Source organism: Colossoma macropomum, unplaced genomic scaffold, assembly GCF_904425465.1.
Source record: "Colossoma macropomum unplaced genomic scaffold, Colossoma_macropomum, whole genome shotgun sequence".
Classification (NCBI taxonomy): Eukaryota; Metazoa; Chordata; class Actinopteri; order Characiformes; family Serrasalmidae; genus Colossoma; species Colossoma macropomum.
In genome coordinates, this window is record NW_023494807.1 from 22,070,498 (window position 1) to 22,178,866 (window position 108,369).

The following is a 108,369-nucleotide window of genomic DNA, read 5'->3' on the forward strand; positions in this document are numbered from 1 at the left end:
TCAGATTAACCAAGACACTGATCACTTTCTGCACAGGTCAGCAAAGGGAGCTGGTCCAAAACATACAGAAACGATATTTTATGTCTTTTGTGAAACGACTTAAAGCTGCCATTTGAACAATAGTTAGAAAATGACCGTTAGTTTGTGTTTAGTTTTGCACTGAAATGATGTCACTGGCACATTTTAAATATACTGATTGGGTCACTCCCAGGTTATGACAGTGTCTAACTGTTTAAATCAAGGATTGCAGAGGGAAGTGACCTAAAGGCCTCTGTGAGTCTAAGAGATGATATTTCTGTACTAGTGAAGATCAAAAAGTTACCAAAGTATTTCTGGAGCTATTCCACCAAACTGCCATTCAAAGATTAGACCTGCACTCTTCCTCCATATTTTATATTATTCTTTGTGCTTAGTGCTACATGTAAGCTAACACTGATGTGCAGTGAACTAACATCATAAGACTGACAACAAAAAAACAGCAAGCTTTATCAAATGTGGGAGTGAAGCTGCTGTAGTCTAAAGTTTGAGGAGCCGGTGTTGTTTTAGAGATGAAGTACAATATTAGTTTCATGTGACATCATTTCAGCATACATGAGTGTTAGCTTGTAGCATAAATGTAGCAATATTCATATTTCAGTTACTTAACATGCTCTCAGTTCAGAGGATCAAATGACATTTGAAGGAAAAATGTATGTAGGACAAAAATATCAGCTATGGACCATTTTTGTTAACCACAGGGTGCAATTTTTGAAAACAGTACGCTTCCCCCTCCACTCCCACCACATTCTGACCTCTGATATAGAGTTTCTTATATGATGATGGCTTTCAGAGGTGTTTGTGGTTCGTTATGCGACCTAAATGGGTGTCAAGAGAATGAGTTTCCATACAACACCCCAACCAGCACACCCAGACTACACCACCCCAATTTACTGGGTATTGGGCCCCACACTTTAATACTCAAATAAATGAGATAAAAAGGGCTGTTCCATAACTTATAGTGACAAAGAGGTTAAAAAAAGAAGAGATGTCCACAATATTCTCAATATAACAACTAAGAGCAACAAGAGTGTGAAACAGGAGTTGCATGAACACTCGCCATAGTTAACACAGTGTAGTTCTTAAAAACAGTGCTCACAAGGATACAAAATCAATACACCATCAATACACGTTCCTCCAGCAGCGACAGCAGTTCACACCAAACAGTTCAAGCTCCCCTTTGTCTGCCCAAAAGTGGAAGTGAGGTAAATACCAACACACTTTTCTCGTCCCTACCGGGCATACCACACTAATTGCACGCTAAACTAAAGCTACAGGGAGTTGATAGATAGAGATGAGAACTGATCAGTCACTCTTCATACAAAGAAAGATGCATAACTAATAACGGGAAGAAAAAAACTGTAAAACATGACAAAACGAGAAAGAAAATGTCACACAATTGTCACATCTCTTAAGAAAATAAAGAATTAATACAAACAAGTCACGAATAGGTTTTCTGTAACTGGCCATTGCACAACTGACTGCTGCTACACTATAGTACAATATAAAAATCTATAATGGATCATTTACAAACACACAAAAAAGCTCCTCCACTGTACAAGCTACACAATACTTGAGCAAATGTCCAAACTTAGAGTTGACGTCAAATAAGGAAGTAAATTGAGCTGAAGTCCGCACTGAGTCGTGCCTTTATATGTTCACAGATTTGACGTGATGGCGGTGAGCACTTCAGTGAACATTACAGAATGTAGGCCAGAAATTCATGACACTATAGTCCACAAGACTGGAGTCCAGAAATTTGGACTGGTCATTTGTCTTTAAACTGCTCCAGAATTATTAGCGCCTTTATAAAGTTTAGTGAAAAAGACTCTGAAAAAAATATCTGTTGTTTTCAGCTTCATTTTACAGCAATAACAAGAGGAATGTAACTAATCAAAATACAGGGAAAAAAAGCATAACCATATTTCAAACACCAAAGTAGTCTCAGAGAGTCATAGTACCAAGAAAAAGGAAAAAACAGGAAGAGCACTGTAGTCAAGCTGCTTCACTCAGTGGCAGGAAGAGTGTTTGTCCGTGGTGCCTCTTATATATCTCATGCACTTTCACCCACTCTTGAGTTCTTTAATTCTCGTTGTGTTCCTCTCTGTATCTCAGATAGTATAAGTGCTGCATCATTCATGCACAGTGAATGTTATTCACCTTTTTACTACTTCAAATATGTTTCTATACTGACATCAACAGTACGATCTGTTCTTTTTTATGATGGTCACCATCATTTTTCAGCACCACAGTATATTTGGAAAGTAGTTCAAAGAAAAACCCCACGACCAGATAAAATTCATCCTCACTGAATATTTGTTGGGAAAACCGCATGCATTTTTTCTGGTTGCCATAGCAACCCTGCATGCTTAAAATCCCTACGTTCAAAACGATTTCAGTATAGCACAGGGTCATAGCCACTTGTAGGCCTGAGTAGGCCTGGGCCCACCCCGACTGATCACAAGCCTACCCAATCAAATTGTGGAAAATATTTCTTAGACTGCATTTTTAAAGATAATAAAATCTGATTTGTTTTTTGTGAGCGTTCTTACTGTATTATCGCCAATCAAAATGATTGCGCTCTCTGCCAAGCTCCAATTTATTTTCCTCAGCGTTTCAATCAGTGCTTAGCAACTGTTGCTATCCACCTTGTATCAAGCCTTCAGTACGTTATCAGCATCCATCATGTCCATAACTAGCGTTAGGACACAGAGGTCCTCTGCAGTTTCTGAAGTGTTCTTTTGAGATTCATTTGTGGAAACAGCGAAAAAACTACACAACGGCTATGATCTGACCATAGACTGGACTGCCCATTATATTTACCTCTATACACGACATTATGCGAACATTATCCAGAGTAACTTTGACTTCCTGAGATGGTCAGGTATGAAGCATACATACTGTAGGTTAACATGCAAGATAGACCTAAGATATAAATGTGAGTGTATGAGAATGATTACCAGATTATTCCTGTAAAATGCAAACCCTAGAATATGTTTTTTTACTTGGGTCACTCATAAATCTGCTAGCTTAATCAGCAAGCTTTAGGCTAGTTTGAGTAGCTGCTCAGTTTAGGCTGACGTGACGAGCTCCTTAGCTGGCTATATTAGTGATCGTGTGAGAATTGAATGGTAGTTAAACGTTTTTGTAGTGTGTAACCGACACATAATGTGGTACAACAAGCATAAGAAAATTCACTGTTGAATATGACCTTGGTGGAAGAGTATCATGTAATGTTACTCAGAAACAAATAGGCTGTATTATGTTTTGTTAATTGTATGAATATTCTATATTTCTGTTTGCTGGAGTTTGGTATAGAGACTTTTATAACATATTTTTATACATAATCTTTTTCATTAATTAGTGAGGACCAATAAGCAAGAGAGAAAAAGAGACAAGCAGAGAGACAGAGAGAGGTAAATGAAATAAAAACAACTGTATACTATCTAAAATAGTAGGTTTCAACAGGCATTTTCAGCTGTATTTTCAGAAAACATTTTTCATGCTTGCTGTGGCAATTTGCTTAGTGTACTATGAAGTTCAGGTGTTCAAGTTTGCTGTGTTGTTTTTTTCTTGTCTTTGTTGATCTGAACTGGCAGATTTTATCATATTAATTATGTTGTCTTCCCTGGGCAACACTTGTGCCTGTAGTGAGTGCGTGCTTTACACTGAAAGATGCTGTTGATTAGTGAAGGGCAGTGTGAGTTGGGCTTATGATTGTATGATTCCAGCAGTCTGGTTGATGTGAATTGACACAGTCCTGCTGTTCTTCGACAGGACAGAAGTGTTAGAAAATTTAATTTAAAGATGACTTATCTACTGCCAGCAATAGGCTATAGCCTGATTTTATGATGTTGCATGCTTGGAAATTGTAACTGGTCAACCCACTTTTTCACAGGCCTACCCAAAAATGTATTTCACTGCTATAGCAGCTGTTTTCAGACTGTTCTATGCAGTTTTACCACCAAGGCAAAGACTAGAGGTGTGTTGCCCCCCTTCTTTAGTTTTGGGGGAATGAACAACCTAATGCCTCCCATGTAGTTGGCACACAGTTGGAGCACATGAGACGCAGGCTGCCACTCATCTGCGATAAAATGCGCAGTTACAGTGACATAAGATTCTGTGGCAGTGGATGCCCACGCAGCATATGTTACAGCTATCCTACCCGTTTTCTTTAGTGATTCTATAACTTCGGTTTTGGTCTCATTGTAGAGAGTGGGGGGGTCGCTGTGTCAGTAAAATGAAAAGTAAAATAAAAGTGGGCAACATAGTGCAAAAGCCCTGATTCTCAATGACTGAGTACGGAGGCACATCCTTGGCAATAAAAGTTGCGATTGAGTTTGTAACTTAATTCGCTTCCAATCTGGGTGGAAGCATTGACATTGCTTGCTTGATGGTCCTCTGGTTGGCAGCAAGTACAACCGGATGGAAAACAGGTGGAAACATTTAATATGGTTTCTCATGTTTGTCGTTTCCAAAATATTTTAGTTTAGTGTGATACAACTTGCATGTATGGCTCTTGTCCAGGTCCCTTTTTAATCTTCAATTCCTTAGAAGCCAAAGTGATTCCATACTCTAGCTCAGGGGTTGGGAACTAACGGCTCTTTTAATGCCCTGGTGCAGCTCCACAGTAGAATTAGAATGTTTAGGTAAAAATAAAATAATCCTCCTTTGCAGTAAAATAGAGCTCTGCTGATCGTTCTAACACAGTTTTAATAATAAATGGTCTTAAACACTGCTAATTCAACTCCCTATAACCCTGAAGGTTGGCATGCAAACTGCAGGTCACATAGCAATGCACAGTCTCGCCTAGCTAGTAGCTAATGAAAAGGCAAAGAGAAAGATTTAAGATGAACATTTGGAGACAAATGGACTTATTTTGCGTTTATAAGCACTGGAGTTGGTTTCCTGATACGTTAAATCTGCAACCAAAGACTGTCAAACACTAAGAAGTTGCAAAGATGAAGTCAGCTTTTCTTTCGAATTTCCCCGTTCCACCTTAAATGGTGCCGCATTTACATTCCGGCACCTCAGGCAGAATTTAAGGTGGAACGGGAAAATTTGAATAAGAAGCTGGCTGTAAACAGTCGAACGTTGAGAGACATTTTACAAGAAACTATTCAACTTCTGAGGAAACGTTTCCCGCCGGAAATGGGAGAAAAGTGGCTATAGCTAAAGCTTAAAGCAGAGCAAAGTAAGTCTGCATTTTTGTTTATATTTTTAGGCTATACTAGGACATTAGCACATACTGAGACATATTGGACATAAAATGTTGTGGATCCCAAGGTAGTTTGATTTTTTCAAAATGGCTCTTCTTAACATTTGGGTTGTCGACCCCTGACCTAACCTAGCTTTTAATGCAGAGGGTGTCGGTCGGATTTCTCGCTCATCCAGTTTTGTTTTTGTTATGTGCCACCACAGACTGTCCAGGCACTGCACTTTCATACTTCCAAGTTCCGCCTTTTGCGTTCCGTCAACATTACGTTATAAATTAAAATTTAGAAAATCGATTTTTGACATTTTTGAATCGATTCAGAATCGTCCACGTCCACATCGCGATGCATCTAAGAATCGATTTTCCCCCACCCCTACCCAAAGCTGCTGTATGATAAGCTTTGCTCAGGTGGAGAAAGATAACAGGTAGCCCAAAGGGTCATTTTGAGGAGCTAAGACTCAATAAATGTTCCTCAGGGTTGGTACCACATAGATGACAGGCCTGTGTTTATAGCCCTAGGACTCAGTTTCACAATTCCCACTGAGGCCAAGGGTTGATTCCAGAGAACTCATCTTGTGCCGACTACAGCTCCAGATCCGGCATCATGAGCCCATTGCAGGTCCATTAGCGCAGCTCAAAGCCTGCAAAGGCTTCATCTGGTGTACACACACACTAGTTTTAGAAGCTATTCTCTACAGAGAACCTCAAGTCATAATAATGCAGGCTGTGGTCAGTGACATGACACTGTAGAGTGTATGTCACACAGCAAGGGCTGCAGGTCATGCCAAAAGGCTGGATTTGCCACTCGAAGGTTTTTGGAGGCTTTTTTACATTCTGGTCCCACCACAGGAAAATTAGCAGCAGACGATCATCAGGGAGGAGGCGGACCTGACGAAAAATCCCTTTGATGTCTCCACTAACTGCTACAGGATGTTCACAAAATCTCACCAAGACTTCCAGCAAAGAAGCACCAAGGGTGGGACCAGGTAGAAGGTACTGGTTCAGAGTCTGCCTATGGAACTGGTGAGAGCAGTTGAGAGATGTACCACTCTTCTTTAGAACAGGTGTTATCAAATGAAGCTGGTCAGAGCCTATAAGAGGTGATGGCTTGGTTTGTCTTACAGTAGGTACAGGAACACCATGGAGGTGTTTGAACTTCCTTTGAAGGCGGTCAATAGGGTAAGTATGCAGAGATATGCTGAGCTGGCCAACTGTAAAGACTCCATTGATCTTACAGCAAGCCTGAGGGTTGGCAGCAGGGGAAACACTGAAGGACACAGTGTGTCCGTGGAGTACCTGGATCTCTACGCAAGGGAAAGATCTTCAGGAGTGCCAAGAGACTTAGCTGCTGCTGGTAACAACATAGTCCTCTCTGACCCATTGTCGAGGATTGCAAAGGTGTCTAGGGTCTGCTCCCCATAATGTATGACCACGGGGACAACCTTTAACATGACCTGCTTTCCATCTCCAGGTCGGTCAAGGTAGAAGGAGTCAGAAGTCAGATGTCTTTATAGCCATCCTCTGGTCTAGTATTTATCTCATGGAGAGCTAGAGGGTGTTTTCCCTGACAGAGGCTGCAAGGTTTCTTCAATGTGCACTGAGCTGATCTATGTGTATTTGGTGACGCCACTGCACTGACTGAGATAATGTTCCTCTCACAGTAGGCACAGTAGGCTTCACTCTTGGCTTTCTTTGTGTGGATGGGAGGCAGTCTTCAAAGTCTCTCCATGCAAGACTGTCACTATTTGTTTCCCAGGACAACCCTTGTTCCCTACTGCTTCTCCCAGTGGCTTGACTATCAAACCCTTGACACCATGACACATAGCAAAGCCATTCTGACAAATTATATAGAGCATCGGCCCACTGTTCTGCACGGATCTTAGTCAACATTCAAGCTACATGTGAGCCACAGTACAGCTCAACTTCCCCTTCAGAACCCACGGTCTGCAACAGGCTCATTAATGATTGTGTATGGAAAGAGAACCTCTGGAATGCCCCAGTATCTCCTCACTTGACTTCCGGGTCTTGTAGGACACTTGTTATCTTTTTTAGGGCAAGCTGATGGGGCTGACCAAATGTTTCGTGGAGGGCCACCATGGTGTCAGTATAAGGGCTCAGTAAGTTTAAGTAGGCATTGGCTGCAAGCTCAGCTTCATCCAGCTTTAGATGGTCCACAAGTATTTTGTACTTGAAGAGTTTTGCAGCATTAAAAGGGAGCAGGTTCTCTGAAGCTATGCAGAGTCTCACAAACTCACTAGGCTCTGAGTGAATGAGTTTGGGAATTATGGGTGTGGGGCCTCTATACACTTGTTCGTATACAGGAGGCTGCATAGAGTGGTTAGCCAGGTGCCGCCCTGGTGGCTGCCGAGGAAGAGTAGGCTTGTAAGGGGACTGAGTGCTCAACCATAGGCATAGGCTGAATGGTGTGAGGGTGATGGAGAGGGTCTTGCCTCAGGCAAAGCAAGGCTTTTTTACTAGGAGCAGGAGCTGGGAACTGAGGATACCATTGTATCAGCGGTGGGGGCAGTCAGGGCAGCTGTACAGAGTCGTTAGGGGCATAATAGTGTTAGGTATGGTTTAACTCTTGACTTTCAAGCTTAAGGTTGTGCATGCCTCTATGCAGGTCATCATTTGGTTCAGGCCATGGAGGAGGATCAGGCCAGTCCTCCTCCTCCCCTTCCTTTGGCTTTACTTTAACAGTATAACTTGTCAGAGCTGCAGCACTAGCTTGTGCCTGCTCTCAGTGAGTGAGCTATCTCAATTAGCTCTAATCTCACTCTGTGCCTCATTAAGTTCCTTTATACCTAACTAAAGGGCCCGTTGTGTTCAGAGCAGCCTAGCATTCTCCTCTTGAATAGCTCTGATTTCCTCATGGAAATGAGAATCCAAGTACAGGCTTTGCTGATATGAAGGTGTGTGATCAGGTGAGGCTTCACTATCCAAATCTCTGGGTGCAACCTGGGGCTATCTGAGGAATCTCATGGTGAGCAGCATTCACATGGAAGCTACCAGAGTGTGGGGTGCCTGAGAGGGATTAATCTGGACTGGATGGGCAAAAAAAATAAAAAAATAAAAATTTTGGAATTTCTATCCTTTCTTATCCCTGACAGGCATTTCATTTTGGGAAGGAAGGTAGAATATAAGCATAGCAAATGTCACTGGTGTTACGGATCAGCTACAGCAACCAGAAAAAAACACCATAGCAAAGTCAAAAATCCAGCAGCAAATGGAGTTATTCAAAGTGTATTCCAGTCAACAAACGAGTTTTTTAATTTACTAACAAAGCACTTACGAACTAGCAGGTAAATCAACAGATAAAGTAGGTAATGTGATCATTTTACACTGCTGTTGTTTCATAAAATTATGAGCAGACCACATACCAGGGAAATAGGGAAAGTGTTCATCAATTCAAATGACAATGTCATCAGTGAAAATAAAATTACATTTAAAGCACTGCAAAAACACCAAATTCAGTTAGGTAAAGTGGTATTTTGGGTTGCCATAGAAGACCAACTACAGTTGACCAGCTACAGTCGAACAGGCAGCACAATGTTTGCAAGTTTGAAACAAAGTGTAAAAATGAAGCAGTACTTTGAAAATAATCTCTACATTTAATAAATCTTATCAATTTGTAATATTCATGAATTCTGTTATTGTTGTAGAAGAATTTAGCAATTTAGTGCTGTTATTATTATTATTGCTTGAACCTCAGACAAGAAGTTAGTGTAACCCGGATTAATGTAAAATCTACAGACCAAGGCAAGAGAGACAAAAAATGCTTCAATCAAAAGGGAATTTATTGGCTAAATATACAACTACATTCAAATTACTTTCAATGATAAACAAAAGAAGAAAACAATTTTAAATAAAAAGACACAAACAGCTCAAGTAACATGACTCACAGCTAAAATAGTATGCAACGGTGTAGTTTAGAGCCCCTTCTGGGAAGGCAGCTTGAAAATTAGGTGTAAAAGAGCCTCTAGAGAATTAACCTAAGTATGGGCATGTATAGGTATATGCGAAGATGTATCTATAAAGGGTTTTCTTATTAAATAAGTTGGCGTCAGAACCTTGACTGCATAAATGAAAGGTAGCCAGCCTCATGTTGGAGTTGAGGGAACTGATTTCAAGCCCTCCAGGAGGGGTCGTCTTGGGACCGGCTGGATCGATGATGAAACTCACATGTTGGGTCTTGCTTTGCTGGTGATGGTGGCTCTGTCATAGTAGCAGTAGGGACAAACGTGGCCTTGGTCAGCGACTAGGCAGTGGCATCTCGAGGCTGCTCGAGTATGGAGCTTGGAGCTTGAGCAGTCTTTTGATGGTCATTCTGCTGGCAGATTGAGGCGTGGCTTTGGGTGAGGTCACGAGGTCTTTGTGATGACTAAGCTGCCTTGATGGCTTGATGTTGCTAACCTAACTAACTGCCTCTCTTTGGCTGAGATGAAACTTGAAGAACTCCCTCACTTGTCCAGGTAAGAGACCTTTTCCTCCTAAGCCTTCTAATGTTCTCTGTTCTATATTTTCTATATTACTGAAAAATGCCTTGCCCTCCCCTGTGGAGGTTTAACCAGAGTGCTGATAGGTTTTTCTCACCTTTTCTCATGGTTAATTAGCTATTAGCTATTGTTTCCATCTCTGATTGGTGATGCATAATCAATGAGCGTGAATCATATCCTCCTTCGTTTTAGTTGGATCTTAAAAAGAAAAAATACATTAAAATGGTTTAGGTTATTAAATAAAAATGGTTTAGGTTATTCCTTTATGTTTCATAATAGATTGTTCTAACCCATGTTACCTGAAAAGCAACTCATGTTAAAAGACACAAGCAATATTGCACGTAATCTCTGGGTGTTGCTGTTTACAAATACATTTGAACAGGGTTGTTATAAAAGAAATAAACCAAGCAATGAAAAGAAAAGGAAGGAAAAGAAAAACACCTTCAGAATACATAGTTATCAGTGTTAAGTGACTACATCGGTAAATTATCAAAGTGAAACATTACGTACTCCTAGCATCTAATAGGAAAAACAGATACATATTTTATTTAATTGACTACACAACATACAAGTAGTATTGCTTACAGATTCTATAAATGTTCATTATCATTGCATACAATGTAAACAGGTTTTCTTTCTTTTATAAGCAAATAACTTTACTGCGGTGTGGCATGTCTCATTCTCACCACTTGGTGGTGCTGTGGCTCCATATCTAAATTATCAATAAGATCTAAAAATGGCAAACTCTGTTATAAATTCTCATAACAACTTCGTTTTTGGTGTCTCCAGTCTTCTTGAAACAAACCACAAATACACACTTTAGAAATTTGGTTTTCTGTTGCTTAGAGAGTTTTTGGTGTAGTCATTCTGTGGTCTCCAGCAAGAGGTTTTTATTGTCCCATTGTGTAACCCTAGGGGCAAAAGGTTGATAACCACCCACTGTCAGGGCCTGGTACCAGGACGGATGTTCCTTAGAGCTATAAAAGTTTTGGGGTTTTGGGGCGTTCTTGTCAACAAGAGGGACTTTGGCTCAAAACGGTGTTCACTACATTGTCTATATAAAAACTATAAATGGCTTTTAAATTGTAGTTACAGAGACTTTTTTGTGATATTACATTTCCTGCTGTCTACACTGTTATTACTATTTATTTAATTTATTAATAAACATGATGTGACCTTGGTTGCTTTCAGAATAAAAGAAAATGGTCACATCTGTTGCTTCATGTGTGGAGAGTAATGAGGCTGGATGTAAGTGCAAACAAACTTCAATAAACAAAAACAAACTAGAGCACACACTGAGAATAATACCAAACGAAACAAACAACTGGGCTCTTAACCAAGAAATCCATAAAGCAAACCAAACACAGGGCAGACACGTAACCACTACATGTAACAATCCAGACTAGACAACCAAGGACTGAAACAAAGGGTTTGATATAGCTACAAACAATAGGGAACACCTGAGAGAGGGAAGAGACAGGAACTTCAAACAGTCCTACCAGGAAAGGCGGGGCAAAGCGTGGAGCAAAGGAGGCCACGGGCAGGTCAGGAAATGTGGAGACCATGGGCAGAGATTTCAGGCAAGTAGTCAAGGAGACTCGGAGGCTCGCTGGTCAGGGAACCCAGAGGCCAGCTGGTCAGGGACCTCAAACTGGGCACTGACATCCTCAGGTGCAGGCTGGGCCTCATCAACATCCCGAGATATAGGCTGGGCTGCACCGACTTCTCAGGTCAGGGGTGTCAGTGGTGTCAAACTCAGTTGCTGGCAGCCCACAGCTACACTAAAATTAATTTTACTGCCTCTGTGACCCTCAACAAAAATATTACATTTCTCTGTAATACTAATCCAGGTGGATCCAGTCCCAATTTCTACAGTCTATAAGTGCTTGTGTGTCAGCATCAGTATCAGCACATATAAACATGGAAAATAAGGGATATCTCCATCGGCCCACAACTCAGAACAATCTATTTCAAGACATCCCTAAAGTTAAATGAGGTAAAGTGATCAATTCTGCAGTGCTGTGTCCCAAGCTGGAGCCGAGTTTAAGTTCGGTCTGTGTAGTTGACCTCTTTAAAAAAAAAAAAAAGTACTCTGTTTACTGCTAAATATGTTAGTACTGCGCATAACCTTCAGAATTTGGGACAGTATGTGAAATGCAATAAAAACAGAAAGCAGTGAGTAGTAAATTCTGTTGGACCTGTATTAAATTAAAAGCAGTACAAAAACACAATATTTGATGTTTTACATTGTTCACTTCATTGTTTTTTGTGTATCTATATAATCTTTCCAAATATGATGCCTGAGACATAATCCAAAAATCTGGAACAGGAGCATGTTTCACTGTGTTACATACTGTGTTTCTAGATTTCTCATTTTAGCATTTGACATATATATATATTTTATGTTTTACTACGTTTTCTTCTCTTCTTCTCTCTAAAAAGACATTCAATATTTATCAGTGAAGCTAACTAGCCACTGTAAATTAACGTTAGCTAACTTAGCTAGCTGGCTTTCATACACGTGAACTGCTTTCATGTCTAGTTTATGGACAAAACATTAACATTTCTGGGAAACTGTAGCAAATGACACAGACTAAGCTTAACAGTTAACACTGCTGTAAAGGTTACAGGTAAAGAATCCAAAAAGAGCTAAACTTATTCTAGCTTGTTTGCTAACTTAACAGCTGATTTATTATTCTATAAAGCTGATGGTCTATTTCTATTCTGGAGCCACATGTTAATACACTGTACACATTAATTATACTGTGATAACAATAGTAGCAGTTTAGTTTAGTGCAGTTTTCCCCCTTCTGGTGGACTTATTTGGTAATGCAAGTAAGTTTTCTTGTTGACATCATGAGTAGTAGCCTATTGATGATACAGAGGGACATGGTTGTATCTGTCGATTAATCCTGTTCCATCTAACATCTGTTTGAGCCTTTTTGAAGCATCGTCGGTATGTAGATCGCTTCTGACATTATCATGCTGTATGTATGGCCATCATGTTAATTAATCTCTGTCTGATGCTGATGTCAGCAGTATGCTAATAGAGAAATAAGAAATGCTATTGAAATACAGATACCAGTCATTTGTGATTGAAGTACCCTCTATCTGTATCACATTGTTTGTTTTGCTGTTTTGTTTCAGTTTTACCTTTTCTCAACTTGCTGCATTAAACAAGTAAACAGTACTTCCTCGGTGTGGTGAATGGGAAATGAGTTAACTGTGTCAAATTATTCACGTGTATAAGGAGGACAGAACATGTACTGTAAATAATGAATAAAGTAATGAATAATAAGAGTATTTTTTCCATGGAGTAATAAAGAAAGTAATGCTATTTCAGTTTGAGAGATGTGGTGAGTGATCTGTAATAGATGAACTATCCAAACACTGCTCGCCATTCACTGGAGAGGTAATGAAGATAAATTCTGTAGACGAGCTGTTACAGTAAAGAGGCTGAGAATCAAAATGTACATGAGTAACCTGTAACATTTTAACAGTAAACATAGAGCAACAACAGAATTCTTCTCTTTGACTGAACTGAGCTAGACAGTCAGTTCACAATCAGTCCAGCAGGAGGCCGAGCACACTGACAGTGACCACTTAAAATGTTAACAAGCTTGTTTCTTTACAGTCGTTTTATTTACAGAATTACTGGCACCCTGATAAAAACGAGCAAAACATATGTAAGAGAGAGAAAGAGAGAGACAGAAAGAGAGACAGAGACATTTTTCTGAATGATAAATGTGTCACAATTATTGGCATTATTGGCCTCAAAATTCTCAATTTTATTAAAATCATTAACATCATTTCTGTTCTAATTTAGTTTAACACAAATATACCGTAAAATATTGACAATAACAAAATCTTTATTTTAGAGAACTTTTCATACTGGTGGCACCTCAACATGATTAACAGACAAATGATAAAGCTTAAAAGTAGTAGAACAAAATATGAGCATTCAGACAGTCTAATAAAAGGTGGAATAGAAATCCACAGTTTAGAAGCAGATCAATCTATCTATCTATCTATCTATCTATCTATCTATCTATCTATCTATCTATCTATCTACATTCTAAATGTTTACATTTGATGTTTGGTTTAATGTTGCACTCTGCATTATTCCACAGTCAATAACATCAAAAGACAATGGGGAAAACATAGAAAAGAAAAAAAAAAGAAAAAACAGGAACTGCACTGCAGGCAAGCTGCTTCACTCAGAGGCAGGAAGAGTATTTGTTTTTGGAGTCTCTTACAGAAACAGGCACTTTTACTCACTCATGAGTTCTTTAATTCTCTTTGTGTTACTCCTCTGTATCTCAGGTAAGATCAGCTGTATTATTCATGTACTGTTTATTTATTCTTCACACTTTCACTGCTTTAATACACTTTTGTTAACCTTGTATTACATGACGTTGCTTCGGTGTAATGAACCTGTTTTCTACATTTTGCAGTGACATGATGCATATTAAAGTACAAATGGTATAAAATGTTAATAATACAAGGAATTTTGAAAAAATCAATAAATAGCTGCTATTTGATAAAATCATCTCCTGGTGGCCACTTTTAATCCTCTTTCTGATGTGGTGCAGTTTGAGGAAGCCACGATTCTGCACCAGACAATTTAATTCAGGCAGATACTTTTAAAAAAAAAATCATTCAAGCAAACTATGATTCTCATCTGTTGGAGTTCATTATTTGAAAATTTGGTAACATATCACTTTTTTTGGTACATTGAATGGCCTGTTATAAGTGTGTTGCCTAGAAGAACAGATAAAGACAAAGTTCCTATGCATGTTTTGTACAATTACACTTTTCCACCAGAGAGGTCACCAAATCCTTTTTATATGTATTAATGTAATAGTATATGTCTTTGGGTTCTTGAAAAGCACTTATTATTATTATTATTATTATTATTATTATTATTATTATTATGAAATACAAGCAGCCAGAAGCCTATTCCAGAAAATCTCATCATGTATGCAATGGAAAAACATAAGACAAGCACAACCCTATCAGCCCATTTCAGTGTGCAGTGTGGCTACTCCCATCTGTAGTTGTATCACATAATAATCATTTCTCCTTCCTCCTTTCTTTCCTCTGAAGTAGTTCTAGGGTAATGCTGAATTAATTGGCTTCTGTTCTGCAGATTCTGAGAGCCTGAAGACGCTGAAGAATTTAGCTGTAAAACGTGGAGGATCTCTCAGTATTCCATGTTTTTATGATGAGAAATACAAATCAAACCATAAATACTGGTGTAAGGGGTATTACTGGCCCTCCTGTAAAATAGTAGCCTCTACAAACACAAGTGGAAGAACATCAGTCACTGATCATCCAACTCATAATATGTTTATTGTGGAACTGAACAGCCTCCAAGACTCTGACTCTGGATATTATTGGTGTGCTGTGGAAATTGGTGGGAGCCCTGATGACGGTAATTATTTGTACCTGATGGAGAGTGCAGGTAAGGAATCTCTCTGTGTGAAGTAGAACATGTTCGCTAACTTAAACCTTGTAAGCTGTCACTTATGATGTAGGAACATGCTTACACCACTCATTCTCTGCCTCTTTATTCAGATCCTGCTGTGTCAGTGATAAACAGCAGAGTGAGTGGTCAGGAAGGGGGCAGTGTCCAGTGTCCAGTGTCTCTACAGTGCTAAATATAAGAATAAACAGAAGAAGTGGTGCAGATTTAAAGACTGGAGCTGCTACAAAATGGGAAGGACTGACACATCCCAAAATTCAGCAGTGTTGGTCAGTGATGATGGAAATGGAACTGTCAGTGTGGAGATGAGTGGTCTGCAGAAGAGTGATGCTGGCTGGTACTGGTTCAGTGCAGGAGATGTGGGGGTTACTGTTCACCTCACTGTCACTTCAAGTAAGATCACATGTATCAGAAATTCTGTTCATACCTGCAGACCATCAAGCTGTAATGTTGTCACTCACACCAAATTGTTTCTTCTTCTCTTATGTTACCAACAGCAGTGACTACAACTTTAAACAGTCAGGAAACCCAAGAAAGTGTAAACACTCCATGTACGGTCACTCTCGTGCCTCTCGTTGGTGCTCGGGGCTCAGGCGCTGTCCTCATACCACTTATCAACTTAGGTTAAACATATAGGGGCAACATTTAATCTTACATCCCAATTCACTGACAGACATTTAATTTTTCAGAGAGATGTAGACGTGAGAGCAGAAATGGTGGATAAATATGTTTAATTTTTGAGTATTTTTTTGTTTTTGTTATCATACAATTTTTTGTATTTATATGAATTAGCAAGTGTAGTAATTCAAAATGTATTCCAGTCAACTTTGATTAGTTTCTGTAATTTTCTAACAAAGTGCTTATAAACCGAAATGAAAATCAACAGATAAATTGGTAATGTGATCATTTTACACTACTGACATCTCATAAAATTAATAGACCACATAGTGAAATGGGGAAAGTGTTCATTAATTCAAATGATAGTGTTCTTAGTGAAAATAAAAATTTAATTGAAATCACAAAATTCACTCAGCTAAAACTCGCACTGTGCTGGTATTTTGTCTGGCCATAGAAGACTGGCTACAGTCGACCATCTACACTTGAACAGGCAGCACAAAGTTTAAAAGGTTGAAACAAAGTGTAAAAACAAAACACTATTGTTTAAACAATCTCTCTATGTTATATAATATATCTAGTAAGTAAGTAAAGTTTATTTATATAGCGCTTTTTACAACAGGTGTTGCTCATTTCCTTGTAAAGCAGCTTTACAAGGAAATGAGCATTACAAAAGAAATCCAGGTCCAAGCCCCCATGAGCAAGCCAGTGGCCACAGTGGCAAGGAAAAACTCCCTAAGAGAAACAGGAAGAAACCTTGAGAGGAACCAAGACTCAGAAGGGGAACCCATCCTCCTCTGGTCGACACCGGATAGTAAACATTGTTAGTATAAAGTATTAAAGTACAAAAACAGGGAAGACAGGTGGAGCAAATGACTAATTTGATTAGTTTAGTTCATGCAGCAGCAGCATCAGTGGCGTCAGGTTGTGAGGGTGAGGTTTGCACGGCGTTGTACAGCATGAAGCTCAATGGTGGTAAGCCGGTCCAGAGGGCTGGCAAGCAGTGGCACCCGATCAAGGCAGAAGAGGCAGCAGCATCAGACGCACAGGATGGGCAGCTTGTTCAACTCGGCGAAGAAAAGAAAGGAAAACACACAGAGAGGAAAACACATAGAGAGTCAGTTCTATAATGGGTGACTGATCACAAATTACAGTGTTAGCTGAGCAGCAGAGACTCTGGCAGCTATAGAACTGACAGGGAAACCTAATTACCAAAGGCTTGACTATACAAGTAAGTTTTTAGCTTAGACTTAAACACTGAGGCTGTGTCTGAGTCCCGAACATTAACAGGAAGACTATTCCAAAGCCGGGGGGCTTTGTATGAGAAAGCGTTCCCCCCTGACGTAACTTTATTAATTCTAGGTACTAATAGTAAGCCAGCACCTTGTGATCTCAGTAGGCGGGATGGTTCATAGTGAGAGAGAAGTTCACTCAGGTATTATTCATGAATAATCTTACTGTTCTTGTCAAAATTTTCAAATGCTTTTTAATTCATAGCTGTCAGTGTCAACTTACAGAGCTCTTTTTGTGATTTACATTTTCCACTGTCTGCAATCAAAGTATCAAACTTTTTTTGGCAGCCATTTTAAATTTAGAAAGTAGTCCATCTGGGTTGAATTCAATTCGACAGCTGAATGGAAATCTGGCTATTGTGACTACAGACAGACATGTAAGTGTTATAACTTGTTTCAGTGTCTCAGGTTTTACTTTTTCACATTTGGATGATGCTGATTAGAGCTTTACAAGAGCAGTTTGGAATTCAGGTAGCAGCCAGTTTATATATTGTTTAAATATACAACCCCATTTCCATAAAAAGTTGGGATGCTGTGCAGAATGTAAATAAAAATAGAATGCAATGATATGCAAATCATGTAAACCATATTTTTAAATACTACAAAAACAACATTGCAAACATGGAAACATTGTTGCAAATGTTAAAACATTGTTGAAATATTGTTTTTGAAAAAATATTTGCCCATTTTGAATTTGATGCCCACAACACCTTCCAAAAAAATTGGAATGGGGGCATGTTTACCACTGTGTTTCATCACCTCTTCTTTTAACAACACTCTAAGTGTTTGGGAGCTGAGGAGACCGACTGCTTTCTGAGTTCTTTGCTATTTTATGTTAAGAAACGTTATTTTTGAATTGTTGCACTGTTTGCCTGTACAGTCTTTCACAGAGTGGTGAACCCCTCCTCATCTTAACTTTTGAAAGACTCAGCCTCTTTGAAATGCTTTTTTATACTCGATAATGCCGGTTAAACACCAGGTGTTTTTTTTTTCTTTTTTTTATCACTACACAACGTTACCAGCCTTTTGTTGCACCTATCTAACTTTTTGGAAAGTGTTGTTGGCATCAAATTTTGCACAGCATCCCAACTTATTTGCAAATGGGGTATATATATATATATATATATATATATATATATATATATATATATATATATATATATATTTATGTGTGTGTATATATATATGTGTGTGTGTATGTGTGTGTTTGTGTGTATTATTATTATTATTAGTATTATTATTATTGTTGTTGTTGTTGTTATTAAATATGATATGACTATGCAGCAAGTTTTGGGAGTATTTTCCTAGACATATATATGATGAGATTACTGAAACGAACATCCTTAGAGTAAAAAATCAAGTAACTCTAGACAAAGAGATTGTTCAGTTACATTCTAACTGTGTTAAAACTGTAAATTATCCTTCTAAGTTTTAATTTCTTATCTCTTCTCACTACGGAGGAGATTACATGTTCTGGCACTGTGAAACCCAAGTGAGTAAAAACCATAGTAAAAGCACTGAGGAGAATGAAAGAGGTCAGTATTGGTCAGTACTTATGGTGCATGGGATCTGAGAATACTTCATCAAAAAAGAATTTTGCATATTCAAGTGATCATTTAGATCAATATAAGGCAGGAAAATATGAATTGTGTTCTGCAATAAGGAAAGCGAAGATGTGCTATGCAAAGCGGTTGGAGGAGAAGGTGAAAATTAATGAGCTAGATCAGTTGGAAAAGTCTGAGGCTGATGACCAATTATAAAGCACTGTCTCTGCCTGTACCAGACAATGATGTGGACTTAACAAACAAATTAAATCTGTTATATGCACGATTTGAAAAGAATCCATCTTTGATTATGCCTTGCTCTTTATTATTTTTTGAGACATTTATAATTTACTGACAATTATGTACGTGTTCTTTTCATAGATTTCAGCTCAGCTTTTAAGATGGTGAATATCAAAAAGTTAATGGATTTAAACATAAACCCAGCTTTATGCAATTGGTTTCTGTCCTTTTTAAGTGGAAGGAAACAGTCTGTTAAAATCAATAACTTAACATCAGTGTTTGTCACTCAGTACAGGCGTGCCTCAGGGATGTGTACTGTGTACTACACTAATGATCTGGTATCTCACAGTGAATCTGTTAAAATTGTGAAATACGCAGATGATGCCACCATAACAGATCTTATTACAGACATATATAGATCAGTAACATGGTGTACTAACAATGACCTCCAGTTTAATACATCAAAAACAGTGGAGATCATTGTGGATCATAGGAAGACACAGAATGTAAAAACCCAGTGAAAATCCAATCTCGTCCAGTTTACCGTATTTTTCAAACTCTTCCCTCTGGGAGATGCTATAGATCCATAAAAACCAAGACATCCCGCTTTAAGAACAGCTTTTTTCCCCACTGCTGTAAGGTTACTAAACTCCTGAGTAGTGTAAATATAGTCTGGCTGTAAGATTTCTAGCATTTGTAAGAATGCACACGTGAAATTACTGTTAAATCTTGTATACTGTGTATTGTATTGTATATTGTTTACTGTACATGTATTATATTGTATATTTATGTGTGTTGTGCTACAACAGAGTTGAATTACATCTTGTTGCACCGGATACAATTACCACCGACATGTCCTGTGGCAATAAAACAAAAAAGTTAAGTCATGCATTTGGACGTCTTTGTCAGCTTGTAGAGCCGCACAATTGCCACATCAGTACTAAGCAGACTTTTTTTGTGCTGTTAAAAATGTAATAAATCAGTATTAAACTAACCTTTATCACAGTTTACAACATTATCACAATATTATATTAAGAAAAAAAGGCTACGAGCTCCCGTGTGGCGCAACCGTCTAACGTTGGCCTTATCAACAGGAGATCGCGAGTTCGATCCCTGGTGATGCTACAGCCATCCGTAGCCGGGAGTCCAAGAGAACACAGGCGTCTGTTATCTGACGTCACAGATCTGTCGGTTGGCGCTTTCCTCCAAGTGCGTTCAGCTGTCCAATGACGTTGCGTGAGCGGCAGTTCGAAAAGAAGCGGTGACTGGCTTCACGGGTCTCAGAGGAACCCTGTGTTGGCGTTGATGGTGTGATTGGGGGAGTCCTAACTAGCGGGTGGAATTGGCGACGGCTAAATTGGGGAAATAACTGGGTTAAAAAAAAGAAAAAAAATGCTACAACAATACAAGGTGAGGTACAACATATCATGAGAAAAATAAATTCTTCAAAAGTGATTTAATTCATTTGGAACCAAACCCTTCATTTATTGCTATCTGACAGGCCCTGCTTATTCTCTGCATGTAGGCTGAATGTTATAATCATTTACATACATTATGATAGAAATATTAAAGTGTCACTGATATATTAACTATTTGTAAGGGATCAGCCTGTGTCACCGCTGCCCACCAGCAGAGAGCATGCTCCTTTTTTGGCTTTTCCCACCATTTTCTCACTCCAGGTCTTAGGAGTGTAACTCCTCTTGTCGTCTGAGCCCCACCGTGATACAGTGATAACACATTATAGAATCTGTTATCATCACCACAAGATATAAACTGATAGTCTGATACCTCAGTTTTTGAGCTTATATAGGTTGTGATTTATTGCTGCTTTGTTTTGTGTTTCAGAGAGTCAGAGCAGTTCTGTCTCACATACAACTGAATGATTCCACAAACACTGAGATCCTGGAGGTGTTGAGATTTTAAGAAGCTATTCTGCAGCTTTTGTATCTGAGCTTTTGTTGTGGGCAGAGCAACAGGTCCATCAGCAATGTCAGTTTAGAATGTATTTCTTCTTCTTCTTGCATAATGAGCTCCTGTTTTGACAGCTGTTTTTAATTTTATTGGTCTCTCTGAACAAACTCCAACCCTGACTACACACTAAAAACTCAGCCAACAGAGTCTCACACAAACCCAACAATCAGTTCACGTCACTCCCGTCCTCTACCAACTGCACCACCTCTCATCCAAAATTCAGTATATAAACCCAATTCCAGAACAAGTTGGGACAGTGTGTACAACGGCAATATAAACAGAAAGCAGTGATTAATAAATTCTGTTGAACTGTATTAAATTACAAACAGTACAAAAACATAGTATCTGATGTTTTACATTGTGAACTTCATTGTTTTTGTGTATATATATTTTTTCCCCAATATGAAATTAGAACAGGAGCGTGTTTGTCACTGTGTTACATCTTTCCAGTGACCTACTGCTTTTTAAGTGACATGAAACTAAATGCAAAACTATGATCCTCACATTTATTCATAATTCTTTTTGGAAAACTGTAAAGTTCATTCAGACTCTGTTTATATAAAAGCAGACATACTCTCTTCAAAAATGTTCTTGAAATTTTGTATTTAAAATGGAAGTGATTTACTAATGTGAAGCTATAATAGCTTAGATTAGTGTAAGTTTCAGGAGACCCATTTCTCAAGTGTACATTCTCACAGTTTTGTGTATAAACCTCACACACATTTTTATGCACAGAACGTGATGTAGCTATTTTCGTGTGTGTGTGTGTGTGTGCGCGCGCGCGTGTGTGTGTGTGTTTAAATGTGTAAAACTTAGATGTAGAACTACTGCTGATCATGTGTATATAGAAACCCCTAGAGGTAGAAAAGATATGATGCACAAACTCTCATTAATTATCAGCTATTTCAGTATAAGTGACAGAAGGATTGGTTTCAGTTGGTTTCAGTTGTTTTAACTTTTAATCCACATTGAGACATTATACATCATTTTAATTCACATCTGCAGTTCAATGTAAACAAGAAAAATATTATACACATAGAAATAAATGTGGAATTTTATTAAATGTAAAAAAAAAACTACTGTTCTTTCCTTGTAGACATTATAAACTAGAATTAAAAATCTGCAAACTGAAGTGAAACTGTAATTATTTAATGTTTATATTTAATTTTTACATGTAAAATAAGTTGTATTTTTATCAATAAAAACACTTTTTCACATGCAACACTTCTGCTTTTTAAATGCTCCATAGGCTACTGAGGAAGTTGCTAATCATATATATACTCCAAACTTGTAATGTCACAACAAATATCTCAACACTTATGACAGCAAATATTCCACTGACCTCAGATGTAGTAAATGAGCCAAGACATGACTGGTGCCCAAATTCTGCTTCTTTACTTTAGCACTGGATCTACAAGGCTAACATTGCTAACAAACACTAGAAATCAATGGTCAATTTTTATAAATGAGTGTCAATCTTGAGTGTTTGACCTGAAGATGATGTTTAAAAATGTAAACAGAATCACTAATGTAGTGTGTGGTGTGCATGAATGCAAAGAGGAGTCAGATTTTGTAGGGTATTCAGAATTCAGCACAACACCTGTAAAGTGGACGCCTACAGCATTCAGCTACACAAGGAGGTTTTTGCATTTCTGTAATTCGCAGTAAGTCATTCTGTGTCCTAAACCACATCAACAAGTCCTCACAACTTTAATGAAGACCTAGATGTGGTTTGAAGTGGGTGGAGAGACATTTTAGGCATGTGGATTTATGAAAAGATTTGTGTGACTATTGACTTTTTGTGTTTGTTAGCAGTAATAAGCCTGTTTGCTAGTTTCTTTTTAAATTTTTACACATTTTCACTCTTAAGCTCTTTGCCTTCATTTTTTCTTATGAAACTATATTCTATCGCTTTTATTCATGTAAAGCATATTGAATTGCCTTTGTGTATGAAATGTGTTTATATAAATAAATTTGTCTATGTCACCCAAATAGATTTTGGAACATCAAACATAGCTTGACCAATCGGCAACATTTGGGGTACAACTGATTTTTCATTCATTTGAATAACAGTCGATTATGGGCCGTCACAGCAGATGTATTTTGACCTTCACTCTGAGACTCTCTCACCTCTTACTTCAAAACTACAGAGCTGTAGATCACCTCATCATCTCCGACTGACTGGGAGAGCTGGAAAATAGGACAGGTTTAGAAATATTGGAGCATCTAAACACATAATATATTGCTATCTTTATATTTTTTCTCAAACACTTCAACCAGCTAATGTCCACTCAACTCGAACTATCAAGTGATCAAAACTGTGATCTGTTACTGATGATAATGGGTGTATTTAACACTTAGTTTTCTTTTTTGGTAGTTGTGGTTACACTGCTGTAGATCACATCATTTTCATGATCCGATGTAGATAAAGGCTGTGGACATAATTCACTCTAGTTTAGGAAGAAAGAATTTTTTGGGTAGATCAGTAAAAAGTGTGTGGGCCAACATGGTAGATATAATTTCCAAACACACTGTAACATCAGGCTATAGCCTACGGCTGACAGCAGTGCAGTCATCACCCTACCAATGCTTTCACCCTATGGTGATATGAAACAATAGCATACACATCAACTGTATACACATCAACTAGAATGTCTGATTCACATAAACACAGCCAACACTGCAACACCTTTTCTATAAGGCATGCATCCACTCACCACAGAGACTATTTTTACCCAATGAAGACAACTGGGGTACATTTGACAGATGAGATGTACAAAGAAGAGGAACAACACCTAAACCTACTCAACCTATGCTAATTACTGCCATAACAGGCAGGAAAATGTTGATGGACCATTTATGTCATACCTTTGATGACAAAGCCCATTGTAGCTTTTGTGATAATAAAAAAAATTGAAAATGGGCAGAAAAAAAATCCAATTTCATAAATATCCTTTCAGCATTTGATTGGGTAGCCAATGTAGGCCTACCCGTGTCTACAGCCCTGATATACAGTTGTGTGTAAAAAAAATATATATATAGTCTTACCTTTTTATTTTTATGAATCACAGTGCTGTGTATCACTGAGCTTTCAGTCATAGGTGTCTGTTTTACACAAACAAATGTTGTTTTACACAAAGTCAAAATTAGATGACCAAAAAGGATCCATAAAAGTATTATATTCATTTTCTACACACAAATGAGCTTTCAACACTCTTATGAAGTCTGAAGAAAGAGAGGCACAACACTAACTACTGCACCGTGGCTTTAACCACCAAAAGCAAATATGCACCATAACCACAATACTGACTGTGTCAACTGAAGTGTTATTGACCCTCCCTCTGGTCTCTGTTTGATTTCCATCTGTTAGAGTGAGAGAGAGTGAATTAGATTATCGTACACACTAGTCATTATTGATGAATTAGTTATCTACTTATGTAATAACACAACATTCATAGTACACAAGATAGCGTAACATGGACATTTGGTAATAGTCATTAACCCCATCCTTTCTAATAGCAACATTTTAAAAGCATGCCAAAAATGTCCTGTAAGAAAATGGTAGATAGTGAAAACTTACTGCACTTTTTTCTCAGCATGCAGGTTATAATGATGGTCAGAAACAGCAGCAGCCCCAGGCCTACAGCCAGTAGAACCCAGATAAGCACGGTACTTCCATTGCTGCAATGAATAATATCTTTCACTGATAACCTTACATTAAACCTAACATTTTTAAAATACACATGCTGCCAAATAAGTTTTTTGTATCTAAAGTATAGAATGAATAAAAGTTTGGTTCATCAACATTTGACTTGTGTAAATTACTTGTGTTGCTTTCTCTCACTTAAATCACTTAAATCTTTCTCATAAGTTGTTACTGCAGAAGAGGCAGCTGATCTGCAGAAAGCAAAAGAAAAATAACATGCTGTATTGAAGTGTGAAAAACCACGCCACCATAAAAAAATCGAGCATCACACATAAGGGCCAGTGTCTATGCTACCTGCACGCTCTAGCACTGTTTATAACACATCACATATTGCAGAGGACTATATGAAGCAATAGCACAATCCAGTTAGAGCTAAAATAAAAAACAATCTCCAACATAACCTCACACGTGCCTGCTTCTGCTCAACATCGCAATGCACTGCTTCTCTTTTTTTTGAGTTTCATTTTATGAATGCTTCTTAAAGCTCTAGTGACGGGCATAGTGTTTTGTTTTTATTTATGTCCGTAATTTTGAAATGTATATGGTTAGATGTTATGTTAATCCAATAGCTTTACCTTAATGCAGGCTTTGATACTACGCAAAAGTTTTACACTGAGGTCTCGTGATGCGCGCATGTTTTTTTTGTGTGTTTTTCCCTTAAGAAAACGAGGGAGCCGCACGGTTTTCTGACCACGTCGCTGTGCCGTGGACTGAATTTAGATTTGGGAACACGTGGAACTAAGATGCACGTTTGTTAAGCTGTATTTTTTCTTTTGCAACTGAAATAGAGTAATAAAGTCAAGGACTGTACCGAGGATCCGTGTGGTTCGGGTGGATAGGCTACCAGTATGGAACACGCGTCAGTTGCACAGCTCAGCCTTTACTTTCGATTTGAAACCCTACTACACTACTAATACCCTTAATTTCAGAAGAAATGTTGGATGATTAGGTGTCTACAAACTTTTGGACATAGTGTAAGTTAGGATTGCTTACATTTAATGTACTCACTAAACTAAAGAGAGACACATCCTGGTTCATGTATTTTGACTTATCGTTCAGTAATAAACGTTTTCATTGATATCTGAAATATACAATCAATAAAGGTTCGGTTCATCTGCTTTTCACTTACTTATCTTGGTTCTTCTCACTGTTGTTTGTGTCATGTCCCTTCTCAAAAGCTGTTACTGCAGGAGGGTCAGATCTTCTACTGCAAAAAGCAAAGAGCAAGTGTGTGAAAAAGAGGTGTGAAAGTACAGCTATTTTTAAAGTCTAACACCACTTCCAGGACTGCACCACTTAAATGTGTTGCAGAATGGAAACACATGGTAAACTATGTCCAAAAGTGTCAGACAGCCGTTCAGCTACTTTAAAGTTGAACCATTTAAGTTAAACTGCACACATGTAGCTTGTATATTCTCTTTAGACAAGCACTGTTAATATAATGGATGCTCTGGGGAAGACGATCTTAAGGTCATCATGCCCAATGCCAGAGGTCAACTAGTGGGCAATAATCCCCCCAGCAGTGGTTCTGTGGAGCAGTGGAACTGTGTTCTCTGGAGTGAGAAAGTTCCATCCAACACCTTTGGGATAACAAAGTGAGTGTTTTTGTGATCCTGGACTAATCATCTAACATCAGTACCTGACCTCACTAATGCTCTTGTAATTGAATGCAATCAAATCCTCATAAGAATGGTCAAACATCTGGTGTCTAGAACTCCCAGAAGAGTAGAGGCTGTTATTGCAGCAAAGGGGTACAAACTCCCTATTAACACCCACTAACACTACTGCAGGGCCGTGTTCATAAGGCTACATGACAATTACATAATGCTTTCATTACATAAACATTTATAAAAGCTTATTCCAAAAAAACAGTAGCTGTCACAAAGACAACTTCAATGTCAAGTTGATGCAACACCTGAAGTGACAAGTGTTTTGATGATTGATGACAATAAGTGTTGTCATAACACTTTCTGGGGTTAAAAAAAACAGTACATTATGACAGCTGACTTTTTAGTGGCTTTTTAATTTGTCTCCTGTTTCTAGTAGAGTGCATTTCACAGGCAGTTCTTGAAGTACCATACTGGACATTTTAAACCTGATAAAATGACCCGAAACCATCACACATCAAGGTAGTTTTTCAATGAGAACTGGATATTGAGTATGGGAAAGCAGTTCCTTTATAGCACCACCTCCAAGAGAGAAAAGAGTTTGAGAGCAGTACCAAAGTAGTACCAAAGAAATGAATCATCTGCTGTCTTGCTGTTTCGTTTCACACATACTCTCACTGAACTTTTTGGGAAACATACCTAAAATAATTATTCAGACCAAATTATTCAATTAATTCAATATGTAACTGCAATGATTTTGGTTGAAACTGATTGACAGACCACTTTCTTGACTAATAGTAAAATAATTTGACATGGGTATTTAATGTCTTGTATTTATAGTGAAGACAGTATAGCTGTGGTTCCCCTGGTCCTGAAGAACAACTTTCCTGCAGAGTTTAATTCCAACCTAACATGCTGCCCCTTCCCTTACATAACACTAATGCACCTGATCCAGCCAAACAGGAACGTCTGAAGAAGTTAATTAGCTGGAGCAGCTGTGGCTGATGGTGGTTGGAACTAGACACTGCAGGAATGTAGCTCTCTCCAGGATCTGAGGATCAAAGGATCTGGGGATCTGATCAGGATCAAAATGGCGATCATGTATATGTAATTTTGATGATTGTAAAATAGTCATAAATGAAAAAATTGAAAAAATTAATTTTCTTTGGGGAATACTGTGCAAGGCACTGCGTGTACATGTCTACCATGAACGGATTAAAGTAAATGGATTCAAATAAATTATTAAAATCCATTTTCAGCAAAAACTATCACAAAACTATCATAAAACAATGTGTAGGCAGTGTAGGCAGCATATCTAACCTTTTCATGTAAAAACTTTCTGTGAGGGAGCTTTAAGGTCATTAAACTCTTCAGACATTGGGTTCTTTTCACCTTGACTGTAAACAATTCTGACTCAGCAAGTTTTTCTAGAACATAGCATTTTACATCAAAACACTCTGAATGACTTTACATGTCAACAATTTAATTTAATTAAACCAGTTCCATTTTAAATATTTGCAACTGGCCTCACTTGTCAAGTTATGTAATATAATTACCATCATGTCTTTAACATGCCAAAAAATACACTGAGATACAAACTCAGCTGTCATGTTGTTCTATTATTTCAACCCAGAAGGTTTTATGACATCTAAATGTCAGCAAAAACCTATCTTTTGCCATAGGTGTTATGGCAGATTAAAAGGGAAGTTGACAATAGCAGCCTTTATGACAACTGCTTCTTATTGGCATAAGTCTTTATAAATGTTTGTGTAGGTTTAAGTCAGTTGTCATGAAAGGCTAATGCAGGTTCTCATGTAGCCTTATGAACAGTAAAGTGTTACCTAATAAACTTGATTCCAGAAGAAACGCTGGATGAGTTAACATTGCTACATTTGCCGTACATTTTACAGAGCCACGTTTAGAGGAATGGCGGTGAGTTTAAATAGTTGAAACACAGGAGCTGCAGATATTACAGGGTTTAGGCTTTCTCTTTAAAACAGATCAACACTGCCGACATTTAAACCACTGTTTTACCTTCTAGAAATTATTGTTTTACAGGGTGACTAAAATCAATAAAAGTTCAGCTCATCTGAATTTCACATACTTATCTTGCATCTTCCCACTCTTGCTTGTGCCATGTTCATTCTCAGAAGCTGTTACTGCAGGAGGGTTAGTTGTTCTTCAAAAAGCAAAGAGCAAAAACAGGCTATATTGAGGTGTGAAAGTACAGCAGTTTTTGAACGCTTACACAAAGTAGAATGTCAATACTTACAGCTCTGCTGTTGTTGTCTCTTTATTTCTGCTCACAGGTGTAGAACCTAGAAGTGCAAAATAAACATTCATCAGAGGTGGCAGAAATACACAAGTTCCTTACTTAGGCAGAAGTAGTAGTAATTTAGCAAAAAAAGTAGAAGTATGACTTAGATTTTTTACTCAAGTAGAAGTATATAAGTATATGCTCCTAAACATACTTAAAGTATAAAAAGTACAAGTATTTGTTTTTTTTAAATGATTGCTAATCATTCAATTTTTTAAAAAGGATACATTGTTGTTGAGTGTACGTAATGGTCATAATGATTTATAATAGAACTACAAGCATCACCCACAAAAATCCAGAATTTGAGATGGACATTGTTGGAATCTCAACAAAGAAAAACTGTTGATTTTTACTTTAGCAGTCAATACTGAACACCAGATCACACTGTAGGTGTATTCACATTTATAATTTTTCATTTTTTTTTTTAATATATTTGTACGTGTTTCCTGTCACACAGGTAGGGGAATGAAATAAGTTCACATAAGCACTATATGATGAGTTAAGAGGACCTATGATAGGAAGTATTTGTTTGATGGTGAGAAACAGTGAATATGTGAGAATAATAGTATAATTTTGTGACATCCAAATACTGTGAAATGGCGAACGCTCGTTGGCTGGTTGTTCTTTCACCAAGTATTAAAACGTTTCAGCTTATAATAGTTTATAGTGGTTCCGTTTGCATGTGGAGAGAGTAAGTGGATAAACTGGTCATGCTTAAGGGACTGTAAAGTTCATTTCGCTAATGCTAAAAGGATTAAGAGCTATAATCTCTAAAAACTCTTACCTACCAATCCTTATATTGCTAAATTTCTTTCGGGATCAATAAAGTATCTAGCTATCTAGCTGTATAATAAAACAAGCTGGAGTCCAGTTAGCTTTAACCTCCGCTAGCTTTAGCCTGTTAGCTCGTATGGAAAAACTATAGCCTCCTCTGGCTTTAACCTCCGCTAGCTTGGCCTATTTGCCCTTGTAAACAAGCTGTAGCTCCGCTAGCTCTAATCTCCGCTAGCTTTAGCCAGTTGGCTGTTATAAATAAGCCACAGCGTCCACTAGCTTTAGTCCCCGCTAGCTTTAGCCTGTTGGCTCTTACAAATAAGCTATAGCATCCGCTAGCTTTAGCCTGTTGGCTCCTGTAGATAAGCTTTAACCTCCGCTAGCTTTAGCCTGTTAGCTCGTATGGAAAAACTATAGCCTCCTCTGGCTTTAACCTCCGCTAGCTTGGCCTATTTGCCCTTGTAAACAAGCTGTAGCTCCGCTAGCTCTAATCTCCGCTAGCTTTAGCCAGTTGGCTGTTATAAATAAGCCACAGCGTCCACTAGCTTTAGTCCCCGCTAGCTTTAGCCTGTTGGCTCTTACAAATAAGCTATAGCATCCGCTAGCTTTAGCCTGTTGGCTCCTGTAGATAAGCTTTGAGCCTCCGCTAGCAGTTAGCCATTTGGCCCTGTTCGGTAGGCCTAGCTAAGTCACTGTTAGCATTTACTGACTTACTTGCAGCTGTAAACTAGCTTGCACTGGCAGTTTGCCTTCATGGATGTAATGCTTACCGGGTTATTGGAAAAGAAGCAATTTTAGGAATTTTTATGTTGTTTACTTTTGGTTTTACATTTGTTTGAGTTCAGTATTTTGGTAAAGTCCAATGAATGTAGTGCAGTCACAGCAGAAAATAGCTAGCTAATGCAATGGGAATAGTATTGTGAGCAGAATGCTGAACAGAGCTTAAGGAAGGAGCTGAGAGTATTTATGTGAAGTATTGAGAAAGCTTTAAGTCCATTTGATGTGTCAGTGCATTTGTATATTATAGTAATCGCTAATGTGGTAAGAGTTTACATGTGTATGTATGTATAGATATATATCTGTATAGATATGCTGATTATAATGATGTCATGTATTTGTGACTATTTACATGTATATTAGACATGTCTAACTGCACTTCTATGTGAAGAACTAGAATGAGCTTCTATTGAGTATTCATACATGAATTTGTCTCTGTATATTTTTAAATGAAGAGCTAAGCTGTGAAACTGCACGAAGGACAAATGAAAAACCAAAGCCTTAGTTAAAGATTGTATTCAATAAAAAGAAAAAATATATATATACACAACTGGGAGCTTGAACACAAAGCCACTGTTTCACCATCTCCTTCTTTATATATCGTGGCACACAGGAACATGACTGTTCCGCCTCACACACCCTGGGGCGTGTAACAATCAGATAATTCCACAGTGGGATTTGTTTTCAGACCAGTTACATGATGCAGACCAGCCCACCCCAAACTACGCACACACATACACACACACACACACACACACACACACACACAAAACAAAACACGCTAATGTCCTGCAATGTCATAAGGCTATAGGCTGTCAGCGGTGCAGTCATCACTCTACATATTCCAGCACTTCCACACTGATACAAAACAAGAGCAACCAATCAGAAAGCTGGATTCACACAAACACAACCAACACTACAGTACCTTCAGTATAAAGCATGCTCAATACAGACACAACTTCTGTCCAGAGAAGACGACAAGTTAACCCCTTAAAATCCCAGTTAAATCAAACAGCTGATGTATGGAGACAGGGAAATACAACACAGCAAGCTTAAACACCTAAACCTAATCATAGTAGATAAAAGCATATGAAAAGGATATGAAACGTTTTTTGGTCTATTTATGGTCGATGCACTGAAGTAATGTTAGATGTTTGCTTTGGCATTTTCACAAAGCGCATACCACTTTATGTAGTAAAACAGCACTAAGTACCAAATTCACAAAAAAAAAACAAAACACCACAACTACGTTTTTTTAACATTTGTTTTCAGCTTTAGATGGGAGAAAAAACAATTAATCTCAACTGGAGCTTAAAGAGAAAGATTGAAGCAAATATATTAAACTTAGTAGAGCTGCCTGTTGTGTCAGCCGGCAGCAGATTGGATAATATTGAGGCCAGATTCACAGTTGCACTAATCTCTCGAGGCTGAAGTCAGCTTATTCAAATTTCTGTTTCACCTTAAAAAATTCTGCTGTTGCACACTATCGTTCGTCCAGGCGTCTGAACGTAACTGCTACATCATTTAAGGTGGAACAGGAACTGAAGCTATCAGCTTCATCTTAGCTCTATCTTCTGTACAAGTCTCAGTAACAATCAGCAAACCGAGGTTGTATCACTTGAGGTTGGTGTCACCGCTAAATTAGGTTTAACCGCTAAATCACTACAGATATACACTTGAATATAATATAGTTTGAGCATCCTTGTGCTTATTTGCGTGAGTTTTCTTTTGTTTCTTCCTTTACTCCTCTTCCCTACATGCTCACTGCTGCACCTGTAAGTGTGAAAGTAGTCAACCACAGGTTTACTCCGCTCCCCCTGTCACTACCCAATTTGAACCAGAAACCCGATTCAGACTACGGAAACTCTAGAGGGCGCTACCGAGCGAGTCCAAAATGAATGGGTTAATATGGAGCCTATAAGTAAAATCAGTTTGTAACTGCTTAAACTTTTTTTAATATAAAGGAATACATCCATTACCTGAGCACAGAACAGCATAACACATTTTAACACTGCAGTTATTTTTTTGAGTTGTCTTGAGTTATATAAGTGTATAACGGTGCCTCATGTATGTTCATGATGACAGTGAGCACGAACAGCCAATGAGCAGCCCCACTCATCAACCAATCAGCACTCAGTAGCGGTAATGCTAGCTTTCTGCTGGCTAAAACCCATTTGCTGCAGAAAAAAGGAAACATACAGGTTTTCTTTGCTATTTTTCAGTGAAATATATCCTTCTACTTTCTAAAATTAAGGAAACGTTCTGGGCAAGTGATTTAGAAACAATTTTTTAACTTTTCATTTTTAGCCGTTTAGCCGTATTCACCCCTATTCATTGAGGAATCGCTCATGGGCGCCCTCTGGCATTTTGTAGTCCTGTTTCTGATATAACAGGGAAAATAAGAAAAGGCCAGGCTCCTCCCCCCGTACAATTCTGTTTTGCATGTAGGCACCATAATATAATTGCCTGCTTAAAAATGTTTTTTTTTTATTATAAACACATAAATAAATAAATTGATAAAGTAACAAGCCTGTTTTGATAATGTAGTGAGTAAAAAGTACAGATTTGTCTTTTGAAATATAGTGAGTAAATGTAAAAGGTTTTAAGTGACAGAAATACTCAAGCAAAGTACAGATAATTACTTAAGTACAGTAACGAAATAGAAGTACATCATTACTTCATTACTTGCCACCTCTGATGTTTATTCTTTCTATTTCCTAATTTGATTCATTTTAAGGCTCTGCTTGTAATCAGACCTGAAATGATTTCAATGATTTCTGTTTTTTGTTGTTGTTACTGTTGAAAATGAGATACAAATTGGTGTGATTGGAACAACATTATAGCTTGATAGTCAGCAGGTATGAACAGTATTTCTAATAAATGTGATCTTACTTGAAGGTTTTTCAGTGACAGTGAGGTGAACAGTAACCCCCACATCTCCTGCTTTGAACCAGTACCAGCCAGCATCACTCTTCTGCAGACCCCTCATCTCCACATTAATGGATCCTCTCCAATCATCATTGACCAGCACTGCTGAATTCTGAGATGTGTCAGTCCTCCCCACTTTGTAGCAGCTCCAGTCTGTAAATCTGCACCACTTCTTCCATTGCTTTTGATGTTCAGCACTGTAGAGACACTGGACACTGACACTGCCCCCTTCCTGACCACTAACTCTGCTGTTTATCACTGACACAGCAGGATCTGAATAAAGAGGCAGAGAATGAGTGGTGAAAATACATCCTCCATCATAAGTGACACGTTACAAGCTTTAAGTGACATTGAACATATTCAGCCTCACACAAAGAGACTTCTTACCTGCACTGACTGTCAGGTATAAATAATCCCTGTCATCAGGGGTCTCTGTCCCACCAATTTCCACAGCACACCAATAATATCCAGAGTCAGAGTCTTGGAGGCTCTTCAGTTCCACAGTGAACATATTCTGGGTTGGATGATCAGTGACTGATGTTCTTCCACTTGTGTCTGTATAGGCTACTATTTCACAGGAGGACCAGTACTCCCCCTTACACCAGTATTTAATGTTTGATTTGTATTTCTCATCATAAAAACATGGAATACTGAGAGATCCTCCACGTTTTACAGCTAAATTCTTCAGTGTCTTCATGCTCTCAGAATCTGCCGAAAAGAAGCCAAAATATACCACAGCCTCAGTCCTACACTCTTAAAACTATTCTGCAAGGGTCCATTAGTATAAGCAATGATTATACACTTACTTTCCACTTTATTAGGCACCCTTATCTTGTATCTACATTCGTTGTCCATTTTATCAAAACTAAATAAACAAACTTATTAGGAAGGCTGGCTCTGTTGTAGGAGTCAAGCTGGACTCTTTGGAGGTTGTGGCAGAACAAAGCACACTCAAAAAGCTATTAGCCATCTTAGATAACACCTCACATCCCCTGCATGCTACACTGGATAGACAGAGAAGCACATTCAGTGGCCGACTGTTACAGCTGCGCTGTGTTAAAGAGCACGTAAGATCTTTTTTACCCACTGCTATAAGGCTCTACAAAGAGTCTGCTGACTGCAGAGACAGTACTAATCTCTCCGCTTACCATATAGGTCCACTTTGTAGTTCAACAATAAGACACTGTAGTCCATCTGTTTCTCTCAAAAATGTGTTAGCTCCCCTTTACCCTTTACTTCAATAGTCAGAACCCACACAGTGCAGGTATTATTTGGGTGGTGGATCATTCTTAACATTGACGCTGACACAGTAGTGGTGTGTGTGTGTGTGTGTGTGTGTGTGTGTGTGCTGCAGTTGATTACACCCTGCAGCAAGGCTATGTCAGTGTCACTGCTGGGCTGAGAATAGTCCACCAACAAAAATATCCAGTCAACAGCGTCCTGTGACGAAGGACTAGACGATGACCAACACAAACTGTGCAGCAACAGATGAGCTATCGTCTCTGACTTTACATCTACAAGGTGGACCAACAATGTAGGAGTGTCTAACAGAGTGGACAGTAATGAACACAGTCCAGCAGCACTGCTTTGTCTGATCCAGTCATACCAGCACAACACACACTAACACTCCACCAACACATCAGTGTCATTGCAGTGCTGAGAATGATCCACGACCCAAATAGTACCTGCTCTGAGGTGGTCAGGACCTGACCATTAATGAACAGGGTAAAACAAACAAACTATACAGAGAAATACATGGATTCCAATTTGTCTCAAAAATGCTGTGGACCTGATAACATTGGACCCCTTTTGTACATACAGAACCATTACAACTTGATTTAACATTTGGATAAATGTGTCTGTGCCACTTGGTAAACAATCACATCCACAATGTTATGATGATCAGTTATTAAAATGTTTTAAAAATGATTCTACAGAAATATTTCTATTGCTATAAATTACAGGGCTTTTTGATACTACATTGAGCCCTTCTTGCTAAGGGTGAACCCAGAAACAACTTCACAACTATCAGTGTCTGTAAAATGTTCACTGCTAAGTAAAGACACTTCTTGTGAAACACATTAAGTTAGATATAAAACATTAAAAAGAAGAACACATCAAAGATGTCAGTGTCCACCTGCACCCTGACATGGATGAGTTAAAGCATTTAAAGCAGTGAAAGTGTAAAGAACACAAATTCAGCGCAAAGGAATGATGCAGCATTGATCTTACCTGAGATACAGAGGAGTAACACAAATAGAACTAAAGAACTCATGAGTGAATGAAAGTGCATGTTTCTTTAAGAGGCTCTAGTGACAAATACTCTTCCTGCCTCTGAGTGAAGCACCTCCACTTCAGTGCTTTTCCTGTCCCCCCACCCCCTCTTTGCTAGTACTCATTCTATCTAATGCATAGGGGAAAAACATCAGTAAAGTGCAGAACTCAAAGATTTTCCAGTGACCTTTAGAGCATCATGCTTAATTAATTAACTAATTAATGAGTTACAAAATTTTATTTTGCCTCCTTCGATATTAATAACCAGTCATTTACAGAAGTCTTAGGTAAGTATGTGTGAACTAATTAGCTCTAAGGCTGGCTTTACACAGTGAAACTTCCATGCAACTACTTGCTTGAAACCCATGTGAAACTAAATTGCACTTCAGTTGCATAATATAAGTGTCTTGGAATTCACTTGAAACTCAGTCGCAACAGTTGCAGGTGTCTCAACTCCATCAAACAAGTTTAACAGTCATTCAGAATGCTGATGACGTGATAATTACAACCCCACTTCCAAAAAAGTTGGGGCGCTGTGTAAAATGTAAATCAGAACAAAATGCAATGATGTGCAAATAATTTAAACCCTATATTTAATTGAAAATAGTACAAAGACAACATATCAAATGTTGAAACTGAGAAATTGTTTTTTTCTTTTAATTTGCCCATTTTGAATTTGATGCCAACAACACGTTCCAAAAAAGTTGGGATGGGGCAACAAAAGGCTGGTAAAGTTGCGTAATAATAATAAAAAAAAAACACCTGGTAGTTAATTGGCAACAGGTCAGTAATATGATTGGGTATACAAAGAGCATCTCAGAGAGGCTGAGTCTTTCAGAAGTGAAGATGAGGAGGGGTTCACCACTCTGTGAAAGACTGTGCAAGCAAATAGTGCAACAATTCAAGAATAACATTTCTCAACATAAAACAGCAAAGAACTTTTGCTTTTCATCATCTACGGTACATAATAACATTAAAAGTTTCAGAGAATCTGGAGAAATCTCTGTATGCAAGGGACAAGGCCAAAAACCAGTATTTGCTGGCCATGATCTTTGGGCCCTCGTATGGCACCGCACTAAAAAACAGACATGATTCTGTAGAGGAAATCACTGAATGGGTTTAGAAACACTTCTGAAAACCACTGTCTGTGAACACAGTTCATTGCTGCATCCACAAATGCAAGTTAAAACTCTAAAAACGCAAAGAAGAAACCATACATAAACAGGACCCAGAAATTCTGCCATCTTCTCTGGACCCAAACTCATTTAAAATGGACTGAAGTGGAAAAGTGTCCTGTGGTCCAACAAATCATGGACACTGTGTCCTCTGGGGTAAACACCACTCAGCTTGTTATCAGTGCACAGTTCAAAAGCCAGTATTCATGATGGTATAGGGGTGCATTAGTGCGCATGGCATGGGTGACATGCACATCTGTGAAGGCACTATTAATGCTGAACAATATATACATGCTTTGGCAACATATGCTGCCGTAAAGACAGCGTCTTTTTCAGGGAAGGCCTTGTTTATTTCAGCAAAACAATATAAAATCACATTCTGCATGTATCACATGCTAAACTGACCTGCCTGCAGTCCAGACCTGTCACCCACTAAAAACATTTGGTGCATTATGAAATGAAAAATACGACAAAGGAGACCCTGAACTGTTGAGCAGCTGAAATCCTACATCAACAAGAATGGTCAAACATTTTACTTTCAAAACTGCAGCAGTTGGTCTCCTCAATTCCCAAACGCGTGGTAAACATGCCCCTGTCTCAACTTTTTTGGAAGGTGTTGTTGGCATCAAATTCAAAATGAACAAATATTTAAAAAATAAAAACAATAAAATTTCTCATTTTCCACATTTGACATATTGTCTTTGTAGTATTTTCCTTTAAAAATACGGTTTATTGATGATCTTTGTTGTTAGATGATTTATTTTCTCCTCTCTTGATGTCCTTTATTTCTACAAATAGCTCAAATTTGGTTGGCATTCAAATGAGCGATATACAAAGGCTATAAAATGCTTGACATATGTAAATAACAACCTTGCTGATGACTTTATTCAAGAAGAATTCTACAGTGTACCCCAAAAAGTGTGTTTTGCTAATTTGGCTAAATAATGGAGTAACTGAATGTGTTCCATGCAACTTTTGTTGCTTCTGAATTGCTTTATGTAACTGTCAAGTTGCATGAGAATTATGTTGCATGCAACTCAACAGGCAACTACTAGCATGAAAGTTTCATTGTATAATGCCACCATAAGACTTATTACCTCTGCTAGATGTAAAGGATGCAAACATCTAGCATGATACAAAATACATGTAACTAAGCTAAGAAAAGCGATAAAAAACTAAAAATGTTTTGAAAATCATGGCCATTATTAAACACATACTAGATAAACATTTCATGCTACATACTCATTTTCTGTATAGGCCTATAGCTTGAAATGTTTGCATGATCACAAATCAGAAAACTGCTGAGGGTAAACAAATGCAGCATGCTGTCTGACAAAGAATCTTTTTATTAAGCAAGTAAAGAAACTGATTTATCATTTCAGAAAAAGAACATCTCTAGAACATTGTTACAAGTGGTGAGAATTTCCAGTATAGCTTGGCTGTACCACTCCACTGTGTGTGTGAATGGTTAATGTGTGTAAGCTGCAGTCGTCACAGTGCTGCTTCACTCTTACCACACAGAAGTGTGTGTGTGAAAGAGGCCTAAGTGTCACTTCAAAGTATGTTGGTATCATTAGACTTGTTTGCGATTTGGGAGAGACAACATGGCTGTGCAGGAATGTCTGTTAGATAATTTCAGTCTTTCTGCTGTTGGAATGTTGTTCGATCACACTGAACGTTCAGATAAGAACAGAGAAGCTTTCAAGGCAGAATGATAAACAGTGTTTAGTAAACATTTAGTTCTATTTTTGAACCGTACAAAAATTCCTGCTTCGCATGTTGTTTGGTGGATGTGATGAAACCCAGTTTGAACCAAAACGAATGTCAAAAGGAAGCTTTAGACGTTTAAATAATGTGGGTGTTTCACCGGAACATTTGTTGTCATTTAACGACGTGACTTTATTCGACCAGCTTTTAAATGTCAAAATTGTGATTGTTACAGAGTAAATAACAGTGGTCCATTTCAGAGTTTCCAAACTCACGAAGAACCTCACGAAAAAGGATACTGTCTTCTATTATTAAACAAACATTATTATGTTATTTTAAATTTAAAGGTTTTCTCTAAAAATGTGTGCAAAGCCTGTCATAAACTGTCCCTCCAAACTGAGGTCTTCAGAGACTCACTCCAAACTGGCAAGATGTCTGGGACCAGAAACCTACAAATGTGATTTTTTTTTCTGTTAAAAATAAAGTAACCACTGTATTATCTTAGTTTAATGTCATTTCAATGTATTACGGTCCTTTTCTTTAAAACAATCATACAAATTCACAGGTAGTATGCTAATGTCTCAGTAGCTAGCTAGACTGCTGCACCATTTTAAGGTGGAATGAGAAAACTTGAACAAGAAGCTGGCTAATAGCTGACTTCAGCTTTGTAACACCAAAGAATTAGGGGTGTAATAATAAATAACTGTCGTATCCCCCTCTTTAAAAGCCTATGATTACCTAAATTTAGCCAAAGCCCAGCAGTGAGGTTGCTGAACTTTACCCTCCTCTGCTGTCACTGCAGACTGGCAGGGTCGCCCACAGAGCACTGCTAGTAGCCTGTTAATGAAGTAATGTTCTTTATTTGAGGGTCCCATTTCTTAGGGGAAGATTTCAATCACTGCCCCTTGTAACTCCAAGGGGCAAGGTGACACTCGAAAACAAGGGTAGGGGCAAAAATAAGAAATGGGATTGGGCCTATGAGAAGTTTAAATCCTGTTATGGGGGTTTGAGGGGTAAATGAAACTGTAGAGGGAAAAGTCAGAGAACTTGAGCTGGGAAAGCAGAAGCTGACCAGAAATATCACCTCTAAACTGTAAAGCAGCTGAACTCTAGCACAGTTTGATGATTTCTCTGCACATACACATCTAAATCTGCTCATTGAAGCTGAATTCAACTAGTTTTACTCCGTTCTAGAGAAACTTCCTGAGTGAGAATTGTTCACAGTGGTGGTGATAGGAACCAGACTTCTTAAGAGTTTAATGTCTCTAAAAGCTACACCAAATAAAATGGTGGTGAAAATGCTACCTGGTGCTTCTAATGTTTTAAAAAGGTTTTGTGATAAAATTTTGTCCTAAAACTTTTTTTTTTTTCAATAAATTTCAATTATGTTTTATTTTCAAATCTGTTTATGGTACAGACGTACATTTGGGAAACATATTTTTTGGATTTTACCGAGTAAGAAGGTAAAGCTTAACTGCTTGTTTTGGATGGTAAATACAACAGCCATATTTGTGATGTAGACATCACAACTACAGAGTTAGTAAGTTTCTCTACAGTAAACCATTTCACATCAAACAATCAACCATTTCACATCATTATGCACTGTAAAAACGTTTCTGTTTCAGATGCCAATACTGTACTGTAAATTAACAGTAGATATACTGTCAATTTAATTTACAGCTTGATACTGTATTATTACTGTATTCAATTTTACAGTAATTTACCGAAAACAGACACCAGTACAGTACTGGAAGTTTAAAGTATCTGAACTGTAACCTCTTTTATTTACTGATTATTACAGTATTATTTTATTACAGCATTTGTTTACCTACTGTAAATTTACAGTTTCTAATTTAAATTTACATTGTGCTACTGTAGTACATTATAATTACTGCATTGGCTTGCCTTTTACAGCACTTTATTGTAATTTTACATAACCTAGTAATTTTAAGAGCCTGTTACTGTATACATATTTCAAAAACTCAAACTCAAAAACTCCAACTTCACAGTTCTGCTTTATTTTATTAACATCATGTATCTACAGTGATACATATTTCAAGGCTTTGGATCTGGAATAATAATAATAATAATAATAATAATAAAAACAGCATCTGAGACAAAAAAAGAAACAACCTTTACTGAAAAAAACAAGAGCTCAACACAACAGCCCACTTACACTAACAATATGGGCAACAGCAACTGAAAATTCCCTCTTTGATTTTCATCCAGGTCTGTCCCATCCACACTGGAGCCTGAAAATAACAGACAAGAATACACAATAATAAAAAAATCTTTTCTTGAATATCAAACAGCCCAAATCGTTTCAGTACAACTACATTGCCAGCACTTCTCTTAAACCACATCCATACCTTAATTAAGGTCTATTTAGGACAAGGTATAAATCACTAACCTACAGAAGTGAATAAAAACTTGCTGTGCATTTGAAGCATTTACAAACCATCTCAGGAGGAGGAGCACTGATCTAGAACCAGTTTTAGTGACAATGAGCATAATAAACGGAAGAACATGATCCAAATTTGGTCCTCTAATTTAATGACTCTTTTGTAAAAGCAATCCTGCCAATATCACTGCGTATACTTACGTATAGTTCACAGTGAGCTATACTCTGTCCTTTATGAAGTCAAACTATTCTTCCTTATTGGTTATGCTCCTTTTTTATTTACACTTTGCTTTTCTGTGTTTACACTCCTCTTTTTGATTTATGCTCCTCTTTTATGCATTTACACTTTTTTAAATTTAGGCTCTGCATGGCTGTTTATGCTTCTCTGTTTTTGCTGTTTTTATTTAAGCTCTGCTTTTCTGTGGTTATGCTCTTCTTTTTTCTGTGGACTTCAGTTTTACTCCTTTTTGATGTGGGGGGTGGGGAAACAAGAGTGAGGTGTGCCCTGACAAGAAGTTTCACATCATTAACTGAAGCCAACTTCAAAGCCTGACAGCACAACAGAGTTGAATGCTTATAGCAACAGAATGTGTCAGTTAGTTAATTCATCTCAAATACAGTATATGGCCAAAGTTAGTGGACACCAGCTCATTCGCAGCACACAAGTTGTTCATTCCATCTCACACACAGGGTAAAATGTTTCACTCCTGTGTCCCAGCCCCCTGAATTAAAAATGGGTCAAAACTGAAGCACAAAGAAAGGAGCGCAAAACAAAAAGGAGAGTGAATTAAAAAGAGCATAAATGCAGAAATAAAAAGATGAGTGTAAAAGCACAGGGTAAATAATGGAGAGGAGTAAATACTATATGAATGTAGTGTAACTATTTAAAACGAATAAATAAGCAGCAACAGGTACCTCAGATGAAGTCCCACTCAAATTCTGTAAGCGTGGATTGATGGCCAAAGCCTTTTTTGAACTAGCTGCCCAGTTCTCTTGCTTATTACTTTGCCTCTGCCTGCCTTTGATCCTCTCTCTGGGTTGATCCTGAAGAAATTTCTGGAAAAAAAAGAAAGAAATAACATGCACTATTATGAAATAAAGATAAAAACAGAACACTTTGGAGCTTACATATAGTCACTGTCCAAAGAAAAACATGCATCTCCATTTTTTTGGATTTTTAGTTTACTGCACCATTTGAACACAGCAGCTGTCCTTCACATTCTGTGAAAATTACATGATGAATGGACCAATTAACTACTCCAAAATTGATGTTACATTCAGTATTTACATTTACAGTTAATGACAACACAGAAGTAGATAGACAAAGTTTAGACCAGATATTTGATTGTTTTCAAGGGAGCAGCGATAAACAATTCTGCGGTTGAGGACTGATTAATTACTGTTATCAGCATGACTTGAACTTTGATCCCTTGATGTTACAGAACTCACGAATGGGAAATTAATAATGCATAATTAAATTATTGACAATTAAACAAAGCATTGGTTGAACATTTAGTTGTTTGTTTCCTTTCTCATCTGAGGTTTTCTCAACACTAAAAATCAAAGGCTTAAAATTCAAAATATTCTTTCTGTCCCAATTTGTAACTGTCCAGCTCTTACATCCATAACAACAGAGAAGACCTTAGTCTGGACAAATCTGATCTTTGTTTGGTAAGACGAATTATTACATTTGAAAATCATTTCCAGTTGTTTCATCCTTGTTCTGCTGAGTGGCGATCTGTGTCATATTCCCTGATTGCAAGATTCTTAGCTGCTGATAACTGATCCCAGTAGGTAAACGTTCTGTCATCCTCTCCATCAAGAGAAACTCAGAGCCAGATTTATTCACAGCGGTAGTAACAGGAACCAGACAGCCAAAGCGTACAATCTTTCTCAAACCACCAAGGCGTATTACAAGAAATCATTCCAAAATTATTTGACTTTGTTTAAAACTTAATGATTTAATTATGCAGGAACTTTACAAAATCTATAGAATTCACATTTTTAAATGAGTTAACTTAATAAAGTTCTGCAAGTTGCTTTATGCGCAACACACACTAATACACGACCATCACGTCAGTGTCACTGCAGCACTGAGAATGACCCACCATCCAAATAATCTGTGGTGGTCCTGACCCTTGTATACAGAGCAACAGATGGACTACAGTCTGTAATTGTAGAACTACAAAGTGCTCCTGTATGGTCAGTGGAGCTGATAAAGTGGACACTGAGGGTAGAAACAAGAAGGTGGTCAAAATGTTATGGCTGATGGATGTATACAGACATACTGTTTTTTGTGTAATGTGTAATTGTAATTCAAAATTCAAATATTCTTCTTATTATTCCTTTGTCATTTTATGGTAACTTGTGTAGTATTAAAAATGACAATTGTCATTTTATTCAACAAAAAATAACCTAAAAAGTAAGCGAAAGAAAGAATTTATTGGTCACTGCATTCATTATGTGTTCCATCAAGGAAAAAGCACTGCAAAAGCATGTGCATTGATTTGTTCTGTTCTTGGGGATTATACTGTATCCAAAAGTATGTGAGTTTTGGTTTAGATGATTTAAAGATGGTGATTTTGATGTTAGTGATTGTGAACATAGACTGAATGTTATAATCAAATATATAATTAAAGTGTCACTGATTGTAGCCCTGCGATGGACTGGCGACCTGTCCAGGGTGTATCCTGCCTTCCGCCCAATGATAGCTGGGATAGGCTCCAGCACCCCACCGCGACCCAGAAGGATAAGCGGTTTAGATGATGTATGTATGTATGTATGTATGTATGTATGACTGTAGCTCGGGCTGTGCTACCCTGGGATCAAGAAGGACGCTGTAGGATGGAGAAATGTCTGCAGCAGTGCTTTCAAGCTTTATTTTCACACCCAACAAACAAAACAATGAAACCAAAATCTGGCCCCCTCTCTGTGGCTGCTAGAATTTTCAGTTCTTTTTCTTAATGTGTGAGGGTTGGGCACTGACAACAGCAGTGAGAGAGGGGTGTTGGTCGGGTGACTGCCACACTGACATATACAGAATAACTTTAACTTGGCAGACCACGTTGTTTGCCAGCTTCATCTGTTGAATTTACATCATACAACTTACTGTGGAATGTGGAACTTACCTGAGTTTACCACCAATATTTATGACTTTGTCAGCTGTTTAAATGCACCTTCCTTCTGGTAAACTTTACGAGTTTACAAGCACCGTCCCAACTCACCATTATAATTATTAGAACAGGGGTGTCAAACTCAGTTCCTGGCAGGCCACAGCTCTGAAGAGATTTGTGTTTTCCTTCTTCTAACACTCTGAATTCAACTCATGAACACCCTGCTAATTAGCTGATCAGGTGTGTTTAAGAGGGACGCACAATGATATTGGAATCATATCAGTGTTGGCAGATATTTGTTTAGTTCTTGTGGTGATAATGTGATTCTATAATGTTTAGAAAAGTCTTTTTGCTCATGAAGCGTAAACGCTTCTGTTCACTTTAACAACTCAGGAGAGAGGTTATGCACAACACTGATATGTTCAGCAGTAAACAGAGTATTTGTTTTTTAAAAAAGAGGCCAACTACACAGACAGAACTTAAAGGCAGGACACTGCAAAATTTTACCTCATTTAATATTAGAGATGCCTCTAAATAGGAATTCCGATGCTGTGCCAATGGATATATCCCATATATTCCATGTTCGTATATCTGCTGATACTGATGCCAACACACAAACACTAGACTGTAGAAATTGGGACTAGATCCACCTGGATTAGCATTACAGAGAAATGAAATATTTAAGGTCACAAAGGCAGTTAAATGAGTTTTGTCATAGTAGCCCAGTGGTGGAGGAAAGTTGGAACAGGAGCCGTTTGTCACTGTGTTACATCACCTTTCCAGTGACCTACTGCTCCTTGATTGACAAAGACAAATGGAGAACTAAAACCCTCACCTTTTTTTCCATCATTACAAAGAACATTACATTTAAAGGTTTCTTTATCTTCTCATTTCAGCATTTGGCCCATATATCTGCTATGTTTACTAAACATTTTTCTGCTTTTCAATCCTGGAGCCGCATTTCTAAGTTAATACTATACTTACACATATCATACAGTTACACTGTAAATAATGAATAAAGTAATGAACTGTAAGGTTATTTTTCCAGGTTGTAATAAGTAAAATGATCCTATTTCAGTTTGAGAGATGAGGTAAGTGATCTGTAATAGATTAACTAACCCAACACTGCTCACTATTCACTGAGGTAGTAAAGATAAATTCTGTAGACCAGCTGTTTCAGTAAAGAGGCTGAGAATCAAAATGTACATGAGTAACCTGTAACATTTTAACAGCAAACATAGAGCAACAACAGAATTCTTCTGTTTGACTGAACTGCGAAACGGAAATCATCATGACTGATGAAGTTCACAGAGAGTCCAGCAGGAGGCTGAGCACACTGATAGTGACCATTTAAAGTCAAATCAAATCAAATCACGTTTATTGTCACATCACATTTACACAAGTGGAAAGTGAGGGAAAGTCTTAGGTGTGTAGCCCCCTTATAGAATTTAAATACCAAAAAATATAAACATCTAAGAAGAAAAAGAAAAAAAAAAAATGTACGGTTGTACACATTCTGTATGTGCAGTTAGTCTGAGGTAGATAATAAATGAGATGCAGGTACTCAGGGGATAGAATATATAGATTCTATATATGATATAGAATCTTCCAGATTATACAAGATATGGATATAAGATGTACAAGATGTCGATCTATACATGTAAGTATAGATTGTTAGATTGAAGGTGCAGAGGATCAGAGTTAGTCTGATGAGATGTTGATGAGGTGTAGATTGTCCATGGAGATGATGATTCCGAGGTGCAGTGACAGGCCTATAGACCGATACACCAGCACTACTGACTGTTCAGCAGCCTGAAGGCCTGGGGGAAGAAACTGTCTCAGAATCGGCTTGTTCTGGACTTTATGCTTCTGTATCTCCTCCTGCTCGGCAGCTGTGAGAACAGACAGTGGCTTGGGTGGGTGGAGTCCTTTAGAATCCTCCTGGACTTGCTCAGGCGGCGACTGGTGTATAAATCCAAAAGGTTTGGGAGCTGGACCACGGTGATGTGCTGGGCTGTCCGTACCCCCCTCTGCAGAGCTTTCTGCTCAATGGCAGTGCAGTTTCCATACCAGGTGGTGATGGAGCCTGTTAGAACGCTCTCCACAGTACACGTGTAGAATGTCCTGAGGATGCGGGGGGTTCATGCCAAAAACAACATTGTTTCTTTACAGTGGAGGCCCAGAATTACTGGCACCCCAATAAAGATAAGATGCGATAATATGAGAGAAAGAGAGAGAGAGACAGAATGAGAGATAAACATTTCTGAATGACAAATGTGTCACAATCATTGACATCCATCAAAATTCTTATTAAATTATATTAAAATCGAGTCTACATCTATTTCTGATCTAATCTAGTTTAGCACTTACCCACAGCAAAAATGTACTGTAATTTAATATACATTTCTTTATTTTTAGAGCACTTTTCATTCCAGTCGCAGCTCATAGTGATTTACAGACGGGTGATAAAGCTTAAGAACGTATGAGGATTTTATTAAAATCATATATTATATATTCTCTGCAGGTAGACTGAATGTTATAATCATTTACTCTCATTATGATACAGAAATTAAAGCATCACTGATTATAAGGGATGGATTTTAGCTTCTGCTTTTTCGGCTTTTCCCACCATTTTCTCACTCCAAGTCTTAGGAGTGTAACTCCTCTTGCCACGTGAGTCCCCCCAGTGAGGCAATGATAACACATTTTAGAATCTGTCATCATCACCACAAGATATAAACTGACAGTCTGACACCTCAGTTTGTGAACTTATATAAGTTGTGATTTATTCCTGCTTTGTTTTGTGTTTCAGAGAGTCAGAGCAGTTCTGTCTCACACACAACTGAATGATTCCACCAATGCTGAGATCCTGGAGGTGTGGAGAATTTTAGAAGCTACTCTGCAACTTTTGTATCTGAGCTTTTGTTGTGGGCAGAGCAACAGGTCCATCAGCAATGTCAGTGTAGAATGTATTTGTAACCCAGAGAGAAAAAAAAAGAGAAAAGGAAAAATCTTTTAAATAGTTGTTTCAAAGAAGTGTTTTAATGCTTATATGTGAAAACATAGTCGTAAGAGGAAAGGTTCAGCGTTTTAAAAAGAGAGAATAAAAGGTTGAAAAGAAATGTGGTTTTTAAAGAAAAAAGAGTGTTCAAAGTTTGGTTGAGATGCAGCGAGCGAACATGTGCTCAGTTCAACCTATTATTAAGTAGGTCTGTCAATTTTCTTTTAATTTCTTCTTGATTGGATGGATTTCCATGATGAGTTTTTCATGATTGGTTCCCAAGTAAAGGGGGCAGGAGAGTATGCGCGTGCACGCGAGCTGGCGAAGGCACGGGAAAACGAGAAAAAGAGAGCTTCCGGCTCTTTTTAGAGAGCCGGTTCTTTTGGCTTGGCTCACTAAAAAGAGCCGGCTCTTTCGGCTCCCAAGTGGCTCCTCAGATTTTTTGTTGCTTAAATTAATTTATTACCAAATTATGTGTAAAATGAATTACTAATGAATTACTAACTCAACACCTAACAGAGTGCTACAAAAAATAAATTATAAAATACAAAAATCAAAGACCCATCTAAATTAGACAAAAAGGTCCAATCTCTGATTGTGTATATTATTTGTAAATTTGTACAGTGAAACAACACTGTACAACACCCCGCATTAAGTGTCGGCTTGACAACTTTTTATACTGTGTAGGAACATTCCTGCAATGTATTGTTTAGTTGATATCCTAGCTTTCGGTGTGAAAGTTAGCTAAGCTAAAGTACTTTAGGAACCGAGCTCAGAGTGCTAATTCCGCCGTACACTACCGGAGAAGGACTGTTTCGTGCCACAAGAGAGAAGTTTGAGTCAGCAGTTAGCTAAATTTTATATACATAAGGTGAAATTTGTCAGAAAAATATTTATTCGTTTATTTTGCTCCTTCTGAAGTGAAGCGACCAGTTATTGTTTTATGGCCTGCAACGGGGGTAAAAACTAAACATTTAGGGTTGATTGCCGGCACAAACTGAGTTTTTATTACCGAGATCTCATAGGTATCCCAAAAAAAGTAAGTACACACTCCCACTGCAGCTAGAGAAACTTTTGATCGGTGAGGGAGCTGTTATTTATTAAGTTTGAGACTTTTGGTCATTTTTGTACATACTTGCACTATGCACGTGCTTGGGAATATTCAACGTTCTGGCGATAAGAACCTGTGTTTCAATGCTAAGTTCATAACTGCATGTAGTCCAGCACACTGTGAACTGGAGTTCATATACTGAGATTGAAGTAATCAAAGAACTAAATATTTTGTTTTTGAAGGAAATATCAATAAATATGTGCAAGCTGGGACGTTTTAAAATGGTGTACATGTGTGAAATTCTAATTGATGCGGTAGCCTAACTGATTGTGTTAATCTGTTTAGGACACATTTGTCAGTAACACACAGAAATAAACAACAGCCACTGCATGTGGGTGTAATAGCTAAGGTAGCATTTTTACCAAGCCCAGGGCCCTGTCCCTATTACCAGTGTGTAACTTTAAATTATCACTTTAAAGGGGAAGGAGCGCTACATATTTCTTCATCTTCTTGCTTAATGAGCTCCTGTTTTAACTACTGTTTCTAATTTGTTTTGGTCTCTCTCTTAACAAACTCCAACCCAGACTATACTGTCAAAACTCAGCCAATAGAGTCTCACACAAACCCAACAATCAGTTCACGTCACTCCCATCCTCTATCAACTGCACCCATACCTCTCATCCCAAATTCAATATATAAACCCAATTCCAGAACCTGTTGGGACAGTGTGTGAAATGCCAGTAAAAACAGAAAACAGTGATTAGTAAATTCTGTTGAACTGTATTAAATTACAAACAGTACAAAAACAGAGTATCTGATGTTTTACATTGTGAACTTCGTAGTTTTTGTGTATATATAATCTTTCCAAATATGAAGTTGGAACAGGAGCAAGTTTGTCACTGTGTTACATCACCTTTCCAGTGACCTACTGCTCTTTAAGTGACATGAAGCTAAATGCAAAACTATGATCCTCACATTTATTCATAATTCTTTTTGGAAAACTGTAAACTTCATTCAAGCTCTGTTTATATAAAAGCAGACATACTCTCTTCAAAAATGTTCTTGAAGTTTTGTATTTAAAATGGAAGTGATTTACTAATGTGGAGCTATAATACATATTGTTGTAAGTTTCAGGAGACTCATTTCACAATTGTGCACACTCAAGGTTTGGACGTAAACCTAACATGCACACGTTTTTTATGCACAGAACGTGATTTACAACTCATATGCAGAACTACTGCTGATTATGCATATGCAGAAACCCCTAATGGTAGAAAAGTGAATTCACTAGTAAAACCATCATGAGATGCACAAACACTCATTCATTATCAGCTATTTCAGTATAAGTGACAGAAGGATTGTTTTAACATTTAATCCACATTTAGAAATTGCACATCATTTTGATTCACATCTGATGTTCAGTGTAAACAAGAAAAATATTATACACATAGAAATGAATGTGTAAAAATAAATAAAAGTGTAAAAAAATCCTTGTAGACATTATAATCTAGAATTAAAAATCTGCACAATAAAGTGATTGTAATTATTTAATCTTCAGATTTAATTTTTAAGGTAAAATAAAAAGCTGTATTTTAATCAATAAGAACATTTTTTAAAATGCAACACTTCAGCTTTTTAAATGCTTCATAGGCTACTGAGGATTTTAAAGGAAGTTGTTAATCTTATATACACTCCAAACATGTAATGTCACAACAAATATCTCAACAAAACACTTATGACAGCAGATGTTCTCCTGACCCCAGTTGTAGTAAATGAACCAAGACATGTTTGGTGCCCAAATTTTGCTTCTTTAGTTTAGCACTGGATCTATGAGGCTAACATTGCTAACAAACACTAGAAGTCAGTAGTCAGTTTTTATAAATGAGTGTCAATCTTGAGTTTTCGACCTGAAGATTATGTTACAAAATTTAACCAGAATCACTAATGTAGCGTCTATTGTGGTGTGCATGCAAAGAGGAGTCATCCATCCATCCATCATCTAAACCGCTTATCCTTCTGGGTCGCGGTGGGGTGCTGGAGCCTATCCCAGCTGTCATTGGGCGGAAGGCAGGATACACCCTGGACAGGTCGCCAGTCCATCGCAGGGCAGCAAAGAGGAGTCAGATTTTGTATATTATTCAGAATTCAGCACAACACCTGTAAAGTGGATGTCTATAGCATTCAGCAACACGAGGAGGTTTTTTCATTTTTGTAACTCACAGTAAGTCATTCTGTATCCTAAACCACATCGACACAACTTTAATTAAGACATAGATGCGGTTTGAAGGGTTGAGAGACATTTTGGGGATGTATTTATGGAAAATATTTGGGTGACTATTGACTTTCAGTGTTTGTTAGCAATATTAACCTTGTAGCTCCAGCACTAAACTAAAGAAGCAACATTTGAACACCAAACTTGACTTGACTGATCGACGCCACCTGAGGTGAGGTATTGATTTTTCAGCAATCCATTCCTTTAGGTTTGCAAATGTATAAGCAGTGTAGCTGAAGGAACTTCTGAAAGGCTTTTTATAGGTAGAAACAGTGTAAATCAACAGAAAGCAAAAACCTTAAGCTAAAGTCTTAGAATGAAACCATTTTCATCGTAAAAGTCTCCTAATATATAGTACAAACTCTATTGTGAGATGACTTGCATTGCAATATCTTCTTTGTAAGAGATCTGGCCAGAAACACACTCACTTACACCTGTAATCAAAACAGATAAAAGAAAAAAAAACAACAAATCAAATGTACACAATTTTCAAATGACTGAGCTTTGCTTCTTAATTTTCTCACAGGAGCCCTGAGTTAACACAAGTTACATTATGCTGCAAACAATTGGAATAAACTGCCAGAACATCTAAAATGTGACTCAAATGTAATGATTTTTAAATGCATATTAAAAATATTCCTCTTTTCATCTGCTTATGATTGAGCTCTAAATCTCTATTACTGCACTTTAGCCTTAATAAGAATTTCAAAGACATTTAAGCCGTTTCACATTATTTTTTTACAAGTTATATTCTTATTTTTATGTACTTTGTACTTACTTTTAATTCCCTGTTTGATGATTTCTAAGCTACTTTTTACTTTTATTGATTTTCACTCTTAAGAACTTAAGCACGAGTATATTGAATTGCCTTTGTGTATGAAATGTGCTTATATAAATAAACTTGTCTTGCCTTGCTCATGTCACCCAAGTAGGTTTTGGGACACCAAACACTGATTGGCCAATCAACAACATTTGGGGTATCATTGCTTTTTCAGTGAACTATTCATTTGAATAAAAGTCCATCATGGGCCATTTCACAGCTGTTGTATTTTGACCCTCACGCTGAGACTCTCTCACCTCTTACTCCGAAACCACAGAGCTGTAGATCACTGCATCATCTCCAACTGCCTGAGAGAGCTGGAAAATAGGACAGGGTTAGAAATAATGGAGGATCTCTCATTCCTACCACTCTGAGTGCTCTTTCACCAGCTAAACTAAATGCTTGATAAGGTTGAGGTCAAAGCTACATTTTTTCTCATAAACACTTACAGCTTTTAACCAGCTAATGCCCACTTAACTTACTGTGAAATGATCAATACAGTGAACTGTTACTGGTGATAATGCCTGGATTTTACACTTACAGTTTTCTTTTTGGTAGTTATGGTTACATTGCTGTAGATGACGTCATTTTCATGATCCAATGCAGATGAAGACTGTGGACATAATTTACTCATTAACTTAATCTCTTAATGATTCAGTAATCAAATACCATTTGCATGCAGCAGTGGTTAAGGCAGTGCAACACTTTTAATAAAAACCATGCTTCCACTCACCACAGACATTATTTTTTCCCAATGAAGTTGACATAAGTGGGGTATAATCTGAAAGCTGAGATGAACAAAGAAGAGCAACAACACCTAAATCTAATCATCATAGGCTAATTACTGCCATAACAGGCATGAAAATGTTTATGGACCATTTATGTCATACCTTTCATGCCAAAGCCCATTGTAGCTTTTGTGCTAAAAAATGTGGCTTTGAAAATGGGTAAAAGAAAACAAATCAAATTTCATTTCCCTAAAAAAAATGCTTTCCTTTCAGCATTTGACTGGGAGGCTTGTGATCAGTTTAGGTCTGCCCATGTCTACACCGCTGATATAGAGTTGTGTGTGAAAAATAAAGTCTTACCTTTTTCTTTTTATGAATCACAGTGCTGTATATCACTGGGCTTTCAGTCATAAGTGTCTGTTTCACACAAACAAATGTAATTTTACACAAAGTCAAAACTAGATGAGCAAAAAGGATCCATAAAAGTATTATATTCATGTTCTGCAAACAAATGAGCTTTCAAAATTACAAGAGAGGCACAGCACTAACTACTGCACCACAAGCAAAACTGCACCAGAGCCGCAATACTGACTGTATGAACTGCAGTGTTACTGACGCTCCCTGTAGTCTCTGTTTGACTTCCATCTATGACAGTGAGATATTAATGAATTAATAAATATTAATGAATTATTAATGAATTATTGTACTCATGTAGTAACACAACATTCATGATACACTAGATAGCACAACAGCAACAGTTGTTATTAGTTGTTAATACTGTCCTTTATAATAGCAAAAATTTTAAAAGCATGCGAAAAGACCTGTGAGACAGTGAATACTTACTGCACTTTTTTGTCAACATCCAGGTTATAATGGTGGCCAAAAACAGCAGCAGCCCCAGGCCTACAGCCAGTAGAACCCAGATGAGCATGGTATTTCCATTGCTGCAATGAATAATGATATTTTTCCTTGAAAACCTTACGTTTAACCTAAGACTTTTAAAGTATACATGCTGTCAAATAAGATATGTTTTAGTTTCTAATGTACACAATGAATAAAAGTTCAGTTCATCAACATTTCACATCATGTGTGAATTACTTCTATTGCTGTCTTTCACTTGAGTCACTAACATTCTCATAAATTGTTACTGCCAAAGAGGCAGCCGTTCTGCAGAAATAATAATAAAATAATAATAATAATAATGATAATATTAATAATAATAATAATAATAATAATAATAATAATAATAACAACATTCAACAGGAGCAGATGTCTCCAAACTTTGGGACATACTGTAAAGAGTATGTGTAAATTAGGATTACTTACATTTGCTGTGTTCAGCAAATGGAGACACATCCTGGTTCATGTACTCTGAATTATCTTTCAGTAATGTGCTTTTAATCTAAGTTTGTTAGAGCACACCTGGTTCCAAATAATGAATGTTTTCATTGATATTTGAAGTGTACAATCAAAAAAAGGTTTAGTTCATCTGCTTTTCACTTACTTATCTTGGTTTTTCTCACTGTTGCTTGTGTTATGTACCTTCTCAGTAACTGTTACTGCAGGAGGGGCAGATCTTCTTCTACAAAAAGCAAAGAGCAAAAACATGCAACACTGAGGTGTGAAAGTACAGTTATTTTTACAGACTAACACCACTTATAGGACTGCACCACTTAAATGTCTTGCAGAATGGAGACACATGGTGCAGTATGTCCAAAAGTGTCAGATAGCCATTCTAATTAGTGAATTCAGCTACTTTAAAGTTGAACCCATTACTGACACATCAGATGACCTTTTACTTAAGAGCCAAATAAAATGCAATACACACAACCTGTTTCAGTGTTTTGGCATTACTATTTGGACTTTGAGTTGGATTCAGAGTTTTTGAGCAGAGTTGGCTACCTTTGCTGTGCACACTAATCCAGGGTTGCTGCACAATTTTTAAAATTATAGTCAATGCTTTTTAATTCCTTTTTAAGACCTCAGCAGCATGTCACTCGCAACAAGTTGCAGAAAACAGTCTCTAGTGTGCTCACATTTTACAGGGCCATGTTTATATGAAGCATGGAGAGTTTAAAAGTGGAAACACAGGAGCTGCAGATATTACACAGTTTAAGATTACTATTTAAAACAGTTCAACACTGCAGACATTGAAGCCACTGTGTTTATCTTCTGGAAAAAACTTCTAAGTGCTGCATGTTGTGAATAATGTCTGTCTATGACAAAGGAGTCAAAAGAGCACAAAGAACAGAAAAGGATCCAAACTGAACCAAGCTTACTGTACTTTAGACATCCACTCATTTAATACCTTTTTTAACACATTTTTAGACATTTATCACCTTAAATTTTAATTAAATTTTTTTAAGAGTTTACACCCCACGCCCTGCGATGGATTGGCGGCTTGTCCAGGGTGTTTCCTGCCTTCTGTCCAATGACCACTGGTATAGGCTCCAGCACCCCCTTCGACTCAGAAGGATACACGGCTTAGAAAGTGTGTGTGTGAGTTTACATGACTTTTTAAGGATCCGCTGGAGCCCAAAAATCCAAAAGGAATTTCACGTTTTGCGTTATCATTCAGTAATGTACACTCCTGTGCCCCAAAAAATGGGCCATGCCCAAAAAATGCAATCTTTAAGCATTTAATGGTCTTAACAGCAATCGCATGGTGAGTAGCTTAGCAAGAATTAAACAAAAAGATGAAGTAACTTAGTATGGAAAAGTGTTTCCCTTTGTTTTCTTTAAATGTTGTCTACAAAAAGAAGAGTGAAAATTGTTCCACTCAGCACTGATGGTTTCTAACAGTTAAGCTAGTTTGTGTTTACTGTGAGACCAAATTTCTGGACCATGACCAGGTCAAAACCATCAGTAAAAACCATTCGTGTTTTGGGCTTGATCTATGCATGGGAGTGTATGTTGAACATGAAGAACATTCTGTAACGCTGGTTGTGCTTCGGACCCTTTCAATGAGTTGATGAATGAGTTGATTGCCAGTGCATTGAAAGAGTATTCAAAAAGAAATCAGTCAAAACTTGGTGAATGACGTGTTTTGTGAGAATGTGAGTGAATTATCTACTATTCTCATCAGTATAATGTTGATTCTGCATGTGAGACCTAAACATCAAGCTGGATCTTCTTGTTGAGCCTCTGTGTGTGACGTTAATAAATAAATTCAAAAAACACCAAATCCAACCTGACGCCTCTGACTTTTAAGTTATTATTTCAGAGTTTTACAGGGTGACTTGCAGCAGCTCATGGGCACCATATCTAAAATCAATAAAAGATCAGCTCATCTGAATTTCACATACTTATCTTGAATCTTTTCACTCTTGCTTGTGCTGTGTTCTTTCTCAGAAGCTGTTACTGCAGGAGGGTTAGTTGTTCTTCAAAAAGTAAAGAGCAAAAACAGGCTATATTTAGGTGTGAAAGCACAGCAGTTTTTGAACACTTACACAAAGTAGATCGTCACTACTTACAGCTCTGCTGTTGCCTCTGTATTTTTACTCACAGTTGTAGAACCTAGAAGGAAAAAAACAAACATTCATTCTTTCTATTTTGTGATTTGATGAATTGTAAGGCTCTGTTTGTGATCAGACCTGAAGTGGTTTCACTGATGATGATTTTCTCAGTGGCAGAAACTGTAGTCACAGCTGTTGTTGCTGTTGTTGGAGATATAAATTGGTTTGCGTGGCAAAAAATTATAGCTTGTTGTTCAGCAGGTATGAACAGAATTTCTGATACATGTGATCTTACTTGAAGGTCTTTCAGTGACAGTGAGGTGAACAGTAACCCCCACATCTCCTGCACTGAACCAGTACCAGCCAGCATCACTCTTCTGCAGACCCCTCATCTCCACACTGATGGAACCATTTCCATAGTCAATGACCAGCACTGCTGATTTCTGGGATATGGCAGTCCTCTCTACTTTGAAGCAGCTCCAGTCTGTAAATCTGCACCACTGCTTCTGTTTATTCTGATATATAACACTGTAGAGACACTGGACATTGACACTGCCCCCTTCCTGACCACTCACTCTGCTGTTTATCACTGACACATCAGGATCTGAATACGGATACAGAGAATGAGTGGTGTAAACATGTTCTTCATCATAAATGACGTCTAACGAGCTTTGAGTTACAGTGAACAGATTCAACCTCACACAGAGAGACGTCTTACCTGCACTGACTGTCAGGTACAAATAATCATTGTCATCTAAAGCGCCATCAATTTCCACAGCACACCAATAATATCCAGAGTCAGAGTCTTGGAGGCTGTTCAGTTCCACAGTAAACATATTCTGGGTTGGATGATCAGTGACTGATGTTCTTCCACTTGTGTTTGTATAGGCTACTATTGTACAGGAGGACCAGTAATACCCCTTACACCAGTATTTAAGTTTTGATTTGTACTTCTCATCATAAACACATGGAATACTGAGAGATCCTCCACGTCTTACAGCTAAATTCTTCAGTGTCTTCATGCTCTCAGAATCTGCTGGGAAGAAGCCAAATTGTACCACAGGCTCAGTCCTACACTCTTAACATAGGGTCTGCAAAGGTTCTTTAGTAAAATCAATGGCTAAACATTTACTTTCCAATTTATTAGGTCCATTTACAATATAGATGCAATGTAACAATTACAGACTGTAGTCCATCTGTTTCTCTGCATAATTTGTTAACCCCCTTTCACCCCGTTCGTCAGTACTCAAGACTCTCACAGAGCAGGTAATATTTGGGTGGTGCACCATTCTCAGCACTGCAGTGATACTGACATAGTAGTTATATGTTAGAGTGTGTGTGTGTGTGTGTGTGTGTGTGTGTGTTGCACAGAGTGGATTAGGCACAGCGCAACATGTCAGTGTCACTGCTGGGCTGAGAAGAGTCCACCAACCCAAAACATCCAACCAATAGTGTCCTTGGGTCAGAAACTGACCACTGATGAATGTCTAGAGAATGGCTTACACAAACTGTTCAGCAACAGATATGGACCAACGAGGTAGGTGTGTCTATTAGAGCGGACACAGTGTTTATAAACTCCAGCGGTACTGCTGTGTGCAGTGTCATGGCAGTGCTAAGAATGATCCACCACCCAAATAATACTTTTCTGTACAGTCAGGAATTCCTGACCGTTGTTGGAAATTGTTTTATTTTCATGTATTTTCTAGTTTTCTCTTTATTTTCCTTTGTTTTAATTGTTACTCATTGTTAAACAGTATTAATGCTGAAGGGTTTAAGAGGCCACTTCCATTTCTGTTCTCGTGGTTTGAATAATTACACCAAATGGCCTTACAACACCCCCTGAGGAGGATGTGCTGGGGCAGAATACAGTAAGATATTTACGACAGGATTCAAATGTCCCACGCTGTTCTGTATGACTCTATTAGTGGTGGGGGATCATTTGCATGGCATAAAGCTGTGTGTCTGAGCTGCTGTTCAGTTTAGTAAGACTAAGGCAGGTATACTGAGTGCTCTCTTTTTAATAAAACCATCATTATTTCTGCAAACCCCGGTCTCCTGAATCTCTTCCATGGCAAGATCAAAGATTTACAACACCGTTAGTGATAAGGATAAAGGGCAGCCAACAAATTGCGAAGAGAAATTCAGTAAAATCTGTGATTCCAAAAAGTTTCATTTCAAAATGTTGTAAATCCATTTGTTGGATGTAATGAATTTTTGAAAAGAATAAAAGTTGGCATATAATGAAAAAATGGTATTTCTCTAATAAAGGTGGCATTAATCACAATACAGCACGGATGTTTCTTTTACGTGTAAAGCCCACTCCCAACAACGTAAATCATTAAAAAAAATCTTAAAAGATTTCGATTCTGCATTTTGGAACAAAACCCCTCAATTGTAGGACTACAAAGTGCACCTATATGGTAAGTGGACCTGATAACGTTGGACAACAAGTACAGATACATACCTAATGCCAAAATGTGTCTTTGCCACTTAGTAAACAGTTGCACCCACAATGTTATGATGGTCAGTTATTAAAATGTTTTAATAATAATTCCACAGAAGTGTTCCTATTCATATAATTCATATAATTATCACATCAAAGATGTCAGTATCCACCCTGACATGGACGAGTTAAAGCATTTGAAGCAGTGAAAGTGTAAAGAACACAAATTCAGTGCAAAGGAATGATGCAGCATTGATCTTACCTGAGATACAGAGGAGTAACACAAAGAGAATTAAAGAACGCATGAGTGAGTGAAAGTCCATGTTTCTGTAAGAGGCTCCAGTGACAAACACTCTTCCTGCCTCTGAGTGAAGCAGCTCCACTTCAGTGCTCTTCCTGTTTTGTTTTTTCCTGTGCTAGTTCTCACTCTGTCTAATGTACAGAGCAAAAAACATCAGTAAAGTGCAGAGCTCAGCAAACTCAAAGATTTTCCAGTGATCTTTAGACCCTCATTTTTAATTAATTATCTAATTATTGAATTATATCATTGTGTTTTTCCTCTTTCCGTATTAATAACCAATCATTTACAGTAGTGTTAGGCAACTATGTGTGAACCAATTAGCTCTGAGGCTGGCTGTACACAGGGAAAACTTGCATGCAACTACAGTTGCTTGAAACCTACATGAAACTAAATTGTATTTTAGTTGCATAGTGTAAGTGCCTTGGAATTCACTTGAAACTCATCCTCAACAGTTGCAAGCATCTCAACTTCATTAAACAAGTTTCGTGAAACAGTCATTCAGAATGCTGATAAAGCATCACACAATTATAGTAAACAACATAATTTCAAATCATTAATTTTACTGGGTTAATGAACAAGAAACTTATACTGACGACACTTTATTGGATGATTGAAAATGAGATCCTGATCAACAGCATGAGTTGCTCAAACTTACCCTTTCTGTATCCAGCTTAACTAGCAAGCTAATAGTAACAGCTGTTTAAGCTGTTTGTGCCACTGTTTATTGATGATTTCATTGTTAGATGATTCATTTTCTTTTCACTTGATGTCCCTTATTTCTGCAGATAGCTCAAATTTGCTTGGCATCCAAATGAGCGATATATAAAGGCTATAAAATACACTGTATGTATGAATGGCCAGTGTGTGTAAGCTGCAGTCGTCACAGTGCTGCTTCACTCTTACCACACAGAAGTATGTGTGTAAAAGAAGCCTAATCATTAGACTTGTGCTGTTTGCGATTTCAGAGAGACAACATGGCTGTGCAGGAATATTGGCAAGAAATTATTTCAGCCTTTCTCTTTAGGCCTCTTAGTGTCCATTGTGTTGGTGGAATGGAATTTGACTCTGATATTTGGAATTAATATAATCAACTAAATTATTTTTCCCAATAACTCTATTATCAGATTGACCAGGACACTGATAACCCACTGCACAGGTCCGCTGAAGGATCTGCTCCAAAACATGCAGAAACTATATTTTATGGCTGTTGTGAAACGACTTAAAGCTGCCATTTGAATAACAGTTAAATAATAAGAAATGATGTCACTGGCACATTTTAAATATCTTGCTTGGCTCACTCCCAGGAAATTACAGTGTCTAACTGTTTAAATCAAGGTTTGCAGGGGGAAGTGACCTAAAGGCCTCTGTGAGTCTTCCTTCTTGTTCTGTTGGAGAAGAGATGATATTTAGTCAAGATCAAGAAGTTACTGAAATATTTCTGGAGCCATTCCACTAAACTGAGTAAGAGCAGGAATCATGGGTGTCACTCAGCAAAACACAGTGAAACCAGCTCAGGATAAATGGAAATGAAGTAGAAAACCCAACAAAACTTTTTAAACACAAAAGCTCTCATTCGTGACCATTATCAAATGAAGTACTAGTTAACAGCAAATAGATTTCCTGGTTCTTCCACCAAAGTAGTGATAGAACCCGGTAAATGTCAAAATGATTGACGAGTTATGCGAAGACGTCACATGTGAAATATGTAATGAATTTTCCCCTGTGACGTCATGGTTGAAAAATGTAAAGAATTTCTGGATGACATAAGGTGTGAAAAAAGTAAAACTTTTCCAGATGTGTGTTGGTGAAGGTGTGAGCAAGTTTCCCCCGTGAGAAGCTTTAGTAAAAAAATGTGAAAATTTAAAACATGAAAAAAGTGTCAGGTTGTTGGAACCATTGGTTAATTTGTGCAGTTAGTGTGCATGTGTGTGTGCGTGTGCGTGTGTATGGGCTCTCGACCCTGCGCTCTGCAGTCTGACTGCTGGAGAAGGGCGATTCACATGATGTAATAGGTATGTATGTAATGTGATGATATAATAGTAAGAATGTATTCCATCCGTAGGACGAACGGAATTAATCGGATTCTACCTCTCACGCTAACGATGGACCTAAGATGGTGTTTTTATGGGGGAAATGGACGCGATGACTTTGGATGGATTTTCTTTGGATGATTCAGATTTACGGGACTCAGGAAGGACCTGCCGAAATTCCTTGCTAAAGACCTTTAAGAAGATGTGATTTTTGGAGAAAATGAACCTGAGACGTTCTGTGTGGTGGACCAACGCACGCCGTCCGGTTGCTGTACAAAACTATCCCTGTAGTAGAGGGCAATAACTGTACTGAGGAGAACAAAAGGAGTTTACAACATGATTATGAGATCAAAAAAATCCAAGGATCTTTGCCGGATACATCCATTTCCATCTGAAAAATAAGGTTGAGGTCATGCAGCGGCTTCCTGTGAACACTGACGCTGAAAAAAGGGACTATTTGTGTAAGTTTAAGCAACAGGAAGGTGTGGAATTGGATATAGAAATCATTGGTTTCAACCAGGCTCATCTGAGCATTAGCAAACTTATTCTGAACGTTCTTTGGGGGAAATTTGAACAGAGAACGAATCAAACAAACACGGAATTAATAACGGAACCTTCTGACTTTTTAGAACTGTTTTTGTAATAAACGCGTTTCTTATTTTACTTTTATCAACGACGATGTCGCTCTGGTACAGTGGCAGTACAAAAGGCTGATTTGCAAAGGTTTCCAGTTTTTTGTAGCGGTGTTCACGGCGGCTTACGGACGATTAAAACTGTACGATTTGTTGGACCAATTGCAGAAGCGTGTTTTGTATTTTGATATAGACTCTGTCCAGTTGACCGCTAAACCGGGTGAATACATCCCACCCACAGGATTCTTGGTCAAACAAACTGACCGAAGGAGATTAAAATACATGAATAAAACAAAAAGAAAACAACAGCAACAAAAAACAACAACATAATGACAGACATTAGGGGAATTATCATATATTGCAAAGCTCCAGATATCTGAGGAAAGTATTTCGAATATAAGTATTAATATTTTTTTTGTAAAAATGTAATAATAAAAATAAATAATAAAAAATAATGTTTTGTACAGTTACAGCTAGCACTACTGACCAGCTAAGTCTGAAAGCTGTCCAGGGGGAAATAACTGCACCTGCTCTTTTAAGAGTTACATAAGATTAATGTTTTTTTAAGGCTCTTTCAGCAGCGCAGCACATTTAGAAAGTAGCTCAAACAAAAACCCACAACCAGGTAAAATCCATCCACACTGTGCTTAAACAGCTGTATTTTGGGGAAAACCACAAATCATTCACCCTGTGTGAGGGAGAACCCTGAGAGTGAAAAAAAGAGAGACATTTTTGAACTTCTATCCCCTAACAGGCATTTCATTTTGGGAAGGAATGCAGGATGTAGGCATAAGAGCTGGAATAAATAAATATATTTAAGTCATTAATAATTTATTTAGCTTTCATTATCAAACAGTTTTGTAATGATATTAAGTTTATTAAAAGTCATACAGTGATGGTGTCTCTCCAGCTTTCTTACTCTGCACATAGAGAATTGTCAGTTCAGGTTCAGCAGGTGGTCTGATTTCTCCAGCCTGTGCGCTGATGACCTTTACTCTAATAAACAGCACCACATTTACTTTAGTTTATCTGCCTCATTATCTGTCTCTCTGTGGCTACTAGACTTTTCTGGTCTTTTCTCAAAGGTGAGCTTTTCAACTCTTCGTTCTGCTGCTGCTACTGCTGCTCAGCCCTCTTCTCTCCATTTGTCCTTCTTTGCTCTTTTTTAAATGTTAAATGTACCCAAACCTGCACTTTAGCATGGAGACACCATATTGCAACATTTTCTGTGAAATGAACTCATGACAATAAGAGGTAATTAAGAGAGAACGCTCAACTTATGCTGGCTTGTTTGCTAACTTAACAGCTGCTTTAACTATTCTAACTAAAGCTAATGTTCAGTCCTGGAGCCACATTTCTAAGTTAATACTATACTTAAACATATCATACAGTTATAATGTAATTAATAAATAAAGTAATGAATAGTGTGATTACTTTGTCCAGGTTGTAATAAGTAAAGTAATCCTATTACAGTTTGAGAGATGTGGTGAGTGATATGTAATCGATTACTTTTCTGTTTAACTAACCCAACACTGCTCACTATTCACTGGGGAGGTAATGAAGATAAATTGTGTAGACCAGCTGTTACAGTAAAGAGGATGAGAAATCAAAGTGTACATGAGCAACATGTAACATTTTAACAGCAACAACAACAGAGTTCTTCTTTTAAGTACTGAACTGAGCTGGAAAGTCATCATGACTGATGCAGTTCACTATACGTCCAGCAGGAGGCCGAGCACACCGATAGTGACCATTTAAAGTGTGAATAAGCTTGTTTCTTTACAGTCTCCAGAATTACTGCCAACCTGATAAAGAAAGATGAGCAAAAAATCTATATGGGGGAGAGAGAGACAGAGAGAGAGAGAGAGAGAGAGAGAGAGAGAGAGACTAAATGAGAGAGTGAAAAACATTTTTCTTAATGACAAATGTGTCACAATTACTGTCATCCCTCAAAATTCTTATTAAATTTTATTCAGATTGAGTCTACATCTATTTCTGTTCTAATCTAATGTAGCATGTCACAAAAGCAAAAATATACTGTAATTTAATAATACTCTTTATTTATAGAGCACTTTTCATACCAGTGGCCACTCAAAGTGCTATCCGTTCATTCATTCATCCATCCATCCATCCATCCATCCATCCGTCCATCCGTATCTCTCCTGTTCCTATTATTAGTCCAGTGTAATGGACCTATTTTCTTCACTTTGCGATGAATAATGCATTTTTAATGAAAATAACAGGTTAATAATGGAGGGAGGAATTTGAGTAAATCGCTAAAAAGCTTGTATTTGATCAAATCATTTCCTGGTGGGCATTTTAAACCTCTTTCTGGTGTGGTGCAGTTTGAGGATACCATGATTCTGTACCAGACAATTTAATTCAGGAAGTAATTTTTAAAAATCATTTTTCATTCACGCAAACTATGATTCTCAGCTGTTGGAGAACATTTAGTATCATATCATTTGTAATGTTATAAGAAATTGCCTGTTATAAATGTGTTGCCTAGAAGAACAGATAAAGCCAATAGCAAGTAACACTTCTGTACCTTCTTAAGACACTGCAGTTATGATATATTCTTCATCTAGAGAAATTTTGTGTTAAAAAATCTTACTGTTTATTGATTTAGTGATTCAATGATTTTCTTACTGATTTAGAATTTAAAGCTACACTGTGTAAGAATTTAAATTTGAGAGAAGTAGCATTACTGAGTAAAGAGATAAAAACATGCTAATACTGATAAAGATATGATGACAATAGTAGATCATTCACTCACATCGTTGGAAGACACGTTTTGTTCTCTTTGAATAGTTTTCACTCATGACACATACTCATCAGATTCATCTGAAAGCACAACCAAAATTACAGAATGTTCTTATGCATGTTGTGTACAATCACACATTTCCACCAGAAAGACGGACCTAGATAGTGCAGTTATTTATTTATTTATTTATTTTTCTATGTATTGATGTAATTGTAAGCATCTTTTTATTTATTATTATTATTGTTATCATTATGCAACAAAAGCAGCTGGAAGCTCATTCCTGTCATTTTTGTCATGCATGCAATGGAAATACTTAAGAAGCAACAAGCACAACTCTATCAGCCCATTTCAGTGTGCAGTGTGGCGACTCCCATCTGTAGTTGTATCACATAATAATCTTTTCTCCTTCCTACTTTCTTTCCTCTGAAGTAGTTCTAGAGTAATGCTCAATTATTTGGCTTCTTTTCTGCAGATTCTGAGAGTCTGAAGACACTGAAGAATTTAGCTGTAAGACATGGAGGATCTCTCAGTATTCCATGCTTTTATGATCATAAATACAAATCGAACCTTAAATACTGGTGTAAGGGGTATTACTGGTCCTCCTGCAACATAGTAGCCTTTACAAACACAAGTGGAGGAACATCAGTCACTGATCATCCAACCCAGAATATGTTTACTGTGGAACTGAACAGCCTCCACGACTCTGATTCTGGATATTATTGGTGTGCTGTGGAAATTGATGGCAGCCCTGGTGACAAGGATTATTTGTACCTGGAGGTCAGTGCAGGTAAGGAGTTTCTCTGTGTGAAGCTCAACATGTTCACTATAACTTGAAGCTTGTAAGACGTCAACTTTGATAGAGTTTACACCACTCATTCTCTGCCTCTTTATTCAGATCCTGCTGTGTCTGTGATAAACAGCAGATTGAGTGGTCAGGAAGGGGGCAGTTTCAGTGTCCAGTGTCTCTACAGTGCTGAATATAAGAATAAACAGAGGAAGTGGTGCAGATTTACAGACTGGAGGTGTTTCCTAGGGGGGAGGACTGATACATCCAATAATTCAGCAGTGCTGGTCAGTGACTATGGAAAAGGATCCGTCAGGGTGGAGATAAGGGGTCTGCAGAAGAGTGATGCTGGCTGGTACTGGTTCAGTGCAGGAGATGTGGAGGTTACTGTTCACCTCACTGTCACTGAAAGACCTTCAAGTAAGATCACATGTATCAGAAATACTGTTCATACCTGCTGATCATCAAGCTGCAATGTTGTTCCACTCACACCAACTTATTTGTTATCTTCTTATATTAGCAACAGCTGTGACTACAACTTTAAGCAGTCAGGAAACTCAGAAAAGTGTGACCACTCCTGGTATGGTCACTCTCTCTTGTTGCACGAGGCTCGAGCGCTGTCCTCATGACGCCTATAAGAGCAGTTTGGAATATTTTCTCCTTCTCTCTCTCTCTCTCTCTCTCTCTCTCTCTATATATATATATATATATATATATATATATATATATTCACACCGATCAGGCATAACATTATGACCACCTCCTTGTTTCTACGCTCATTATCCATTTTATCAGCTCCACTTACTGTATAGGTGCACTTTGTAGTTCAACAGTTAAAGACTATAGTTCATCTGTTTCTCTGCATACTTTGTTAGCTCCCTTTTACCTTGTTCTTTAGTGGTCAGGACCCCATGAACCCTCACAGAGCAGGTACTATTTGTGTGGTGGATCGGTGTATGTATGTAAACACATATATATATATATATATATATATAATATAGTGTGTGTGTGTGTGTGTGTGTGTGTGTGTGTGTTGTGCCACTAACATTTGTTTCTTATTTCATATGTTAGCAACAGCTGTGACTGCAGCTTCTGGCAGAGGGAAAAGCAGCATCAGTGAGGACTCTTCAGGTACGATCACTAGCCCTGCTCTTTAATCAACAAATCAAGGAACAAAAAGAAATTCAGATTATTCTTGGAGGTTTCTTGCCAGCTGTGTGTGTGTGTGTGTGTGTGTGTGTGTGTGTGTGTGTGTGTGTTTTCTGTGATTTGGAATTGTAAAGCATATTTGAATTTGAGACAGACATGAAATTATTATTATTATTATTATTATTGTTAAACATAGTGTGACTGATAGCTTTCAAAATATAAAAATAATAAAGAACAAAAAGAAAATGGCAACATCTGTTGCTTTAATGAAGTTGAGGAAAATAGTAATAAAAACACTCAGCTTTTACAGTTATAGCTGGTATCTGTGCTGAAATATAAATCAGCATGTATTTGGGATATTCTGTTCTTTAAAATGTTGTAGAGATTGTTCAGTAACATTCGGACTGTGTTAAAGCTGTAAATTATATTTTACTACATGTTCTGACACTGAGAAACTCAAGTGAGTAAAAAAACAATATTTAAAATATTGAAGAGAACGAAACAGATCAGTATTGCTCAGTACTTATGGTGCATATTTTGCATATAAATTGCCACATCAGTACTAAGCAGACTAGTGCTGTTAAAATATATATTACAATATTTACCAAACTTTTATCAAAGATTATAAAGTTATCACATAATTGTCGTTAGAAAAAATGCTACCACATCATAAAAGTTGAGGTGCAACATAACATAACAAAAATAGAAATTCTTAAAAGTGGTCTATGATGCGTTTCCAACAAAACCTTTCATTTATTGCTAACTGTTGCTGACAGGCCCTGTTTATCATTTACATGCATCACAATACAGTAATTAAAGTGTCACTGATTGTTTTGTAAGAGATCAGCTTATGTCGCCACCACCTGCCAGCAGAGAACACGTCATTTTAACTTCTGCTTTTTCGGCTTTTCCCACCATTTTCTCACTCCAAGTCTTAGGAGTGCAACTCCTCTTGCTGTCTGAGCCCCCTGGTGATGCAGTGATAACACATTATAGAATCTGTCATCATCACCACAAGATATAAACTGACAGTCTGACACCTCAGTTTGTGAACTTATACAGGTTGTGATTTATTCCTGCTTTGTTTTGTGTTTCAGAGAGTCAGTGCAGTTCTGTCTCACACACAACTGAATGATTCCACAAATGCTGAGATCCTGGAGGTGTTGAGATTTTAAGAAGCTACAACACTCTGCAACTTTTGTATCTGAGCTTTTGTTGTGGGCAGCAGAGCAACAGGTCCATCAGTAATGTCAGTTTAGAATGTATTTCTTCGTCTTCTTGCTTCATGAGCTCCTGTTTTAACTACTGTTTCAGCTTTTATTGGTTTCTCTGAACAAACTCCAACCCTGACTACACACTCAAAACTCAGCCTATAGAGTCTCACACAAACCCAACAATCAGTTCACGTCACTACTATCCTCTATCAACAGCACCGGTACCTCTCATCCCAAATTCAATATATAAACTCAATTACAGAACAAGTTGGGACAGTGTGTGAAATGCCAGTAAAAACAGAAAACAGTGATTAGTAAATTCTGTTGGACTGTATTAAATTGAAAACAGTACAAAAACAGAGTATCTGATGTTTTTGTTTGTTATGTCCTCACATTTGTTCTAAATTCTTGTTTAAAAACTGAAGATGTCATTCAAATTGTATTTATATAAAAGCAGACATAATTTCTTCAGAAACATTTCTGAAATGTTGTATGTACAATGGAAGATTTACTAATATGGAGCTATAATAAAGATTGTTGTAAGTCTCCGGGGACTCATTTCTCAATTGTGCACACTCACAGTTTTGTACATAAACCTCACATACACACTTTTTGCATAGAACGTGATGTAGCTTTTTTCTTGTGTGTGAAAATGTGTGTGTGTGTGTGTGTGTGTGTGTGTGTGTGTGTGTGTGTGTTTAGATATTTGAAATTTAGATGTTTGAAACTTTTAAGGTGTTTTAACTTTTAATCCACATTTAGAAATTTCACATCATTTTAATTCACATCTGATATTCAGTGTAAACAAGAAAAATGTTATAAACAGAAAAAAAATATTAAATGTAAACAAAAAAAATAATTCCTTGTAGACATTATAATCTAGAATAAAAAGTTGTATTTTTATCAATAAGAACAATTGTTATATGTAACACTTCAGCTTTTTAAATGCTTCGTAGGCTACTCAGAAAGTTGTTAATTATATATACACTCCAAACATGTAATGTCACAACAAATAACTTAACAAAACACTTATGACAGCAAATGTTCCTCTGACCATAGATGTAGTTAATGAGCCAAGACATGTTTGGCGCCTAAATTTTGCTTCTTTAGTTTAGCACTGGATCTACGAGGCTAACATTGCTAACAAACACTAGAAGTCAGTAGTCAATTTTTATAAACGAGCGTCAATCTTGAATTTTTGACCTGAAGATTATGTATAAAAATTGAAACAGAATCACAAATGTAGCATGTGGTGTGCATGAAAAGAGGAGTCGGATTTTGTAGGGTATTCAGAATTTGGCACAACACCTGTAAAGTGGATGTCTACAGCATTCAGATACTTGAGGAGGTTTCTGCATTTTTGTAACTCACAGTAAGTCATTCTGTGTCCTAAACCACATTGACACAACTTTAATGAAGACATAGATGCGGTTTGAAGGGTTGGGAGACATTTTGAGGATGTATTTATGGAAAAAGTTTGGGTGACTATTGACTTTTAGTGTTTGTTAGCAATATTAAACTTGTAGCTCCAGCGCTAAACCAAAGAAGCAACATTTGGACACTAAACTTGTCTTGGCTGGTCGGTGACATCTGAGTGACAAACTGTGTTAATTTGATTTTTCACCAATACATTCCTTTAAGTTTGCATATTTCTATGCATGATTACCTGCAGGTACTACTGAAAGGCCTTTTACAGCTAGAAAAAGTGTGAATCAGCAAGCAGTAAAAACCTTAAGCTAATGTGTTGGAATGAAACCATTTTCATGATAAATGTCCTAATAAAAATCTAATATATAAACCTAATATATAGTACAAATTTCATTGTCAGATGACTTGCATTGCAGTATCTTCTTTGTAAGAGATCTGGCCACACTCGCTTACACCTGTAATAAAAACAGATAAAAGAAAAAACGACAAATCAAATTTACACAATTTTCAAATGACCCCTAAAGTGCTCGAAAGGCAAAAACATTTTTAGTGTCCGAACTTTGCTTCTTTAGTTTTGCACTCGAGCTATGAGTTAACAGAAGTTACATTATGCTGCGTACAACTGGAACAAACTGCCAGAAGATCATAGATGTGCCTCAAATGTAAAGATTTTTCTTTTCATAGGCTTATAATTGAGCTCTAAAACTCTATTTTTACCGCACTTTACCCATAACAAGCTAATAATAACACTTAAGCTCCAACTCTTTAAGTTCCTTTAAGTTTTGTATTCTGCTTTTATGTACTTTGCATTTCCTTTTAATTATTTGTTTCATTATCTTTTAAGCTACTTTTTATTTTTTATTGATTTTCACTTTTAAGCACTTTGCCTTTATTTTTCCTTTTGACATTCTTTTTTTTATTTATGTAAAGCATATTTAATTGGTTATATAAATAATGTGCTCACATAAACAAACTTGCCTTGCCTATCCCAAGCAGTTTTTGGGACACCAAACATTGATCGACAATCGACAACATTTGGGGTACAATTTATTTTTCACGGAACCCTTCATGTGAATAACAGTCCATGACAGACCATACCATAGCTATTGTATTTTGACACTCACTCTGAGACTCTCTCACCTCTTACTCTGAAACCACAGAGCTGTAGATCACCTCATCATCTCCGACTGCCTGAGAGAGCTGGAAAATAGGACAGGGTTAGAAATAATGGAGGATCTCTCATTCCTACCACCCTGAGTGCTCTTTCACCAGCTAAACTAAATGTTTAATAAGGTTGAGGTCAAAGCTACATTTTTTTCTCATAAACTCTTAAAGTTTCAACCAGTTAATGCCCACTTAACTTAAACTATCAAGTGATTAAAACAGTGAACTGTTACTGGTGATAATGGCTGTATTTTCACTGACAGTTTTCTGTTTGGTTGTTGTGGTTGCATTGCTGTAGATCACATCATTTTCATGATCCGATGCAGATGAAGGCTGTGGACATAATTTATTCAATAACGTATTCTCTTAATGTTTCAGTAATCCAGTAAATACCATTTGCATGCATCAGTGGTTTAGGCAGTGCAACACCTTTAATAAAAAACACACGTCCACTCACCACAGACACTATTTTTACCCAGTGATGACAAAACAGGGGTCTCTGACAGCTGAGATGTACAAAGAAGAGCAACCACACCTAAACATAATCAGCATAGGCTAAATACTGCCATAACAGGCATGAAAATGTTCATGGACCATTTATGTCATACCTTTGATGCCAAAGCCCATTGTAGCTTTTGTGCCAAAAAAAATGTGGCTTTGAGAGAAGAAAACAAATCGAATTTCATTTCCCTAAAAATGCTACTTAATAAATATCCTTTCAGCATTTAATTGGGTAGGCTTGTGATCAACCCATGTCTACACCGCCGATATACAGATATGTGTGAAAAATAAAGTCTTACCTTTTTCTTTTTATGTATCACAGAGCTGTATATCACTGGGCTTTCAGTCATAGGTGCCTGTTTTACACAAACAAATGTGATTTTACACAAAGCCAAAACTAGAAAAGCAAAAAGCACCCATAAAAGTATTATATTCATTTTTCTAAAAACAAATGAGCTTTCAAAATTACAAGAGAGGCACAACACTACCTACTGCACCACGAGCAAAACTGCACCAGAACCACAAAAAATACTGACTGTGTGAACTACAGTGTTACTGACGCTCCCTCTGGTCTCTGTTTCATTTTCATCTGTTAGAGGGAGATATTAATGAATTAATTAATATTAATTAATTAGTTGTCTAATTGTACTTGTGTAATAACACAACATTAATAATGCACAAGATAGCACAACATGGACATGTGTTATTAGTTTTTAATCCAGTCCTTTTTAATAACAAAATTTTAAAAGCATGCTAAAAAGACCTGTAAGAAAATGGGAGATAGTGAAAACTTACTGCACTTTTTTGTCAACATCCAGGTTATAATGGTGGCCAGAATCAGCAGCAGCCCCAGGCCTACAGCCAGTAGAGCCCAGATGAGCATGGCATTTCCATTGCTGCAATGAATGATATTTTGCATTGAAAACTGTTACTGCAGGAGGGGCAGATCTTCTACTGCAAAAAGCAAAGAGCAAAAACATGCTACACTGAGGTGTGAAAGTACAGCTATTTTTATAGAGTAACACCACTTACAGGACTGCACCACTTAAATGTCTTGCAGAATGGAGACACATGGTGCAGTATGTCCAAACGTGTCAGACAGCCATTCTCATTAGTGAATTCAGCTACTTTAATGTTGAACCCTTTACTGATACAGGAGTTAAACTGCAGAGCACTGCTAAGATGACCTTTTACTTAAGAGCCAAATAAAATGCAATACACACAACCTATTTCAGTGTTTTGGCATTACTATTTGGATTTGGAGTTAGATTCTGAGTTTTTGAGCAGAGTTAGCTACCTTTGCTGTACACACAGATTCAGGGTTGCTGCACAATTTTTAAAATTACAGTCAATGATTTTTTAATACCTTTTTAGAACCTCAGCAGCATGTCACTCGCAACAAGTGGTAGAAAACAGTCTCTAGCATGCTCACATTTTACAGGGCCACGTTTATATGGAGGATGAAGAGTTTAAAAAGTGGAAACACAGGAGCTGCAGATATCACACAGTTTAAGCTTCCTCTTTAAAACAGTTCAACACTGCAGAAATGTAAACTGCTTTGTTATCTTCTGGAAACACTTCTAACTGCTGCAGGTTGTGAATAATGACTGTCTATGACAAAGGAGTAAAAAGAGCACAAAGAACAGAAAAGGACCCAAACTGAATCAAGCTTATTGTACTTTGGACATCCACACATTTAATACCTTATTTAATACATTTTTAGACATTTTTCACCTTAAATTTTCAATATCTATTTCAAGAGTTTACACGACACCCTGCGATGGACTGGCGGCCAGACCAGAATGTTTCCAATGACTGCTGGGATAGGCTCCAGCACCCCCTGCGCCCAGAAGGATCAGCGGCTTATAAAGTGTCTGTGTATTTTAAGAGTTTACATGACGCCCTGTGATAGACTGGCGGCCTGTCCAGGGTGTATCCTGCCTTCTACCTAGTTTGTGTTTACTGTGAGACCAAATATCGGGACTATGACCGGGCCAAAACCATCAGTAAAAACCATGGTTTGGGCTTGTTTTTTTTTTGTTGTTTTTTTTTTGTTTTGTTTTGTTTTTTTGTGCATGGGAACATAGGTTTAACTTCAAGCTACTCTCAGTAAGATTTAGAGATTTTGTATAATTGCACGCAACACATGGAAGAACATTCTGTAACACTGGTTATGTTTCAGACCCTTTTTAAAAGCTGATGAATGAGATGATTGTGAGAGCATTGAAAAGGTATTCAAAAAGAACTCGTCTTCCAAGAATGTGAGTGAATTATCTACTATTCTTCTACTATTCTCATCAGTATAATGTTGATTCTGCATGTGAGACCTAAACATCAAGCTAGATCTTCTTTTTCAGCCTCTGCATTTGACGTTAATACATAAAGACGTAACTTGTGGTTTGAAAAACTCAAATCCAGCCAAATCCAGCCTGACGCCTCTGACTTTTAAATTATTGTTTTACAGGGTGACTTGTAGCAGCGAACGGACACCATATCTAAAATCAATAAAAAATCAGCTCATCTGAATTTCACATAATTGTCTTGCATCTTCCCACTCTTGCTTGTGCCATGTTCATTCTCAGAAGCTGTTACTGCAGGAGGCTTAGTTGTTCTTCAAAAAGCAAAGAGCAAAAACAGGCTATATTAAGGTGTGAAAGTTTTTGAACACTTACACAAAGTAGAACGTCACTACTTACAGCTCTACTGTTGCTGTCTCTGTATTTTTGGACACAGCTGTAGAACCTAAAAGGACATGATAAACATATTCACTCTTTCTGTTTCTTGATTTGATTAATTTTAAGGCACTGTTTGTGTTCAGACCTGAAGTGGTTTCACTAATACTGGTTTTCTCAGTGGCAGAAACTGTAGTCACAGCTGTTGTTGCTGTTAGAAGGGAGAAATAAATTGATGTGAGTGGGACAATATTACAGCTTGATGGTCTGCAGGTATGAACAGTATTTCTGATACATGTGATCTTACTTGAAGGTCTTTCAGTGACAGTGAGGTGAACAGTAACCCCCACATCTCCTGCACTGAACCAGTACCAGCCAGCATCACTCTTCTGCAGACCACTCATCTCCACCCTGACGGATCCTTTTCCATAGTCAATGACCAGCACTGCTGAATTCTGGAATGTGTTAGTCCTCCCCACTGGGAAACAACTCCAGTCTGTAAATCTGCACCACTGCTTCTGTATATTCTTATATTCAGCACTGTAGAGACACTGGACACTGACACTGCCCCCTTCCTGACCACTCACTCTGCTGTTTATCACTGACATAGCAGGACCTGAATAAAGAGGCAGAGAATGAGTGGTGTAAACATGTCCTACATCATAAGCGACACATCTCAGAAGCTTTGAGTTACAGTGAACATTTTCTGCTTCACACAGAGAGACGTCTTACCTGCACTGACCGTCAGGTACAAATAATCCTTGTCATAATTCCCACCAATTTCCACAGCACACCAATAATATCCAGAGTCAGAGTCTTGAAGGCTGTTCAGTTCCACGGTAAACATATTCTGGGTTGGATGATCGGTGACTGATGTTCCTCCACTTTTGTTTGTAGAAGCTACTATTTTACAGAAGGACCAGTAATACCCCTTACACCAGTATTTACGGTTTGATTTGTATTTCTCATCATAAAAACATGGAATACTGAGAGATCCTCCACGTCTTACAGCTAAATTCTTCAGTGTCTTCAGGCTCTCAGAATCTGCAGAAAAGAAGCCAAATTGTACCACAGCCTCAGTCCTACACTCTTAACATGGGGTATGCAAGGGTTATTTAGTAAAATCAATGGCTAAACATTTACTTTCCAATGTATCAGGTCCATTTACAATATAGATGCAATTTAACAGTTACAGACTATAGTCAATCTGTTTCTCTGCATAACTTGTTAACCCCCTTTCACCCTGTTCGTCAGTAGTGAGAGAAAATATTCTCAATATATGTTGTTTTCCCTTATGTTATTTTCTCAAGGTCTAAACTATGTTCACTGTAGAGTTTAAACAAATGGCAGAAAGGTGAAACTGGCCGTACTCTCACCTTGCCCCCTCACTCCTTTGTTTGTATTGAAATGACCCTTTGTCTCATGACCTTAAGGTGATAACAATCACCCCCCACCCTTATCTCTACCCCCTACATCTCTATTCATTTCTCCTTCTACAACCCCTCCTAAAACTCGTTTTGCTCCTCCTTCCTCTCCCTTAGTTTTCGATGTATATAAGGTCCTTCCAAAATATTCTTGTCAGACTGGACTGCTGACCAGGCTAGACTAGAATGGACTGGTGACCAGACTGGATTGGTGACACATTGATGACCAAGCTGTGCCCATGCATGATTGTCTACATGCACATGAATAAGACTAGACTCCTGATAGTGCTGATCGACTGTTGATCGACCACGCTGTACCCATACTCTGTATGTGGAAATAAACTCCAGTCAATGCCGAAGCTCCAGTCTCCTGACTCTTCTTGCCGTATTTCTAACAACTTGGTGCCGTGACCCAGATGGCTTACTGAAACCTACTTGGTGAGTAAAAACACAATGGACAAAACAGCTTTGGGGTATGGTATTAAGCATGATTCAGTTAAGGAATGTCTTTTTGTAATAAAGCAGCACTGGAAGTATAAGCTTAGATACATGGAGGGTAAGCTAGAGGAAGCTGAGGGAAAGATCCTAGAGCTAACTAGCGAATGTAAAAAGCATAAAGTAGCTGCCATGAATGCCCAGAGAACATGTAAAAAACCTAAGCAATCACTGACCAAGGTTGAACAGCCAATTGTAAATCTAAGTCAAAGGGTCAGTGCCGATCTCTACCTGTAGGCCCTCCTCCGGATCAGCCATGCTACACAGAGGATGAAGATGCTCCACTGTTGGCTAGGCTGTATCCAGAAAAACCTCCTCCTCTGATGAGGATTCTGAACCTACTAGCGATAAGGCAGTTCGTAATCAGAACCATGCAGGGAGTCACAGAGCAGTTGTCTTTGGTAATGAAGGCGGTAGAAGGAGTCATAGTTTTGTCTGCTCCTGCTTTTAACTAATCATTCTGATGCTTCAGCTTATCTGGGTGTTGAACTATCTTTCTGTTGTTATTTAAGCCAGATGTAAAAGCACTTTTTGATTTTTTGTTTGTAAGCAATGGATATTAGGGCAAAATAGTTGAATTGTGCTGGTCTACAGTAATTAGGGAAATTGACAACTAAATGGTTCAATTTTGCCTGATAGAAGCCCTCAGGTTAATGCGGTTTTGTTACTCACAACAACTTTGGGCCTTCTTTTTTAGGTCTATGTAACTACAGTAGGTCTTAAATCAGTCCGTATGCTACCATTTTAAAAACCACTAAACGATCTGCTGGTAACTCAGTTACAGTCCAGACTGGGAACTGGACATGGCTGAATTCAGATGCAAAAGTTGCTCCAGATGGTGTCTGGACCAAAGGGGGAAAACTTGCATTTGAAGCATTGCTATCTTTGTCTTGTGACACAAACGCATCCTTTGGGTCACACAGGGGTATAAAAATGTTCATTTGTTTTTCATGGTGGAATTCTAATTTTGAGAAGTAAGTAAAAGCAGTTTTTCCAAACAGTGCTACTAAGTCAGTACTGAAGGTATCTGTATGATAGTTTCAGGCCAATGAGTCATGGAGAGGAAACATGGCAGGCAGTCTTTAGAATCTAGATGAGAGGCTCCATATTAAGGTTCTGCTGATAGCTGACACAGGCATTAAATGTAAAGAAAAGAAAACACAGATACATGTTTCCCATTGTAAGGTTGTGTCTGCACCCCAGAATTGAATACAGGGACAGCTGGAGAGGGGGTGGGTGAAGCACAGAGCCTCAGGAAAGAACTATGGTTTTTAGGCCATTGGGGGCCCACTCGTGTAGGTGAAGATTTCAACACACTGTGTGGAACCATACCAGCCCCCTCTGAGGGACACATAGTGGGGAGAGCAGATGTCCTGTCCAGCATGGCACAAACGTCTTGACACTGCACACCTAAGCTACAAAGAACTGAGTGTCTGCTGTTGAAAGTGGACTTCCAGGATGATCTGCCCAAGCAACTGCTGTTATGGAATTCAACTTGCAATGACATCACTGTGTTGAAGCAAGCTGTTCAAGTTTCAAGATTCAAGTTTTCTTTTCTCCTCATTGCACCTATGATTTGTTCTTGTAGTCATAATACAGTTTTATGATTCTCCAAAGGGAATCGAGAGAAATATTCTCAATATACATTGTTTTCCCTTACGTTATTTTCTCAAGGTCTAAACTATGTTCACTGTAGAGTTTAAACAAATGGCAGAAAGGTGAAACTGGCCGTACTCTCACCTTGCCCCCTCACTCCTTTGTTTGTATTGAAATGACCCTTTGTCTCATGACCTTAAGGTGATAACAATCACACATCCCCCGCCCCCTTATCTCTACCCCCTACATCTCTATTCATTTCTCCTTCTACAACCCCTCCTTGTCTCTCCTCAAACCCGTTTTCCTCCTCCTTCCTCTCCCTTAGTTTTCGATGTATATAAGGTCCTTCCAAAATATTCTTGTCAGACTGGACTGCTGACCAAGCTAGACTAGAATGGACTGGTGACCAGACTGGACTGGTGACACATTGACGACCAAGCTGTGCCCATGCATGATCGTCTGCATGCATGTGAATAAGACTAGACTCCTGATAGTGCTGATTGACTGTTGATCGACCACGCTGTACCCGTACTCTGTATGTGGAAATAAACTCCAGTCAATGTCGAAGCTCCAGTCTCCTGACGCTTCTTACCGAATTTCTAACAGTAGTCAGGACTCTCACAGAGCAGGTATTATTTGGGTGGTGCATCATTCTCAGCACTGCAGTAATACTGACATAGTAGTTACATGTTGGAGTGTGTGTGTGTCTGTGTGTGTGTGTGTGTGTGTGTGTGTGTGGATTAGGTACAGCACAACGTATCAGTGTCATTGCTGGGCTGAGAAGAGTCCACCAACCAAAAAAAAATCAAACCAATAGTGTCCTTGGGTCAGAAACTGACCACTGATGAAGGACTACAGAATGGCTTACACAAACTGTACAGCAACAGATATGGACCAACAAGGTAGGTGTGTCTATTAGAGTGGACAATAAGTGGACACAGTGTTTATAAACTCCAGCAGCACTGCTGTGTGCAGTGTCACGGCAGTGCTAAGAATGATCCACCACCCAAATAATACTGTGGTGGTCTTGTGGAGTTCCTGACCATTAACGATCAGGGTAAAGAGCAGCCAAGAGATTATGAAGAGAAATTCAGTAAAATCTGTGATTCCAAAAAGTTTCATTTCAAAATGTTGTAAATCCATTTGTAACAGTATTGGATGTAATGAATTTTTGAAAAGAATAAAACTTGGCATATAATTAAAACCACGAGTTGATATTTCTCTAATAAAGGTGGTATTAATCACAACACAGCACTGATGTTTCTTTTATGTGTAAAGCTCACTCCCAACAATGCAAATCATTAAAAAAAATCCTGAAAGATTTCGATTCTGCATTTTGGAACAATTGTAGGACTACAAAATGCACCTCTATGGTAAGTAGACCTGATAACGTTGCACCCAAAATGTTATGATGGTCAGTTATTAAAATGTTTTAATAATGATTCCACAGAAATGTTCCTATTCATATAAATTATATAATTATAATAATCACATCAAAGATGTCAATATCAACCTGCACACTGACATGGATGAGTTAAAGCATTTAAAGCAGTGAAAGTGTAAAGAACACAAATTCAGTGCAAAGGAATGATGCAGCATTGATCTTACCTGAGATACAGAGGAGTAACACAAAGAGAATTAAAGAACTCATGAGTGAGTAAAAGTGCATGTTTCTATAAGAGGCTCCAGAGACAAATACTCTTCCTGCCTCTGAGTGAAGCAGCTCCACTTCAGTGCTCTTCCTGTTTAGTTTGCTAGTTCTCACTCTATCTAATGTATGGGGGGAAACATCAGTAAAGTGAAGAGCCCCTGCAGATTCAAAGATTTTCCAGTGACCATTACATCATCCTTAATTACCAAATTAATAAGTTGCTTAATTGTATTTTGCCCTCTGACGTTAATAACCACTCATTTTCAATAGTGTAAGTTAACGACATGTTAACCAATTATCTCTAAGGCTGGCTTTACACAGTGAAACTTCCATGCAACTTTATTCACTTGAAACCTACATGAAACTAAATTGCACTTGAGTTACATAATGTGTCTTGCAATTTGAACTTGAAACTCAGCTGCAACAGTTGCAAGTGTCTCAACTTCTTGGAACAAGTTTCATGAGGCTGATAAAGCATCACATGATTATATTAAACAACATCATTTCAATTGATTGATTTTACTGGGTCAAAGCACAAGGAAATGATACAGAATATGCATTATTGGATGGTTGAAAATGAGATCCTGATTAACTTCATGTAAGTTTGATAGTTTTTCATTCTGTCATTTTGTTGACAAACAAACATGAGTTTCTCGAAGCTAACATTTCTGTAACTAGCTTAACTAGCTACCTAACGGCAAAGGCAGTTTAACGGCAAAGGCAGTTTATTTTTCCTTATTCTGCTGTTATACTGATCTATGTTGTTAGTTTATTCATTTTCTCCTCTCTTTATGCCCCCTTATTTTACAGAGAGCTCAAATTCAGTTGAAATCCAAATGAGCTTTATACAAAGGCTATAAAATGCTTGAAATATGTAAATAACACCTACCAAAAAAAGACTTCACACACATACTGCCTCTGCATGGTATGACCAATGCAAACATCTAGCATAATACGTAATACATGGATCTAAATTAAAAAAAGCGTTAAAGAAAAAAATAAGCAAAAAAAATGTTTCCAGTATAGGCCTGCTGTACAACTGCAATGTATGTATGAATGGCTAATGTGTGTAAGCTGCAGCCGTCACAGTGCTGCTTCACTCTTACCACTCAGAAGTAGCTTCTGTATAAGAGGCCTAAGTGTCACTTCAGTGTGTGTTGGTATCTTTAGATCTTCTCTGTTTGTGATTTGGGACCGATAACACAGCTGTGCAGGAATATTTGTTAGAAAATGATTTCATCCTTTTTCTTTGAGCCCCTTAGTTACCATTGTGATGTTGGAATGGAAATAAACTCTGATATTTTAAATGAATACTAACAGACCTGCTCCGAAACATGCAGAAATCACATTTTATGCCTATTGTGAAAGAACTTAAAGCTGCCATTTGAACAACATTTGGAAATAACTTTTGGTTTGTGGTTTCTTTTGCACTGAAATGATCTCTCTTGGGTCACTCCCAGGAAATGACAGCATCTAAATGTTTAAATTAAGGTTTGCAGGGGGGAAGTGACCTAAAGGCCTCTGTGAGTCTTACTTTTTGTTCTGTTGAATAAGAGATGATATTTCAGTGCTAGTGAAGATCAACAGGTTACTAAAGTGTTTCTCAAGATATTCCACTAAACTGGCATTCCAAGATAAAGACTTGCAACCTTCCTCCATATTTTATGTTACTCTTTGTGCTTATTGCTGCATGCAAGCTAACACTACTGTGCAGTGAACTGACAACTGGCAACAAAAACCAGCAAGCTTTGTCAAATGTGGGAGTTTAACTGCTTAAACAGTTGTAGCCCAAAGTTTGAGGAGCCGGTGTTGTTTTAGAGATGAAGTATAATATTAGACTTTCATGTGACGTCATTTCAGCATACACAAGCGTTTGCTTGCTTGTAGCATAAATGTAGCAATATTCATATTTCAATTACTTAACATGCTCTCAGTTCAGAGGATCCAATGACATTCGAAAGAAAAACGTATGTAGGACAAAAAATATCGGCTTTGGACTATTTGTTTACCACAGGGTGCAGTAGCAGCAATTTCTGAAAATGTCATTCACTCCCCCCACCCCTTTGATTACAGCTCTTTGACATAGAGTTTCTTATATGCTGGATTCAGAAGGCTTTACACTTATTACACTGATGAACAGTGTATGCTCACTATGTATAATCATTCCGCTTGTGAGGAGGAAAGAAGGCAAGACAACAGCTACATGTTCTATGTTAACTATGTTCTATGAAAATGCTCCTAGTCAGCAGTGCTACTGCCACTGACTACTTCCACTGGAGAAGTGTTAGTGGCATGTACAGAGGTAAGTACAGTACACCAGCTCCTACAACAGGGGTTTTTGTCCAGCATGCCGTTTAAAAAAAAAAAAAAAATTCAAAGATTAAGCACTCAGTATGCCATGTCACAAATTGTTACCATGTATGTGACATAAACTAATTAATCAGTTTATTAAGCTTACATTTCAGTGTGATCCATGTCCCTGACTGTATTTGCAAAGATGATCCATCTGTGGTACTGTGCCATGCTCCTGTCCCCCAGGCCCCAATAATGGCCCTAAGAGCCAACAGGAAAGGCAGGCCCGACTCCGGTCCAGCGGCAAGGTCTCTTTACTTTGCCCTACGTTCAATCCCGGTGGCCAAGCCATGGAGCGGAGGAGGTGATGGGGAGGTAGAGCAACGAGCTCTCTTGCACTCTAACACAGCTAACGTCCTCCTCCCACAGTCACTTGTTGCTCTTACCATGTAGGCTCAGGCAGCACCCCCACACCCTCTCTCGTGGCTGTCGTCAGTGCTTGTTGGTTGCCTGACTGATGCCGGTGCATATGAGGTGACTTTGAGCCAAACACAGGCCTCAGAGTGGTCTACAGTAAGCCTGCTTCATGAAGGACTGAGGATGGACTTCAAGTGTGAGACGATCTGCTCACATAGGTGAGTTGACCCAAAGACTGACTGCATTGCCAATGCAATCTTCTAAAAATATTCAAATTCCTCTGGAAGTGATGTCCAACACATGAAAATGGACTGTGCATTTTCTTTGGATGTTTCAAATGATGTGCGTAGCTCACAAAACTTCATTGTCCACAGAGATGAGCTCTGGAAGTCTGCAGAGACTGCATACAGACACTGAGTTCATTCAAGTGTGATGTAAAAACCACAAGTAAGTGTCTGTCAAAACCACAAGTTTCAGGCCACCTGACATCCTCAAGCTCTGGGTAATGCTGGGTAAGATAGGCTTTAATTGCATCAAAGCAGTCCACAAAACTCTCAAGTACATTTTCACTACTCAGCCACCTGACACTGGAGTGAACTAGGATGTCTTTGTTTGCACATTCCATTTATTCCAGCAGTGCTTGGGATTGCCTTTGAGTCAAGGCAGAGCAACTGTTGCCATCACAGTTTTAAGATCAGAAATTGATATCTTTGCATAGAGATTTTCCTGGTGTATAATGCAGTTTCATTTAAGAACAGGGTGCCCAAGTTTGTCCTTAATTATTTTGCCAAATTGTTTTTTCGAACATCAAAGACTTTCAAAATGTTCAGCAAAGGTTTTCGCCAATTCTTCATGTTTTGTGGTGCCATTGATGGGTTTCAAACAGCACAGTTCCTCTCGTACTCCAGAAGAATCACAATATCTTGCCACAACTGCCAAACGAAACAAATCGATGATGTCCACGCTTTCATTGACTGCGACACTAAACACAGCGCAGTCTTTCAGTCCAGTCACTTGCTGTTCCCTGATGTATCAGTGATACAGCGCTGAACAGTTCATGCTGAAGCGGGAATGTCTTTAATCCCAGCAATGAAAGTCTGTCTGCTCGGTAAACCGTCAAACAAATCACCCACTGCACAGAATGCTTCTTTAATGTATTCTCCGTCTCTGAAGTGTTTACCATGTTTACAATGTACTGAGCTATCTTGTAACTTGCAAGTGTGGCATAACTTTTACCATGGCTTAAATTTTAATGAACACTTGTCTGTTTCTTGTACCTTGAACCATTTGTCTTAAATGAGCTTTGATGATTTGTCTCAAAATGGCGTCTGACACTTGAGGTTCGGCAACCGAGGCTTTCACAGCACATAAAGCACACACCCGTCTTTTTGTTGAATAAATCCATACAAATCTGTCTAATCTTAATGAAATTAATAAATGTCCACTTTAGTGAGTTTAGCTGCCATATTATTGTTAAGTTCATGCGTATTTGAAAGCTGAATCACTCCTCACACCTTGATTAGTCTACTTGACTAGCATAAATTACTCCACCCCATCTTAACTGATCATAAGCTGTAAGAAATCACCCAACCAATAAGGCGCTGTGTTTGAAATACTTTTTTTTTACTTTCACGTAGGGCCATGCAAACATGCCCTACGTGCCAGCTGTGCCATGCGTGCCATACATTGCCCACCCCTGTGCTACAGTACAGTGCAAAAGTCAGAGACCACTTTCCTTTATTTAATAACTTCTCACAGTGGAGCTTTTCTCCTGTTTCTCAAAGATGAAAGCTTTAAGTGCTCCTTATCTGATTAGTGAGAGTTTTGGTGGTCTACCAGGTACTGAGCCCCTTACTCTCTCTTTCAGTTCCAGCTTTGAAAACTCCTATTTTTTATTATTTTTCTTTGGCTTTAGTTTTATGCTAGCAAATTATTTTGTATCCAATCTCTTTCTCCTGAAAAAATTATAATTTTTACTTAATGACCATGTTGACTGGAAATTAAGTAAATGAAAAGTGGCCACTGACTTTTGCACAGTACTCAACATAGAGGGTGAGATGTAAATGAGTAACCTTTTACACTTTTACAGTACACATGGAGCCAAAACAGAACTTTTGTCGGGTGTAATACCCGCCATCGCCACCAGAGAACGTTACAGAGTGTAGGCCCGAAATCAGTGACACCATAGTCAACAAACCTGGAGTCCAGAAATTTGGATTGGCTGTTTGTCTTTACATGAAATATAATGAGAGAAATCTAACCTCTCAAAATACTTAAAGAAAAAAAGCCTAACAATATCTCAAAAAAGTCAGAGGACTCTCAAAGAGCCATAGTACCGAAAAAAGGTAGAAACAGGAAGAGGACTGCAGTCGAGCTGCTTCACTCAGAGGCAGGAAGAGTGTTTGTCACTGGAGTCTCTCACAGAAATGCGCTTTGTCACTCATGAGTTCTTTAATTCTCTTTGTGTTACTCCTCTGTATCTCAGGTTAGATCAGTGCTGTATTATTCCTGTACAGTGACTGTTCTTCACCTTTTCACTACTTTAAATATGCATTTATACTGACATCCATGATCTGTTCTTTTTCATGGTCATTTAAACATGATTGTTTAGTGACTAACTTTTTATACTGATGCTGATTTTTTTTTACTCTGACATTCATACTAATAGTTTTGAAGCAGTTCTTCAGTAGAACTATTACTGTTGCATAATTTGACTTTTTTTCTGCAGATTCTGAGAGGATGAAGACACTTCAGCATGTAGCTGTACAACATGGAGGATCTCTCAGTATTCCATGTTTTTATGATAATAAATACAAATCAAACATTAAATACTGGTGTAAAGGGAGGGACTGGCTCTCCTGTCAAATAGTAACCTGTACAAACACAAGTGGAAGAACATCAGTCGCTGATCATCCAACTCAGAATATGTTGACTGTGGAACTGAACAGCCTCCAAGACTCTGACTCTGGATATTATTGGTGTGCTGTGGAAATTGATGACGCTTTAGATGACAGTGATTATTTGTACCTGACGGTCAGTGCAGGTAAGGAGTCTCTCTGTGTGAAGTTGAATCTGTTCACTGTAACTCAAAGCTTGTAAGACGCGTCTCTTTTGATGGAGGATGTATGTATGACTCGTTCTCTGCCTCTTTATTCAGATCCTGCTGTGTCAGTGATAAACAGCAGAGTGAGTGGTCAGGAAGGAGGCAGTGTCAGTGTCCAGTGTCTCTAAAGTGCTGGATGTCAGAATAAACAGAAGAAGTGGTGCAGATTTAAAGACTGGAGCTGCTTCACAGTGGGGAGGATTGATACATCCCAGAATTCAGCAGTGCTGGTTAGTGATGATGGAAATGGATCTGTCAGTGTGGAGATGAGGGGTCTGCAGAAGAGTGATACTGACTGGTACTGGTTCAGTGCAGGAAGTGAGGGGTTACTGTTCACCTCACTGTCACTGAAAGACCTTCAAGTAAGATTCTAAGTATTAATATTACTGCCCATACCTGCTGACCATCATGCTGTATGTTGTACCACTAACATCTATATGTTGCTTCTCGTTGTATGTTAGCAACAGCTGTGATTACAGTTTCTGGTGAAACTTCTGAGAAACTTGAAGAAATGGTAAGTAAGACATTATAAATATGTTTGGATCTTTTCTGGCAATATCTGATATAAACATGATATAAACATATGTATCATGATATAATCATTCTGTTGCTGTACTAAAAATGCAGTAAAAAATCTGGGCTGGCATATGAACCTGTCTGTGGGATACTAATGTGCGTGGCTGGATGCTGGCACTGGCTGCCATGTAACGATGTGATTTGGTGATTTATAAAGTCTGAATTGGTGATTTATACACTTTGAATTCTGGGATGTGCAAAAGCTTTAGTGTGGAAACATCCATAATTCATTACTTTGTTTCTCAGTACATAATGAATACATACAGATGTTTTCATTCAAATATAGTTATGCACTATATATCAGTGTAGTTATGTGCATTTCTGTGACTGCCTCACCGTCTGGTTTAAACTGAGCGCAAATGTAGCGACGTTACAAAAAAGGGGGGGGGTTCTGAGACTACATCACTGTCCAGGTGGTGTGGTGGTCGGTCAGAGTCTTGATGGGCTGGGAGTAGAATCTGTTCCGTAATCTGGTGGTCCTTGATTTCACACTCCTCCATCACCTCCAAAATGGAAGAAGTGTGAGGAGATTGTGCTATTGGTGGGTTTTGTCCTCAGTTATCTTTTGGCCCCTCCTGAGGACCCTGAAATGGTAAATGTCCTCTAGTGGTGAGAGGGCGCTTCCTGAGATTGTCTAGGTGGTCTATAGTATAGGACTCAGCACACAGCCCTGGGTCATCCCTATGTTTACAATCTGTATGCTGGAGGTGTAGTTTCCAATCCTGATAGAGGTGGGTCTGTTTGGTCGATACACAAACTGGTGGGGCTCTAGAGTGTCTGGTATAATATTCTGTATTTGGGTCAAATGAGTCTTTTAAGCATTTCATCGCAATTGGAGTCAGATATGATGACAATAGTAGAGCTAAGTATTCAGCTAAACACTAGACAGCAAGTTCAGATCTTTACTGAAGGAGTCACAATGGGACAACATCCATGCAGTATATCAGACTTTAGCTCTGGGCTTAGCTTTGTATTGCCAGAACATCTAGATGTATTCTGCATTTGTGGCTGGATGTAGGTTATTGTAGGCAGCAGTAACATGGTTCATTTGTTTATTGCGACTGATACAGTGGAGTCAGAGAGCTGACTACCTGTGAACATCTAAAAAAAAACAAAAAAAAAGAGTGCTAGTAAAAACTAGTAAAATTAGACTAGAAATTAGATTGAAATAATCCTGGATTTCTGCTTTGCAACTGGCCAATAAATTTACAGAACGAGATGTGATGTAAACGTGACAAAACTCAAACTTCATGCAGAAGCATTTTTGTTTTTGTTAAAAAATCAAGTCACTTTATCAGATTTCTTAATCTGATTTCTAAACCGTAATCCAATCAAGAAATCAGAGTATGCTCTTTACATGACCACTTGAATAATCTGATAATGATCATGTTATTAAGTGATATTGATGGACTATTTCGACCCCAATCAGATGGCAGTGAATGTGCACTGATGTTAAAGGTACAGCTTGATTAAACTTGAGACTTGAGTGCTGTTTTACCTGTTTTGCATATTTGGTTCTTTGTGGTGGGTCGAACAACCAAACTAAATCCTCTCGGCTACTCCCCTGCATCAAAATCCTTTTAAGGTGGAAAAGTTGATTTATTGCTAAAGGAGAAACGCAAAGAATTATGATGTGCAGATTTTTTTAATAAACAATATAATTTGCTAAGTCTGTACTAGAGGGGTCTGGGGGTGGTCCCCGGGTTTTTGTTTTTTTTGTTACCCCAAAATGTTCATCATAAACTTTTAGACTGGGAACATCCAGAAAATGTATCAGAAAATGGCTGTTTGGTGAAATTGGCACACAGTAAATCTGTATCTAACTCTCTGTGTTTAATTAAGCACAGAGCACACTCTCACAGAGAGCATGACTTAAGCACTATTTCTATCCATTTAAAACAGACAGATCAAGCAAAGGTACTGAAGTTAAGCAATGCTCTCTCCTCTCACTTAGATAAGCTGCAATGTCCTAAAACCAGGGACCCTCCCCCAGGTCTGATATGATTGGCTTACAGCTTAGGAGGTCTGACGTGATTGGCCAAACAAGGGTTTACAGCAAAGGCAGCGCTGCAATAGAGCAGCAGCAGCGCCTCCCCCAGGCCGCGCAGTGCTATTCCAGTATATTGGTAAAAGAATGAACCACAGACGATTTTAACTAGTAATGCACATTATTTTGGGAAGAGGGGGCTAAATAACATTTAGAGGGGGCTAAAGCCTAAAACTGGCATAGCGACGCCAACAGTAATTACGCTGCAATCAAATTTTGAGTCATTGAATAATAGTCCAGCAGAACAGATGTGTCTTATGTTCTGTTAACTAATTCTAATTCTTCTTCTTCTTCTTATTACTATTATTATTATTATTATTGTATTTACGTAAAAGGGGGCTAACAAAGTATGCAGATAAACAGATGGACTACAGTCTGTAATCGTAGAACTACAAAGTGCACCTATATAGTAAGTGGAGCTGATAAAATGGACAATGAGTGTAGAAATGAGATGTCAAAATGCTATATAGAACCATGAACACTCAAAGAACTCTTTGCTTGATTAAAGGGTTCTTTGTATTGTGAAAGGGTTCTTCAGAATGACTGAGAATATGTTGTAGATGGTTCTATATAGAACCTTTTTAAAAAGGGTTCTATATAGCACCAAAATGGTTTCTTACAATGTCAAGCTTGTAACCACAGAAGAACCTTTTCTGGTGCTGATGATGAACCATATTCTTTAAGTTTATACTGTTTTGTCTTACAACACCCTGCATATACCTCTCTGCCATGAATGCAAGCCTGCATTTTGCCTGCATTTTATGGTGAGGTTCAAATGAATAGTACATACTGTTTCTGTTGGAGTGATTTGATTCTGTTTGACTGAATGGAAATCAAAGTGCAGCACAATTAAATTTTCACACAACAAGTTCAACAAGAAAAAAAAAAATATCATTGCAGTCTTCTCATGTATGGCTTTGTATTTTCTATGTTTTTAGTAGTGGTTAGCAAAGCTGCTTGTGCCTGTTTCTCTGCGCATGATGGCAAAACACCTCTGCTTACTGAATAGAGTAAATCACAGTATAACCATAAATAATAAAATAATAGTTCATATGTCCCACTGGATGAATCAAGATGAATGTTCTATTTAAAACAGTTCAAGAAAAACAACATTTAATTGAGGTCTGGTCTACAAGACATAGAATGATCTTAAAACCAGGTATTAAAACATGTTGATCACAACTGCACAACACTTGTTGGACAGTTTTGTAAGATTATTCAGAATTTTTCAAAGGACAATTTGCACTGGATCACCATTTTAATCATTTAAATGACGTAAACACATCTATGACATTACAATAACTGGATTATTGCCTTGTAGTCCATGCAGTTTCTGAAAATAAGCCTAAGGATTTAATAACCCTGGGATTTTTCACACCTCACCAGTGAGGTCATCACCCCAACCAGTTTGGCAGTGTGTGTCCTTTGATTGATCACGTTTCAGCAAAAATGTGTTGATCTCTTGTTGAAGCAGAAAACATTATTTGAGCATTTTATAAAATAAGTCAGATGAAACTGTAACACTTTATCACTGCAGCTTATCACTGAGGTCTGATGAGAAGATGACAGTTGTCTGTGTTGGGACAATATATAATCATTTTGAAAAGTCATCTGACCTTGATATTGCGTGAAAATTTCATAATGAATGGATCAATAAAAACAGTCCAGAATTGCTCAGAAAAACATCCATAGTTAAATTTACTTCCATTATAAGTTAAGAATATTTTTCTTTCCTGTAACATTACCATTTTACCATTTTAGAGATACAAGGTTTTTGTCTGATAATGATGATATGCATGTTAGCAATACAGTTTTTTTGGATGTGTTCCATCTGCAGGAAACCAGTTCCAGACTGTATGGCACTGTAAATGCAGTCAGCAACACAGATACAAGATACAAGATGGGTACTGAGGGTGACTAAAGACAGGTTTTCAGCAATACACATATGATAACAATGTTTTATAAAACCACTGAAATGATATAAATGGTATTTCTGATGTGAACAATTTCCTTTGCTTGACTTGCAGTGCAGCATCTTCAAATGATTTGCTCTGGCGTTTTGTTCAGAAATACACTTGCTTACACATGTAATCAAAACAGAAATGGCAGTAGATGGCTGAAAAAGTAGTAGATGACTGAAAAACGTTAGAAGAAACATTAAATAACCTATTCTTACATGCCATGTCCCAACTTTTGTATTTAGATGCTCAAACTGAGACTCTCTCACCTCTTACTTGTGAACCACAGAGCTCTAGATGACTCCTTCACCTCTGACTGCTGGAGAGAGCTGGAAAATAGGACACCAGCTAAATGCTTAATAAAGCTGAGGATCCTCAATCAAAGTGAAACATTTCTCATTAATACCTACAGCAAACAGCTAATAAAGCCCCCTAAACCTGAACTGTGATGTGATCAAAGCAGTGATGTGTCACTGGTGCTAATAGTGGTATTTTTAGGAGTTCACTTACTGTTTTGTTTTCGTTTGTGGTTAGATTACTACAGTTCACATCATTTTCATGAGCCAGTGCAGATGAAGTCTATGGACATCATTTACTCAGGTTCACTCAATCTCTTAATGTGTCAGTAATCAAATGCGGTTAATATGCAGATGAATGTGAAGAATAAAGTCTTACCTCCGTCTTTGTCTTAATCACAGTACTGTATGTCACTTTAGAGTCTTCAGCAGTAGAAAACTATTCATGTACATACACAAACACACACAAAACTAGATTAGCAAGGTGTTGTTTATACACCCATAAAAGTATCATATCAATTTTTCTGAAAGCAAATGAGATTTTCATTTTTTTTTAACATTTGTTTGGTACAATTTGTGTATTTTTGTGCAGCCCAAAGTAAAAGCAGTAGAAAAGACGAATGGACATTAATAAATTGTGTTAGTAAATCATCATGAGTTGCTAATTTGCTTGGTCTCTTCCCCTAAACAGTGCCATCCTGACATGCATATTCATGAAGTTAGACACACTAATCGTTACTATGCAGTAGGGGTGCGGGAAAAAATCGATTCTTAGATGCATTGCGATGCGGACATGAACGATTCTGAATCGATTCACAAACGTCAAAAATCGATTTTCTAAATATTTAATTTATAACGTAATGTTGACAGAACGCAAAAGGCGGAACTTGGAAGTATGAAAGTGCAGCGCCCGGACAGTCTGTGGCGACACATAACAAAAACACAACTGGATGAGGGAGAAATCTGACCGGCTCCCTCTGCATTAAAGCCAGGTTAGGTCAGGAGTCACAGCACAAATGATAAGAAGAGACATTTTGTCCTTTCAACAAAAATCAAACCAGCTTGGGAGCCACAACATTTTATGTCCAATATGTCTCAGTATGTGCTGATGTCCTAGTATAAGCTAAACAATATAAAGGAAAACGCAGATTTACCTCGCTCTGCTTTAAGCTTTAGCCACTTTCTTCCCATCTCCGCCAGAAAACCTTTCCTCAGAAGTTGATCAGTTAAATGTCTCTCAGCTTTCGACTGTTTTCCGAGGCTGAAGTCGCTTCTTCTCCAACTTCTTGTTCGAATTTACCCGTTCCACCTTAAATTCTGCCTGAGGCGCCGAATGTAAATGCGGCACTATTTAAGGTGGAACGGGAGAATTCGAAAGAGAAGCTGACTTCATCTTCGCCACTTTTTAGTGTGTGACAGTCTCTCGTTGCAGATTTCAAGACCAGGAAACCAACTGCGCTGCTTATAAATGCGAATAACGCATCGTTGCTATGCGACCTGCAGTCTGCGGAGTCGTTGCGAAACAGGGCTTTCGCGCTATGTTGCACACGACCCGTCTCGAAGATTTTTCACTGACACAGCGACCCCGCCCCCACCCGTCTCTGCAACGAGACCAAAACCGAAGTTATAAAATCACTGAATTAAACGGGCAGGACGGCTGTAACGCGCTGCGTGGACATCCACTACCACTGGATCTTATTTCACCGTAACTGCGCATTTTATCGCAGATGAGTGGCAGCAGCGTCTCATGTACTCCAATCAAGAGCAGTGAATGAGAGCCTTCTAGTTCACTTGCCACATCACTTCCATTTGACCTATTAATGAAAGATATTGGAAGTAAATGCATTATGGATCATTACAAATACTTTGCTTTAACATTACCAAGTCCTCAGACAGTAAGAAAATAGAAATGCTGTATAGAAAAATAAGATGCATCAATAATCCTTTTATAATCGCATCGCAGCCCTCTGAATCGTAATCGAATCGAGAGGTGCAGCATCCAAAAATTCAAAACTATTGTCTTTAATGAACTGATGTGTGCTGACACTTGTTGACTCTAAACACTGTTCAGTTTCCCAGTGTGTAACGCACCACTCAGCATTTTGTTGTTATGGCATTAAATTAAAGCCATATCAAGGCCAGAGAAAGACACAGTAGATTATGTCCTTTAGATAAACAGACAAATGGTAAAGCTATGTCAGCTCAGCTAAAAGGTACTAGCACGTATAAGATGAATTTGAACTTGACGTCTGTCGGCCGGTCTCACTGCAACACATTCTGCAGCAACGCTTGGCTTCATGATGCTACAGGATGCTGCACTGCACAGCACAACATGGCCGCTGTGAGGTGGCCTTAAAACCTGCAGCTCAGTGACAACATCATGTGCATGTGCAAAGGCTTCTGCACTCCAATTGATAACTCAGCTGAGTCATTTTGTTTAGTAAATCTGGCCCAAAGTGTGTGGTGCAATACAACTGCAATGTTCAGCTGGCTTGTATTCATGCAATTATCAATTTAAAAATAAAGGCTCAATTTATTTTTTTGCAATTACTTTGTCTGAGTGACATTGTAGATGTTTCCTTTTTCTATAAGCTTTTATTCGTGCCTTTCCTAAAGGGTGAAGTGCTAACACTGTACATGGTGATAACACAGCTTAACATGTATTAAAAGTGTCAGTATGTAGCCATGGTGATGGCAGTTTCCTCCTTTCTCTGTAGCAAAGCAAGGACATCCCAAAGTTTACACATGTATTTAAACCCACTCCTTTCATTAGCAGTGCCCCCCACAGCTTTGAGTGTAACTGAAAATGGAGTGACACTCCCTAATAGAGTGTTAGTGGGGAGGGATCGGTTTTGGAGAGGCCATCAGTCTGAAAACGAGTCCCATTCCAGCCCTGGGCACAACACTAACTACTACTACACCATGTGTTTGACCCTCATGACCAAAACGGCACCAGACTGCATGAAGCCACCAATCAACCACAATACTGTGTTAACTGCAGTGTTATCCATCCTCCTTCTGGTCTCTGTTTTCTCTGTTGGAGTAAAATAATTGTAATAATAAGCAACATCCATGCCTGTTTAAACATGACCACGCCAATCTACATATAGTAGAGTCTTTGTTATCAGGCTCTGTTATCAAGTTAGAGTTGTTTGGTTCAGATGGTGGTAAATGTGAGAGTAACAAAGTGCTCGTATCCTTGCAAAATTTCTGACCAATAAAGAAACTCATGTATACTCTGAAGTGGTCTCACCAATGTTGGCAGAAACTGTTGTAGCGAACACTGGCTGAAACTTCACCCCCAAGCTGAGTGTTTACCAAACTGATCAACAACCCAAAAGTTAAGGGCCTTTTGGCTCCAGCAAATCTGGAGTTGAAAGTGCAAATCTGTTTGACTTAACACTCCCAACACCAAACTCAGTCACATTTACGGCTGAATCAAGAACCAGCACCCCTCTCCCTCGACCCAGGGGTCAACAGAACACCTCCCTGGAATATTGGCCACATGGCCCTCCAAAGTCCTGTGGACAACTTTATCTTTAAGTAACAGAAAGTACATTAAGGTATATGTCCACTCCAAACTGCAACCATTCGTTAGAACTCTTAACTAAACTAGACATACCAGGAGCAGAACTGATACGACAATTTGGACTGCAAATTTACACTTTCTAAATTCCCTGGGGATCTCAAGCATGGACCCACAGCACCCCCAAGGGGTGAAAGCAAGAATGACCACAGTACCACTGTAAGGACATGTGCTTATATGGAACCCAAGAAACTTCTTGCTTTGTCTGCTTGATTATCAACATTTATATAATCTGTAAGCAATAATATTTGTTTTATTAATCTTGTTGTGTATTACCTAAATATTACCTGTATCTTTTTCTACTATTAAGTGCTAGAAATACGTAGTGTATAACTTTGATAACAGTCAGACCCAACCATTTAATTGCTATGAGTTTAGACCATTGACCAATATGTATCCTCAATGTGGTTTTCTTTTCTTTTCTTCCTTTGTCCCTTTTCTTTTATTGTCATTCTTTTATTTATTTTATTTCTTCATGCATTGGGTCATATTCAGATATTATAGGCAAATATTACCTGTGTTCTTTAACATGTGTTGTGTATCAGGTAACAAGGGTTAAACTCTCTCTCAGAAACATACCTGAATATCCTAATTGTTCATTCCTTGATTTTGAAAGTTAAACCAATTTGATGATATAGGAATGTTTCTTTTTCTTTGTTTAAAGCAGCTGAAACAAAGGAGGCAGTGATTCTGGGGAAGACATTCCTAAAATTATGCACAACAAAGAGTTGGAAACAATGGGTAGCTAGTTAACCTTAGGTGAGGAGAACCTATCAGCACTCTGGCTCCACCTCCAAAGGATAGGTCCAAGCAAAACCAGAGTGCACCGCAAATTTCAGTAGTTCAGTTCAGAGTCCTGCGTTCGCAACAAGAGGATAGCTAAATTTCTAAGTTTGTGCTGGACTTGGTCAGAAAGACAGGGCAGAAGTATTGCTCTGATAGCTTTCAGAATAAAAACATTTGTTGTTTTATTGAAGCTGAGGAAAATAATAAAAATAATATTAAAACACTCAGCTTTTACAGGTATAGCTGGAATCTGTGCTGAAATATAAATCAGTATGTATTTTGGAATATTTTTCCTAGACGTATATATAATGAGATTACTGAAACGAACATCCTTAGAGTAAAAAAATCAAGTAGCTCTCGACGAAGAGATTGTTCAGTTACATTCTGACTGTGTTAAAACCATAAATTAGTTTTAATTTCTTATTTCTTCTCACTACGGAGGAGATTACATGTTCTGGCACTGTGAAACCCAAGTGAGTAAAAACCATAGTAAAAGCACTGAAGAGAATGAAAGAGGTCAGTATTGTTCAGTATTTATGGTGCATGGGGGCTGAGAATACTTCATCAAAAAAAGAGTTTTGCATATGCAAGTGATAATTTAGATCAATATAAGGCAGGAAAATATGAATTCGGTAATAAGGAAAGTGAAGATGAACTATGCAAAGCGGTTGGAGCAGAAGGTGAAAATTAATGAGCTTGATCAGTTTGGAAAAGTCTGAGGCTGATGACCAATTATAGACGATGACATGGACTTACCAACCAAATCTGTTTTATGCACGATTTGAAAAGAATCCAAGCAGACAAGCTTTGCCCTTCTGTATTAAAACATCGTGCTTCTCAACTGGCTTCAGTGTTCAGGGATATATTTAACATCTCTCTGAGCTGGTGTGATTTGCCACAATATTTTAAAGAATCAGTCACAGGTCCTGTGCCTAAAGTTGCCTAAACCACTTCACTGAATGATTTAAACCCATAGCACTTACTTCGGTTGTTATGAAGGCTTTTAGCATATTGTTCTTACTCACCTTAAGTCACATACAGCTTCAGTATTGTATTCATATCAGTTTACTTATCAAGCTAATAGATCAGTTGATGATGCTATTAATCTTGCTCTATTATTTTTGAGACATTTAGACTTTTCTGACAATTATGTACGTGTTCTTTTCATAGATTTCAGCTTAGCTTTTAAGATGGTGAATATCAAAAAGTTAATGGATTTAAACATAAACCCAGCTTTATGCCATTGGTTTCTGCCCTTTTTAAGTGGAAGGAAACAGTCTGTTAAAATCAATAACTTAACATCAGTGTTTGTCACTCAGTACAGGCGTGCCTCAGGGATGTGTACTGTGTACTACACTAATGATCTGGTATCTCACAGTGAATCTGTTAAAATTGTGAATTATGCAGATGATGCCACCATAATAGGCCTTATTACAGACATATATAGATCAGTAACATGGTGTACTAACAATGACCTCCAGTTTAATACATCAAAAACAGTGAAGATCATTGTGGATTATAGGAAGACACAGAATGTAAAAACCCAGTGAAAATCCAATCTCGTCCATCTTACTGTATTTTTCAAACTCTTCCCTCTGGGAGACGCTATAGATCCAGAAAAACCAAGACATCCCGCTTCAAGAACAGCTTTTTTCCCACTGCTGTAAGGTTACTAATCTCCTGAGTAGTCTAAATATAGTCTGGCTGTAAGATTTCTAGCATTTGTAAGAATGCATACATGAAATTACTGTTAAATATTGTATACTGTGTATTGTATATTGTTTACTGTACATGTATTATATTGTATATTTATGTGTATTGTGCACCGGATACAATTACCACCGACATGTCCTGTGGCAATAAAACGAGTTAAGTCATGCATTTGGACGTCTTTGCCAGCTTGTAGAGCTGGAAAATTGCCACATCAGTACTAAGCAGACTTGTGCTGTCAAAAATGTAAGAAAAAACAGTATTAACCTTAATTGCAAGGGATCAGCCTGTGTCACTGCTGACCACCAGCAGTGGTCAAAGCATGCTCCTTTTTTGGCTTTTCCTACCATTTTCTCACTCCAGGTCTTAGGAGTATAACTCCTCTTGCCGTCTGAGCCCCCCGGTGACGCAGTGATAACACATTATAGAATCTGTCATCATCACCACAAGATATAAACTGATAGTCTGACACCTCAGTTTGTGAACTTATACAGGTTGTGATTTATTCCTGCTTTGTTTTGTGTTTCAGAGAGTCAGTGCAGTTCTGTCTCACACACAACTGAATGATTCCACAAACACTGAGATCCTGGAGGTGTGGGGAATTCAAGAAGCTTAACACTCTGCAGCTTTTGTATCTGAGCTTTTGCTGTGGGCAGAGCAACAGGTCCATCAGCAATGTCAGTTTAGGATGTATTTCATCTTCTTGCTTCAGGAGCTCCTGTTTTAACTACAGTTTCAGCTTTTATTGGTTTCTCTGAACAAACTCCAACCCTGACTACACACTCAAAACTCAGCCAATAGAGTCTCACACAAACCCAACAATCAGTTCACGTCAGTCCTGTCCTCTATCAACTGCACCACCTCTCATCCCAAATTTAATATATAAACCTAATTCTAGAACAAGCCGGGCAGTGTGTACAATGGCAATATAAACAGAAAGCAGTGATTAGTAAATTAAATTGAAAACAGTACAAAAACATAATCTCATGTTTTACATTGTGAACTTCATTGTTTTTTGTGTGTTTATATAATCTTTCCCAATATGAATTTGGAACAGGAGCATGTTTGTCACTGTGTTACATCTTTATAGTAGTCTTTCTGGAAAACTGTAAACTTCATTCAGACTCTGTTTATATAAAAGCAGACATACTCTCTTCAAAAATGTTCTTGGAGTGTTGTATTTAAAAAAGAAGTGATTTACTAATGTGAAGCTATAATAGCTTAAATTAGTGTAAGTTTCAGGAGACTCACTTCTCAAGTGTACATTCTCACAGTTTTGTGTATAAACCTCACATACACACATTTTTATGCACAGAATGTGATGTAGCTTTTTTCATGTGTGTGTGTGTGTGTGTGTGTGTTTAAATATGTAAAACTTGTGATGTAGAACTACTGCTGATCATGTGTATACAGAAACCCCTAGAGGTAGAAAAGATATGATGCACAAACTGTCATTATCAGCTATGTCAGTATTAGTGACAGAAGGATTGGTGACTTTTGAGCTCATACACTGTAAAAATGTTTCCTCAGCCAACATAAATCTTTTCAGTTGTTTTAACTTTTAATCCACATTTAGACATTTTACATCATTTTAATTCACAGCTGATATTCAAATGTCAACAAGAAAAATATTATACTTATAGAAATAAATGTGGATTTCCTTGTAGATGTTATAATCTAGAATTAAAAATCTGCATGCAAACTGAAGTGAAACTAATTATTTAATATTCATATTTAATTTTTACATGTAAAATAGTTATATTTTTATCAATAAGAACAATTTTTACATGCAACACTTCAGCTTTTTAATTGCTTCATATGCTACTGAGAAAGTTGTTAATCATATATACACTCCAAACTTGTAATGTCACAACAAATATTTCAACACTTATGACAGCAAATATTCCACTGACCCCAGATGTAGTAAATGAGCCAAGACATGACTGGTGCCCAAATTCTGCTTCTTTACTTTAGCACTGGATCTACAAGGCTAACATTGCTAACAAACACTAGAAATCAACGGTCAGTTTTTATAAATGAGTGTCAATCTTGAGTGTTTGACCTGAAGATGATGTTTAAAAATGTAAACAGAATCACTAATGTAGTGTGTGGTGTGCATGAATGCAAAGAGGAGTCAGATTTTGTAGGGTATTCAGAATTCAGCACAACACCTGTAAAGTGGATGTCTACAGCGTTCAGATACACAAGGAGGTTTTTTGCATTTTTCACAGTAAGTCATTCTGTGTCCTAAACCACATCGATAAATCTTCACAACTTTAATGAAGACCCAGATGTGGTTTGAAGTGGGTAGAGAGACATTTTAGGTGTAGGTGTAGACATTTGATGTATTTATGGAAAAGATTTGTTTGACTATTGACTTTTAGTGTTAGCAGTAATAAGCCTGTTTGCTAGTAAATTTTTTAATTTTTACACATTTTCACTCTTAAGCTCTTTGCCTTCATTTTTTCTTATGAAACTATATTCTATTGCTTTTATTTATGAAAAGCATATTGCCTTTGCATATGAAATGTGTTTATATAAATAAACTTGCCTGTGTCGCCCAAATAGATTTTGAGACATCAAACATAGCTTGACCAATCGCCAACATTTGGGGTACAACTGATTTTTCATTCATTTGCATTCATTTCCATAAACAGTCGATTATGGGCCGTCACAGCTGTTGTATTTTGACCCTCACTCTCTCACCTCTTACTTAAAAACCACAGAGCTGTAGATCACTGCATCATCTCCGACTGACTGAGAGAGCTGGAAAATAGGAAAGGTTTAGAAACTCTCATTCCTACCACCCTGAGCACTTTCACCAGCTAAACTAAACACATAATATATTACTATATTTATATTTTTTCTCATAAACACTTCAACCAGCTAATGCCCACTTAACTATCAAGTGATCAAAACAGTGAACTGTTACTGATGATAATGGGTGTATTTTGCACTTACAGTTTTCTTTTTGGTAGTTGTGGTTACACTGCTGTAGATCACATCATTTTCATGATCCGATGCAGATGAAGGCTGTGGACATAATTTACTCAGTAACTTAATCTCTTAATATTTCAGTAATCAAATACCATTTTCATGCAGCAGTGGTTTAGGCAGTGCAACACCTTAAATAAAAAACACGCGTCCACTCACCACAGACACTATTTTTACCCAATGACGACAAAACGGGGGTCTCTGACAGCTGAGATGTACAAAGAAGAGCAACAACACCTAAACATAATCATCATAGGCTAATTACTGCCATAGAAGGCAGGAAAATGTTTATGGACCATTCACGTCCTACCGTTGATGACAAAGCCCATTGTAGCTTTTGTGATAATAAAAAAACAAAATGTGGCTTTGAAAATGGGTAGAAAAAAAAAAAATCCAATTTCATTATCCCTTAAAAATACAACTTCATAAATATCCTTTCAGCATTTGATTGGGTAGGCTTGTGATTAATGTAGGCCTACCCATGTCTACAACCCTGATATACAGTTGTGTGTAAAAAATAAAGTTTTACCTTTTTATTTTTACGACTCACAGTGCTGTATATTGCTGGGCTTTCAGTCGTAGATGCCTGTTTCACACAAACAAATGTTATTTTACACAAAGTCAAAACTAGATGACCATAAAGGACCCATAAAAGTATTATATCCTTTTTTTCTAAAAACAAATGAGCTTTCAAAATTGCACGTCTGATGACAGAGAGGCACAACACTAACTACTGCACCACGGCTTTAACCACCAAGAGCAAATTTGCACCATAACCACAATACTGACTGTGTGAACTGAAGTGTTATTGACCCTCCCTCTGGTCTCTGTTTGATTTCCATCTGTTAGAGTGAGATGGAGTGAATTAGATTATTATACACACTAGTCATTATTGATGAATTAGTTGTCTGCTTGTATTTATGTAAAAACACAACATTCACAATATACAAGAGAGCACAACATAAATATTTGTTATTAGTTTTTAATCCTGTCCTTTTTAATAGCAAAATCTTAAAAGCATGTTTAAAACGGCCTGTAATAAAACAGGAGATAGTAAATACTTACTGCACTTTTTAGTCAAGATGCAGGTTATAATGATGGTCAGAATCAGCAGCAGCCCCAGGCCGACAGCCAGTAGAGCCCAGATGAGCCAGGTATTTTCATTGCTGCAATGAGTAATAATATCTTTCACTGATAACCTTACATTAAGCCTAATTTTTGTTAAAGTAAACATGCTGCCAAATAAGAGATGTTTTTGTATCTGAAGTACAGAATGAATAAAAGCTCAGTTCATTAACGTTTCACATCATGTGTAAATTACTTCTGTTGCTTTTGCAGAAGAGGTAGCTGTTCTGCAGAAATAAAAAATAAAAATAAAAAAAACATGCTCTACTGAAGTGAAACCACACCAACATACAACAAATTCAAGGGGGCCACTGTCTATGGCACATGCACACTCCAACACTGTTTTTTCAACCCATGACGTTTGGCAAAGGACTATATTAAGCAATATCACAATCCAGCGATCTTCAACATAACCTCACACGTGCCTGCTCCTGCTCAACATTGCAATGCACTGCTTTTTTAGAGTTTCTTTTTATGGACCCCCCCCCAAAAAGAGATTTTGTAGCTTTCAGGGGTTCCAGAGGGTTCATTGGGCCCCATATTTCACATCTTGACTATGTCCAAAAGTATGCAGACACCCTATCCAATTAATTCAGCTCATAATCCATAATTCAGTTTAAGATACATTTACTGATGACACTGGAGTTCAACTACACACACTGCTTGAATAATCTCCACAGAAAACCTAATAGAATGGAACGCTCTGGAGCAGCCACACATGAGCCTAAGGTCACCATGAACACTGAAAAACATCAGCTAGAGGGGTATAGGCTGTGGGACTGCATTCCCTGGAGTTATGTTGCTCCATCCAATATCTCTGGGATGAGTTGGAGTGGTATTTGTGATCCAGGTCTAATTATCCAACATCAGTACCTGACCTCACTAATGCTCTTGTGGCTGAATGCAATCAAATCCTCACATTTACAACATCTAGAGTAAAGCCTTCCCAGAAAAGTAGAGGCTGTAACTACAACAAAGGGGACACACTCCCTATTATTACACTTCATTTTAGAAGTAACATTGTATGACCAGGTGTCTACAAACTTTTGGACATATAGTGTATGTGTACGTTAGCATTGCTTACATTTGCTGTACTTACTAAACTAAAGAGAGACACATCCTGGTTAATGTATTGTGAATTATCTTTCAGTAATGTGCTTTTAATCTACGTTTGTTAGAGCATACATGGTTCCAAATAATGAACGTTTTCAATTATATTTGAAATATACAATCAATAAAGGTTCAGTTCATCTGCTTTTCACTTACTTATCTTGGTTCTTCTCACCATTGCTTGTGTCGTCTACCTTCTCAGAAGCTGTTACTGCAGGAGGGTCAGTTCTTCTACTGCAAAAAGCAAAGAGAAAAAACATGCAACACTGAGGTTATTTTTAAAGACTAACACCACTTACAGGACTGCACCACTTAAGTGCTTTGCAGAATGGAAACACATGGTGCAGTATGTCCATAAGTGTCCACATAGCAGTTCTAATTAGTAAATTCAGCTACTTTAAAATTTGAACCCTTTACTGACACAGTAGTTAAACTGCACACACATAGCTTGTATGATCTGCTTTGAGAAGCACAGCTAATAGAATGGATGCTCTGGATCAGCCGTACATGACCTTAAGGTCATCATATCCAATGCCAGAGGTCGACTAGAGGGCAATAATCCCCCCAGCACTGCGCTGTGGAACAGTAAAACTGTGCTCTCTGGAGTGATGGATCTCCATCCAACACCTTTGGGATATTATGGAGTGTTTTTTATGATCCAGAACCAATCATCCAACATCAGTACCTGACCTCACTAATGCTTTTGCAACTTAATGCAATCAAATTCTCACAGAAATGTTCCAACATATGTTGTCAAGAACTCCCAGAAGAGTAGAGGCTGTTGATGCAGCAAAGGAGGACAAACTCCCTATTAACACCCTCTAACACTACTGTAGGGCTGCATGACAAATACATAATGCTTTCATTACATGAATATTTATAAAAACTTATTCCAAAAAGCAGTAGTTGTCATAAAGACTGCTTTTGACAACTTTGATGTCAAGTTCACAGAACACCTGAAGTGACAAGTGTCATAGGTTATGAAGGATTACTTTTTAGTGCTTTTTAAATTTGTCTCCTGTTTCTAATAGCGGGCATTTCTAAGGCAGTTCTTAAAATATCATACTGGACATTTAAACCTAAACAAATGACCTGAAACTATCACAAATCAAGGTAGCTTTTCAATGAGAACTGAATATTGTGTATGGGAAAGCAGTTCCTTATAGCACCACCACCAAGAGAGAAAAGTGTTTGAGAGCATTTTTGTAAGCTAGTACTAAAGACATGAATCACCTGCTGTCTACCATGTGTCAAAACATCTTTTTAGATGTGCTTTGTCTGATTTTGCCACCAGTCATCATATCTTCATCAGTATAATGTTTATGATTTTGCATCTGAGACCTAAACATTGAGCCAGAACTTCTTGAGGCTGTGAAGTTCTGTGTGTGTAAAGTTAAAATGTAATGACGTGTTGTGGTTCACAAAACTCCTGACAAATCTGACCCGACACATTTCAGGTTTTAAAGGGCGACTTGCAGCAGAGCACACACACACCATATTTTAGATTACTTAGTTACTGACTGAACTGAATGCTATTTTTTATTTTAAAGGGGATTTATTATGCTTTTCCAGTTATTCCATTTCTTTTAGTGTGTTATATTGTTTTTTTGTGCATGTAACCAGTCTGCAAAGTTAAAAAGTTACAAAGCTCAAAGTACAGAAGCAGTATCTCCTATAGAAACCACTTTTCCCAGCTGTCTGAAATGCCTCGTTGGAATCTCAGCCCTTCCTTCTCTTACAAGGTGACATCATCATAACACAATCCTTATTGCCCGCCTACCAGCAAGCTTAACACGCCCTCATGCAACACACCACAGCTACTGAAGGAGTTTGTTCATCTTTATAGCCATGTTGAGAAGATGCTGACCTGACTTCTTAGGATCGGACTCTGGCTCAAACTGATACGGCAGAACTAACACCGTTGGAAAAATAGCTGTGTTTACAGCTGCTCAGGAGAGAAGAGTCTGATAGTGATGTTATGCTCACGAATGATCCGGTTCCTTTCAGCAGTTCTTTGGTAAGAACGAAGGGAGTCGAGTTGTACTTAAAAGCCATTCTTTGTATCATTGCACTCAACTTTCACTGTCTGCCCTAAATTACCTCCACTCCCCACAAGAACAGTAAGAACCAGCCTGTAACAAGAGATAGAGTGTCACGTTCAGCTCATTAAAGACAGACTGAGCAGGATTTGTCAGTTGCTGTTTAAACACACCATTCAAATTTGGCAGAGAGAGAGAGAGAGAGAGAGAGAAGTGGTGGTCAAGCAAGGTAGAGACTGAATGAAGAGAGTGAGTGGCATTAGCGAGATCAAGGCAGCGAATCAGAGAAATATAACTTTATTGTCTGTTGACCAATCAGAACCAAGTGGGCAAGCTGACCAATCAGAGAACACTGGAGTGATTTGGAAGCAGGACTTAAAGACAGAGGGTGAATAGAGACACTGAATTGACACTGAGCATAGTGGGTCCCCTTTAACAAATAAATGTCCATAGTGCAGTTATGTAAGGAGGTTGAAGCATAAATGCTGTCAAATAATTCATATTTTCTTAAATATTCCCCCCATATTAGGAGTCTAAAATCAATAAAAGATCAGCTCATCTGAATTTCACATACCTCTCTTGCATCTTCCCACTCTTGCTTGTGCCATGTTTAATCTCAGAAGCTGTTACTGCAGGAGGGTTAGTTGTTCTTCAAAAAGCAAAGAGCAAAATCAGGCTGTATTGAGGTGTGAAAGTACAGCAGTTTTTGAACACTTACACAATGTAGAACGTCACTACTTACAGCTCTGCTGTTCTTGTCTCTGTATTTCTACTCACAGGTGTAGAACCTAAAAGGACAAAATAAACAATCACTCTTTGTATTTCTTGATTTGATTAATTTTAAGGCTCTGTTTGTGATCAGACCTGAAGTGGTTTCACTGATGCTGGTTTTCTCTGTGGCAGAAACTGTAGTCACAGGTGTTGCTGCTTTTGAAAATGAGATACAAATTGATGTGAGTGGTGTATTACAGCTTTATGATCAGCAGGTATGAACAGTATTTCTGATACATGTGATCTTACTTGAAGGTCTTTCAGTGACAGTGAGGTGAACAGTAACCTCCACATCTCCTGCACTGAACCAGTACCAGCCAGCATCACTCTTCTGCAGACCACTCAGATCCTTTTCCATAGTCAGTGACCAGCACTGCTGAATTCTGGTATGTGTCAGTCCTCCCCGCTGAAAAGCACCTGTCTTCAAATCTGCACCACTGCTTCTGTGTCTTCTTATATTCAGCACTATAGAGAAACTGGACACTGACACTGCCCCCTTCCTGACCACTCACTCTGCTGTTTATCACTGACACAGCAGGATCTGAGTCAAAAGGCAAAGAATGAGTGATGTTAACATGTTAATCATCATAAATAATGTCTTACAAAACTAAAGTTTACAATAAACATGTTCTGCTTCACAAAAAGAGACTTCTCACCTGCACTGACTGTCAGGTACAAACAAACACCACCATCAGGGGTCTCTCTCCCACTAATTTCCACAGCACACCAATAATATCCAGAGTCTGACTCTGGAGGCTCTTCAGTTCCACAGTAAACATATTCTGGGTTGGATGATCAGTAACTGATGTTCTTCCTCTTGTGTTTGTAGAGGCTACTATTTCACAGGAGAGCCACTCCCACCCCCAACACCAGTATTTAAGGTTTGATTTGTTTCTCATCATAAAAACAGCCTCAATCCTACACTCTTAACAAGGGTTCTGCAAGGGGTCTTTAGTATAAGCAATGATCATACACTCACTTTCCACTTTATTAGCCTTTTCTTATTATCTTGTATCTATACTCAATGTCCATTTATCAGGTCCACTTACTATATAGGTGCACTATGTAATTTCACAATAATAGACTGTAGTCCGTCTGTTTCTCTGCATAATTTTTAGCCCCCTTATACCGTGTTCATCAGTATTCAGGACCACAACTGAGCAGGTATTATTTTGGTGGTGGATCATTCTCAGCACTGCAGTGACACTCACATAGTAGTAACATGTCAGTGTGTGTACACTGCAGTGGATCACACACAGAGGCAAGGGTATGTCAGTGTTAGTGCCAGGCTGAGAATAGCCTAACGACCAAAATCATCCAGGCAACAGTGTTCTGCTTTCAGAAATTGACCACTGATGAAGGACTAGAGGATGACCAACTCAAACTGTGCAGCAACAGATGAGCTATCGTCTCTGACTTTACATCTACAAGGTGGGAAAAACAGGGTAGAAGTGTCTAATAGAGTGGACAGTGAGTGGCCACAGTGTTTAAAAACGCCAGCAGCACTGCTGTGTCTGATCCACTCATACCAGCACCACACACTACACACCACCACATCAGTGTCACTGCAGTGCTGAGAATGGCCCACCACCCAAATAACACTTGTTCTGTGGTGGTCTTGTAGAGTTCCTGATCATTATTGATCAGGGTACAGAGGGGCCAACAAATTATGCTGAGAAATCAATTAAAATCTGTAATTGCAAAAAGTTTGATTTCAAAATGCTGTATATTCATTTTTAACTGTATATTCATGTGTAAAAGTTGACAATGTTGGCAAAATTTGTCCATAATGGAAGACACTGTAACGAGACAGAAAGGGCCAGTCGCTCGCGGTAAAAACTAAAGATGAGGCTTTAATATCCAAGGGTTTGACAAGGGTGGTCAGTAAACAGGCATGGGTCAGATCCAAAACAGCAAAAAGGTACAAAATGGCAACCATAACCAGAGGCTAAAGACAAAAGGGAAAAACCAGAAATCCAGAAAATCAGTCCAAACACAAGAAGGCAAATCACAAAAACACAGGGGAAACACTCAGTAGTTCTACAAGAGAAGCAATACCTCGCACTCTGGCTAAGCTAAAGCCCGGGCTTAAAAACTAAACTAAACTAAACTAAAACAAGTCATGTGACATGGAACACAGGTGAACAGAGTTATTAGGCGGTGAGTGCTGATTGGAGCGTGAGGGAAGGTCAGAGGTCGCGTGAGTCAGGTGATCTCTGAGGATTCTGGGAAATGGAGTCAGAATGCGCCTCAGAGCCAGAGGGATGTGTGACAGACATTTACACGTCTCTAACAAAGGTAGTATTAAATCATAATATAGCACTCTCAACAGTGTAAATCTTTAAAAAAAGTGGTCTTGAAAGTGGTTGATGTGTTTTGGAGCAAACCCCTTCAATTGTAGAACTACAAAGTGCACATATATTGTAGGTAGACATGATACTGTTGGACCTCAAGTGTAGATACAAGGTACCTAATAAAGAAGCCAGTGAGAGCATATAGAACCATGACAACTTGAACGAACATTTGAATGGTTTAAATGTGTCTTTTCTACTGAGTTAACAGTTGTACCTACAATGTTATGATGGTCAGTTATTAAAACATTTTCAAAAAAAATCTACAGAAACTCTACATCGAGCCCTTCTTGCTAAGGGTGAACCCAGGAACAACTTCACACCAGTGTCCGTAAAAATGTTTACTCAGTAGTGAAGACAATTTTGTGAAACACATTAAATGTGAACATTAAGTGTGAACCAATCAGCTCTAAGGCAGGCCTTAGACAGTGAAACTTCAATGCAATTATATTTACTTGAAACCTACATGAAATAAAACTGTGTTTGTTTTAGTTGCATAATGTTTAGTTGCATAATGTTGCATAATGTAATTGTCTTGGAATTCACTTTAAACTCAGCCGCAACAGTTGCAATCATCTCAACTTCATTAAAAAAGTTTCATGAAACAGTCAGTCAGTCATTCAGGATGCTGATAAAGCATCACACAATTATAGTAAACATTTCAAATCATTGATTTTACTGGGTTAACGAATAAGAAAATGATAAAGAAAATTTACTGGATGACAAAATGAGATCCTGATCAACTCTATTTAAGTTTAGTAGTTTTTCATTCTGGCATTTTTAGACAAACAAGCATGAGTTGCTCAAAGTTAACCTTTCTGTAACCAGCTTAACTAGTGAGCTAACGGCAACAGCTGTTTAAGCTGTTTGTGCCACTGTTTATTGATGATTTTATGGTTAGATGATTTATTTTCTCCTCTCTGTCCCTTATTTCTACAAATAACTCAAATTGGGTTGGCATCCACATGGGTTTTGCACAAAGGCTATAAAATGCTTGCAATGTGTAAATAACACAGTGTTGATGACTTTACTTGTAAAAGAATTATACAGTGTACCGAAAAAATGTGCTGCTAATTTGGCTAAATAATGGAGTAACTGAATACGTTGCATGCAACTTTTTTTTTAATTGCTTTATGTAACTGTCAAGTTGCATGGGAATTATGATGCATGCAACTCAACATGCAACAACTTGCATGAAAGTTTCATCGTATAATGTCAGCATAAGACTTACTACCTCTGCATGGTGTAAAGGATGCAAACATCCAGCAAGATACAAAATACATGTAACTAAACTAAGAAAAGCAATAAAAACACAAAACGTTCATGGCCATTATTAAACACAGTACTAGATAAACATTTCAGGCTACATCCACATATAGATCTATAGGCTTGAAATGTTTGCACGATCACAAATCAGAAAACTGCCGAGAGTAAACAAATGCAGCGTGCTCTCTGACACAGAATCTTTTAATTAAGCAAGAAAAGATACTGATTTATTATTTCAGAGAAAGAATGTCTGTAGAACTTTATTACAATTGGTGAGAATTTCCAGTATAGGCCCCCTGTACCACTCCACTGTATGAATGGCTAATGTGTGTAAGCTGCAGCCAGGAGGACAACACTGCAACACTGAGGAGCCAGTGTTGTTTTGAAGATGACATACACTTGCATGTGACGAAATTGGTGGGAGCAGGAGCCCTAACAACAGGTATCATTTATACCTGATGGTCAGTGCAGGTAAAAAGTCTTTCAGTGTGAGGCTGAACATGTTCACTCTAAAGTCTTGTAAAACATCTTTTATCATAGAGGACATGCTTACACCACTCATTCCCTGCCTCCCTGCTGTGTCAGTGATGAACAGCAGAGTGAGTGCTGAGGAAGTGAGCAGTGTCAGTGTCCAGTGTCTCTAGAGTGCAATATCAGAATAAACAGATACAGTCATGCGGATTTAAAGACAGGAGCTGCTACACAGTGAGAAAGACTAACACATCCCAGAATTCAGCAGTGCTGCTCCGTGATGATGGAAAAGTGTGGAGATGAGGGGTCTGCAGAGAGATGCTGGCTGGTACTGGTTCAGTGCAGGAGATGTGGAGGTTACTGTTACTGTAGACACAGAGACAAGACAAACTGGGATGACAGATGACTGAACCAACCTTGCATGGTTGCATGATTTTTACTAAAAATATAACATGAAAAAAAGTTACACGACTATTAGTTACACTAATAGAGTTGGTCACCACCAGGCTTGGTTTCTGTGCTGCTGATTGATTTGTGTCTCTCCTCCTCAGAAATAACAATGTATTCTCTTTGTGGAAGAAACTCCTCGTCCCTCAACACGATGCACATCAAAATGTTTGAACAAATAACACTGGATCTTCCCTGTGTTTGACTATCATCTTCGTCTGAGATGTAGATGATGTCCGTTGATGCTGTCGGAGTCCAGAGAGGTGACAGCTGAGGGATCCATGATGCTGGTTCTGCACAAAATCCTGCCCGTAGCGAACTTTCTCTCTCTTACATGCACTTTTTAAAACTCTGCCTAGAGTCGTTTAGCAGAAAAACAGTCTCTGCCTCGTGGCAAAAACAAGCGCAACTTTATACTCTACCTGGAGACGGGGGTCCCGTCCCATATGGTCCCGTCAATTAAAAGTGTAAGAGGAGCGCTGCCACATATGTCCCTCCATCAAGGTGCACAACACACCATTACGTACCACACATCTGTCATACCTTTCATAGCTATCACATCACATCACATCACATCACATCACATCACACACACACACACACGTTACATCATGCCCTCTCCAGCAGTCAGAGTGCAGGGTCGAAAAACCGGATAAAATCCATCCGCACTGCTCTTTTTAAACCAGCTGTATTTGTTGGGAAAACCACAAGTTATTCACCCCGTGTGAGGGAGAACCTGAGAGTGAAAAAACCGCACATAGAGAAGTGTGAGTTCAGGTTCAGCAGGTAGTCTGATTTCTCCAGCCTGTGCGCTGATGACCTTTACTCTAATAAACAGCACCACATTTACTTTAGTTTATCTGCCTCATTATCTGTCTCTCTGTGGCTACTAGACTTTTCTGGTCTTTTCTCAAAAGGTGAGCTTTTCAACTCTTCGTTCTGCTGCTGTTTACTGCTGCTCATCCCTCTTCTCTCCATTTGTCCTTCTTTGCTCTTTTTTAAAGGCTCCCATGCTGCTGATGCCAAATCAACATCAGCTGGCTCTCATTAAGGGCCTCCCTTCACTGCCCCTGCTCCACAGCTTGGCTCCAGTGTTGTAGTAGGCCACCTATACGCTATAAAAATCAGTAAAATTTACTGACAATTCTTTTACTCAAATAATGGAAAATTCTGTTACAGTACATAAATAAGTCATGTATGTTACCTTCACCACAAAAGAGATCTCTAGATCCAAAACATTTCATTGTTGTTGACCAGCAAATTTAGCAGCATCAACAAAAATATCATTGATTTGAACAAGAAACACCATAATGGTGAACAAAACAAAATGTATCCAAACCTGCACTTTAACATGGAGACACCATATTGCAACATTTCCTGTGAAATGAACTCATGACAATAAGAGGTAATTAAGAGACAACGCTCAACTTATGCTATCTTGTTTGCTAACAAGAGCTGCTTTAATTATTCTAACTAAAGCTAATGTTGAGTCCTGGAGCCACATTTCTAAGTTAATACTTTACTTAAACATATCATAGTTATAATGTAATTAATAAAGTAATGAATAGTGTGATTAATTATTACAACCTGGACAAAGTAAAGTAATGAAGATAAATTCAGTAGACCTGCTGTTACAGTAAAGAGGCTGAGAAATCAAAGTGTACATGAGTAACCTGTAAAATTTTAACAGCAACAACAGAGTTCTTCTTTTAAGTACTGAACTGAGATGGAAAGTCATCATGACTGATGCAGTTCACAATCAGGCCAGCAGGAGGC

At 38.1% G+C, this 108,369-nt stretch overlaps 2 protein-coding genes and 1 pseudogene across 2 annotated transcripts; 1 reads left to right on the forward strand and 2 right to left on the reverse strand.

Annotated features, from left to right (window-relative positions):
• The first annotated feature begins 14,007 nt into the window (after positions 1-14,007).
• Positions 14,008-64,509, forward strand: LOC118796713 (annotated as a pseudogene).
• On the reverse strand, positions 22,141-57,784 carry LOC118796709 (polymeric immunoglobulin receptor-like). The gene is made up of 10 exons (XM_036555762.1): positions 57,706-57,784; positions 33,391-33,711; positions 32,968-33,276; positions 28,480-28,525; positions 28,312-28,386; positions 25,730-25,807; positions 24,475-24,575; positions 24,205-24,257; positions 23,943-23,999; positions 22,141-23,084 (listed from the first exon to the last, which is right to left on the reverse strand). Exons 1-10 carry the CDS (start codon positions 57,764-57,766, stop codon positions 23,028-23,030), a joined length of 1,158 nt encoding a protein of 385 aa, XP_036411655.1. The 5' UTR covers positions 57,767-57,784; the 3' UTR covers positions 22,141-23,027.
• A 4,245-nt stretch (positions 64,510-68,754) lies between the features above and the next one.
• LOC118796710 (CMRF35-like molecule 1) lies at positions 68,755-77,288 on the reverse strand. The gene is made up of 9 exons (XM_036555763.1): positions 77,206-77,288; positions 72,815-73,126; positions 72,390-72,698; positions 72,231-72,293; positions 72,107-72,152; positions 70,206-70,306; positions 69,947-69,999; positions 69,710-69,766; positions 68,755-69,242 (listed from the first exon to the last, which is right to left on the reverse strand). Exons 1-9 carry the CDS (start codon positions 77,264-77,266, stop codon positions 69,123-69,125), a joined length of 1,122 nt encoding a protein of 373 aa, XP_036411656.1. The 5' UTR covers positions 77,267-77,288; the 3' UTR covers positions 68,755-69,122.
• Positions 77,289-108,369: the final 31,081 nt, after the last annotated feature.

Bases quoted from the DNA above. Each gene is read 5' to 3' on its own strand.
- LOC118796709 (XM_036555762.1), bottom strand. From the start codon at position 57,766: ATGGACTTTCACTCACTCATGCGTTCTTTAATTCTCTTTGTGTTACTC. The intron at 33,277-33,390 runs GTAAGAAGTCTC...CTCTTTATTCAG, and splicing joins ATACCTGACAGTCAGTGCAG to ATCCTGCTGTGTCAGTGATA. The intron at 24,576-25,729 runs GTAAGTGAAAAG...TATTCATTGCAG, and splicing joins AGTGAGAAGAACCAAGATAA to CAATGGAAGTACCGTGCTTA.
- LOC118796710 (XM_036555763.1), bottom strand. From the start codon at position 77,266: ATGCACTTTTACTCACTCATGAGTTCTTTAATTCTCTTTGTGTTACTC. The intron at 72,294-72,389 runs GTAAGATCACAT...CCCTTCTAACAG, and splicing joins TGTCACTGAAAGACCTTCAA to CAACAACAGCTGTGACTACA. The intron at 72,153-72,230 runs GTCTGAACACAA...ATGTCCTTTTAG, and splicing joins TATTAGTGAAACCACTTCAG to GTTCTACAGCTGTGTCCAAA.